Source organism: Pyrgilauda ruficollis, unplaced genomic scaffold (assembly GCF_017590135.1).
Source record: "Pyrgilauda ruficollis isolate IOZ18807 unplaced genomic scaffold, ASM1759013v1 scaffold21, whole genome shotgun sequence".
Taxonomy (NCBI): domain Eukaryota; kingdom Metazoa; phylum Chordata; class Aves; order Passeriformes; family Passeridae; genus Pyrgilauda; species Pyrgilauda ruficollis.
In genome coordinates, this window is record NW_024520318.1 from 11408186 (window position 1) to 11532338 (window position 124153).

The 124153-nt window shown below is 43.3% G+C and overlaps 1 protein-coding gene across 1 annotated transcript; it reads right to left on the minus strand.

The window, feature by feature from the left end:
• Positions 1-4014: 4014 nt before the first annotated feature.
• On the minus strand, positions 4015-63616 carry MB21D2 (Mab-21 domain containing 2). Its single transcript, XM_041468008.1, has 3 exons — positions 63595-63616; positions 62867-63058; positions 4015-7678 (listed from the first exon to the last, which is right to left on the minus strand). The coding sequence occupies exons 1-3, from the start codon at positions 63614-63616 to the stop codon at positions 6414-6416; spliced, it is 1479 nt and encodes a 492-aa protein (XP_041323942.1). The 3' UTR covers positions 4015-6413.
• Positions 63617-124153: the final 60537 nt, after the last annotated feature.

Sequence of the window (124153 nt, forward strand, 5' to 3'; positions counted from 1 at the left end):
CTTGTGCTCTTCCCTAGAAACCTTCTGTAATGGCTTCTCACCATTGCTCCATCCATTTTAATCAGTAGCAGAGATGATGTTAGTGCAACTAGCTCAAGAATCCCACAAGGTAACATCTCTATGTACCCACAGCAGGCCAGGGTATCCAATCCCAGTTTTGCCACCACTGATTAACAAAATAATCTAACGAATTAGAGCACTGTGCACCTCAAGCAAGATCAGGCAGAACCATTAGCAAATAGAAGAAACCTCTTGGAGAAGCTCAATGAAGTTGCAGCTTTGATTTTTTTCATTACAGCTCTTTTGCCTGTTACAGGGTGCTAGAAAGTGTTGGTCTGGAGGTGGACCAGATGAGCTCTGGAGCCTAAACATGAAAACCACCAGAGTTCTGGTCTCCATCCCTCACGGTGTCAGAAGGCAGAAGAGCCCCAGCAGCTGTGGCTGCTACATGACACACATGAGCTCTGAGACACAAGGGTGCCTCTGTGGCGGCACAAGTCATGCAGACTGCTCCTGGTCACTGCACAAGTCATGGTGCTGGAAAGGTTAGACTTTGCAGTGGCCTCCCTGCAGGAAGGACTCTCTTCTCTGTGGTCTTTCAGATCAGACAAGTGGAGTTACCTCTTTGTGTGTCAGCTGTAGGGAACCTGGCCTGCCATCATCAGTGTACACAGACCCAGCCTGTACCCTTCAAACACAACCAAAGTCTGTTCTGAGAGCACAGACTTCAGTCAGGAGCAACTTACCCTGCAAGGGAAGCTGAAGGTTGAAGGCTGGTTTGCACAGAAACACCTTGGCATTCATACTGTGCTCAGCTGCAGCCTGCAAAAGTGGCAATTCATATACTGTGTGCGTAAGCCTTGGCACGCAGGAGGCAGGGGAAGGACACAATAGGTCACCAGCTCTTCATGAAAAATGCCCATTCCTTTCTTTGCAGAGTGCTGAACAAATCATAAAAACCTCTCCTGTCCTGTCAATGTCATGGCAGGGTGTAAGCAATGGAGACCTGGAGACAAAGCCATTAATGAGTGAAGTGCCTGACGTCCTAGGCCACAGCTGTGATTTGTACCCACTGAAGTGGCCAAAAGCAGCTCATCTCTCTCCACCTCCGCAAAATAAAGCTAAAACAAAGGAGTCAGATGGGTTGAGAATCAGGGAGAAAAGTGACTTTTGGGCCTCAATTTTCACTTTGCACTGGAGCTTGCTTGACTTCAGAATCACATACCATGTCTTCTGTGTGCCTAGCAAGACCTCAGCCATGTCTTTCATACTGATATTCCTAACACACAAAAACTGAGGGTAAGACAGGGCTGAGTCAGTTGGAAGAGAGCCTGATGCCCCTGATATGCACCCACATCTCTGCCTGGTGAATCAGGCTGTCTGGAGACTGAATGAGAGTGTGTTCCTCTACCACAGAAGGCCAGAAAGATAAAAATAACCCCCAAAAGCCTACATTCAGCCTGGAAGCACAGTGCTGAGCCAGGGACAATGATAATAGGAAAACACAATAGTTCCTCAGAGCAGTCCTAAAATAATAGATTATAAATGGCAAAAGGGGAGGAGAAGGGAGTGAGGGCTATTTTATCACTATTCTAAAAGCATTGAGAGAAAATTAATTTGGATTCACTTGACAGTTCTTGAAAGCCAAAATGTGCTAAATATAATGCTGAATGTCCCTAAACCCAAAACATGTCAGCAAGAGTCCCTTGGCCAGGGTGTTCTTTTCCCCTCCATCCCCTGGTTTAGCCTTTGCCCCATGATGGTTATTTGCCTTTCTGGAGAGCTTAATCAGGAGCTATTAGAGACAGTGCTCTCTAAGCTGTATAATGTTAAAAGTCCATTAGCTCGCCCCAAGCAAGGCTGGCAGGAGGGAGATGATGTACTTGCTGAAGTTGAACAAGCTATTTGCATGCTGAATACTTCTAATCACTGAGCAATGCCAGGAGAATGTGAACATTACCCTCAGCTGCCCAGCAACCTTTCGAACACACTCACTTTAATACAAGACAAAGTGGCAAAATGCATCCAGCACTGAACCCACAAAAAGGGAGAGGTGGATGTTTTTAAGCAATTCTATGCCTGGACTATGCACAACTTTAAAAAAAAAATTATAAGAAATAATCATTAGCAAAGTCTATCTTCCTTTCCCTCTGCCACAGTCACTTGCATTGTGCACAGCTACTAGTATTATGCATGGGTTAAGAAAATATGATAAATGTCTGCTCACTTTTGGTCTGACCACAATCAGCTTTTATCCAGCAACGTACACATGCTTTGTTTTAAGCATATTTTCAAATCTCCCAATGGAATTTATTGTGACTGCCACCTTTCAATGCCTGTTTCAGTCAATTTTTAGTGGACACAAGTCTGTCTCACAGCCCTCCATGGGGAGACCAAGCAGTGGAAGGGTACAGAGCTCAGGTGTCCAGCCCAGAACCACCACAGCTGCCTAAAGAAGGTTGCTCTCCACTGGAACAAGGCAATCAAGGAAAGTCCAAGAATCTAGATCAAAATTAGTGTTATTTGTCACAATGACAACAAAGAAAACAGACTTGTAAAAACCAGCTCTTTCAGAGGTTTTGAGGACTGGCTTCTATTTTGAGCAGTGCATGATTAAAGTCCTGCAAAGACTGCAAAGAGTGACTCTGATGCCCAGTTGTAGTTTTCTGGTTAGAGCACCAGCACTTCTCCAGGCTAAAATATTGCAATATGTGCAGAAACCAATTTATCACAGCCAGACAAGAGTGACTGAGGCTTCACACAACATGTATGAAGGAGGAGAGACTGCAGGCTGACACAAAGCTCTTGGTCTCTTGTTCCCTTCTGCCTTCAAACGAGTTCTCCCAACATACCACAGAGAGTAACTCCCATTAGCTGCTGGTTCTGTCACCTTGCAGCAGTCCAGATGTCCCTCTGAAGAAGTGACAGCTTTTTCAGCATCTCCCAGAACTTACAACAACTGGAAGCAGTCAAATTAGCTGCTTCTCCCACTGTCCTACTGGAGAGAAACCCTGTGGAAAGAGCAAAGGACCAAGAATAGGGCCAGAGCCAAGATGTCCAAGGAGGATCACACTGGGAGGTGGAAGTGGAGCCTCTGAAGGGCACTTTTCTTTCCTCCCCACCATTCTGATGCCACTAAGCCAGACCCTCTTGGCGGGGACTCCCTCCGTTTTAACCCTGTAGGAGTCAGTAACCCACATTCCCACAAAGGATCCATCCTACATGTCGCCAGCCCCTTACAAACTGTCCCAGTCCTTTTCAACATCACTCAGGACAGGGAGAAGTCAGCAGAAAGGTGGCTAATGGGCAAAAGGAAAAGAAAAAAGAAATCTTATCTGCCATAGCAGTGGGTGCAGAACTAGAGCTCCCATGGAGACACTGGCTCACAGCACTGACTTGTCTTCTCTTGACATCAGCAGGGAAGATGCCTACATTGCTAGTTTAAAGCAAATTCCCTCTTATTTCAGTGTCTGTCAGGTTGGCCAAGTCTCTAACCCCATGGGGCTAAGTGCTCTAAAATGCTTGTGTGAATGAGTTTCAAGAACTCCCTAATAGGAAAAGCACCATGGTTTCCTTGAAACTTGCAGAGAGAAGTCAAGAGTAAAAGGTCATTGGTATCTAAACCCACTGACTACTTTGAAATCCCACACAGAGACTTCTGCACTTCACAAATTTGTGCCAGCATATACTCAAAGGCAAGAGGGAACAATAGAAAAGGAAGAAAATAGTCTTTTGTATTCTCTAATATACAAAACACTTGTCACCTCTGGGCTGGCAGCTTGCTTCATTAAGTTAACTATAGTATGTGGAGAGGAGCAAATACTAGACAGATACAAACCTACTGCAGATTATGATTCTGTCTCCTGGGAAGACAGATGTTCCAGGTAGAGGATATAACATTCTCACAAACCTACCTGGAAAACTGCTTTTCAGTCCAGTAAAATGTCAAGTCTCCACTCCCCCTCAAAACCAAAGAACAACCCAACAGACAGAATGCAGGAAGAACAAGGTGGATACTTTTCAAAATGTTTTTTTTAATTAAAACCAAAAAAAGGAGCACACACCAGAGCTTGACATGGGCTAGTCAAACCGCTGGTCACCAGGACATTGAACTGGCATGAGGAAGGCTGTGTTTCTGCATATCTCAGGAGCACTGGCACAGACAATGGGTCTCCTGGGAGAGTACTCTGCCTGCCAGGCTACTGCTGCTTTGTGCTGAGCAGATTTCTCACGTAGTGATGGGAAACTTCATCCTGCAGCCCAAACTCTTCTCTCAACAAACAGAAGTCCCAGAGACTGGGGAAGAAACCATTTCAACAAATCTGCATTTTCCACGCACTTCTGGAGAGGATTCCCCGTTGTTTCTCCTGCCTCCCCCAGGCAGGTTTCACAGCTTTATATGGAAACTCATCTTTGGCAATAGCCACATGGGTAGGACCCGGCTCTGCTTCTGCTGAAGCCAGTCCATGTCCTTCCCCAGACCAAACTGCAGCTGCACAGGGCTCCTATCAAGAGCCAATTGTGCTTTAAGGTTAAATCCTCGTCCACTCCATCAGGCCAGCAACTTCTGAGAGCTTCTTGTAAGTGTGTACCAGTAAATTCAGGTAAATGTGAACATCTTGGCTATAGCAATGGGGCGAAGTTTTTAATTATGCCCAAGAGATGGAGGAGCTGAAGTTTTAAGACATGATTTGGGCACCAGATCAGGTACTGAAACCTCCCTGCCATCTAATAAAGCAGTTGCCAAAGCTGTTGGTGTGCTGCTCCACCAGCCTGGTTTCTTTACCACAAAGGCTGGACTGAAAAAGTGACACATTTTTCATACACAATTTTTGTCAGTTAGAATTTACTAGATATGCACCTCATTTGTCTGTCAAATATTTAAAAAATACTTCAACCTGCTCTAATAATCACATTTTAACACATGCATCAAGTTTGGATCAGAACAGCATCTCTGGGATAATCAGTAAGCCCAAATTGCTGCTTTAAGGCCTAAATATCAGTCACTGGCCAGCCAGCCACAATAAGTCACTCTATCCTTGAACTCTTGGAATTATTTTTGGCTCAGACTAACCCTTGTTACTATACATCTTACCCTACACACAGAAGAAAAGTGTATGTGTTTTTCAAGGCTACTGTTGCACCACAAGTTTACATACAAACACAACTTTTGCAAACATGAGACCAGAGTAAGATCTCCCATGTCCCAGGGTGAGTCAGAAAGTTCTCAGGAGTCCAGGGAATGGTAACTGCCAGAAAGGATCAGGCCTAATACATGCATTAGAGAAGCAAGGTAGCTCCTTTGCTGGAGGTCTGGCTGATTCACTTTGCACATACCACTGCTTTAGCATTACATCCTTATCTAATGGTAAACCTGTTTCAACAACATGCAATACATATTAATGCAATATGCACTGCAACACACAATACGCATCCAAAGAAATATGCCAATGCAAAACTCTGACTGCTCACACATAGCCGGGCTAACAAGGAAGTCTTTTACAAAAGACAATCAAGAAATCACCTGAAACCATGAGACCAGAGGGGTCTCAAGCAATCAGCAATATTGAGACCTAATAACAGATGCTAATTCATGAAAGAAACACAAACAGTGGGACTGAGGTAATGGCAGAGATTTCATTAGTGCAATTACATTTAAAATGGTATGTTCTTTAATAGAATTTAAATAAGGCTTTGAATAATTACGCACACTAAAACTAACATTCCATAACCTTATTCCGCATGGAAAAGCAGCAGAAACAACCCTCTGGACTGTACAAGGTCCAATTAATGAACAATTACATTCAAAAAGTAGATCAAAACAGAAACAACTCTTTCCCCAAAAAGCTGCATCATCATCTTTAAAGTCAGCTTTCTCCCCTGTATCAGAAATGTGAAGAACAGATGAACTGGGCTTCAGCCCAGTGGATTTGGCCTCGTCAGATTACCAGTAGTGCTTTCCAACCCAGCCTCTCCTCATTTCTTTAGAGTGATGGAAGCTCATGGAAAAAGAAGTAAATTTCTGAAGCAATGGAAGGTGAGTTGTCTCTTTCTCCCGGCCCAACAATGTACATAAATTATGGAAGCTTGGAAAAAACCCCTACGTTACACTGTGGCTTGTGTTTACGATGCATGTCCTCCTTTAGAAACTACTCACAGACAATGGGGCAGGGGGGTGGAAAAAAAAAAAAAGCAGCATATGAAATAGTAATATAATGTTCTAAAATCTGCACTGTCCTGCAGAAACAGGATTTATAATTTGTTCAGATTGTTCTCAGTAGATCCAATCTATGCTGGATATGTAAAAACCAAGAGGCTAAGTCATCAAGGAAAACCAAATTAAAAAAACCTGCGCGCCGCAAGAGTTTTAAAAACCAAAACAAATAAAAATCCCAAGAAACACTGATGAACACTCAGAAAAATTTATCATCAATTCTGAAGTGGGGCCTTGTGACATCATCCGGATTAATGAAGACAGAGATGGACTTTCCGGGGTTCTCAGTCACTAGCTGTTGCAACTTTTTGGCTAACCGGTCATCAGGCTGGTTGGGGTCTCCTCCATCGGACTGCGGGGAGGGGATGCTGGTGGTGCTGCCCCGCCGCTGCAGCTCCAGGGTGAGCCTGTTGGCTGCCTTGACGTGTTCGATGGCAGTTCGGAGGTGCTCGGCAGGGTCGGAGCGCACCGAGGACAGCTTCCGCGCGTGGAGCATGACGGTGTCTTCGGAGAGGTGCTCCAGCATGTTGCACTGCGGGATGAAGTAGTTAGGGCACATCTTGTTGACCAAGCAGTGCTGGAGGTCATCAATGAGACCCAGGAGGAAATGGGCTGCGTAATCCTCCTGGGCCAGGTAGCTGGCTGGCAGCCTGTCACAAGCCCACAGCATCATGCTCCGCAGGTGATATGGACTAATGGCTTTGGGGCGGGACAGCAGTTTGATGATGATGGCTTTGCAGGCCTGGTAGGCTTGCATGAGGCTGCTGGAGATGCACTTTTTCAGCTGCACTTCACTCCTGGCAAATGACAGCCTCCATTCATTGTCCTTCTTCCCCTTGTAGGAACATGCAGGCACTAAGTAAAACCCACTTATGACTTCCTCCTCCGTGATCTTCCCATCCCAGAAGTGGTTCTCCATCAGCCAGCTCTGTGCCACAGCTGGCCAGCCTTTGAAGGACACCACAGGGACAATGTCATACAGCATGCGGCTGCTGCCCACTCCCAAAATAATGGATATGATAGTCCCATTCTTTTCTACCTTCTCCACCTTTGGCATCCCTCGTTGGGGCTTTTTCTGGATCTCAGAGAGCACGATGCTAATGGACTCATAGAACCAGTCCGCAACTTTTGTTGGGGAGAAGAAGTAATTGGTAGCTCCATTGATATGGTCCACGATGGTGCAGCAGTCCTTCCATTTGCTGATGGTTCCTTCGTCGAACAGGCGCAGGCTCAGCCAGGAGTGGCACAGGGCCGAGTGGCGCATGTCCAGCGTCACCGGCTGGTTGCGGTCGTGCAGCTTCAGCGCGGGCACCAGCAGGGTGAAGTCCATGTCGTAGTCTGTGCCCCGGGCATAAACATTCAGCTCATCGAGGTCAATGTCCACCACGCCTTCCCGCACGCCGCCTGACAGCAGCAGGTACTCGTTGGCTACAGGCAGCTTCTGGTCGAGTTTCTGAACCATGCCTGAAAAAGAGAGAAAGAAAGTCCTTTCAAAGAAGGCAAACAGATCCAGGATCTAACCAGGATTAAAACCCATTTCATGCCCAGCAGGAAAAAAAAGCAACCAGAGGTATCTATAACTTTTGGTGCAGCAAAAATATACATCAGGCCCATCACTCAGACAATCTTTGGTCTCACCTGCCTCAGGGCAGCGCCTTCCCTGCATTCCTGGGAATGTGTGAAGTCCATCCTAAACATCACATTTCAAGCAATGAAAAAAGCAGCAGCCTCTGGTGAAACACAGCAAAGCTACTTCCAGATCTAGATGTAACTGTGTAAACACCTTCTAAACCAGTTTTTCACCGTATTGACATTAATTTCCAGAGTATCCAAATGTTTCACCAACACTCCATAGAGAAAAGAGAATATTAATTGACTCGCTGTTCTTATTTTCTCTCTGCTGTAGAAAAAAGCTGGACCAGCATCAGGGAGTTGGTTTGTTCATGAGTGAATGAATAGCTACAAATGTTAGTTCAAGCAGGTCTGATTTTACAATCTGCTTTACATTTACTGATGAACAAGGCAACATGAACAAAAGAAACGCATCCTTCTCTTATGGGCAAATGGAGCAGGTTAAATGATCAGGCAATTAGAGAAGCCAGCTCTGAAATTGGCTCTTCAAGCTGCAATGACATAAAATATCTGATCAGCTCCTCAGAACACAGACATGAAGACAGATTTTTACTTTCAGCACCAAAACCAGACACGACATTCACCCTGCAGTGCCCATACCAGTTGTACAAAGCCAGCTTTTCACCGGGAATTCTATAAATACACCCCACTATACTGCATCCATAGAACATGAACAGCAGACTGAGACTCTACACAGAAGCTGAGATATTAGCACCTCATTCACTGTTCAAATTAGGCTTAAAATTGAGCTCTGCACTTCAACTGCTCTGCGGTCTGCTCCTGCTTTCTGGGCTGATTCACTGCTGGTGTTCCTCTTGTGGTTAAATGCTTTTGGTTGCTTCCCAGCCTCAATTCAGCTGCCACACCTCAGCCATGAGGGAACAAAAGCCAGTGGCTCTGAATGGAGATACTAATGCAGTTATAAGCACTGCAAAAGGGATAGATTTTATTCCTTACAAGTACAAATGCACTAGTTTCTGTTGGCATGCATTTCCAACTCCAGCTTTTGAAAGGCAATATGGTTTGTTTACATCAAGAATGGTCAAATGGACAACTTCCATTAAAAGGAAGGCAGTCATAGAGAGACAGCAGTGGGAAAAACTAGCTGGAGGCATAACAGAGTGAGCCAGAAAGCTGCCAGTCACTCTGTCAGCCCAGAAATCACAGGCAGACACATCAAGAATGTGAAACACAAATGACAGCACTACAGTCTGAGCACCCATCCTGTCATAGTCCCAGTGACTGCAGAGCCTTTCCTGAGGTAATGCATCCCTGTAGGATCAAAGACACGGCCTGCACTGAGTGGCACTGCAGTGCTTTCAGGGACACTCACCTGTTCTTCCCTGCATGCTAGGACAGCAACAAGGAAACTCTACCTGCATGCATATAGGTAAGACATGACCAGAGCAAAACCTAAAGCTCTGTGGACAATGATTCCTTGGAAAAGCCAAGGATATTGAAGGAAGAGGCCTCTGTGTGAAGCAGAATGCATCTTGGGGAAATATTCAGTGTACCTGAAAGCTCCCATGTGAAATTCCTTGTTAAACACACTTTACCTGTTTCGTTCCTTCCAAGAGCACTGGACCCAGTCCATTTTGCTGCACTGAGCTGGGATGATTTTCCTGCCAGGCAGGCAAGGACATAAACCTTTCCATTTCATGCAGCTCCAGGGGCTGCAATAGAAGGAAATAGCTCTAAAGGAGTGCTAAGAAATTCTTCCTGCTAAATCCTGAGCTAATCCCATTCTGCGATCTTGCCACACGCTGCCCTGTTCATCCTCAAAGGGTAATAACTAAGAAAAGCTTCTGTCAACCTCAAAAGCATTTTCTGAGGCTTAGACACACAGTGAGCTGTTCCCCTGATCTGTGGAGCGGCAAAGTCTTGCACAGGCTTCTCTATCCCAGAGGCCAAATAAGTAGCAGTCACTTTTTTGCTGTACCCAGAAGGGGTTTTCTAATGGATACCTCATTTGATGTGACTTCTTCAGACACCACTGACACACTGCCTCTGAATCCTGTCCTTGAACCAGTGCAAGCTAGTGCTTTACTCCTCTCTTCGAAGTTGAGTCCAATACCCACAACGTACAGTCTGGATCAATCACATCATGGGGACAGAGAGCAATTTTTTTTCCCCCTGAAGATTAAAGTACTACTGGCCCTTACTGTGAGGAAGCACAGCTATTCATGATATGAAGGGTTTGGATGGCCCATCCTGCCTCTACACTCACCCAAAGTTTTCCACTCAGGACAGTGTTCTGCAGCATCTGCCATGCAGTTCTGCAGATATTCCTGAGACAGGCAGACAAAATGCAATTATCCTACAGAAGAAAATGTTCAAACCTATAGGACTCAATAAAGGATGCATTTTTCTAAATATTTTTAAACTTAAAGGATGAAAAATGCTCTGCAGTGGGCCCTTTGCACCAAAACTTCTATCCCAGAGCCTTCAACTGAAAAAGAAAATCAGATTTTTCCGAAGAGATTTCCCACTACCAAATCTGCTGTTGGATGAGTTGCTCTCCTTGGCCTGGAGAGATCCTTTGTCCTTACATGTGAGCAATAGAGTTGATAGTCTAACCCAATCCAACCAGCAGCAAGTGGGACTCAAGCCCTGCCTTCTGTACACCGAGTCACTTGATCTTCCCTCTCCAGAACTCTAGACCTACCAGCAGAAGAGAAATATGGAAAAATAGTAAGGAAATGGTTACAGGAAATGATCTAATATATCACCAATATCTCTCTACCTGGCTGGCTGCAGTTTAAATTCAAACTCTTGAGGTCTGCTTGGTACAGAATTTCCCCTTCAAGTCTTGAACCAGCAGCTCTGCCACAGAACAAGAGAAGGAAATTTTGCTAAATGATCACAGCAGCATTGCTGATCCAACTGAAGTGGTGGAGCAGGGAGTTGAGATAAGGTCCCCTTGAGGAAAGTATATTTAGAATAGGCATAGAGTTTTCTATAAATAGTTGAGCTGGCCAACTCAACTATTGAGCTGAGCCTCAGGTTACCTAAGGCTTTAGGGGTTTTGCAATGTCTTCAAACTGCTCCCCTTGCTCACACATCTATTTGGCACACACCACCCTGTCACAAAGCTCTCACCCCAAGCTTCTGCAGCCCATGAATGTACAACAGAAGTAGGCACTCCAGTTCAGCAAACGTGTAAGTGCAAATACAACAAAAAATACCAAGACTGGTACTCAACCCAAGCAGTTAATAGCATCAGTGGGCAGTTTGAGCTGTGTTCTTTTCATCTCAGTCCCAGGACCACCTGGGAGTGGGAGGCAATAGGGGTTACAGAAACACTAATGGAATTTATAGAAGACCTGTGGAGTTGTCTGTAAAGACAAAACCAGAATTTGTAGGGTCAAACATACAAAACAAATTTTAGCTGAAGGACCAGCTCTCATGGTATCAAAGTAGGTTCACTGATACATAAGAAGCCTCTTGCTGCTACCAATAATTTTCAGCAGTACCTTGTGTGACACTGAAATGGTTGTTTGGCAAAGCTAAGTGGGAGACTGCTGTACAGTTACCAACTATTTCTTTCTAAAGCACCTTAAAGGAGTTCTGTTTTTCTAGATATGTAACTAATTTAAGATCTTCCCAAGCTATTAAATTTGGCATTCTAACAGGTAAGTATGCAACCATGAGAGAGGCAAGGATTGTAAGAATCAGGAGCACCACCTGTAGGCCAGGCTTGCTGGTTGGTTTACTAAACATGAATTCAGAAACACAGGTGACCAAGTGAGTTCTACCAACAGAACACTGTTCCTTTGTTGTTTCTTCAGTGTCAGGAAAAAAAGGACTTATTTCTACTTCAAGCACTAAGATACAAAGAGAATGAAAACAGAGAAAAGAGATTTTACTTTATGTAACACCTACATTTGGGACACATCCTTGGATGAACTGTGACTCTGATGCAGATGACACAGAGATTATTCTTCCCATTAAAAACAAAAACAAAAAAAGGAATGCAAAGATGCTCTCCAACCATAACAGAATTTCAGATGAACAGATTTCATGACCATTGCAGTGTGTGCTGGGATCTACTGCTGTTTCATGACTAGCTTTGTGTAAATAAGGAGGAACACACAGATTGGTCTTTGAAGAAACTGATCACAAGAAAAACACAATGTAAAAACTATTTCTAACATATGCATTGCTTAATTTTGGGTTCCTTCTTGAAGTCTTTCTTCCTGACACTTTAGATGCGCAACCATTGCCACCAAAAGGAAACATGGCAAAGCAAGATGCTGTTCTGTTAGTCTAACTTGGTCTCATCACACTGAATGGGGTGATGTTCAGGGCAGTCACTGAATTCAGGGAGGCTGCTGCTGCATGGGAACTAGAGAGAGGTCAAAGGACCAGTGAGGGGCTCAGAAAGGTTCCACAGAGGAGAATCAGCAGCACCTTGCACACAAAAGAAGCCTATCACAGGAATTTTTCTGGGAGCCAAGCCAGACCCAGGCACTAAATGGTGTATCCCTGGCAGCCTGGGGAGAAGATATATAGAAGAGATCTTCCTTATATATGTGATCTGTTCTATAGGGAAAGCTAAGGACCACTCACTTATCCTACTGCCTCCCTCTTTTCTACTACTGCTTAATCCTTCCACAGGACCCAGCATGCATAGTCAAGGCTCTTGATTTTTCCTCACAGGTTCATCCTTTTTGATGCATAACCTAGAGAATGCCTTTTTCCTTCTATATGAAATCATTACCATCCTGTAAGTCCAAGACCTAAGGAAGTCTGACTTCCTGGATGATCAGATAGTGGCTGCTCAAAAGAAAGATTTCTGCAGAAGTCTCCCAGCTATGCCTGAGCAGTGTGTGTTGGATTTCAGAGGCTTCTTTAAGACAGGATGAGAGGCCGCTCTCATGCATCTGGACTGCGCAGATTCTTCTGTTTCCCTTGGTAATTGCAATTCTATTTATGAGCAGCACAAGTTTTTGTTACGCAGGAGAACTGGAAGAGTCAGCTCTTTAGGGGAGTCTTCAGTTACAAAGCACATTTTGAGAGGACTGTTGGCGGAAGCAGGCAGGGGGTGGGAGAAGAGTGGGGAGACTGAACCATGTGATACCAGTTTAGTCAAATATGGGATTTGAGCGAAGGAAGCTGCTCCTTGCAGACTGATACACCAGTGTCCTACTGATTCTGCTCCTTTTAGAAATCTTGTGACATGGTGACAGAACACACTGCAGGGAGACAGCACCCCCTTGTAAAAGAAATCAGCTTCTTTCTCCAAAGTCTTCTTTAAAAACAATCTTAAAAGTAGTGTCCCAGTTTTTTTCCATTTTTCATGTGTCCTGGTGGAAGCCACCCACCTCGCTGAAATCCTGTTTGGCAGTGGAAAGGGGTGTTTCATGGTGCAAGCAGGGAAAAAAAAAAAAAAAAAAAAAAAAGAAAAGCAAGAAAGAGCCCAGATTCAAAGGGTGAGCCTGTACAGTGAAGTGTGGTGCTGTCACAAACATCTAAACCCACTCTGGCACCAAAACCAGCAGCAGTGTTTCTGTAGTGATCTGCTTGGCTAAACCAGTCAGGGCTCACCAGAACAACAGAACCAGATTGCTCCCCGAGCTGGAACCATCATTTTCAGAGGGAGCCCCTGCATTGCTGTGCACCTCTACTCTGGGCAGGAAGAGTTTGAGAGTCAGTTCCAAACTGATGCTGGGTTTCCAGCATGCCAGTCTGCTTATTGAAAGAGTCTTATCTCCAGAGTCATATTAGCCAAACTAACAGGAGTGATGAAAGGTGAAAGCCTACATGGGATATGAAGTGCAAGTCAAAGAGGTGCTCTAGGGTCTGAAAAATGTGGGTGATGAGGTCTGAGAGCAGCTGACAAGCAGAACAGAAGGAACAGGGGACAGAGAGCAGAGCTACAAGAACAAGTTGCTGCTACACCCCAGTTAACACTGCACACTGTGTCCATACGGTGTCCATATTTTCAAACGTGCTAAGACATGAAATTCCCTTTGGAAATGGCACAAGATGCCATCTCTCCTGGAACTGCAATGCCAGATACAAAATATGCCAGGGGACAGATTGTTTTAACAGTTCCACCTTCTGGGACTGAGAGTGCACATTTGGCAAGGGCTACACAGGGTCTAGATGGGCCATTTCTGCTCACACCCCTACAGAGCGCTGCTAAATATTCGGCAAGATGTTACCCTGGGGAGACTCACCAGGATTCCTCTCTTGGATCTGATGACAAGGTAACAGCAGTGGGCACAAACCAGGTTGAGCATCTTGAGTGCAAACACGCAGCTTGCAGGAGAGGCTGTTCTGCCCTTGTTTCTCCTAGTTCCTTCCCTGTTATTGAGACCCTCACAAGAGCCCAAAAACCTCAGAGTGGTACATGACATGTCCACCTACTGTAGCATCCTGGCTCAGGCAACTGCTGCTGAGGGCTTTCAGAAGAGCATTAAGAGCAAGGAAAGCACAGCATAACAATTTTCCCTCTGCAATCTCCAAGCATTCTCTGGCTTTGCTATTTCCCAACCCAGAGGCAGTATTTGCAGCTTTGTCTTTAATAGCACTGACAGACTTATCTGCTTGGAATGTCTCTCATTGCTTTATAAATCAGTTATATTTTTGTTATAGTCAGTGCCTTGCAGCACCGTGTTTCACAAAACACATGTGTCAAAAGGACATCCTTTTGCTATCTTGCTAGGAAATGAAGAAAATCACCTAACCATGGCACCTCCCATGGATCACTGAAGATCTTACACAACTTCATCAGTCATCTTTCTTCCACATTGAAAAGGACAACTTATTTAAATTTTGTTTAGCTGCTGTCCTGATCTGCAATTGTGTGGGCCCTGGTATTACTACACTCAAGTAAAATGAGATGGTCAACACTGCATGACACATGAAAAGGTGACTTCTGGGTGAATGCCTTCACAGTCCTCTGGGCAATACCTCGGCAGCCTTGCTTGCTAAATTGGCCCCACTTCTTTGCAGGTTTGCTCAATGTAATGGAGTCCTCCTCCCCAAAATTTAATTTCACCTTCAGGATGTTCCCCTTGCAAAAGCCAGCACCAATCCCAGCACTTTACAAGGGGTGTTGCTGACACTGCAAAAGAACTGTGGAAGTAGGACAGGGTAAGGTTTTGGAGGCTGCACAGGGGAACAAAGTCCCCAGCCTCCCTCAAGCTCTCATCCCAATCTGAAGAGTCAGCACCAGGTGCCTCTCACAGAAAACACGTGGCAGCTCTCCACTGATGAGCAAAGCCATTCCCTTCCAGACCTGGGAACACATTCTCCTCTCACTCCAGTCAGCCACGGGAGCACAAGTACATATCGGGCACAACTTGACTCCAAGGTTGCAAAAGCACTTTGGGCTCCTCTGGGATGGTTTTGTGTTCTCAGTTACTGTCTGGGATCTTTTTCCCACCCTGAAAGGGCTAAGTTGCCATACCAATTTATGTTCTGGTACCAGTGGGCTGTGCACAGTGGAATGCCACCACAACCTCACATCCTCTAAATAACATAAGAGCCTCCACAGTAAATTCACTTTGAGATGTTCTACCAAGACTCCTGCTTACAGCTATCCAACACACCAGAAATTATCTTCCCAGCTGCTAAATTACCAGCTTGCTTTCTTTTCCTTTAGTAGTTGTTTTCTACAAAGATAAGTCACAGCTAAGACAAATCACAGCACCATTCCTTATGAACTGGGCCTGAGCTAACACTGCCCATCCTCAGGGCCTGCCTTTTCTGTAATAACAGCTCTACCTTGCTGCAGAGCAGCAGGAGATTTATCCTTGACTCAACAATTCTTCACTCAATCATCCAGAAAAGCTAAGCTTACATGTGAAGTACACATGGTGACTAAGAGCCATCAGGGAGTTGATGAATAACCACAACTGTAATTCATGTCCTTGATTTTCCCTTAAAATCCACCAAACTTGGCTCCTGGGGTCAATGACATGATCAGAATGGCATCTCTTTCAATTGCTTTCATTCTCTTAACCTACCAATAACGAAATCTACTTAGGTTTATACAATGGGACAGGTCAGAAAAAGAGGGAATGAAGGATGATTCCAGGAAACCAGCCAAGCACCAAAAGACTGCTGGAAATGCTGAGTTCTCTGAGTACAGAAGGAAAGCAGGTGTCTTCAGAAGCCTTTCTGAGGCATGTAGTAGAGAAAATTAACTGAACTGAATCTTCTCTCCAGCCCTTAGAATTCACTGGACTCCATCTGTACAGACCTGATCTGGCCCCTTTGACAAACCTGGTATCCAAACACTGGGAGAAGACAAGACAGACAGGCCAAATATGGCTGAGACAACCAATGCCAGAAGCACAAACTAATTTTTCTCTGTCCTGCATGTGAGCATGGATTGGACTAGCACAACGAGGCAGGGAATGCAGATCCTTGTCAGAAAGTGCTGAAATCAAAAAGGCTTAAACAATACATCTGTGACTGAGCTCATGAAGCTAAGAGCAAGCCTTCCTGCAGTATTAACCAACTCCCAACCCACCACTGAGAATATGGCCAAAGCCATGTGGAGCTGGATCAAGTGACCTATAGGAGAAGCTTTAGCCAAAGCCCCATGTGCAGCATCAGCTGTATGTACGCTGGTTGGCTTTGACATTCATGCAAAATTCCTCTTCATCCACATCACCAGAAGTTGATACAGGCCAAATTTCTTGTTAGCAGAAAACAGAGCAGCTCTCCTGAAGTGAACGGAAATGTCACAAGAGCACTTCTCCTTGCTTTCCATGGGAGAGAGGCAGAGGAAAACCTAAGCCCTCCAAGCTTGCCTATCCATGTCCCATTGCTCCTACCACCCTGCTACAGCTTCATCTTGTAGAGGTCATATTTGACAGCACACAAAAGCCAGAAGAAGTTTCTAACCAAAATCTCAGATTTTACAGCCATTTTTTTTGCAGCTGAGCACTGTCATCTGTCAAAGAGCACAGCAGGAAGCACTGTGTAGATTCAATCTCCATCAAGCACCAAGCCCACAGCCCCAGCAGCTGTCAAGGATCTCTTATCCCTGCAGCACAGGCAGTGGCCAGGAAGCATGGAACTGAATAATCAGAGTAAAAGAGAAAGGGAAGAGCAACCACTGCTACAGCAGGGTAGAACCTGGACCATCTGGAGAGAAGGCATGCAGCAAAATGCCACTGTCATTTTGGCAAGGACAGCAAAGGTGAAATGCAGTCACCTGAAGAAGGCAACTGTAAGAAGTCACATTGCCTGAAAGATCCAGGTATTGCAACCACCCTCCTTGCAGTGTAAGGTGTGGACTGGCTGGTGGGAAGGAGGAGCTGGTGGAGCTGGCAGTGCTCACTAGCCCATGCCCTGGAAGCATTTGCAGTGAGATGAGGGCTGTATTTTTGGAGCAATTCTCTATTACCAGGAGCAGGGCTTGAGATGCCCTTTGCATAGAACTCCCATCCTGTTTTACCCACTCTGCTCACTCAGGAGAAATTCCAAGAGAACAACCACATCTGTTGCAAAGCCTTTTTGTGCTTACCTGGAATGAAATAAAGCCTCACACACACATTTATTTAAAGAAAGGCCTGGTGATCTCTTGGCTCATCAGGATGAAAGCTACTTTGCAAGGTGAAGGAGGGAGGAGAAAGCAAAATTGCTGCTGATCAAATATAAAATTTGCAAAGTATGTTCCAGGAAGCTGTCCCCGCCAATAGCTGAGTCCCAAAGTAATGTCTCTTCTAAAAATCTAATGGAAGAATGGCATGAGCAAGATTTGGGTCCAGAAATTGTCACAAATGTATGCAAAAGACCTCACGGAGTAGATCTCAAAGTCTTCTTGTAATGGAAAGCTGATGACAATCAAAGCTCATTCTTCAAATCTCATCTCCTGTCAGGGCTGCTTCACCTTCCTGACTCTGAAAGCTCAGGTGAGCAGAATCCCATTCACCAATGCTTTCAGGAAGCAGTGTCCCCAGCCCAAATACACATGAAAACACAGGGCATGAAATCACAATGATGTCTTCTCAGTGCCATTTTCCCCAGCCATTTTTGTAAGGAGAACAGAGGAAAGGCAACTATTGCTCAAAATCCAATAAAAATATAATTCAATAGAATAGAAAATTCAGTTAGCTCACTTAGCTTTCCGCTGAAAATGTGAGAACTAGAAATGCTTTGTTTACACTCTGTTTAACAGAGAACTTCATATAACTCCAGTAAAATGCCTTAAGGAAAAACCACAGTATACTAGTAGAATTTTCCTGCCTGCATCTGGAGTTTCTTTCAAAAATTAAAGTACCTTCTTTATTGTCTTATACAGAGATAATCTGGAATTTTAATCCTACAAAGTCCCTTGTACGTACAATCATGAAAAATGCTAAAAAGCTTTGCTCACAAATGATGATAAAGAAATCATGTTTAGAAGAGGCAGGTACATGGAGAATACAGATCCTTCAAATGGATTCAGTAATTAGAAATCTCACCTGTATTTTATAGATGTTGCTGTGAAAATACTTTGTAAAATTTCCATGTGGATATTCAGCTCCTGCAAGGCTTGCTATCCCTTGCATGGAAACACTTCCCAGCACAACAGAGATGGATATTGTTTGAATACACGCCGGCTACACAGAAAGCAACGAATAACACAGTGCTTGCTGGTTTCCCACTGACAGCTGGTCCCCACACTGTGATTAACAGACAAAGAAAGAAGATTACAGACCTCCTAAATTTGCTAACACAGTTTTCAGAATTAATTGCATGAGGTAGAAGCAGGAATACGAGGGTGTGAGCTGGTCCTGTAACAAGGGTTTTGTCCCTGAAGTCAGACAGAGCTGACGTACAGCTCATACCCAGCAGAAATCTGAGCACAATTCCACTTGTTTGTTCCTGGCTGCACTTTAGGAAGGGGCTGGCAGAGACAGAAAAATACCAGTTTGTAGCTGAAGCCAACCATCACCAAAGCACAAATCACACCCTGAGCTGTGCTGCTGCTCTGGCTGGTATTGTTCTGCTTGTGCCCAGGGAGACCTGCCTTGGATGATGGGCTGGGCCAAGATCTGAGGCCCTCAGCTGCCCTATTCTCCTTGCCACACAAACAACCCACAGGGAGGAGGAGTGTAAAAAACCTTTCAGATTTCCTTCCCGACTTGATGGGGTTTGGGGGACTCCTTAGTTAAGCTCAGGGATCAGCCAGCTCTTACCCACAGGCAAAGCCCAGAGGAGGGAAAAGTATGTCAGTTCCCAAACAGCCACTGGCATCCTCTGCCTATAGACAGGGCCACCACTAGGAGGACCCTGCAAAATTTTTGTTGCTAAAACACAACACCCTGCTCCAAATTATATTCTGAGCATTCAGAAATTAAGTAAGAAATATTGCACAGAACTTTGTGGTTGAGGAAGAAGCAGCACTTTATCCTTTCCCAGAGAGATGGCTCATGAAATCACAGTGCTGCTAAAACATCTCTGCTTTCCCAAGCTGAGGACATTCTACTTTGCTGTGGGTTCTTTAAATCACCATATTGAGCTTTAAATCTGAAAGGAACAAGGGATTTGTCTTTACAAAAAAACCAAAAAACTGTGGGTCTGCTGCTAAATAAAACTAGATTACTGAGAGATAAAAGAAACAATGGAAAGGATTCCACTAATTGATGAAAGGAGTGAGAGGGATTTGTCTTTACAAACAAACCATAGGTCTGCTGATAAATAAAGTCAGATACTGAGAGATGAAAGAAACAATGGGAAGAACCATAAATTCCATAGGAGTTCCACTGATTGACACAAGGAAAAGAAAAAGTGGGGTATACATTAGAATGCAGTCTCAGGTATTAGGCACTCCGGGAATTCTGCACTTCTCAAGTACCTCAGCCAGTGGGGAAACAGAGAGGGACATGCGGCCGGGAAATGAGGATAAAAAGGAGGCTGCATCCTCTGAAAATGAGTGAGACCCCAGGGGAATGCCCCATGGCCTCTCCCTTTATTCTAATAAAGTTACACAGGACTACTCCGTCTCCTTTTTAGACATACACCTCTGATGTTTATGGATTAATTTTCCTGACAAATCTTACTTCAAACTTCACTGGCAGTTAGCCAGGCGCCTTACCAAGGAAGGCAGGAACCATTCGGCCTGGCTGCGGGCGGACGGGGCCGGGGCAGCGGGGAGGTGCGGTGCGGTGCGGTGCGGTGCGCGGGCAGCAGATGGCAGGAGCGCACCGAGCGCGCAGCCACAGCCGCGCCCGGCCGGGACACGCCGGAGCGCTCCGCCGCCCCGCCACGGCACACGGACAGCACAGCCCTCCCCAGCGCCTGACAGGCTCACCGTGCACGGCAGGCCAGCCCTGGCACTGCTGTAGCTTTGAGACCAGGCCGCCAAACCGCATTCGCTCCGTCCTTTCCGCCGGGTGTGCGCCAGGAGTGCTGTGGCAGCAAACGATGTACGGGTGGGAGCGAGATGCGGCTTTAAGAGGGGATCAGCCAGAAGATAAGATACCAAACCTGCCTACAAATCCTATCTAATGCCAGATTTCCAGCGTGTGATGACTGAAGGAAAAGGCCAGCATTTTGTCTAAGCCATCTGTACACAGCTCCTTTTGTGCCATTTCTCTTTGAGTATTTATGCCGCTCTGCACAGCAGCACAACTGAGCAGGCAGAGAGCACCACGGCTTCAAAGGAGAACAACTGCTGTTTATAGAAGCACTGTCAAGAATTTATTGCTAATGCATTTTGATAAGTTATGAAAAGAGAATGAATCATTGCAGGTAAATTTAGTTCAAAAATTAGATTTTCTTTTTTTTCATCAAAAACCAAGTAAACTCTCAGCAAGCGCAGAGCTGCCCAGGAGCAGTTCTTGTGTTCAGTGGAAACAGGTACTTCAGTTTAAGGACAGAGCTCTCCAGAGTGTCAGATTAAAGGTGAAGTCATCATCTAACTAATCAGTTTTCATTATTTATTTTCCTCCTCAGAACATAGTGAATACAAAAAAAGTAATCTAGGAGCATTCAAAATTAAATGCAAAGGGGATCATCTAGTAATGCACATACACCCATGTACCGAAGAGCAGGGCTGGGATTTTGGAACTGTTTCAGGGCAATAAATAGTCTGTCTGGAAATGGGGGACAAGCAGAAAGCATTAAGAAAAAAAATAACAACAAAAAAACAGTGTTGTAAAGTCATGTTTGCATGTTTTAATCCAGTGTATAAAATTTCTGAACTAAATCAATTTAAAATGCACCTAAATAGCAGAGACAAAGGAAAACAAAACCAGCTTCTTAGGCAAGGGAACTGTATTTCTACTTTGTCAGTGTAACTTCCAGAGATTTAAAATACAGACCCTCTGTGGGCAATCTGCTGCAGAAAAGGGAGGAGGTTACAGCATGACTCCACCTGTAGGACCAAGGTTCATCAAACTGTCCATGTGTCAGCTGAGTTATGGGTCAGCAAAGGAACAACTCCAGAGTGGGAAGTGGGTGCATTTAATGTGTTTAATTAATTGAATGTGTGTGCTCTAACAGATAGCTGTGAACATCTGGCAACACAGAACACATCTGGGATGAGGGAACATCAAAAGAGCAAACCCAGGCATCCTTTGAGTTTACAGAAACAGCAAACTACCACCACCAGTGCTGTGTTGGTAATGCTGCCACTGAGTAAACTACAGCACCATGCCCAGCAAGAGCATCAGCTCCCAGAGGGGCTGGGTATCTCCTACTGACACTTCTGAAGCTGCATTTAAATAGCTATTGTCACACCCACACTGTAGCTGTAGGCCAGCAAAAACCTTAATGGAGGAGACAAACATGTATTTCTCTGCCCCAGAACACTCCCCAGCCTTTGAACACTGCTCAGACACTGCCATAGGAGACACTGTTGGGATAGCTCTCTTGCTCCAGACATGCATAACCAGAAACAACTCACCAGCAAGCCTATTTCAAGCTCTATAATTGATTTCCAAGTATTGGACAGTGATGCAGGATGTCCTGTCATGTTCTTCCCCCTTGCCCCCAAGGGCATATTCATATTCAGTCATATTCAGTCAGGAGTCTGAAAAAAGGGAGGTGAGTGGATAATTCTAAATGTTCATACCTATTTTCCCATTCCACTCCAGTTAAAAGAAAAGAGCCCAGTCCCAGCAGTCAGTGTGAGGGACAGGGAATTTTTGCAAGGGGGCTGGGTGGAGGTCCAGTTTAAGGATCACAGGAGGAAATTCTCTGCTGTGTGGAAGTCAGTAAGCAGGGACAACAAAAGGAACACATCTGGAAAACAGCAGAGGGAGCAGAAAAAGTGAATGAAATGACAAACAGAGCCACAAAGCCCTCCTAGGGCCATAAAAGTTGCAGATTCCATGAGGAATACTTGCCGAATCAAATGGGATGTGGTCTGGTTTTAAAGCAAAGTTGTGGCAGTTCAGAAGACACACACAGGTTTTAAGCATTGAACAGCAACACTCACTAGAGCTCCGTAACTTTGGTGCTCACTCTGCCAAGGGTAGATGAGCTGGGCATGGAGCAGAGGGGCCAGAGACTAATTCAGAGTCATGCTTTTGAAAGCCCCGAGTATTTCAGCTCAGAGGCCTGAGACCAGAGCTTGTGTAATAGAAGAAACAAATGTGGAAACAAGTGAAGCAAGGACAGCTTACAGCAGGGAGGAAATGCAGGAATTGGGCTTTGGGGGAGCCTGCATTGCTAAAGAGCAATCACTTCATTGCACGAAGGACGAATGCTGGGAGATGTCTGAGTCTCCTGCCTGCTTGAGATGGTCAGCACACAAACAGCCCTGGCTCAGTGAGCCCCAAACCACAGCTGCATTCCCCACACCAGTGGATGAAGTGAGAGCAGCCTCTCTCACCTATTTCTCCTCCTGCTCAACTGAGCTGAATTTGTGATCATCATCAAGCCTTGTATCCCTCACAAGCTGAAGCACTTTTCCTGCTTTTCCCAACACGTCAGCTAGGGTCAGAGGCTGCTCTGCCAACCCTTGTGCTCAAAACCTGGAACATGGACTTAGCCCATGGAAACAAGGAAGGAACACGAGGTCCATTGTTTGTCCCCAAGCTACCAGCTGCCAGACTGCCTTCCTGACTTCCCTCCCCTGCTCAGAAACAAAGCTGGAATTCTCACAGCATCATCTACTGGCTCCAGAAGCTGGAGCTTTAATGACAGCATAACATTTAACATCGCATTTGATTAAAAAGAGAAACAAAAAATGTGCTTCTGAGTTGGCACCATTGCAAGGTGTCCAGGTGGTATTTTGCCCCCTGCACTGGAGAATGCAGGGGCAAGTCCAACCACTAGAGACTTGCACAAACACAGCTCGGGGGTAAGCCCCCTTGGCCCCTGCCTGCTCAGTGCAGAGTTGGTGTGTGATGCTGAGAGCCAGCCTCTCTGCTGCCCTGGCAGTGGCATGACATGCCAGCAGCCTCCAGGGTAACAGGGGAAGATATTTTTTACCTCTTCTCTATTGCTTCAAATATGTGTCTCCGCACACCATCGCACTGTCTGCCCTTCAAGGTCACACACATGCCATGGAGGCAAGGGCTGGGACAGACAACCACACCGCTGGCAGAATGGATGCTCTTCCCATTTTATGTCTCTTAAAAGCTGTTGACTTGAAGCAGAGAGAAAAGAAATCAATAAATGGAGGAGTTGCAACCTCTTTTGGGTATCTTAAGAGCCTGGCTTTTGGCTATTTTCAGCAAATTAGTGTAGGGCTCTTACACACTTATTTCTGCTCTCTGTGAGGTGAAAGCAGGACTGCTGCCAGCTCCGTGACTCATACAAACACAGGGGAGGAAACATAAAACAAGCTGCCGGCTTGCTCTTTCCCAGGGCTTAATCACACCCTTCGTAACTATTTGATGTGCCTGCTGCAGCACATCTGAAGTTGTAGCATGAGAACAAGCGGGGCTGGGGCTGGGCTTCGACAGCTTTGGCACAGAATTGCTGCCAGAGCCCCATCTCAAACTTCCCACTGAGCAGAGAGGGGGAAATGGAGATCTGTCTGCACTTTTGAGACAGTAGCATTCAACAGCCCCTGCCAGCTGGACAGAATAACTGTTATGTTTTGTTACAAACCATTTTTGGCTAGGACACCCAAGAAGATCCATTCTCATCCATCACCTCCATCTACCAACCTAACAAATACCTACAGAGCTGTTCCTCCCTAAGTCTCCATATCCTGAGCCATAGATAAGTATTTGTATTGGATTCAAGTTCAGGCACTTGGCAAAGATGTGCTGGAGGTGCTTGAGAAATATTCAATATTTGTTATTTGGCCATATTGCCAATTCTTGTCTTCTGTCTTTTTCTGAAAATCCAAGTTTCTGGAGTCCTAAGGCAGGGCAAAAATCTCAGCTTAAATTTATGAAAAGAAATTAGCAACTCCTATCCATCGCAGCTGCAAATAACCAAAAATACCCTGAAGGAAATGAGTCTCACTTAAAAGTAGAAGAAAACAGAACAGAAATAAAAATACACCAAAAGCTTTTAATTTTAGTCCAACTCAGCTTCTGAATGCCTCAAGTGGCACAAGCTAGCTCACTGCTATTCCCCCTAAGCTTTCCTTTGGATGGCTGGCATCAGCTCTCTCTACAAATTTATTGAGTAAAAAAATGGCAAAGTAAAACCCACTGGGTCTCATATAGGGAGGGAGATGGAAAGATGACACTGAGGAAAGGGACAGAGGGATCCCTGGGACAGTGATGTTCTGGGAAAAACACTCCAAAAAGGAATCTTCCTGCAGCCCTAGGGAAGGCAGGGGCAGGCTATATTCTTCCTGGGACAGAGAGCTTCCTCCTCTGGAGTGCCGTGCATTTTTTCCCAGCACTGGTTTCTGTCTTGCTGTAGTGCCCACTTTCACATCACAAGCTCTGCTGGATCTCTAACACCCCTTCAGAGGTCTTCCATGCAGGCAAACTCCCTCCAGACTCCAAGCAAAAGAGCACCAATGTACACTTGTACTGGAGGTGTTAGAAACAGCACAGTGAGCAGGGAAGAAAGGCTCTATTCCAGGGACCACTTCCTGCCAGGTCCTGCAGTGTAGCACAATTTGGGCACCTCTGCCAGGGAAAGAGGTTTCCAGGAGCTTAGAGAGCCCTGACTTCCTCACCAGCTTTACTGCTGGGCTCCTCACTCGCTTCCCTGCTCAGCATGAGTGAATTACTCCCACCGGCGCATAATGCTTGCCCTCTGGGGCATCTGGAAGAAGCATTCACGCAGGGCATTGCTGTGACTTGGTGCAGAGGGGGACAGAAAAGCAAGTTGAGCTCAGCAGTTCTTCTAAGGCAACACACACCAGCATATCTGAAAGCCAGCTCTTGCCTTCCCTTACAGCTACTGCCACAGCTCTCACAACCCTACCAGCCAGAGCAGGCCAGGCGCGGCTCTGTCCAGGGCTCTGCACACCTCCAGGCTCCTCCACCTTCAGCTGCTGTCCCAGAACATCCCCTGGGACACTGCCCAAAGGAAGGGAACAAGTCTGAGAGCACCCCAGCTCTCGGGAGTGCCCGAGCTCTGCCGATCCCCAGAGCCCAGCAGCAGCAAACCTCTGCAATGCCACGCTCTAACACCGACAGCTGCAGCCTTCCTCACTGCCCTCCTGGATTATCCTCCTCTGACCCCCCTCCTGCTCCTCTCTGTGATCTGCCCACCCCACTCCACAGCCTGGCACAAGGCCAAGCTCCTCTGCCTCCAATCTCCCTTACTCCATCTGTCCAAGTCCTGGCCTTTTCCAGCACCCTTCTGATGCTCCAGGGGCACAGCTGCTCAGCCCCAGAGCCTTCCACCCATCAGACACCCCCCAAAGGGCTCCTCAGGGGCTCACAGATAGTGACAAAACGAAATTCTGAACACCATGCTCCTTGAGACCACTCATTTTATCTTCTCCCCATCTGTGTGCACACAGGGAGCCAAGAGAGCCTCACTCCCTGCTATTTCTGGACATGGGCAGACCCTCCTCTGCCTCTGCTATTGAAGATGTCTGACATAGCAGACAGGCCAGGGCCTGGCATTTGGTTACCTTTCAAGCTCTCTTTCAGCTTCCACCCAGAGATAACAGATCCCTGCCAAGAAACTTAGTTGTCTAGGAGACCACTTTCAAACAAGAGTTTGCTAGAAACGATGTTATTATCTAGGGTAGCACATCTCCGCCGTGGAGCACTGGGGTTAACTGCCTGCTAGCTCTGCCTCAGTTAAAACACAGCCTCAGAGACAGAGAGAAGATCATAATGAAGTTGGCAGCATAACCAAGTCCCAGAGTTCATAATTTCACATACATACAGGATTCTCTGGAGGCACTGCAAGGTTACCAAAGAGAGCTGTGCTCCTCCTAGTGTCATGGCTCAGCCTCCCCCTCACTCTCTTACACTGATTTTATAATCCAAATTCAAGCCAAAATGCAAAGAAACAGATCCTAGCCTTTCACTAACATTGACTGTGTCTCCTCTGGGAACTGCATATTTTCAGGTGGCAATATTTAACCTAGAAACAAATGACAGCAGAAGCAGCTGGACAGGGAGAGCACAAGAGCAGCCAGGTGGGTTGGGATGGTGCTGAACAGAGGGCTGGCAGGCACCTAATGAAAGATGCAGCCGAAGGGCATGCAAAGAGTTTCACTCTGTGGATGCAGTTTTCTGACTCCCACTGCATGTTTCCTCCCAGTCCCGGCAGAGGACAGAGCTCTACAGCAATAAAAGCTCCTTTTTCATTTGCCTCTGCCTTCAGCAATAACAATTCCTATTTTCTCTGTTTCCTTCTTCAGACACTGGGTTAGCTAAGAAGGAGGAATCTGCCACTTCCACCCCTCTTACACTACAAATAAAGCTCCCTCACAGCAGCATTACGAGCTACCAATAACTTCACCACCACTGAAAAGGCAGCCAGAGAGCAGCAGCCAGGAACAAAGAGTGCATGTGGGTAATAGGGAAGAGTTACCCTGCACGTAATCTTCAAAACCACCCAGAGATGAAGCAGTTGAAGGAAAGAAAGGCATTTGCAAAACTACCAGGTGTCAGCTGATCTGTTTCTAATTGCCTGAAATGACAGCTCCTGACAGCGTGAAGCTAATCTTACATCTCTGGAGAGGAGTTTCAAAGGTAGGAGATATTTCCTGGCACAGGGAAAAAGCTGAGCTGGGAATTCAGGTTATAAGGCTCATAACAGAGTGGGAGCCATTTTAAGGTCTTCAATCACTTATTACAACACAGAGCTTTATTTGGTGCAGCCTCTTCTGTACAAAACATGTAAAAATAGCAACTGGTGAGACACAAAAATCAGAGATAGTGAGCTTGCGCCAGAGGCATTTAAGGGCAATGATGATCTGCTGTTATGGCTTCAAGCAGTGATTTAAGCCTCCATAATTAATTCTTTGCTCTACACTGGACATGAATGAGGGGGGAGGTATCAAGGGTTATAGTTTTATCTTCAAGATAAAGCAAGTCTGAAAATGCATTGGATGTAAAGAACAAAATTTAGCAAAGAACTCAGAATATGAAGCTGAGAGCTTCATTCCATACCAAGTTTTTGCTCAGTCTCTTACCTTAACAAAGACCTAGACAGTTTAGCTTCTTATGCAGTTTATCTAGGATTAAATTCAGCACCAATTTATCACGTGGCAAAGTCTTCTCTGAAGGACCTTTCTCTAAAAGAGCAGAAACTAATAGCAGGTGAATTATTTTTACTGTATAGATTTATTGAAATCTGAATTCAGCCTACAGGGTCAAACTAAAGAACACAATAAAATGTTAAGCACCTAATTTCTTTTCTCCTTTTTTTTTTTTTTTTTTGTTTTCCCAGGGGATTGGTCACTAGATTTTCACACTTTCTTCTCCCTAATGTGCATTTAGCATTTTGTCAATTTGTATGAACTCTAAAAATTATCACACTGAGAGGCCCTCTATGCCCTCAGCACCATGATGAATGCATGGTGACACCCTTAACCTGAGTAGTATGTTTTTATCCTGGGCAAACAGGTTCATAGACCAGCAACAAAAAATCATTTGGTCCCTTATTGGGCCACTGGAGGATCCTAGAATTAATGCTGAGTGGAAGGAGAAAGTAACCTCAGAGAGGAAACAGCAAGTCCAGAAATATGTTTCCAGTGAAACAGTGGGTCTTAGAAGAAAAATTGAGGGAAAAAAAGGTAAAATTTGTCCTCTGCTGAAGTCTGTGGTTTTTTTTAAATATCAAACAAATTCACAGAGCAGTACAGAAGACAGAAAGCCACGATGGCCAAGATTGAAACATTCTAAAATTTGACTTCCTTTGCAGTTGAAACAAAGGACATAAAACCTCTGAAATTATCCACAAGAGGAAAAATCTAAAAATATTTCAGGTACTTAGGTACAGGAACAGCAAATAGAAAATACACGAAACATTTCAAAAACTTCAAGTGTTCTGTTCCAGAAAAGAAACATCAAATCTGATTATTTTTCCTTTATCATGGAAAATCAGGGCAATGCAGTCTTGTGAGTTACTCCACTCAGATGGAAAATGATCAAAGGTTTTTGCTGCAACTCTGCTTATCAGGTGTTTAAAACAGCTCCTCTGATGCCCTCTGCCCTCCCAAGCAGGAGGCTCTCCGAAGCCTTGGCCAAGAGCAGCAAGGTGAACGTTTCCTTTTGGTGAGCCCAGAGGACAGGTGTGTGCCCAGGGGAGAGGGGGTGCCTGCAGACAGGGGAGCTGATTCCATCCCACGGCAGCAGAGCCCTTGGCCAGGCTCAACACGCACGGGACAAAGGCGAACAAGCTGGAACCCAGCCGGGAGCACTCTGCCAAAGCCGTTTGCCAGAGGGCAATCCCAAAAGACTGTGGCCTGGAGCCAAGGGTGTGAGGACAGGGAATTAAAGAAGTCCATCTAAAGTTGACTGAATTTCCTTCTCCTTCAATTGCTGTGCAGTGTCCACAGGACTGATGGGGTCTTTCTGTGGAACAGAAGTCAGGATAAGGAGTGGAGCTCCTGTGGAGAAACCCCAGAGAATGGACTGAAGCATTTGTGAGGGTTTCTCGTCCTCAACACAAGCCACTCCTTGCTTTAATGACAAATGACCACACAAGCCACTGTTTCCACACAAAAAATTGCCAGCGTCTTGTGCAGCTAAGTGACATATATGAGCAGGAACACCACATAAGGGCTTAGGAAAGATCTGGTGCCAAGATGGACACTAAGCAGCTAGTTTGGGACCATAAAACAGGACTGGATTTTCCACAGAGTGGGAAAGGACCCAGACAATTCAAGTAATTTCTAATCTGGGAAAGTACAAAAAATCAGAGAGTTTGGTATCCACAGTTCACACTAGGACTTGGCCCCCTTTGCTCAAAAAAAAGCCCTAGAGATACTCAAACAGAAAGAAATGAGACAGGGAGATCAACCAAAACCAATTAGCAGACTCCAGCCAGAAGGCAGAATTATCCCTCCCATTACTGGCATGCTGAATTTCAGCTGCAGATGCAGGCTGGAAACTTTGACAGTAGGAGAAAATCAGCTTCAGGGTTTCCAACAGGCGGGTCCCAAACCACATAGTTAGATTTATTTAACAAACAAAATACACTACAACTAGCATTTTCTCTTATCACTGTTAAGTGGGGATTTTCAAGTTTGTTTTTTTTAACTCTTTGTAGTTTCCTAAAAAATTCCAGGGTAACACTGAATTTCTTAGTGAATATATAGCCTCCGGTAAGCTTGCTTCTCCCATCCACCTTTCACAAGCCCTGGAGCAGCTGAATATTCTTTTTTAAAATTAATTGAGCTGGACTGAATGAGCAAGATGTCAGTCAGCAAAGCATCAGCATGTTCTCAGGGCTCAAAGATCCAGAGGGGTGGAGCAGAAATGAAGAGCTGAAAAGGATGTGACATATCCATCCCCAGGACTCAACTGATCACTTTCATGAGACACTTCCATGGCCAGTTATCCATGCTCATGTATATGTGTGGGCAGACACCAGTCCCCTTTCTCAAGATGCAGAGCAAGTAGTAATCCCAAAATAGCTCCACTGACACCCTAAAGATTTCTCCATGAGTAAGGTACAACTCAGTGAGAGCAAGGACACCAAAGATAGCCTATAGCAAGTCTGTAGCTCTCCTACCCTGGATTGATTTATTAATTTCTTCTGTGCTGGTGATTATAAAGAGGAGGAAGGGGGTGAGGAGACAGAGACAAGGCCCTTGTGTGCAATGAAATTAAATGCACAGCAGCAGCCATCATTAATGATGCATTATGGAGTAACAAAGGGAGCCTGGCTGATTGACACTCCCTAACAAGTTGTGTATAATAAACACTTCTCTCTAAACAGAAGGTTCCTGATTATGGGATATGTTCCCCCTCATGTTAATGATGATGTTTATTGTCATAAATGCACCCCACTTGAAAGGGGAGTGGCACCCAAAATAAAAGGAGGATTGACTGGGAGATGCTTGACTGAAGAAGCCACGAGGCCACCTTGCTGAGGTCTGTACAGAGCAAAATGCACAAGGCTGGAAAATCATCCAGGAAAATAAATGACTGCTAAACAAGTTTGAAGATCAGGGGCATGGATGCTCAGGATTTAGCTTCCTCAGAACAGGATCTGGACAGAATTTTTATGAACTTCTTTAAATAGGTAAGTATTAGTGTAGAACCTTGGTTCTACAGCACATAGGCTTCTACATAGAGCACAGAAGCTGCCTGGGGAACCTGCTTGGGGGTCCAGGCAGCCCTGCTCACCCACACACTCAGAGGAGCACCCTGCCATGGGAGACAGGCTGCTTTCCTTCTCTCAGCACCAGCCTGGCTCAGGGATTGACATCAGCACTTAACCAGGACTGCCCACTCCGAACTGGTGGGGATCCAGCCAGTTCATGCTACACCTTCCTGTCCCCCAGGACCTCACCTGCTCTCAACAGCTTGTGCTTCTCTCCCCTGATAACTCTTAGTGCAATCACTGTCATCTCCTTCCCTCATCCCTCTGCCAGTACTCACTCTTTCCATTTGACCCTGGTGATCAGAGGCTGCATAGAGCTCGTGAGAGTCCGTGGGTGACAGACCACCACAAGCCACTACTGGCTGGGTTCAAGCCACAGCCCCTCGAGCAGGTGGAATCCAGCACAAGGGCTGTAGGGTCCTCACAGGATCAGAACACATTCCAGGCCACTCAAGCCATGTAGAACCACACCAGTTCAAAATTTCCCAAACTCTGTCTCACCAGCAGAGAATTTATCTCCAATAGAAACAGGGTAATCTAGTGAGGGACAGAATTCTTTTAAAGGGAGGGTTAACTTCATTGCAGGGTTTGAACACAGGGTTTAGCTCCTCAGGACTGAATCCAAAATGAAATGGGATGAAAGGACCCAAGCTCAAGAGAAGCAGAGGGATTATTCTTAACCAGAAATGTTCACATTCAGAAATGCATCTGAACAAGCATCCCAAACAAGTGCATTTCCAGACAGTTCTACAGGCCAGAGGTTAGGCCCTGGAGCATGTCATGTGGAAGGCTGCTGGCAGACATTGAACAGAGGGTGTAAACTCTGAGTTTTCCCAGACAGCAATTAGAAGAGAAAGGCAGGAAATTTGCAGATCTGTAATTAATGCCAGTGAGAAGTCAGAACAGAGGGTGACATCACCACAGCTAATTACAACTAGGGGGAAGGGTAGGACGAATCGTTATCCTGACCCTGTGATCCATATCTGACTTGCTTCAATTGTGCTGCTGGCCAGACTTTCCAGGATAAGCGTGATTCCCATGGCATGTTTTTGGCTCTGTTCACACCAAGCACGTGTGAGGCCAGACTCCCATATATTTTACACAGCTATTTAAAAAGGAGGGTAGTCAGGAAGGAGTCTGGGGACAGATCATAGGCTGCCCATGGGTCTTGCAGCAAGACAGTCCCTTAAAGCTTCTGCTGTAAGAAGATCCTCTAAGGCACAGAGAAGCTGCCAGCCCTGACCTCTCTTCCCCTTCCCGCATTTAACTACCCAAATCCCTTTTTCCACGCCCACTCCAGAGCTGGCATTACTCCAGCAGTCAGAAATAAGTAGACATCTGGCACCAAATGCAAGTGAAGCCCTTCTGCACTCCTTGTGCCAAGACAATTCTCCCCAGGCTGTCACCATCAGTGGCCTGGAAGCTGCTATTTCCACATGCACACAGGGGATGGATGGCAGGGCTCTACAGCTCATTGCCATAGATGGGGAGATGGGTCACAGAGCAAGAAAACCCAGAAAAAGCAGGAGCTGCTTAAGGAAGGTCAGCTCTCATCCACCAGCCAGACATGGGAAGACACTGTTGATACATCTTGTCCTGATGCCATCAGTGTTCTGGGATGAGCGCATGAAAGGAACTCTGTATCACCATAGGAAAAAGTCAAAGGTATGCCCTGATCCGAAAAGCAATTGTTGTAGTGCTACACAAGATCACTAAAACTTCAGGGTGCCACATTTTCAGCCATGGTCTTCAGCTGCCCCATTCAGCCATTGCAGCTGATCCTCACAATCTGTTCAGCCCTCTGACTCAGTGGCATTTAGCTCTCCCACTGCCATGCAAAAGGATACCAGAAGATTGACAAGTGGTCTGCAGAAATGCAACATTACAGCACAAAGTCCCTCTGAAACAGGAACTGAAACAAGGCAGCCAGCATACTGCAGCTCATGCCCTCTACCACCCTGAAGGGACATGCAACCACTCTGCCACGTAAAGGAAATTATTTCCAAAGTGGTTTGAGTGAAATGGCACATTGGTAGAGGCAGCTGTCAGTTCCAAGGAAAACTAAACAAAGTTAAAAATTACCCAGACAGAAAAAGAAAAGCTATATCCAGAGGAAAGGGAAGGGGAAGTTGCATCGTCTTGGTTTTATTAAGATTGTTCTTTATGGAAAACATGACGTTAGTATGTGGAATCACTATTTTGGCATTGCATGAAAGCAACAGGCCCAGAAGCAGAAGCAAAGAAAGCAGCCAGTTTCTGATGGACTCTTCAGGGTGAATCCAGTGCAGCAAGTTCAACCTGACAGCATAAAGAAAGGAAACCCACCACACAGAATTTTACTTTGAGTCTTGATACAGGAGGTGTTAATAACACACAAGAAGTATTTTTAAATGCTTTTCTAAATCACTGCATCAATGAAGCACTCCTGCCAAAAATGTTTAACTATCATATCGAGATATTGTCAGAGATGGCACATATTATATGTTAGTGAAAATTTCTTGGTAGCATTTAGCTACACTTCCATAATGCGTCAAAGATTAAAAACATGATGGAAATCTACAGCATGGCTTCAAAGTAAGACATCAGTCAGTTTATAGAGAAAACCACAGAAACAGACCTGTAATACCTAACTGCTAGTCTGCAAAGGTTCATTACAAATTCCTTTTAAAATCTTTCTCACATCCTTCTCCCCTTTCCCTATTCTTGTTTACAAAAAAACCTGCAGGAATCCCCTGGATTAAGGGAAAACTCATAGTCCAGTAGCATGCAATATTCAGTCAGTCCTAAGGCTATTACAGCACGCCGCTCCCATGCAGAGATAAGCAGTGAGTTAGAAAAATATCTGAGCAGTTCCAAACATCAAGATGATTTCACACCTCGATGGAAAATATGCAGGCTAATATCGCAGCAGTCATTATGGCATTGAGCATACAGTCATGCTAAAATCCACAGAAGAATATAACTACATTCCTTCATAGGATTAGAAGACTGATCCATATACCACTGAAACCAATAAGATTTTTTTCCACTAAGTGGGAACTGGGCTGGATCCTATAAAACATTTATTCAGTGAGCTTTCACAAGACACAGAAGTGCAGAACAGCCCCACTGTCAATACCAAGATACACCAGCATTTGTAATGCACACTGCATGTGCTTGTTTTCTTCCCTACTAGAAGGGAAGAGCTGATAACAGAATGGGGTAGGTAATGAGGTAACATAGCTGGGTACTGCAAATAATAAATAAACAGGAATAAATACATGAACTCATGACATAGCTAAGGAATAAAGCTAAGGTAAAATCAATAGCACCACTTTTGCATATGCCAGAAAGGTCATGCATGCAGCTTTTGAGGACAGTCACATGCTAATGTGATGCTTTGAGAAGAGAGTTTAGATGATATATATAAGCAGCCCTAGCAGAATTCAACAGTTCTTAAAGCACTTTAAGTGGCACGTTTTTGTAGCACATAGACTAGAATTTTATGACCTGTGAGCACACAGGCTTCTAAAGACACAGAAACACACTAAGGCAGCCTAACGCATATGTATGGCCTTAAAAATCAACCCAGCCATCTGTGTCACCTGCTGTTGGAGGTGAAGACGCTGACCCAGTGTGTGTTTGAAAGTCTCACTCACAGCCCTGTGGTGGGTGCTAAGGCGACAGGGCAGAGCGAGGGCCGGGGCATCAGAAATAGAACTGGAATAGGAACCCAGCAACATCTTGTGTGTGTGTGCATGTGTGTGTGTGTGTGTGTGAAGAGCTGGGTGGGAGGAAAAAAGCCAGCACTGAACATTGTCAGGAGGCCTTCACCCAACAATCCTGGCCAAAAGATATCCAACTGCAGCAGATTTCCATGTGGGAAGTCTATTTCCATCCTGAGGTTTTACAGAATGGACACCAGAGCCTGGACCTCCTGCCACGGAAAAAGCCATTTCAACAGAAATCTAATGAATGGCTGGTGATATTCCTGTCAACTAATAATTATTATATAAAACTGATGAAAAGCAATTCATGAAAGAAAGCAACTGATGAAAAGAAGAGAGGACAGTGGGTGGAGGAGGGGAAGGTAGAGAAACACACAAGCAATCAGGCCCACAAACTAAGAGCTGTTTATGTTTGGTCATAATGTTTGTTCCAGCAAAACAAGCTTTGTGAATTACATGTTTGGGATCAAAATCCTTAAGAAAGACTGTGTCCCACAGTCTGTTACAGAGCACATCCCTGTCTGGTCTCAGAGAGAGGGATCTGGTTGTAAAAACCACCCATTCAGACACTGGTCAAAGAGCAGTGTTACCTCCCTGTTAGCAGAACCCTTGAGTTCCACATCCAAACCCCTGAAAAAGAGGGTCTGAAAAAGGGGTGGATAATATACTTTAAATTCCACTGCTATGAGTAAGGGTTGTTTAAGAAGCCAGAAAACATGCATTTATCTCTTTAACATACTTGGAGATTCTTTTAGTCAAAGTGCTGGAGACAAGGGCTCAGCAAATTAAGAAGGAATGAGAAGGTATCTAGCTGCAAAATACAATGGCAGTCACATCAAAGAAGCTCACACATGTGAAAATAGCCAAGCAGCTGATCTGTCTGCACAACTGAACGGCTGTGCCTTTTATTTTTAAACACCGATATTGCTCATGATACTTGCATCTACTTTTCCTCTCTCACCCACACTGGAGCAGCTGCCCTGCTTGTGTGAAAAAGGAACTTGTGAGCTCCAGCACTCATTAGGGTGATGCCTCACACAAGCAGGCTCTGGGATGCCACTGTGACAAGTCTGTGCGAAAGGCAAAAATGACAGGGTGGGAGAGACATCGTGGCAAAGAAAGAGAAAGTGTTCAACAACACCAGAATAACAATCCTGGGTCATTTAATCGACCATGGACTGTCTGACAGTGACAAGGAGTAGAAACTTCGGGGCAAGTATGAAAAAGCAGAGTATCCTCCAGCAATACCTCCTCTGACACACCTTCCCCGGCTTTCAGCAGTGCGTGGCTTAGAGGCAGCCTTGTAAATCCTAAATAATCACTTTGACAGGCAAATTGTCTATGAATGTGCACAACTCCTTTCAAACCCATTTGTATTTTAAACTTCATGTGTCATGGGGCAACAAGCTCCAAGCTGCAACTATGGGTCATGAGAAATGCTTGCATTTCAGTGGCCACCTGCTAAGTTTATTGGTGCCTGTAATTCTTCTGCAGCATGGAAGACAATCAAAATTCATATCATATCACCCTTTCCACCCCATTTGCTGTCATTCCTTTCAGGGGAAGAAGGAGTAAAGCACATAGGGGAGACTCCTTCTGGACTGCAGTCACAAATGCCATAAGTCAGTTCATTATTCTAAGCTGTTTCTTTCCTAAAGGAGTATCTTAACAGTTTGGGCTGCTCTGTAGCTGCTTTACAAGGAAGAGAAAGATCATATTCTGATCCAGGCCTGATGATCAGAAAAAAAATCTTCACTACCAGGCATGACAAGTCTGGGCAGAGTGCTTCTGTAAATGGTATGAGTATTATCAGTCCAGACAAGTCCCAGTGCAGAACAGAGACTGGGGCAAAGGGAGGAAGGCACCAGGGCACACACATCCCTTCTGGCACTGCTGGCTAACAAACCCTGCTCCAGGGGAAAGAACTGACAAACTATGTCTGGCTTGTGCATTGCTAAATTAAGGTTGACGTAGGGGAGATTTGTAAGAGCTGTAATAGAAGAATGTTGTCAGGACTAAAGGGAAGATATGGAAATTTGATAGTAAAACCCACTTTCCCTGTCCATCCCACCCTGCTATGTATCTGTCAGACTAGAACTACAGTCACCTCAGAGAAGGAGCAACTGCCTACTGAGCCCACCCTTCTGCCTGTAAAGCCAGCTGTCTGCTTGTTTCAGGAGAGGATGAAAGACTGAGGTTTCTCCTAACTGTGCTGCCACAAGACAGCAGAAGAGGATTATTCCTCAGAGCCGGCGGGGTGGCACTCCCCAGAAGCTGCTTCCATCCTGGATCCCAGGCAGCCTGACAGGAGCACTGAGCACCAGTGTCCTCCAAAGCAGTGCCCACCATCTCTGTGGCTCCCCGCACGGCAGCTGGACCTCGTGCTTTGCGGAGGAGAGCAGCTACTTGCACTCCTGAGGAACCATCTCACAGGGGTCTCACAGGGAATGTGGGGCCAAGCTCCCAGGCTGGACTCCACCCCTGACTAGAGAGGTCTGTGGGCCAGGCAGCAGCTTCCAGGACACTACTGATACCCTTTGTTTGCTCTTCCTAGAAGCACCATGTGGATCTGCACCAAGCTCTGTCTTGAAAGGCAATGAGAAAGGAGAGCAGTGCTGCACAGAGATTTCACTTCCATGAAGTCAGCAGCATCATAAGTTATTCAAAGCAATTTTTCCATCCAGGACATTTCAGGCCCAAGGCTAGCACTTCACAAAAGGACAAAGGAGAACAATACTTCACAGGTTCTGTTTTCTGGCCATTTCTTTCAAGACTTCTCCAAGTCCCAGCACACAGCAGAGTCCAAACTTACTAGAGTTGCATACAAATATTAACTATTAACTCTGTATTGTCCAGAGATTGATACAGGAAAGAGGGAATAAGCCTGGCCTATTTCAAGACAAACTCTCAGTATAGGTTGCATTCCTGGTGTTCACAGAATCACAGAATCATTTAGGTTTAAAAAGACCTTTAAGATCATCAAGTACAACTGTCAACCTGTCACTACCAAGTCTGTCACTAAACTGTGTTCCTAAGGACCACATGTACAATCTTTTAATTATGCCAAGGTATGGTGACTCAACCACCTTCCTGTGCAGCCTGTTCCAAGGCTTGACAAACCTTCCTATAAAGAAATTTTCCCTAATATCCAATCTAAACCTTCCCTCATGCAACCTGAGGCCTCCTCCTCTTGGACTATTGCTTGTTACCAGGGAGAAGAGACTGACCTCCAGCTGGCTACAACCTTTCAGGCAGTGATAGAGAGCAATAAAGTCTCCCTTCAGCCTCCCTTTCTCTGGGTAAACAACCCCAGTTCCATCAGCCACTCCTCATAAGCCTTCTGCTCCAGACCCTTCCCCAGCTCCACTGCCCTTCTCTGGACATGCTCCAGTCCCTCAATGTCTTTCTGGTTGCAAGTGGCCCAAAACTGAACATTGGATTTTGAGATGTGGTGTCACAGTGCCTATCAGCCTGAATTTCTACTCATTGGGTAGGCAGAGTATCCCTTTTAATCTAACCTATTCTTTGCTCTGCTTTGCTTTTTATCTCTGCTGAAACTAAAACCATCCTGGCCTAAGGAATGTGCTGCATTTATTACTGAGAGATCTGCCACTCCCCTTTAACCACCTTAATGCATTTATTACAAAGGAACTTACTTTGACCTTAATTTCCTTCCTTCTGTCCTGCTTGTCTCTGCTTATAGCTTTGCTCTTCAAGCAAAGCAAACACAGTGCTACAGTGGCTATCTGCATAATCACACCAGCTTGTGGTGCTGCCAGGTATTTAATGACAGAGCAGCTCCATCCCCAATCTCAGGAGGTTTCCTCGAAGCAACATTCTCCCACTCTGCTGCTCACTTCACCTACAGATGAGTACAGACATGATGCTTATGAGGGCTGTCTCCTATCAGTTACATCCTTCTCTTTGTGTCCCTCTCCCTTGAAAAGCTCTTGCATGCATTACACACTTTTCTGCAGGCATCAAGCAGTCTTCTTTGAGGCACTTGCCTCCTCCTTTGGAGCTTAGTGACATAGGAGTGCTGGGTTTTCCCACCTAATCTTCTTGCTAAGGGTGAATCTGTCTCCAAAGGCTCCTTGCATCACCCCAAGATGCTCCATGCCATAAGTGAGAGAAGGTGGATCAAAACATTGTGTGGAAAGAAACACGGGGCTCTTCCTGGTGGTTATTTTTTTCAATCCTGCAGTCAGAGGGTCCCTGGGGTGTGGGACAACTGTGCCTCTCAGGAACACTGCATTTAACACCTTAGTCTCCATTGCTTAATATTTCATGTGGTCATTCTGACACAAACTCCTATTTAGCTCACAAGATTAATTCAGTACCAGCCTCTGCTCTTGCCTATTGCTTTACCAGCCTCACTTGCCTCTCTTCTGCCAAAGTTTGGCTCGTTCTTTTTCAAGCCCCTGCAGCAGCCTAGCCCTGCTACCTTGCTCAGCTTTACACTCTGCACTGTTATGATGTGGTGCTCTCTCTTGCCTTAATGCTATGTCACCAATTACAGTTTAGGGAGGTATTTGGAGGCCTCCTGTAGCCCTTTCTCACTGTATCACATATGTTCCTATGGTTTATAGCCACAAATTAGAGAACTCCATAACTTTAAATTATATCATCATGCTTCAGTGCTGCCTACAGTAACGAAGTCCCTATTTCTCCTCCACTGTGTTGGTTTGGCAAACTTGCTCCTTGCATCACCACACAAAGCCATCTTTCTTCTCTCTAGCATCTGTCTGCTTGTTACCTTTGGTTAAGGCAGAACCATTCCCACTCTGAATAAACATTCCAGGCTTAAAGACCTTATACCAGCTCTCAGATAGCCCTTCTCTGAGAGCTCCTCACTAGCTACAGGAGGATGCCATGGGAGAATATAGAGAAGACTCGAAATCCACAGCTGAAGAATGATCCTCATCAACCTTACCAGTGCCAGTGTGTGCAACAACCACTGGCTTATGCCTTAAGACACTTTTAAGGGCCTGGAAAGGCTTGTAAGAAACCATCTGCCCCTACCTTCTGTGGCTGAGTTCATAGAAGCATTTTTGGCCACATTTTACTAGTTTGAGAATAATATATCACGCCCTTGGCATTTTTGAACAGGCTTTTGTTTCCAGATATGACACTTAGAGGGAAACCTAATCTTCATGCAGGCACCTGCTGGCACTCAGGAGGACTCAGAGGCAGTAGATGTGTGCAGCCTCATCTTTTACTTACAGACACTGTCCCAGGCTGGACAGAAAGCACAGCACAGCCAGCCAGGAGCACGGCCACTTAAACCCATTAGAGGGGTCTTTGCTGTGACTAAGCAGCACAATGAGATTAGGCAGGGGGAGTGGGGGGATGGGGAGCACCCTGCAGCTCTGTGTTACAGACACAAGATTTTAAGCATTACACATAACAAGAGCAAAGTGTGGATGGGAGGCAGGGCACAGGATAATTTTTTTGTCTGCAGGACTCCTGTTTAGCTTGCTGCAGCCCTGCTCGTGGTGATACACAGGCAGTGAAGGGCTCATCCAGCAGACCAGAGCACAGTATCTGGGTCAGTACAGCTGAGGTGCCTACCCTGAGGCAAGGGGACAGCGTGGCTACCACAGAGATTTGTCTCCTCTTTGAAAGGGGCACAAAGGGATTCTGAGTCTCTTGGATTTAAACCCTGGCAGAGGTCAGTGCCAGCTTCTTTTCAATATCTCCTAAGAAGGTCAACATGATAAAAGCTCACCCCCTCAATACTCAAAGTGATTAGCAACCACTTGAACAGCACCAATATCTTCTCTCCCCTAGTTTTATTACCAAGCAAGTCTGTGAGTGGGTTCAAAGGAACAGATGTCTTCATTGTGCCTTCCCCTCCCTTTGCTCACAGGAAGAGGTGGAGCAGAGAGAAATTAGTTTCCTCCAAATAATATTTTTTGCTTACTCTATCCTCTCCACTATTCAATGGTTACAGAGCTAGGGAGGAAACTGCAAATTTCTGATATTTAAGCAACTTATTCAGAGTGTGACTACAAACTTTCATATTTGGAATACATGAAATAGCCTCTTTATCCAAATAGCACCCATCTTTTAATTTCAAATCTTTGTTGTAAATGTAATAAAAACTTGGTAAATACATTTTACTTCATCTTTGTATCCAGCTGGAATTGGGTTCATGGTTACTGGGTGGTTTTTCACCAATCAAGGCACACCTCAGTCTGCAATATGTAGCATTTTACTGCTTAGGACCAAAGCATGCATGCATTCCGTGAAATTCCAGGGGCTGCAAAGTACTCTATCATTAAATAGAACTTGGCAACAACACAAAAGCACTATTAACCCAGCCCCTACTGCAAGCTCTTCCATCAGCATCACCAAAAAATGAAAGAGATGCAACTGAATTGCCATTAAAGCCCTGCAGCCTGAGCCTGGTATCTTTGCCACTTGGTGCCGCCTTCGCTCAGACACAGGCAAAGGTAGGAAAGAGCCTTCCTGGAGAAAAAGTGAAAGAACCTTGGCAAGATTTTGCTGACAGAGCCTGCCCTTACTAACCTGAAAGGACATCAAGCCTCCTGCTTTGAAAGCACCAGCCCCTGCACTTTGAGCTGCATGAAAATCTCCTGTGGCTGCATAGAGAACAGACATTTTAAGCACAAAAGAAGCCAGAGCACAGCTGGGACCCCAACTGCTTTATTTAATAATTACATAGAAAGAGGCATGGCAGAGTGTGCAAACACTGTCCCCTCCCCAGGCAGCTACAGAGCGTGGGGAGCACAGCCCACTGTTGAAAGGACCGCCGTCTCCCACGGAATACCAAGGTACCTACAATAGTGTGCCGTAGCCCAAGCCCCCCACACTTGACCTCCTTCAAATTACCAGGAGCTGCAGCAGTGGCATTGGGTAGAGACTGCTTTTTTGGCTGCTCTGCTCACTGCCACAGGAGATCTGCTTTATAGACCACAGTCAAGAACCAAATAGCAATAAGAAGGTATCTTAATTTCTCATGGAAGGTAGATTGGGTTCCTAAACCATAGACTGAGCTCTCAGAGGACAGACACTGAGAGAAGCTATTGTGCTAAGCTGCAAACTGCTTTCCCATGGGACCAGAATGACAACTCTGAGTTTCTCATCTCCACCCCCTCCTGACTCAGCAGTTGCAGGAAAAAACCACAGTTCTTCCTATAGTTCTCTTTACTAAGGCAGAATGTAGTATATATTTCAGCAGAAGACTGACAAAGCTAAAGTTTTTTCTGGGAACACGAAGAGGAGACAATTCCCACCATCCCCTGTAGACATTTCCTTCCTTTGATCCATCCATGAGTGAGGCCACTAGTAGTCCATGTTTTCTGGCTGGTGGAGGCTGCAGGTACCCTGCAAACATTTTGCACAAATGTCCTCTCTGACAGTCACACACACAAGACTATAGACTCCACATTCCCCAGTGCCAAGACTTGCTACACTGTATTCCCCATAAATGCCCTCTGTGCAATAAAAACCACATCTTGTTCAGCAGTTGAAGTGATTAACACTTCCCTATTATGGGTTACAAAATAACCAGTTTCTCCTCCTTGGGCCCTACTCCCCAGGCACCGCGATCAGAACGCCTCCCCTGGACTTCACCCATGCATGAACATTTAACCAGGTTTGGGTTAAAGTGCTCCAATTTACAACAGGAAATTTAGCAGGAAAGTCCAAAGAGCCATGCTGGTAAGACATGTGGACTGAATTTGATTAAGCACTTCTGCTCATTCTCTGCACTCCTCAGTCTACATATTAGTAAGTTTTAATCAAACAAATGTGTGTTTACTGTGCCAGACGTTCAGGCAACTGCCCAGTCCCATCTCTGGCATGATTCTATGTATACATACAGCCTTAGAAAAGCTCATTCCAGTGACTTTCTGGGAGACTGCCAAGTGTGACTGCAAAGGGAAAAATAGGTGAGCTAATCACATTCCTATTCATGAAAACAGAATTTTCTCCATCTCAGCAGAAGGTGGAAAGAAATACATTTGGCCAAGAGGACCCCAGTGATCTCTATGCTGATGGCATTTGACTACAAAGGAACACTTGCAGTGGGGGAAGCACACAGGGGCTGTGTGTAAGCACCTCCACATGTTAACCAAGGCTATCACAAATGCATTTCTGTTTTCCTTTCAGGCTCCCAGGCTGGCAGCACCCAGTTCTGGACACACATTCCCCATGCCTCCCTGGCCTCATGGCACAAGACCTCTGTGTGCAGCCCTCATCCCATCAATCTGTTAGACCTTTGCTACATCAAAGGGAACTGGACCTGACGTGGCTGCAGTTACAGACATGGAGGGCAGAGCCAGCCCAGCACTTCAATCAAGCTATTCCTACTCTCAACCCAACTACCAGCTGAGAGTTCTGGAAAATGTTTTGGCACCAGTCTTAGCTGAATCATCTAGCAATATAAGCCACATCTGTTCCACATGCACGATCTGGAAAACATCTTTTCTGTAGTAATTTCACAGGAGGAGAAGGTAAAATTGATAGCAGCTTGGCGTATGGCCTTGAGCATGCTGCACACCAAGGCAATCAGCTTTTCTAGTCCCAATTGCAAAAGAGAAATCAACCCAGCTTATTCTTCATAACTCACTCAACCACCTCAGTTATTACTAGAGACAGTGAGCAAACCCCTGCCAAACTCCTCAAAAGAGAAACCTCCAGAAACAAGTAAGACAAACCTTGAGAGACTGTCAGCAGGGATTTTTGCTGAGATGCAAAGAGAAAAGAACAAACCACGAAGCAACTGCAAACAGTCCTGTCAATGGTTAATATAACCCAATGCAAGTGAAAGTTAACAAAGCAGCAGAAGGCACAAGACTACTTAAAATGCTTCTGCTACCTATATCCTGAAAACATGTCAAAACAAAGGCTGCAGTTTTCAACTGATCTTTACACACACTGGAGTACAAAGGGGCTCTGTCCCCAACCAAGAAGTCCTAGAGGTACGGGCAATACAAACCAAAAATCTCTATTTCAGCATGAAAAGCTGGTTTTAGTATTACTGCCTACCATTAACGTGACCATTGTGGGCTGGCTGTGCTGGATGTGTGTCAGGTGAAAGAGTACTGCTGGTTCATTCCCTGCCAAGACATCATCAGACAGTGTGGGTGCCTCGCTGGCCACAGCACCAGGAGCCACATGAAGATGTCTGTCAGCAGGTTCCTGTTCTGGGACAGAAATCTTGAGTAGCAAAGCCAGCTATTATGCTGCCTCTTTTCTGAAGGCTGACATTTGCCAACCTGGCAAGTACAACCTTGTCTGCAGTAATCATAATGTCTGTGCATCCTCTGGTGTCCAGAAGAAAAAACTAAAGAGATGGAGGAACGCAAGCTCCTTGCAGATTACACAGCACTGCCAGGCACAGTACACCATTCTAGACCAGTGACTGAACACCCAGCTCTCTAAAAGGTAGATTAAAAATACTTGCTCCACTAAAAAAAAAAAAAAAGGAAGGAAGGATTTAATGGCTCTGCTCACTCACAGTCCTTCAAAAAACACTGCAAAGAGTTAAGTACAAGTTAAGGCAAAGCTTCAGTTTTGCCCTCATCAACCTTGGCTGCATGTTTTCAGTGCCAATGAAGACACTGCAAGAGTTGGAAGAAAAATAAAGTGAGAACGGGCAGATAAGGGGATTTCACAGTGATCCAAGCCAAGCACTGCTGTCTTGTACTCTCCTTGAAAGAAGTGAGAGATCTTTTTGTGAAGAGCACTAGAAGTACAAAATCAGTATGTCTAGGAGCATTTTAGGTTGCAAAGGGCACATTATGACCTGAATAACAACAAAATTAAAAAATCATCTCTCTTTTTCTCTTGGGCACTAAAAATAACTACGCAAACTTGCAAAAAAGAGTCAAACCTTTCATGCACTTTCCTTCTCTCTCCTCAAACCCCATTTCAGTATCTCCTAGATCTAGCCTTCCCTCATGGCAAGACAGCACAAAGAAGTGTTTGAGTTTTTTACTTATATAGTGCTTAAGTATAGAGAAAACTGAAGCAGTCTGGACTGGAAACAAAATGTGTTGTAAACTGCTGTGAGTGATTAAAATTACTTCAAGAATTGTCTTTAAAATATAAACAGGATACACAACAACTGGTTTCAAAGTTAAGTTGCAAATGAGAATCCATAGCACCATTTACAAGCTCACTTCAAGGTGATGAGGATTCACACTGGGAAGACTGGGTGACCTGGTCATGTCCTCCACTGTGTGCATCTGCCTTCTCAATTCTTCACTGTCATGTGTGGAGACTTCAGTTTGTCTCACTGCTTGGAAAAGTACACTTTCCAAACCTAAAAACCTGTCAAGAAATGCAGGAACAATTGCTCCATTTGCTGTGCTTCCATAAAAACCCTGTATAAATCAAGATGCTGGGGACATGAAAAGCTGAATCAAATATTGAAAAAACACCATACATTATACTGATTTAGGAGAGGAAAAAATTCAATCCCAACCTCAAATACATCACAGTGGAAAGAATTGCATCGGAACGTGTGAAAGGAGACAAACCCCTTTCTGTTACAAACTGGAGCTAAACCTAAAGCACTGGAAAAACCAGAACTTCCTCCTTGTTTCCAAATACATTTTCCTCTTCTGAAATTCCACTTTCGTTTGTTCAAGATTCTTTATACAATGGAAGAAGCTAGAAACTAGTGTTATTTTTTCTTAGAAGAGTAAAACTGAAACTAAACCTCCACAAAACCCCCCCAAGCTGACCTATTCTCCAGAAATTAGGAATCTGTATGAAGTGTCCTTGCCCCGATAAAATCACAGTTTAGGAGAAGGCTACACAGCACCAAAGGAAAGTTGGACAAAAAAGAGTCTCTATGTCCCATGACACACGTACATGCCATGCACCACCAGTCAGCCAATTTTTTCATAATTAAACTTTTTTATTTGCGTCCAGCAATTATCTATCCTTTCCCAACAGCCAAAAATAGTTACTTATGCCTAAAGAAATTTTGTTTCAAAACAGCCAAATGCAAAATTTGAAACACTGAAGAAAAGCAACAAGGTAGTAGTTTGCAAGTACGCCAGCTGGATGAGGAGATCAGCATTCTAGAATTATTATTATTTTATTACTGGAAAGAAAAGAGTTTGCTTTTACAGAAAATCAGCACCATGCAGTTTGGACAGAAAGCACACCTCTAGATGGACAGAGAAAAAGAAGGAGGATGGGAGAGAGGGTGACGCTTTTGTGCAACCCAACCCTGCCTATGAAATGGAAAAAATTCATGTGTCTTCCCTGTAGGCTGAGGCTGGGTAAGTAAATATTCATTTCCCTGGCATGTGCAGACTGATGCCACCAGGGAAGATGGAGCTACCTCTGTGTGGTAGAACATGCAAGTGGTGTGACAGCTTGGCTCTGTCAGGTGTAAATGCACTTCAGGTGTTCAGAGATCTTCACCTCCCAAGCAGACTGTAGTTGGGGTCAGCACTGCACATGTACCTCATTTAGGAGTGCTTCTGGCAATTTACAGGTAAGGAAAATATGTGTGCTGAGAAAAACAGGTCATTAAAAAAAACCAACAGTATTTAAATATAAAATAAAATAGCAGCAAGGTACACTTTGTGGCCACAGTAAGACCCTTAGGAATCCTGAGACACTTCCTGACAGGTTGCTGGTAAGCACAGACTATTTTTCCCTCTCTCAGCTAGCAAACAGGATCCAGCCCTCCCCAGCACTTAAAATTCAATATTGCAGAGACTGCCGACTCCTCTGTGCATCGGAAGCAATGGGGGAAGCGAACAAAGCTGCTTTACTTTCTCTAATCTTTCTCCCTTGTGTGCCTGCACCAGATGGTGCTGAGCTGCAGGTTGGAGAGAGATAATAAACCCAGAGGGAAAAAAAAAGATAATATTAGGTTATAAAACAGCTGACCTTCAAATATGACGTCAGCTGCTGTTTAATTGATGGGACAGGTCCAGACAGACAGACGCATGCACCCTGGGATGCCCATGTTCCGCAACTTCCTTTCTAATATGGGAAGAAGCCATAAGGCAGCACTGTGAAAATGGACTGCTCAACCTTTAGAGGTGTGAGAATGAGCAGAGGAAAAGTCAGAGTCTCCTTTTAACTTGAGACAGGCAGAACCACTTGTGGAAAGCATTCTTGCTAAAAGTGGTTTTGCTTAAACCCTGGTCCAGGATTACCAGTTTCTACTGATGATAGCCTGCCTTTCCACTATAAGGGAAGTTAAATAACCCCTGAGTTAGACAGCACAGATCCTCCAGAAGATGAATATTAGATGTTTTTAAGCTTTTGGCTACTCTGGTCCAGAAGATTGCTTCCAACTGCCATCACTGCAGGCACTGCTATGAGCAGTGGTTTTAAACACCATATTAGGGACAGGAGTTATCCTGCTTCAGTCAAGCACAAGCTCTGGAAAACTCTGCCACAGCATACTGTAAATTTTTGCAGCCCTTTCTGATATGCTGATGTCAAAGAATTCCTACCAGCCTAGTCTTGGATGACTATTTTCTATGATGTCCAGCTTTGGGTTAAAGCAAAACACACTAAATGGTACTCCTGCCGATGAAATGGAAAGCTAGGCTGCCATGAGGAAGATGGAGCAGTGTAAAGTGCATAGGCCTGAGAGTGGGAAGCCCTGGGTGGCTCTCTGCCTCCCCTGCAAATGCAGCACAGAAGGTGGCATCTCCCCCTCCTTGGCAAGGAAGACATCTCCTGCCCACCTGCCACAGCTGTCTTTGCATGTTTGTGAAAAGGGCTTTAAGGCTATTAATTGATTTAAGAAACATTAGATTCTCTTTTAGTGCTCCTACTGCTCTCTAGGCAAAGGTGACAAACAACAGCCTCAGCTAGAACAGTGAGCATCTCATGCCATTCTGGAGGAAGCATTTTGCCATTCTCAAGAGAAATCTATGCAGAGACTCCCAGCAGCAATGGACAAAGCCACATTGAGTGACAACACTGAACAGTTCAGTATTTATTAGACATGTACAAAAATAAAATAGCTTGTTATAAGCAGCTCAGTGCTGAAGCACTGAATTCCAGTTGTCTTGCTGTGTCAAAGATACTTCAATCAGGGAGGAACAAAGCCAAGAGCAGAGACACTCAGTCCCTGTGTCCCAGCAGAGTGTCTGCACCCAGACACCAATACAAACATCCCTCAGTCACATCACAGCCGTACCAGGTCTGCCTGGCTCTGCTCTCTGGAGCCAGACAGATGCCTGGACACCGGCCAGAACACAGGTCCCTCACCAAATTAGTGCTTCATCATCCTGTGAACAGCCCTGTAACTTGCCTCTGCTCTCAGAAACCAAAGGTTACTGGCAGAGAAAATGCCTTCCTAGGAACTCAGAAATTCTGCAGAGAGTTTGGAATTGGGGCAGCAGTGATTTAATATCCACCATTAAAAGCAGTTTAAAATTTTATGGTCAGAGATAATAAATCCTATCCAGACATTTGCAGCTTGCAAGCCAGGCCATAGGCAGGGCACAAATAGCTTTGCTGCAAGATGACCAGGAACAAATTTAACTGCATTTTATATACAGAACACAAACCCTGGATTTCTTCAAGCCCTTGCTTTGTCCAGCACCTAGATGAGTAGATGTGGGGTCACAAAAGGAGGTGCTCAAGCAAACAATATTTGCCAGTTAAAACAGATGGGGCCAAGAAATGAGGAATAAGGTCGAACAATGCTGACCTGTAGTGCAAAGCTGGAGCATTATCTTGGTGCACAACAGAATAGCAGCAATCCTAAAAACAACCTTACATTTTCCTCCAGAATCACCCTGGGTTTTCATTTTGGTCCAGGCTGCTTCTCATACTGCCTGTAGGATCTCAAACAGCTTGAATCACTGCCTAGTTATCAAGTGTGGCACTGAATGCCTGCATGTGTAGGAATTCTGCATTAACACAGTCTGGATGAGACTCCAAGATGCACTGTTGAGATCTTTCAGAGATGCTGGTCACATGATTATTCTGCCCTGCTGAGGACACAAATTGCTTTGCCTTCCTTTGTCAGCAGCTTTTCAAAGCAAATAGAAGGACCTTCAACTACCCACCAGAAACAGAGACAGGGATGGACTAAGGAGTGTCCTTGTTACCATATCTGCTACAAAACAAACCCATAGACTCCTGCTGCCTTGCTGTGTGAGGCACACATGCAGCAAAAGGCACACAGTCCACAGAGCTGTGCACAAAGCCAAGCAGGTTGTGGGGCCTCCATGACCAATTTCCTAACTTCCTCCCATATGGGCCAAGAGCAGACCGCCCTCATCCTCCAACAGGAGCTATTTAAGTGGCTGGAGGCTAAAGATGGAGTTGCATCAGCATGGAGGGGACATCAAAAGAGAGAGGTATGCATCAGTGATACCAGCTCTACCCTCCCACTTCTCCTCTCCCCTCCTTAGATCAATTGCCCCGGTAATTGTGAGTAATGCAACACTAACCACAATCTCTTCAATATTCCAGTCACTGAAGTTGTAATGCTTTAAAAACAAAGGAATTGGGAGAGGGGACGGTGAAGGGAGAGGGTTGAAGCTGTGCTGTGTCAGGGAAAGGGAAGAGGCCTTTCTCCAGCTCTTTGATGTTGACTCCTGCTGTTCTAAATGGAACCTTACCCAGGAAAATAAATCTTTAGTTAAAGAATACTGCAAACCACAATGGGGTTTTATCCTGGCAATACCAATCCCACACCAGCTTCTAAAGCTCTTAGTTGAACAGAGGGTGAGCAGCAGCAACACTGTGCTGAAATGCACATTCCTAAAATTCCCCAGCGAATGCAGGCACGCTCAGAGAGGGCAGCTTAGGGGTTATTAGCTGAGAATCCAGGTTCAGATGTGCCACGGGACAGAGGTCAGGGCAGGAATACAACCCCTGTCTCTCCTGCACATTATTTGAAAATCTTCACATGTTCTCAGCATTCTCTGTGCTCTCACTACCCACCATTGCACAAAGCACATTCTGCTCCTGTTCCTTCAGTCTGTGCTGTCTCTGGGGCTGGAGATCCACACAGCAGCAGTCTCCTGGAGATCTCATGCAAACAGCAGCCAGCAGCTCCCACCCTATCCCTGATAACCACTACATCTCTGCGAGGAAGGACAGTATTAATGCAGCAGAAATCAACCAGCCTGCTTGTTTTTTATTCCAAAGCGAAGACAAAGGTGGGGTTTGTTCAGCTGAGCAGAACAGCCAAGCCTTGCAAGGAGGGCAGGAAAAAATGTGGGTATTTTTGATTCTGGTTTGGACCAAGTACCTTGAAACAGTATGGACATAGGAATATTTTCAGAAGAAAAGTTGAAAACTTAAAATGCAGAAGAAAACATTCAAAATGCTCTACACCTGTTCAGTAACACTGCTCCTCTGGAGACAAAGGGGACTGGGAGGAGGGGATAACACAGGGGGAAAAAAAATCCAATGCTTCAAGCTTCTGTTATCCTAACTTCAGAATAGAATGGAGTCACTAAACCTTTCTGACTTTTAGAGCATAAGGAAAACAGAAACAAACACTTGACGTTTTGGGTATATTTTAGAAAAAAATATGGCACACTAATACTTAAAAAGCAAAGCTGAAAGGTAGCAGGGACATAGACAATGAAATGTGAGAGTAAAAGAAGGTCCCTAAATTCCACATATAGCAACTGGAGGAAAAGAACTGTGAAGGGAGAGAGCTAATTCCTATTATTTGCTAGAAGTTTTCTGATAAATCAGTTTGCTAATCGAATAACAATCCTTTTTATTTAAAGTTATTCATTTACAGTGTTTAATAGGTACATTTTCAGCCTTAGACTCTGAGCTGCATTTGGCAGCTACAGCGCTAATAATTAACTGTTAAAATATCTTGCTCCTTCAGCTCACCAACTCCCTTAAAATGTCTTGTGGCAGAAGCCAATGTGCTGTTTGACCAGGAAATCAGTTGTCTTGGAGACATCTTCACATGCTACAGCAGCACAGTCAGTCACTTTGAGTGACGCCACCCAGCAATCTGCACATTACCTTCAAACACAAAATGAGGATATCAAAGCCACTGAAAGAGAAATCATCACCTGCAAGAAACATGCTGTACTTCTCTCATGCACTGTTAGCTGAAGGAAGAGCTGTAGCAAGATGAGAGTTCTGATCTCAAAATGCTACCTGCCTGCCTAATTAGGTCACTAAAAGGCTAATGGTGCTCCTGCTTCATATAGGAAAATTATACTCTATGCTGGTCATGCAGAATCAGTTTCAGGTTAAACCTGCAAGCATCACTTCTAAACCAGAAGGTTACCATAAGATTAGACAAAGAGGAAATCCAAAAGTGTGACCACTAGCTATAACTAAACCTCTCAGATCAGAAAAAGCGTTACAACTGTAAAGCCATTCTGAAGTACCAGGCACCAATTTACAAAGACTACAAAACAGTTATTTCCAAGGTAAACCAGTAATCCCATGTTATATGACCTGATTAAATAAGATGCTTATCTTCTAGTCACCTGAATGGAATGCTAAAATGGTGCTATTCTTGGAAAGAAAATGTGGATCCAATCCTGCCCACCTTGAAGATGCAGACAGGGATGCATCAAACTCCCTCTCACCAGCTCTATACACATATGCAAAATGCAGAGGCAGAAAACGAGTCAAATGCCTGACAGATTAGATTCATGCCAGTGCATGTCTGGGACCCCAAACAACGTGTTTGGGATTCAGGATTACAAATAATAGGGCATAGTGTCTTTAATTGCATTCAAAACACCTCTTAGATGGCAACAGGCTTCTGTTGAGCTTTCTCCTGCCCCAAAAGACAGGTTGGTGGCCTAGCAGGTGCTGGATCTAGTGCACCAAAACCACCAAGCATCCTCAATTTTCTTCAGCACATGGTGTGATGATCCAACACAGTCAAAACTGACAGAGACTTATTCCCCTCCTAACCTCGAGGACCACTGGAGATGGTGTTCCCTGAAGACCTTACGGAAGCACAGAAAGATGCACTTAATGTAACCACATCTTTGCTAACTTAATGGCTTCTGAAACCACAGGTCTATTAACCTTGGGTCTGCATATTTGCAGCACAAAATACAAAGAAAAGTCCCCTGCATATCTTTCTCATAGTATCACATATGACTTGGGAGTGGTCCAGTTCCTCTGCAAACAGAGGTACATGCAAATGCTTAAAACCTTCAGGAAGAAAGACACAGGCCCTGTATAGAACATTCCTGCCAACAGCTCCAGTTAAGGGTAAAAAGAAAAGGTTTGTCCCAGCTGTAATAAAAGGGTCCCCTGGGCAGCAAGAAGAGTAGTTTTGCTCACAGAATATGTGCATCTCAGCTGAATTAGTTAATGTGTGTTGAACACACTGAAAATTGTGAAGTGGTATATAAATGCTAAGGATTGTTATTTATTATTGTCTCGGTGCACAACAGCGGAAACCAGTGCCATTTACAGACACGAATTAAGAACAACAGGAGGTCTATCAACATGCTGTGGGTCTGGGGATTTTCTTCATTTGTCTCCCTCACTCCTGTCTGCCTCAGACAGAAATCTTTTCCATAGGACTCCTCCAGTCCTCGCCAAGCAGTGCTGGCCTTGGCCCAGTGAAGCCTGTCACACTGGAGCAGCTCTGCTGGGAGGGGGTGACACCTCCACACAGAATAAAACAAAGGCATATACACATTTTAAGGTAAAGAAAGAGTCACTTAAAAGAATTTGAGAACTCAGTGACATACACAGAACAATAGAATGATTCATACATATACAAGCAATGTCTTACAGGACTGGTCTCAGCATAAGAGCAGATTTTCAAACACAGATTTCTTTACCTGAATTTCTAAGAAGCAGTTCAGATAAAAGATGATTACAGATTTTTAGGGTGAAGGAGTGAGAGGGTTTGTCTAGTTTCTGAAGTAATTCATGAGTGCCCTAATTCAGAGCCAGGATTTAGGTTTAAGAGGATCAAAATAAATTTTTTAAACTTTGATTTTCCAGACTAACTTGTAACTTAACTCTGCAGCTCTGATAATGTGAAAATAGTTTTGCTAAGTGCTTATATAGCACATACGAATCTCTGCCCAAGACAATTAAAATAACTGCACAGAAACAGTCTTTGATGTTACAAGCCTGTGTCAAAGTGGTTATTTTCACTGTAACATTGTTGCCTCAACTGTAAATTTTGCACATCCACAAAAATGGACAGGATATTGAGAAAAAACGCAGGTTCAGGGTCAAACTTTTACAGACAACTTATTACATAATGCAAGCTTCTGAGAGATGCTCAATCAAATTGTAATGGTTCCTTTTTCTCGATAATGCACTTAGATGTGCATTACAGCTTGCTCATTGGAAAAAAACATGGGCATTTAATTCAGCTAGTCAGAGACATGCTGTGCTGGCAGAGAGACTTGCATTCCTCTTATTTTCCTCAAGTTACTGATTGCTTAGCACATGGTTGTCCTACTGTCTATGAAATCCAGATATTTCAGCAACTCAAGCTTTAAGGGCCTTATATCAAGGGGCCAATATCAATACCTGATCTGCCATTCAGCACACTGTATTGCAAGTGTAAAAAATGAATTCCAGAGGCCCTGAAGTGTTGTTACAGTGACATTGCCTTCTCTATTTGCAGAGCTGCACATTTTTTGTTTAATACCATTAAACCAAAAGTTTATTTTAAACAGCAATTCACAGTCCATGTCAGAACAGAAGCAAGTTTGTATCTCAAGGACTAACTAGTGCAGAGCAGTTTCTCAGCTATCCCTGCATACAGATTTGCATCCACACCCAGGATTCAGAACCACACAGAATGAAGAGGGTGGATTTCACAGAATCACAGAATCTGCTGAGTTGGAAGGGACCCACCAGGATCATGGAGTCCAGCTCCTGTCCCTGCTCAGCACCATCCCCGAGAGTCACACCGTGTGCCTGAGAGCATTGCCCAAACACTTCCTGAGCTCTGCCAGGCCGTGCTGTGACCCCTTCCCTGGGAGCTGTTCCAGCCCAGCCACCCTCTGCGGCAGAACCTTTTCCTAATATCCAGCCTAAACCTCTCCTGACACAACTCCAGGCCGCTCCCTCGGGCCCTGTGGCCAGCACAGAGAGGAGATCAGTGCCTGCCCTCCTCTTCCCCCAGGAGGAAGCTGCAGCTGCCGAGGTCTCCCTCAGCCTCCTCCAGGCTGAGCAGGCCGAGCGCCCTCAGCCTCTCCTCACACGGTTTCCCCTCAAGGTCCTTCCCCATTCACAGCCCTCCTTTGGGTGCTCTCGGATGGTTTTGTGTCTTTCTCACATTGTGGTGCCCAAAACTGCCCCAGCACTCGAGGTAAGGCTGCCCCAGAGCAGAGCAGAGCAGGACAATGCCCTCCCTTCCCTGGCTGGTGATGCTGTACCTGATAGCAAGGTAATGAGGTTGTTACCATATCATAAAAGAAAATCAGATTAAACAAGCAAGACTTCCCTCTCATGAAGCTGTGCTGGCTGTGATCAATGACTGTGTTGTCTTTAAAGTGTTTTTCAATACCTCCCAGAATAATCTTCTCCGTAACTCTGCAAAGCACTAAAGTGAGACTGACAAGCCTGTAGTTTCTAGGGTCCTCTACTTTGCCCTTCTTGAAAATCAGGAATGTTTGCCAGCTTCCAGACAGCTGGGACTTCTCTGGATTCCTAAGACCACTCAAAAATCATTAAGAGAGGTTTTGTCATAACATCAACAACAATTTAAAAATTCTTGGATGAATCCTATCAGGGCACACAGATCCCACACAATTTCATGGTTGACTGGGAGCCGATCATTGTCTCAGTCATGGTCCTCCAGCTCAGGGCACTGAGACCCCCGTGGTCCATCATCTCCCCTTCCAAACTACTGTAAAGCTCTGTCAAGGAGCACCTCTGCATCAACAGAACCATGCCTTGCTCTGATTCCTAACAAAGGAAGAGGTGCATTTAGAAGGAAATGAAGGCATTTCCCTGCTGCTCATAGGATACCCCTTATTTCATCTGAAGCAGACAAATGTTAGCTGCTTTGTTTGCTCTCAACTCCAGATTCCTCAGTGTGCCAGACAATCCTGTTACAATCGTGCTCAAGAGTGGCAATGTACAAAAAAAGTTTACATGAACTGGTCACAAAGTACCTACAAGAGCTTGCAAGATCATGCAAAATGCCCTCTAGAACAGGTTCCTGTTGCACTGAGCTAGGGACAGAGATTAGAGTTATCAGCTTTGACACTCAGCAGGAATGTGTCACAAAGGATTAAATCATTATTTCATGAAGTGTCAGCAAACGCAGCTTTCCTGCTGTTCTACCACTAACTTATACATTAATTAGTGAGGTACAAAACAAACACAAAATATCTCCAAGCACGTGCCTGTGGATCGGACACAGCCAGAGCTATCAGCACGGGATTCATTTCCAAAAGGAGTCACCCAAAGCATCACAAAGTCTCTTCAGACTATTAAAATGCAGAGAGTAGAAATGCTGAAGGGAAACACACAGAAGCTAATTGCAATGTTTGTCTCAGCATTTTTGATAGATGTTTAATACCACTCCTTCACAACCTCAGAACCTGATTTTCTAAACCAGGTCAAATATGTACCACTGAATAAAAACATCCATCCTTGAGAGAGGGTTGTGGAGCAGTGCCAAAAGATCCCACAAACAGGAACAGAAGAGTTGAGACAAGACATTTTAGAACAAAAAAAAAGCACACTGCCTAGCAGATTATGCAGTAAAGCAAGAACTGACTTTGTTATTTCCAGATGAAACTGAAAGTGTTTTCTAGCTGCTCAGTAGTTCTGGACCAAATAATTTATGAACTCTCACTCCATCAGTGAGTAGTTCTGTATGGTCTGACTACAAGACACATAAAGAAGCTCTTGGCAGATCAATGACATCCTACACATAAACCTCTACTTTTCTCCTAAATTATGACCTTATAAGTTTGTCATGGGACAGGAAAGAAAAAAAAAATCACTGCTAATGGCTATCCAAGCAAGATTTCTAGTTTTGGTCATGTCTTGTATTTTTCCCTTGCCTTCTGTCCCAAACTGCTGCCTTCTGCTGAGTAGCATTGCCTGACACTGCCAAATTGCATCACTATGCACACTATGGACAGGATGAATTATTTAAACTAATTTGTCCCAATTTTGCTTTGGGATCCATTCTGTACAAAATAAGATTACTTGCTAGGTTAGGTTGTAATCTCTCTCATAGAGTTTGAATTGTACTTGATCTCAAAGCCACTAGATCAATACCAAATGACAGGCAACTATTTGCCTTCTTTATTTAAATACTTTTCATGGTAATACTCTCAGAGCCAGACTTCCCTTTACATGGGAGAGTTGCATGATTAAACCATACTGTCATGAAGAACTGCAGCACCACAATGTTCCACTCTTCCAGTACCACCCCACCTTTCACAGACTGCTGAAGCACAGGAGACAAGGAAGGCTTCTCATAGTACCAAGGCCCTACTACACATCATTATATTCAGAAACTTGCATAGATCTGTATAAATTTGGGGGCAGTTCAGAACAGAGGTCTAGGGTGTCCTCACTCTGACTCAGTGTTTCACCCACAGAATGATTTTCTTAGGTTGAAATAGATGCCACCCACCTCCTGTTCTACCAGCTGAAGCCACCCAGTGCTGTGAAAATGTCTGCCCACAGCCCTAAACATGAGTGGGTGGCAGTAGCTACCACTGCTGTGTCAAAGACATGGATATTATGAACCTTGGAGCAACCAATCACCCCCACTCAATGGTATTTGTACTTTTGACACCAGCATGCTCACAACAAAATACACTGACAACCTTCTAATTAAATGCTTTAAATTAGGTTAAAATCAGACTGTCTGACAGTGGAAACAATGCATTAATAAGATCATTGTGACTTCCTTAGCATCCAGTGTTTATTAAAAATTGAAAAGTCAAATATGTTGGGGAGCAGGGAATCTATCTTCTTCAAACTGAATGATTCCTATACAACTACACAGTCACTGAAATAGTGCTTTGAAAGAACTGCAGAAAGTTTATCTAATGCAGAAGTACAGATTCAGAGACCTGCCAGTTTGGCTGAAGTACTAAGGCACAGATCAATCCACTCAGTCCAGGACAATTGCTATTTACAGTAAAAGGGAATGCAACAGAATGGTAGAAATGAAAGCAAACAGTGGAGTTCTCTTAATGAAACATAGCAAAATCCATAGCTGCATCTGTCAACTGGAACATCAGCTGCTGCTGGAAGATTTATTTTGAATGTCTCATGAGCTGCCTTCCAGTTACATTAGGAAAAAAAAAAAACAAAAAAAAAAAACAAGAACAACAACAACAAAACCAAAGGAAAAAAAAAACCAAGAAAAGCCACCAAGAAAAGCCGACTGCCATATTTTTGTTACTCAGACAGTAAGAGAGGTTTGTGCTAACAGAAGTCATAAAACTCCACCGGATATAAAATCCATAGTTAAGATGGGGAACCTATGAAATATGCTTGTGAGTTCCAATAAAGCTACAGTTCAGCTCCTGAACTCACACCACTCCATGAGTCATCAGGACAAGACTCGGACCAATAAACTGAGCCATGCAACTAGAGGTCATTTTTCAGCCCTCTCACCCTTGCTCCCATGCAGGCTCACTGCTCTTTTCCCAATGAAGGACATTCTGTGAATTCAGCCTCCAAAGCTGCTTTCTGTTTAGCTCCCATGATAGGTCTTCTGCTTTTCCAAGGGAAAAAAAAACTCCAGACACTCCCCTTTGCTTCCTGAGAACTCCACCTACTCTACTGCTTGTTTCATACCCCAAGGATAAGCAAATTAAAGACAGTCTAAATGTAAAATATTATGCTGTACACATGAAGGGACTGTTCACTCTCAAGGAATTTTCTCCTTGTTCAGAGGATAGCAGGCCAAGGTACCAATGGCCAGAATTAATGGTTTTCTTTTAAAACAAGGAACTTACCACCCCAGCTGTTGCTAGGGGAAAACCAAGGAGATATGTCACCCTATATAATGCACTCAACTCTTAAGCCTCTCCTTTCACAGCAAATGATCTACAGCTCTTGCTTCTCAAGTGAGCTTCATACATCAGCATCCCCCAGACAAAGGTGATGGACTCAACGGCAGGTCATTTTTCTTAGACTCACAGAAACCTGACAGGTCTATTCCAGAGCCTCTACCTGCAGCTGCCACCACAGGGTTTCACACAGATGTGCTTGGAAGTGCAATTTGCCATCTCAATCACTGTTCACAGTGCCATGCTGAAGCAGCCCTTGGAACTCAAGACCCCTTGGAGGGTGAAAGGCAGTCTTGGCCTTAGCCAAATCTCTTCCTGTCACTTTCTCACCTAACCAATCCTGCAGCGTACAAACAGGGTCTGACCTGGGCAGAAGATTCCTGAGGTGTGCCTGGGAAAACCATCTTTGCAGCAAAAGGACCGGGACATGCTCCTAAAGGTGCACCTCAATGCAAAAGTTCACATGTCAAGGCCCAAGAAAAAGTGCAAAAATTTCAGCTGTGCAGGAGACAAAGCAGGAACCTGGCATTTGTCAAATAAAAATTACAACAGGCAATCCCAACTATCAAAAAAAACTGATCAGCTTGGAGATTCTCTTTGAGAAGTCCAGGCAGGACTCTAAGTTTCCTCTAGACTGGACATTGTCTATGGGCTGCTCTAGGCCTCTGAGTACACATCCAACCTGCAGATTACCAAAGCTATAACAAAACATGTCCTCCAGCCTTCCTGAGCAATGTTGGAGTCATCTTTAATTTAGCTTCACCTATAAAAGTAGCCGGCTGCTTAAAAGAAAGTTGAACAACTGGTTTCTAACTAGAATTGCCCTGAATATTTTAGCATTCATGCAAAATCACATAGGGAAAAAAAAAAGGAAAAGTCAAAACCTCAACAATTCCTGTATCCTGGTTACCATCCTCCACTGTAATTATAAAATTGCCCTTAAAACATAATTGCATAATTGGGCTTGGCAAGTATTCTCCCAAATCTTTTACAAATATTTCCACAGACTGAAGGAACAGGCGGTGGGCAGTCTGACAAGCCTGCCATGAGAATTTGTGCCCTCAGGACATGTTCCTAGCTATTACACTAAATACTTTGCATCACAGACTAATGTTTCAAAACAGTAGTCAAGCAAGTAAAATACCAGTACCTTAAAACAAATTGAGACACAGATTTCCAATCTATTTTCACTGATAACACATATATGGACCAACAATCCCTTTGAACAGAGACAGAGGAGGCTACAAAACCTTTTTTAACTAATTCCCAGTGAGATGAAATTGGTTGATTTCTGACAAGTACTACCAAATAGAAACTACCAATGTTCTGTAGCCTTACCTTACCAGTTTAGTACACTGTCCCCTAATTAAGAAAAACAAAACCACCAAGAAATCCCCCCAGCCTCAAATGCAAATACAGAAACATGTGGTCTGCAAGGAGAGGAGACAAGTGAAGCCAGAAATGAAATCTGTGATAGAGTAAGGTTGTTTTTAACAGCTGTGCATTATGCATTCAGCAGCACAGGGAATGCCAGCAGGGAGCCTTTATTAACATAGGCCTCAGAGTACAGTGTGCTCCTATCATGATTGGCTTCTCTTGAGAGAAGGCGCACACACACAAAAGACTTAACCCTAAAGAGATCACTCCAATCCTGTTGCTATTCCATCAGCTTGACACTACAACAGGAAGCAGAGAATTTCCATGATGTATCCTAGACACATACCTAAACAGGTAACACTTCAAACAATGCCTGAAATCTAATCTACAATAGATTTTATCAGCAAGTTATGGCAGGCAGGGAAGGGGAGAAAAAAATGCTACACAAACCCACACAAGAGTCACACTGCCAATGCTGTTTTGCTACGCAGACCTCAGGTACAGGGGGAAACTGGAAAATTCTTTCCTTGTAGAAGCTGCTGATAAAGGCAAGCTATTGTGAGGACACCTGTGTTGCCAGCACAGCAATCTGCACCTTCACAGCACATATTTTAGGGGCCCATCAGTCCAGGAAACAGCTGGAAGCCTTGCTACAGATGCAGGGGCTCCGCAGGGTAGCTCACTCCATTTGGGAATCTGGTATTTGCAGCAGAAAAAATTTGCTGATGCCAGCCCTGCTTCCACTCTGAGACTTGCCTCTATCACAAACACTTGCTAGCGCCCCCAGTGCAGCAGCAGCAGACACCAGAGAATTAGGGAATGATCTCAGAATAGGATCACCACCTCTCCTGTATCAGGTGCTGGGACAAGCTCTCTAGAGGTCTTGTCAACAGCTCTAAGTTGCAGCTGGCTGCAGATGCTCAGAGTATGGCCTGCCCTGGTGGGCACTTCCCACAGAAGTAACCACTGAAGTGACAAAAAGATACACTAGAGGCCTTAAAACCCCAAAAAGCCACTTTAGCGCCAATTTAAACTAGTCCTTTCCCTGATTTAATTTCTCAGGAAGGAGAATGGCAGGAAATGTCCTCAGAAATGTCTTCTGGCTCTGCTAAGGAGTCTCATAGTAGGAAACAGAAACAAAACACCAACCTAAAGAGCTTGAAAACTGCTCTAGATGACTGAACCCTGATGTGTACCTGGAGTGGAGAATATAGCTCTATAGTGTACTTATTCATATATCTCTGTTCCTTTTTCTTATATAGTAAATATAAAATTCTAGAGTCAGTATTCCAAACAACATGAGCTGGTTTGAGGCAGCAATAGCACTAGAAATTTCAAGGAGTTACTTTATCTGCAATGTTCTAGTTCCCAAGAGCAAAATATATGGGTTTTTTTAAGCCTACCACATCTGTGCATTAAAGCACTCTTTACTTAGGTGCTGAACAGAAAGAGACAGGCAGTGTTTATTAAAGAATCTCCTGAAAGTACTTGTACTGCAAGAACAATACTCTCTAGGTCAGGTACCCTTAAACGGTTTTTAATATGACTGCTAAGCACCTCTCATCACAATGGCAGCAAGTACTTTAAAAATCAAAATATCATTGACTGTAATATCATTATTTGATAAAAATACTCCTTTATCACTTTTTAAGCACAAAACCCCCCAAAACTGTGTCATCAGGGGAATAAGTAGTCAGCTCCTTTCATGACTAGCAGGTAGAGACTTGGTTTCTCAGCCTCTCTTAGCCAGCCCTCTGCCCAGCACACAAGACTATTTTTTCTCCACTCTTTTTCTTGGTTGCTACAGCCTTTCCCTCCTCTGAAGCTCAATTATACCTGAATCTAAGAGACAAGTATTTATCAGGCATAGCTCAGTGTGAGTACAGGAATTTACCAACAAAAGCACTAAAATACACCTGTTGTTTGGTGTAGGGTGTTGGCAAGACCATATGGTCTTGGTGACTGCGAAAGGGACTGCGAATGTCCAGGAACCACCCACATTCAGAAAATACTCATTTCCCCCACCAGAGAGGTAAGTCATTTGCAGTCCTCTTCTAATGCTTGGGCACAAGATTTTGGACAAACACACGACAAGTAGTACCTCTCCCTAATTTTCTCACAGTCCAACTCTTTAGATCTCCCAGAGTTCAGTTACTTATAGCCGGGGCAAGACAACACAGATGAAAAAGAGTTAATACAAATTAAAAGCAAAGTCTGACCTAGAGGGCAAGCCATGCAGAGTACAACCATCTGAGAATCTTCACAAGGTCTCCTCACCTATCATTCATCCACCAATTACACACCAGTGTAATTAAATCAAGAAAGCTATGTTTAATTTTCCTATCATCACCCGACGAGATAAGAGCAGTACGTATGGGAGGGATCAGGCACAGGGGAAAGAGCTATTTATTAATAAGTTAAATCCTTTTAGATTTAAGAGCCTCTCTTGCTAAGAAGGATCCGATCCACAAACACAAGTTCTAATGCAGGCAAATCAGACATCCCATCTCCATTTCTGTCCTGGGCTCAGTCCTCAAGTCTCTTCTTTTATTCAGAAACAAGACTTGCTGAAAATTATCAGGTACAGCTTAGACAGAAATAAGTTTTTTTTGTTGAAACCGGTGGTTTAGCTATACATTTAAAAATGAAGAATGCTCATCTCCCAGTCATTATATTCACAAAGAGAACCACATTAATTTGCATTACTTATAAACAGCCTAAGGCTCCCTGTTTCACCAACAGCAAGGCATTAGGGTGCATCTGCAGAAAAACAGGGCATGCTCCAGTTTATTCTTCTGTCTTTCTTCTGTTGCCTTCTCCCACATGAGACAGGAAGAAATTCTGTGATCCCTGTATGTTCCAAAGACTATTAATGCTTAAACAGGATCATACAAAGCTTTCTCTACTTGCTAGCCACACAGCAGCTATAGCTGTATTCTCTCCGCTCTTCTTTGCTCCATCCCATCCAGCCATGTTTCCTCAGCCAGTTATTTAAAGCCCTGATTGAAAAATGTATCAGACCATAATACTGAAGGACTTCCACCAGATCAGGTTTTTAAGAACAAAAATCCTACAGGCTTTGATGCAACCGTGGCTTTACCACATCTTTTTTGTTGTTGTTTAACTGGGAAGGGGAAAATATTTATAACTGCAACTATAAATATACACGCTACTGACTTTTCAACTTGTTGTCCTTGTTCTCAGGCTAAATTTAGTCTGCTATATCCTGTCCAGCCCTTGGTGAAAATGCAATACACATATAAAATTGTGCAAATCCCATACAGTGGGCAATTATACTGATCCAGGTACCTTATAAGATAACCAGTGGGACAGATAGATTCTCATCACAGTGTAGGTGCATTCATGGCTATAGAGGAAGTGGTCTATTATAGCAACAATCCTTCCGGACAGAAAATAATAATTATTGCAATAGGACAGCTCTGTGTTTCTGGATGAGAAAAGTGATGTAGGTTATTCAGAGTGTAATGCAGACCATACACTTGGTTTGTGCCAAGTATGCTTTAAGGGTGTATGTGCACCTTTGAGCTACAAAGAACCATTCACTGGCCACAGCAGCTGTTTACACAAAAATGTTTGAGAGAATGTTTAAGACAATGATTGAAACTTGGATGACTGATTCCAACGTCTAATCTGCATGCTAAAGAGCATCCTTTTGTATCCTGAAGGCTCTTATTTGTCTGAGTGATTTCTTAGTTAATTCACGGTAAATATTTATCCGAAACTGACTACCTGGAGACTCAGAGCTGTTAGTCATTTTACTGTTACTCTTAAGAAGCCTTAGTCATGACAGAGCCCAGGTGATTTCCGCAAGGACCAGCACATGCTTCACCCTGGGTTAAGGATCCCTGCCTGCGATTCAAAGTTTCACACAGATGAAGACTCCCCCGCCACAATCTGACTGGCTCCACTCGCTGCGAGTTTTGCAACCTAAGCAAGAAAGGCAGTTCGGGAGATGCTCCTGTACAAGCATCCAGCGCTCTAATAACCAGAATAAGCGGTCCAGAAAAAAAAAAAAAATTAAAAATTTGTTTTTCCTATGTCTCGACAGTTGGGGGTAAAAACAATAAAGGGTCGGACTCGCCTCGCCTGCAGCCCTGCTGGCTCGGCGTGTTTCTCGGGCACCGGTCAGCTCTGCGACCCAGTCTTTCCTCTGTGCTTATGAATACATCGCTGCCAAAGGCTAGTCGGATAGGACAGGAAAAATTAGTTTTCTGGGGGTAGGAGCCGCCCTGCGACCGGGGACCCCCCCAGGCCGGCGCGCCCGCGGCGCGGGGAAAGGCTCCGCTGGTGCCGCACCGCCGGGAGCCCTGCCCGGGGGTCCCCGGCCGGCATCGCCCCCGCCCCGCCCCGCACGGTCCCTGCCCTACCCAGCATGGAGAAGATGAAGTCCTTGGCCGTGTGGATCTCCAGGGCTCGCTGGTCGTCGTACTCCCTCTGATCGTGCTTGGTGAATTCCTGGATGAGTTTATTTAATTCCTCCACCCTGGCTCCCGATCGGAAATCCAGCTCCGGGAAGGGAGGCTTGCTGGTGGTGCCGGCAGACCCTGCCTTGCTGGCGACTCATGGCGCTCGGCGGCGCCAGGCAGCGCAGCGCAGCGCAGCGCAGCGCAGCAGCGGGGCTGCCCGCGCCGGCCGCGGCCGCGGGGGGGTTGCTCCGCTGCCGGCGTCACGGCGGGCGGGTGCTGAGGCTGGAGCCAGACCGCTGGCTCGGGATGAAATTATCTTTTCTTTCTTTTTTTAATTTATTTTAAACTTCAGGAAAAGCCTTGTCCTGAAAGTGGATTAACAACTAGCTGTGAGCTCTGTTCCTCCCACATGTTCCCAAAGCATTCTTTGTTTATTCCTTTTTAGCTCCTTACGCTATCTTGAAGGTTGCTTTATATATGCATGTATGTATATATATAAGAAATTATTTTATGGTATGTCCTAGGAGAAATGACCAAGATAAAGTGATAAAGTACAGTAACTCCTGTGCTTGAGACCAACCCTGCCTCGAAGCTCCTGGGAGCCACATAGACAAAGGGTAGGAGGGGAAATGGGATCTCGGAAGACTTGCCTGAGGTCTAGTAGCCTGTGGCAAGGAGCCCAGGCCTACGATCTTCATACATTTCTCCCATCGACAAGACTACTCCCTGTTCTGTAATTTTAATGCCTTCTAACTTTTCAACCTGCAGTGGTTTTCTCTCTTCAGCCCTATCTTCTGTGCCTTGACCCATCATTGAACATATCCATTACATATCTTAGTGAATCCACTGGAAGAACTGTCTCTGCCCAGGGAGGGTACAAATACATTGTTTTTGTCTTCTGTAGGGCATCTAGATGCCTTGCCACGGATGCAAACTGCTTGGATATGTAATATCCTCTCAAGATTCTTGGCAGGAAACAAAGCTTTCAGCTCAGTCTCAGACTATGGTAAAATATGTCTACCAAAATCAGACATGAGCATTTGGATAAATAATTGGAAGGTGAAACTAAGCTCAGTGTGAAGAGGTTACAGGCGGTTGTGAAGAGGTTACAGGCTGGTTTGCCCGATACATTGTAAATACAGATGCCAGGGTTTAAACCTGAGCTTAGGGATGTTGCTTAGTTCCTCTGAACCACTACCTTGATCTGAAGTGGAATTTCAGCAGAAGGGTAGTTTTGGACCCTGTAACAGAAACCACAAACCATTCAAGCAGAATGCCTGGTGCCTCTGGCTTTCTCACGTAGCCACTGACACCGTTTTGGGCACTGATATGCTCATTATCTAAGACATTATGTCCCAGAGGTACAGACAGGAGTGTGCATGTGTTTGTGTGTGTGTGTGTGTGTACATGCCCTCTGCTGGGTACACGGGCCCTGTTGTGCTCAGACACTGCTCACAGCCAACTGACACACACCGACTTCATTCACCATCGGAGCCTTGCTGATCAGCTGCCTTGTCACATGAACCTCTGACTAGCACCTTGTCTGACTTTGACCAACCACCTCTCCTTTTTCTCCTTCCCCAGCAAAGCCTACAGAAAAACAAAATGCCAATTAACTGATAGCACTGGCGCCATGCAGGAGCTGACTTCCAGAAGAGCAATTAGCAGTGTGCAGTGTGGGTGGCCTGCCCTGGGGGATTAGTTCTGTTAGCCCGGCTCAGCCCATATCCTCCACTCTAGGCTGCTGTGGTCCCTGCCTGTCGGAGCACCTCTTGCCTCCTGCCCCTGCCAGGGTTTAAGAGCCCGGGTGCTGTTTCCCTGCAGTGTTTCTATTGCCGGGGTGGCAATCTCATACAGGCGGACAGCTCCCTCTTGTGATAATGCTGCTCCCGCAGAAGTCACAGTAGCTCCTGAACCCCAGCTCACTTCAAGACCTGCCCTGTCCATCTCTGAACACCTCTAAGTCTCCTGTGTGCAAGTCATAACCATTTTTAACTGTGTAGGTATCCTTGTTTCCCTTACCTGTGGTGCAAATCTCCAGCAGCTCTGCCACACGCGTCACTGGCACCACTTAGCCAAAGCGGACGGGCCTTTTTATACCAGCTACTGTTTTCATCCCCAATCCTCTTGCCTCGTCTTTTTCAAGGTGATGATCTCCACAAGCTTCATGGGCCAGATAGCTTTCTTTCCTAACCATATCCTCTTTGCTGCCTCTTATTTCAATACTGGAACTTCCAATCATTTATTTATGAGCATTTTGTCTCAGATTCTGTCTTTCAGTGGACCTCCAAATGGTCCCATCAACTCTCCACCCACATCAACCGTAGACTTACATTATCATTTTCCTCCCTCTTCATTTAACAGGTCTAAATCCCATTCAGTGACAACTTCATAGCTAGCTTTCATTGCCTGAATTCACTAAGCACCTACGGAAAACATGAAGTACTTCAGAAACAGCTAACACCAGAAGCAGTGGCAATTTCAGTTTGTCTTTTTTAATGGCACTTCTGCTTGAAGTTATAGTCACCTTCATACTTAGAGAAAATTTCCATTAGATCAGGTTCATAGCTGCTTCATGCTTCTTGTTCATCTGAATTTATTTTATTCCTGGTACCATGCATTATTCAGAAATTGCTCAGATCCAAAAATTTGCTTCATTCAGTGTCTGAGCTCAAACCAAGACTGCTCACCAAGAGCAGCATCAAGCAAGTAGCTTTAATTTTCTTCAGAAGTCTCTGACAGGTACTGCACCTCTCTACATCACCTCAGTGCTAAGATAAATTTTGCTTCATGAAAAGCAGTTCTACTTGTAAAAGATCCTTCTTACCACCTTCTCAGAAAACTTTGAATGGGCTTGGATTCCTCAGTGGCAAGTGGGATCTGCCTCACCATCATGTGCTTGTTAATACCCTTGAAACTGCATCAGCTTGCAATTTTACCTCATCACATCAGTGTAATTTAAGATCTCTGAATAAATACACAGTTAATTCAAGTCTTACGTAAATCAAGCACTGGGGATTACTTGAGCAAATAAATGAGAATGAGATTGCAAATAGTGTTGGCCTGGAGTTTTCTACCAAATCTTTTTTCTTTCTCAAATTGAACTCTTTGTGGAAAAAATGCAGCATCCTCAAAGCTCCTCTTGTGAGCATTATTTGGGATCTGGAAGGAACCTATGGCATCTGCTGTGCTAGCCCCAAGACTTGCCAATAAGGACATTCACCTTATTCAGGATAGGGATTGACAACCTGGATTACTAGACTGCTTCTCACCTGCACTGGAATCTGTGCTTTCCCTCTCACATTCACCCTTCCTTTCTCCCATGTGTTCCTTTTTTCCTTCAAACAGCCTTCCTCTTTTCCTCCTTCAAAACAGATTTCCTCTTACTTTTTTTCTTGCAGAACAGACACCCTCTTTTCAGTGCCACTTCCAGCATTCAGAAATACAACATGCCACAGAGAAATGATATGAAAGAGAAGAAATAACTGTTCTCACTTCTGTAGCATGACCTGGGACCTCAAAAAGCTTTTCACACTGGAATAGGCTGTCTCAAAAAACTACTGGATAGCAAGTGAGTATTAATACCATCATCCTAAGACTGGCAAAACAGCACTGCAGTAGCTGCAATGAAGAGCAATTGGCCCGGGGCACCAAGGGAGAAAGACCAGGTAACTCATGGCCTGATGCTCAGTGCATTTCATTTAGGTGCTGTAAACTGTAGAGGGAAATAATTGGAGCAAGATCCAGAAATAAGATGGAGTCTGAGCTACATCATCTTAGAATATTTCACTGCAGTTGGTAATTAGAGCATGATGAAAAATGAGCTAAATCCATCCCTCATTTCATGGAAATTGTACCCAGATTTTTAAATTTCAAAGTAGACTCCAGAAAGACCTCCCTTTTCTGTACTTAACACTGCAGCAGCTGTAGCTCAAAGCTTCATGTGGCATGGGACTTCACCAGAAACAAAATTGCTGACTGGAAGTGCTCTATTTTCTCTGTCTGCTGGCTGCAATTTCTGCTTTGTATTATTGCAGTACCTTCTAAGCTGTTCAAGAGTCCTTTGTGCCTTGTGTTGCAGAAACCTGGTCCTGGCCTATAGAACCTGGTCTGTCTGTGCAGATAAGAAGAGTGACAGAGCAGGGAAATGAGCTGCTCACACGGAGAGAGTCGCTCAGTGGCAGACCAAGGATCCTGCTGTGCCATCTTCCTCCTTCTCCTTCACTGGCTTTGCACTCAGCTGTGCTCTTCCCATTGACAGCTGGATCCTGGCCAAGACTTCTCCCTTTTCTTCTGCCTGTACACTTTCTCTGTGGGACCTCAATTGCAGGTCTGCACCAGTCCCAGTAGGAAGGAGCCCAGAGAAGCACCAAACCTAGTTTCACATCAATCAGGACCTCGCTTTCATTGGACTGGTGATATCCTAGTGTACTGCAGCTGCTTCACTGCTCTTCGGATCTTTCCCTCCACTAGCAGTCCCTAGTCTGGTTCTGTAGCAAGGCATTTTTTGGGACTCCTGGATAGAACTGCAATGTCACAGAATGCCATGATGTAACCAAAGCACTCCTTGTGCTTCTTTGCACCAGGTCTTCCCTTCCTCTGATGCCAGAAACTTTGCCTGTATTTCATATACCCCAAAAATATCCTCAAAACAGCACTTACAGGTAGCAGTCTTCAGGCTCCACAAGGCTAGGATCTGCAAAAGCTGGGTTTAGTGCAGACTCAGGGCACACAGAGTCTTTCAGAAGAAGTCTGGACTCGTTATGTTTCTCTGGCTCTGCTTGTCAAGTTAGATGCTTCAAAGGGGCAAGGGTTTGAGGAACTGCAGTCACAGAGCCCCATCACAGCACTTCCAGACTCTGGAGATCTGGAGCTGGCAAGGAATTGGGCTCCTATTTTGTATTCACAGTTCCCTCTTGATTTCCCCCATTTTTAGGGTAAAATCAGCTCAATTATAATAACTAATGCCATGAACTCCACTAGTTTCACCACCTGGAGCTGTTTCCACATGGGACATGTGTGATCACAGCTATTAAATTTGCCAGCCAAACTAGCATGGATTATACTCAGCTGTGTCCCTCTCCAAACAACTAGTGTCCCCCAGGTGTCTCCCAGAGACAATGACAAGCTCTGCTCCCTCCTTATTCCCTCTCCAGGAACCACAGATTTTGTGTCTGTAGCTAAAAATCTGGATAATTTACAGGCACAATCTCAATATGCCAAGGATTATGTCAGGCCAATAGCATCCAGCATACACCACAATCTTTAGACAGTTTTAAAAAGGTGTGTGTTGCTTCCTTGACAGACTTAAAATTCTTCTCCAGATAAAAAAAAAAAAAAAAAAGAAAGTTGTGATCTGCATCCTGTCAGTAGAACACAGCATTGAGCTATCTGCATGGCAGCAGAGCTGTGCTCATTAAAATTTTTTGAAACAATAGCATTGCATCTGTCATAGCCAGCCTCAAAGTACCCATACTTAGGATGCTTAAAACATTTTCTAAAAGAAGAGCAGATGCTTTTAAGTAAGGTTCTAAGAAGCAAACTCCTGATTTTCAACCAGCTTCAGACAACAACTATTGAAAGTCCCCAGGTGGGTCATTTACTATTCTTGCCTCAATGCCTTTTTTTTTTTTTTTGTCTTTTTCTTTGGTGAAAATATACTAGTGATGTCTTAATCTCATTATTGTAAAGTGTCATTAGATTATAGCCAGGCACCTTTGAAGCTGATCTGAAAAACTTCATAGTCTCTAAATGGGCTGGCTCAGGACCTCTGTAAGCAGTGTTTGTATAGATGCTGCTCATTTCCTGGATTTATGTTAATTTTCTGACATTAGATCTATTTTGAAATTGGGATTTTCTCAAGCAGTAAAATTTGGATTCTGAGCAGTGCTGAGCATTGCAGTGCTGCACTGGAGCTAATGCTTTGGTACACGGATATGACCCGAACATTAAATCCCTGATCCATGTGCAAATTTCTCCTACACAGAGAGAATACAGATTTGGTGTTTGGGTTTGGTTCCATATATAACAAATACATTTTGGTGGGGCAGTTTGGGGAACACAAACAGTATGACATGCTCCCTTACACATCTATATGCATTATGTATAGCTTGTCTACTCATTGCTGTTGTTCATTTGTAGCTAATTGCTTGTATTACAATAATATCAAAACCCACAAATTACAATCAGGGCCCTATTGTACTGGAAACCAAATATAAATACAATGAAGAAGTGGTCATTAGCACTTCTGTTTCATTTCCTTGTGTGCTCAGAGACCTCACTCAGCAACTCTCTTCCCATCCAGAAGCTCAGAAGCATTCCCAGTGGGTCTGTGCTGCAGTGATGTACAGACCCACAAGAGCCAGTTACACCATTTCTCGAGCCACCCCTCTGCTCACAAGGTGACTACCAGCAGCAGGTTAAGTTTCACATCATTTTCTGCAGCTCTTGAGCAGATTTCAACACAGCACTTTACATGCAAACTCAGTAAAATAGCAACTGTGATGTAGACATACCTGCTACCTCTTTGGAGCCTCGTAATGTACCAGTCTCAGCATCATTTCTTACTTCAAATCCCACACGGAGTTCACAGGTGGCTCAGCTCTCCAGGCCATTGTGTAGTGGCCACAGCTGTAAAATGGCTGTAGCTGTAAAAGATCGATATTTCTCCAAGTTTGAAAACAAGAAACACTCCAACACCCAGACTCTTTCCTATGAAGAACACGCTTCTTACTAGTTGTCATAAGGGTAAGGGAAAATAGAGGTTTGCAGGAAATGCTGCAATTCCCTGTGGCAGCATCTACACAAAGAGGAAACTGTCCCTTGGTCACATGTTTAAAGCCAAAAGTCCCTTTCTTCTGCCTTTCCCAGCATTATGCTTCCTGCTAGAATACCCCAATCTGTGAATGATTGTCAAACCACACTAACTTATATATCAATTTCCTTTTCATTAGCATGAAAATCAAATAGATTTCTTCATGTCTTTCCATAAAAATGCATTAACATAAAATGAAATTCAGGAGGCCTGAGCTCTGTACTGTATTTAACTGCCCTGCTTCACTAAAAAAATCTCTCTGCATCTGGCCACTGCTGACAAATTTTTAAGAGCTCATTTTTTGTACTGTTGAGAAGCAGCTTTCAGCACAGCTTTGGCTGATGCATGGGTTCATATCTGAGAAAGGGAAAATGTGAGATGGATAAACAAAAAGCAGGAACAATCTATAATAACAAAAAAAATCTCCTGTAATTCTTGTGACAGCCTGAAAATGTGTTGGATAAAACATTTTGGAGATCTATAATAATGAGTAGGAGTTTGTGTCCTGAACACAGGACTTCTCTGTCTGCCAAGACAGACAATTGCAAATGAAAAACAATGAAAAAATGGGAGGGGAGGAAAGGAAGGAAAGATGAGGAAAATCAAAGTAATTGTGCTTTTCATGAAAGGTATTAGTGAGCCAGGTCTTGGTCAGAACTGCAACACACATGAATGGTTTTTCTAGCTTTAGTTCAGCTTATAAATCTAATAACTAACATAGTCTGTTTTCCACTTCCAGTATTGAGCATGGTGTTTTCTGCTTTCTGGAATGGTCTGTATTTATTCTTAAGTGTTTTGTGTTAGCAGCTGGCATGTGAATATCTGCAATATAAGTGGATTCCTGGAAAATGAAAAGCACCTTTTAGTCTGAGATAATCAAACACCTTTTGTCATGTGGACTTTAAATGCATGGGTATGCAGTGTTGTGATACCTGGCACAGGTATGCAACGTTGGGACAGCTTTGTAACATTTTCCTAATTTAATTTCTCTCAAAAAACCCCTCAGTATCATTCAATGCTAGAATCCTTCTGTGAGTCCTGTATGAAAGCTTGGCATGTTGTCACCTGGAAAGTCACCTAAATTCATTGTGTTTCCTCTTCTATCCTCACCTCTTTTGCAGAAACAAGCAAATTCTGAAGTTGCTGTTGACATCCTTCTTCCATTTTTCCTGCTGGGCACTTTTAAGGGGCGATTGAGGATAGATGCCTAGACTTTTTCTGTGACTTCTGTTGTTCCCAGATCTGCAAACCCTTGTATGTGGCAGCCTTGGCTGTACTGCGTAAACCCAGGGTAACTCTGGCAGCACACACTGGAGTCAGGCACTGTTCAGCATGCTCCCCATCAGGTGGTGAAATAACAAATCTGTTGAAAAGCACACAACTACACTCAGCAAGGTCTTTTCCTTCAAGATCTTATAAGAAGAGAGCAAAAGCAGTTAGCATAAACCAAAAAAGGAACAAAAATATCCATCAGAAATGGAAAACTCTCAAAGCAGGTACTGTGTAGCTCTTACTGCTGACCAGGGGAATGGAAGGGGAGCCTGGTATCACTCCCAAATACACAAAGCACCTGACAGTGCCCCATCACACTGCCATTGCAAGCATTCCTTGGATGCTTAAGCATGTTAACTTTGAGACCAGATCTGTGTAGCAAACCACTGCATAACTAGCAACCAGTTTTCCCTAGGTTACAGTATTGATGTCTGTGAGGTGGAAGTGAGGGTGCTGAGCAGGGTTCAGGGAGTCTTTTTCTGTCAGTGCAACAAGTACTAGGGGAGAAGAAACAGGCTATGTACAGCACAGTCTGCTCAGGAGGGAGCTGGGATTGCAGCTGAAAGACCTGGCTGCTGCTCAGCTGAAGGAAGTAAGCAAGGAATTGATCAATTATTGCTATATTACACATACAAACATGGATTCTTGCATGCAAGCTTCCAGGGTATGACCAAATTCCACTGTCAACTTACTATGTTAGTTTAGGGACCTATAACCCAAAGCAAAGCTCTTTGCACCTCCCTAAAGCTGCAGAGTTTAGGTGGGAACAAGGGTCTGCCAACAGTAACTCCATGCAGGATGAAAACCTTAGTTTTTTCTGCCTTCCTTGGCTATGTGATGCATTTTCACAGGATTACAAAGGTGGTGTCCTGTAATTTCATGCAGTCCTTTTCCCTGGAAACCAGATCACTGGTCTCTGCTATTTTTGCCCTTTTTACTCTAATGAGTGTGCATTATAAACAAAGGTGAACAGCATAATAGAACCCCCTGGAAATATTTGTAAATAAAAGGCTTTTAGAATTCTTTTATAGGGAAGCCCTATAGACATTAATAGATAGTGAGCACTTTTCTAGAGGCATTGTTATTCCACTAGTCTATACAATTCAATAGTGAATTATATTCTTGCTATCAAATCCCAAAGGATGATTCAGAAAACCATTACAAAGGATCTAATTCTCTGTAATTTTCTGCAGTAATTAAGATAAAAGCCTTTCAGGGTCTCCTCTATTACAGTGCATGGGATTTTTCCACAGGAAAACAAATGATCAGTTTAAATTCCCCCTGGTTACTTAAGCAAAGTAAACCCAGTAAATAATGAAGGTTTATTAAGATAAAATTTCCTTGCATTTCTGTGGGAAATTCACTTAATTTCAGGAGGCAATGATGGCCAAGGATTAGGCTCCCTGTATGTGGTTTTATAACAGGATATCCAACTCCACCTTCTGCTAGAGTCAAAGAGTTTCAGTGAATTTTCCACATCTTCCATTTGGGCTGGCAGGGAAGGGGTGCTCTGTGGAGGCATTGCACACAGCCGCAGGTGCCGTTCCAGTAACACAGGGAGGCTCAGTGTAGCAGTGAGCTCAGGGCTCTGAGAACCCTGGCACATCTGGGGAGCTGCAGAGTGCTAATTCAAACACCACTGGTGTTTTCCCCCTTCTGTGCTTGGAAAGCTATCTGAGGACAGAGACAGTATATCTAGAATGTAGTACTGAGTTCCTGTGAAACCCAAGTGGCTTTTTAGCCCTTGTCTCCACGTTTGCTGCCCCAGGAGGGGCACTAATGACCTCTGCAGGGAGCTCAATGCAGAGCCTTAGGAAAAGGTTACACACAGAAGAGAAGAATGAGACGTAAAAGCCATGGTGACATATTGTAGAGCTTAAAGGCAAATATCACTCCACTGCCATGCTTTGTTGGAGCTCCCTTTGTGAGGCTGTGACCTATACTTTGGACTACATATAGCTGAGGTCAGACCTCTATGAAATCCTGACCTTGATGACAACAATAAGAGCCTTTTCACTGACTTCTCTGGTTTTCTGATTTGTCCATAGCTCTATAGTAAGTGTGGTCCAGGAAGTTCCCTCTCTGCCCATCCTAATGGCTTTTTCTCCAGCCTCTTCCACTCCACCCTTCTCCTCCACCACTCTTTGAGGCTGACAGTGAACTGTCCACAGTAAAATGACAACAGTAATAGCTTCTACTGTGTGGCATTTCTCATTCTCAGATCCTTTCAGAGCCAAGTGCTTTAATATCACTGGCCTTTTACATGCAGGTTATAGCTCATTCTTCCTTGGACAAGCCAGAGCCAAGGCTGGGTACAGAATATAGCATTTTGGATTTAGTTGTCTTCACTAAGTCTTGTACCTGTATCTTTCTCCATCTCATGATCTCTCTCCCAGACACAGTGTGAAAGGAAGCTATTCCTGTTTCCAGGAGCAATGGCAGGCCCCAGCTGATAATGCAAAAAGGTCCTTAGGGGCTAGTAGGTCTGTGAGAAATCATCCCTTACCTTAGAAAAGAATGAAAGCCTGCAGAAAATGGCTTATCAAAGATGTTCATCACCTCTGCTTCCCAGTGGGCATTTGGAGGTGTTGGATACACTCATCAGTTACAAGACTTCCTGCTGGAATTGCTGCATCAATTAGCCACATGAAAATTGTCACCCTGCTCTCTCCACTTCAAACAGATCTTTCCTTTCAGTATGTCGTGTTCTCTTCATCTTTATTCCAGAGTTATTTATTTCATCTGGTGGCACTTTGCAAAATTTCCTGACCTTGATACTTATTTTGCCTCCATGTACCAAAGTGTGACTTCAATTATGTCACTGTCCCAACCACTCTAAATCCTAGCCACTTATCAGTAAACTTAAAGTAAGTCACAATAGGTTCAGAAACAGATGACTTAAAAGATAAATCTTCATCTGTCTGACAGATCACCATCTCTAATATTAAAAAGAAAAGAAGGGCTGTTGTAGTAGGTGACTCCGTTCTGAGGGGACAGAGGACCCCTCAGATGCTGGGTTCAGAACTGGCTGCATGGCCAGAGGGTGGTGGTGAACGGTGCTGCGCCCAGCTGGGACCAGGCACCAGTGCTGTCCCTCAGGGCTCTGTGCTGGGGCCAGTTCTGTTCAATATTTTTATTGATGACATGCATGAGGGGATTGAGTCTTTCATTAGTAAATTTGCAGATGACACTGAGCTGGGAGTGTGTGTCCATCTGTTGGAAGGTAGGAGAGCGCTGCAGGGAGACCTGGAATGGGTGGATGGATGGGCAGAGTCCAACAGGATGAAGTTAATAAGTCCAAGTGCCAAGTCCTGCATTTTGGCCACAATAACCCCCCTGCAATATTATGGACTGGGGACGGTGTGGCTGGACAGTGACCAGGCAGAAAGGGACCTGGAGGTACTGAACCGCTGACTGAACATGAGCCAGCAGTGTGCCCTGGTGGCCAAGAAGGCCAATGGCTCCTGGCCTGTGTCAGGAATAGTGTGGCCAGCAGGAGCAGGGAGGTCATTCTTCCCCTGTACTTGGAACTGGTGAGGCAGCACCTTGAGTGCTGTGTCCAGTTCTGTGCTCTCAGCTTGGGAAGGACGTTGAGACACTGGAGTGCATCCAGAGGAGACAACGAGGCTGGAGAGGGGCTGGGAACACAAACCCTGTGAGGAGTGACTGAGGGAGCTGGGGGTGTTCAGCCTGGAGAAAAGGAGACACAGAGGCAACCTTATCACTCTCTACACCTTCCTGAAAGGTGGTTGCAGTCAGGTGGGGTTGGTCTCTTTCTCCAGACAGCAACTGACAGAACAAGAGGACAGTCTTAAGCTGTGCCAAGGGAAATATAGGTTGGATATTAAGAAAAAGTTTTTTACAGAAAGGGTGATAAAGTACTGGAATAGTCTGCCCAGGGAGGTAGTGGAGTCACCATCCTTGGATGCGTTTAAAAAAAGACTGGATGTGGCACTCAGTGCCATGGTTTAGTTGAGGTGTTAGGTGGGACTTCATGATCTTGAAGGTCTCTTCCAACCCAGTGATTTTGTGAGTCTGTGCCAGTACTGCGCAAGAAAGTAAACCGTAAATCTTCAAAGCACCACTACAGAATGTCACTGTACTACTCCACAGACCAAAGGAAAGAGACCACTCTCTGAATTAGCTGATTCTGCTTTTGATAAATTTAATGGCTTTTGCTTGATATTTTATAAAATTACTGTAATTCATGAATGGTGCTTCTTCTTTGTGTGACACCATGAGAGTGGGGAAAAGGACATGACTGAAGGGGTTTTCATTTCCTCCAGACTAAGTGGTTCTCTGTCCTTAAGCAAGCCCCTACACTGTGGGGGCCTGATCCCCCGCTGCCAAGCAGGAGCGTTTGCAATGGAGCTGAGTTAAGAGTCACTGACCTTCATTAATAAGGTCCCTTCACAGTCTGCCTATCTTTTGAGTTCTTGTGGAAGTCCTCTGGGGGAACTTGCTGTGGATTTTGACCACAGTGGACTTAAGGGTGCTCTGAACCTCCTTGCTAAACTGGAAGATTCAGACCATCAGAAAACTGAATGTGGCCAAATCCACCACAAGTAATTTCTTCTCTACATTAATTTTGATTAGGAGTTTGCACAAGGCTACAAAGTCCTCACTTCACAATGAATATTTTTCCATATTCAGAGTGACAGAAGTAAAACTGTGCCAGTGTCTTTTTTTCCAGAGTTTTCAGGGGACTTATTTTATCTAGCTGTACAGATACCTATTCAGCTGTAGCCAAACCATAATAAATAATTTCCTGCTATTTTTACAGACAGGTGTTTTGTGTCTATGTGACAGTGAATCCCCACATTTTCAAAAGCCTTCTGCCCATAAGTGATGTTTGCCTCAGTGTACAGTAGAAGCATACAAGGGCTCCCTCAGTACTCTGATGAGATTTTTGCTGCACACGTCTTTTAGCAGCCCCTTTACATGAATGAATTTTATACAAACAAAATAGTTTCAAGATTCTGAGCTGAAAAGCACTGTGTAGGTGCCTAGGGTTATTTTCAATTAACAATATCTAATTCCAAGCACACCATGAATCACATTTTTCTTCTCTCTTTAGAGCCAACATGTTAATCCTTTGAAACAAAAATGGCTGCATTTTAATGAGAGTTTAAAGGGGTGAAAGTTCTGCTCTAGTACACTGAGCATAATAGAATATTTTTGTGATGTATATCTTCCATCTACTCACTTTAATTTTGAGAATAATATCTGGAGAGCAGCCTGTTTTATCTCTGGGCTCTCCTCATTCACTCCACTTAGCTTTCACTGTGTGTATCACAGTTAATTTGAAGTTGATGTTTGCTTTTCCTTATGGGCATGAGGTTACAATAATACCAAAAAGATTACAGTGTTGTTCTCTCCAGGTTGGCTTCCACAACATATCTCAGAGAAGTATTAATTATAATTGTGGTTTTACACTCCGTTTCCTGGTGCTAGAAGTAAAGAATTCCTTCTTGGATTAAGTCCTGAGCTGCAGACATGCATATTAGCACAAGAAAGCCTTCCAGTGTCTGGCACAGACCCCATGTGGGTCTGCAGTGGGTTGGCTCATGTCTGTCCCTTAGTGATGGTGAAGCACTATAAGGCAGCAGGCAAGACTGCCATAAGGGTAGGAGAGAAGCTGGAAGCTAAGAAGGAAATTTCCTATCCCATTCAAGGGAGTCCAATACTTTGTCCCCAACCCCTCTCTAATATGATTTTGTGGCTTTCATAACCTGGTTCTCTGTTGCTTTAGCCAGTATTCAAGCAGGAGTGTGGGGGAAAATTAGGTGTCTAAAAATACCTCTGCATGCCCTTTTCCTCCTTTGTGCTCAGCTCTAGAGCTGAGAAGTCCAGGTAGCTGTTTATGTTACAGATGGGGAGGAGTGGAAGTGCCCATGCAGAAGTTTTTTCTGTAGTTATATGTGATGTGTGAGGATGGGATAAGTGGACATATCCTCCATTAACAGTCTGTAACAGTCTGCTAAAATTTTTAGTCCACTTTGGATTATAGATGAATTTACAGCCTCTTGCATTACAAAAAACCCTCATAAAATCACATTCCTTCTTCCAGTAGATTTACAGGTGGGCACAGTTCTCTCCTGGCTGGTTCATGGCAGTATCTCCCTGCTTCACTGTTCTTCCAGTAGATTTACAGGTGGGCACAGTTCTCTCCATGGCAGTATCTCCCTGCTTCACTACTGGGTCTGTACCTCTGCAATTTCCTTCCTCTGCCACATCCACTTACCCTGGCTGCAATGTCTCCAGATGTGACTGATGTCACTTGTGTCCAAATCAACTCAGGACAGGAGAGAAGCAGTAGACAGAAAAGGACAATGTGTTAGTATGCTTATTTGTAATGGTGGCTGGATTCTCATGGCTCATTTAGACAAAAGCAAAAGAAAATTAATTTGCTAATGGAAATTAACTCTATAGACACAACAGAGAGCTTGCAAGACCTGACCCTTTTATCACTGAGGGATTTCAGATGCAATTTTCCTTGAGTTCAATAAAATTTCCCTGGTATTAGCAAGGAAGATCAGGCCTTACTTTCAGCATGCTGTTTAAAATATACATGAGAATTCTCCTCTCCATTGTGGCAGAACAAAAGCCATTCTCACAGCTCTAGCTGGAGAGGCTTTGGGCAAAAATGCATGTTAGCATGTTACCTCAACTGACTGATTTTCTTTGCTGCACTGATGAGCAAACTAGGAGTCATCAACTTCAGCATATCACAGGAATCAGAGCACCTGTCCCCTTGCACTCTGTGCTCTGCATGAGATGAAATAAAAAGCAAGTAGATCAGTGCTTGTGAAGCAGAGCAGCTAAGTGAGCACTGAAACAGCCTTGCAACACCCCTGGCCTGGCTTGGCCTGACCTGACTACTCCCTCTTGACCCAGATTAACACCCTCTGCTAATTCAGGTAATGAGCATCAGTTCAGAGCTTCTACTCTCTCCTAACCAACATCTTCACTAACAGCAGAGACAGCTTGCTCTTAATAAGCAGGCAGGAGATTTTATTACTTTGATGGAGTGAAAGAGAAACTGGAAGGAAGGCAAGAGTCCAGAGCATCACTTCCAGAATATGTTTCAGTATGTTAAGTGTTTAACAGCCATACTGGTTCCCATACTCCACCAGTACTACTGCTCATTCCCATTCACTTGCTGCAATGAACTCCCTTGGCATACAAGGGTCTGAGACTTTGCTTACTGGGCTGGTAGTGAATACCTAGTTGCATTCTTTAGCCATTTTCTTCTTCCAAAAGCCAGATCAGTTCCCTATTCTTGTTCTTAGTATGGGCCTCAGAAACAGTTTCACTGATATAATTAAGAGGGTAGGTGTGGTGAGATGTGGGCCTTGAGTATTCCCAAGATCGCTGACTTTGCCGCGCCTTCAAGAACATAAAACCCTGTCCCATAATGAAATCTCAAAGGGTAAAATTCAGCTGTACACAGGAACCTATCACAAGAGCAACATCCAGTTTTAAAATCTGATTTGTTCTTAAATATTGCTCATGTCAGAAATGCTTAGTGCTAATTCACAAATTCAAACTTTACCATGTCAGATGCTGTGCCACAAAAAAGGAAAAAAAACCAAACCAAAACAACAACAACAAAAAACCCCCAAAAACAACAAAAAAGCAGGGTCTCTGCCTCAGAGAGCTCTCACACAGGCATGAGTCTGTGAAGAAACAGAGAAACAAGTACTGGCCAGCATGACAGATGGAGAGTTCTGCAACCACATTCACCCAGCATCACATTCCTGGTGTTGCAGGAAAGTGGACTTTCAAAAAAGTGAAAATCACTGTTTTCTTTTATTTTTCTCCTGTCATGTGGAAGGTCTATAGAAATATTACATTTGTATTGTCTGTCAAGGTTCACTGGCATGGTTTCAGTGACCTTCAATGTTTCTGAATATTTTGTTGTGAAACTCAATTCATCAGGGACATGTTAGAAATTGTCATGCAGCCTCACCATATTTGAGTCTTATTACCCTTGACCAAGCTGGGTAACTTTGCAGACATTTTTCTTATCTCTTCTCACTGTCAAGTACTGAAAAGTACAGAAACAGAGCCAGGCTTTGTCCACAGACAGTGAACACACCCACATACACATTGAGTGAAAGCCCTAGGAAGTTTTCCAGAGCCACAGAAGACTAATATTCACCTTGCCATACTTTGATCATTAAATGCTTCACTTATATTGTAGAGCAGAAATAACTGTTGAGATTATAGGTATTAATGACGTGTTTATTCACAGGCCTATAATCCATAAATAAATACAACATTTCCTTATTTTACAGACAACAAACTTCATAGCCAAACTTCTGTTCCTACAGCAAACAAATTTGGATGGACAGTTTCCTGCTCCAAACAAAATGTGTATTTTGACATCTTGGAAAAATGGCTGCAGTGTCACTGATGTCAATCAGCTAAAGCTCTCAGAATGCTCTGATGATTCAGCCACATGCCAAAAGAAGGGTTTAGAAGACTAACCAGAGTCACTTGGAAAAGTTGCCTGGCGAAGTCAAGACACGTGATTTAGGAAGAGCCACCCGTACCTTTTGGAGTTGATCCAATATGCATTGAAGACCTCAAGGTAAATTCATTTATTGACTGCACTCTGCAATGGATGGATTCTCATGATAAAGACACCAGGATGTAGTAACAGAGTGTTGTGATTAACAGAAGGGGATACATAAGACTCCTGGAAATCACTGCAGGCAGGATAACCTAGAGCAATGGAGCAGCCATTTCCTTCAGCTTTGCGGCCAACAGTTTCACAGGACTCTTTCCCTGCTCTGAATCTTTGCCCTGATTATGCCAGAGATGTAGTGTGAAACCTCAGGGCTTGCTGATCAGTGAACTTTTGAAAGGCAGCCTGCAACACAGTAAGTTGCAGGTGAAAATGGAAAAGCCATTCTTGATTCACTCAAGGAGGAAGTGCTAGTAACCAAAAGCAGAATGTTTCCTTCTGAGCAACCCTGAACCTTATTATGAAACCAAATCAAAATATGTTCATACTTGGATATCTACTTAAATCACTGGAATTTCAAGACGTGGAGTTCCCATAGACAGTCAAAGATTTATGGATTTGAGAAGGTAAATGTCAGTACATTTTGGGTGAGCAGAATGGCCTAGAATCATACACAGGCTATGGAGAAGTGTGAATTCAGCACTGAATTGATATTTCTGTCCCTTATCCATCAAGACAGCCCCTGCTTCTCTTTCTGACTGATTAGACAATGAGGTGAAATGCTGGTATCAAGGGTAGCTGTTATTCACAGCTATATCTTGTGTGTCTTTGCATTCAGAAGCAATTTTATTCATCTGTCAAAAGAAACACGTCAAGATAAATGTCCAAGTTGTGTGGGAGGATGCAGCCATGAAGCTCACAGCAACAGGGCCCCAGCACAGAGCCGTGTACTGACATAAGCAGATGGCAAATGGGGAGTTGTGAACTGGGGACTGCCTGGATGGGAGCCCTACTTTTTTCCCTGCACTGAGATCTATAGCAATCATGCTGCAGCACTGGCTGCAGAAGGTTAATTTTGAGAATTCACCCTACAAATCTGACCTAATGAGATGAAGAAGTGTCTGCGTGTGGCTTCTGCAGCTGCCTTGTCATTAGAGGTGCTCATTTCCTAGGTGGGCATGTGATTTCCCATTTCCTTGGGTTAGGAAAACAACATAATTATACTCTGAATTAAAATCTGCTCTTGTTTAGAGAGAAGCAGGGTATGGTATGCATATTTTTGAATGGATGTCATGTTGCAATTGCATAGGAAAAAGTATCAATTTCTCTTCTGTGTGAATTTTTATTTCAACATGTCAAGAGTCACTTTCATTTATACTTAAAGTCCAGAATTAATCTTAGCACAAACTTTGAAAAAAAGAATAAAGGCACCCCCAGTAGACATGAATAGATAGGTGACCATCTATCTTCCTAACTTCTGTTCAAAGAGTCAGACCAGTTGCACTCTTGACCACAGGAGCACAACTGTAATCTGTCAACAGATTTTCACTTTTGTGCAGGTTTTTCTTTTTAAATTTAATTTTCATTTTCTTTTCATTTCTTCATTCACTCACTTTGTACTCGACTGTAATGTCGCACTGTGGATATCTCATATTTAAAACATAAGTCAGTTATTTTACTGTAAAACCATGCAGAACTCTCTTCTTTCTGCAGCTCCCCTATTAAAATTTCACAGATGAGAAATTCAAGCACTAGACTCATGCAGACCTGAGCCATAAACAAGCCCTCTGGATTGTAAAGGCCCTAATTTTCACAGACACTTTACTCAGAAAGGCTTTGGGCTTAAAATGCCCATAGTTGAGAAATGGAAATTAGATTGTAAGTTGCTGGTTGGAGATATGCCAGCTTTGTTCTGCTTTGCTTCCCTTCTGCTCGGCTAGAGGATCATTGACCCAGTGTGGCCTTGAATTTGGATTGAGAGCTCTCTTCAGCACTTCACTGTGTCCTGCGGTTCATGTGAAAGGGCACCATGTTTTAGGGATGTGTAGTAGTCCACAGCCCATGCAAAGGTTGAGGATAACCCACTTTTTAGGGACCAGATCTCATTTGAGATGGCAGGGGGAGCTCCGCAACTCACACTCCTCTCTACATTCTGCTTATATCCAGGCAAGCTGTTTTGTTCCCTATTCCCTCAGAACAACACTTGCTGCTTCTCCTATCTCCAGAAAGCAGAGGATGTCCACTTTGCAGCAGCACCTCACACTCCTGTCCCATATGCATGTGCAAGGATGTTCTGATTGCCTCCTTCATTAGGAAGGAGTGAAAGTCTCCTCTCTGTGCCCCTGAAACAGTGAGTCCCTGCTGGCCTTACAGACTGCCAGGATACTGAGTGCCATCAGTCCTGCTGATTCTGTGGGTGACAGAGCTCTGCAGACATTCCCTCAGGCTGTCTTCTCCATGTTAATATGTTATCAGGACTTCTCCAGCTCTAAGTGGGTCATTTCCTCTCTCATTTGTCTCATCTCATAGAGCCCTGGAGGTTTGCTCACATTTATTTTTGGCTCTGGTGGAACAGATTTGCCTGTTTCAGTTTGATTTACCTTCATTCACAGACATTTATATTTCTTCTTCTTAGAAAGGCCAGTATTAAACCAACATGTTCTTACTGGTTGTACTTTTGTAACCAGCATTTTGCTCCTTACTCCCTGGGAAGCTGGATACCCTGTCTCCATCAGTAACCTACAAGTGGCTGGAAAGGTACAAAAACCGTGCAGACCCCTGTGCTGTGAGGATACTCCCAGTGCAGCTCAGGTCTGGATTGTAGGCTCCTACAAAGCTAAAGCTGGAGGATGGGTTTCAAGCATCACCAAAGCCAACAGTTCAGCCTTCAAGTAGGGAGCAGACTGGCCAAGGGCTGTTTGCCTTGGCATAGAAGGAGTGCCCAGAGAGCCATGGAGGGCTGTTCCCCTGGGAGCAAAGGGTGGTACTGAGGCACACTCCACATTGTACAATTTGAGCTCTCCTGCAACTTGGTCAGACACAGACATTATCCCTCACCCCCTGAGATCCATGGGCTGGGCTGACAAGGATGCTACTAGTTCCTTTTACTGGTAAAGGGTAACACCGCTCCCACAGCTGGAAGGCACAGCTCAGGCCCTGCAGGCAGAAATACTGAGCTGAATATTATTCCCCACATCCAGCTGTAACTTAAAGAGCAAGGGAGAGCTGCTCCCTCCCCCGCCCCGTGCTTCAGGTCAGGGATTATGGTGTCTAAGGAACCATGAAGGAGAAACTCTCAACGGTATTTCTAGTCTTTTCTGCAGCCTATTCTTGCCACTGTCCTGACAAGTGTAAATCATGTCTCAGTGTAAATATACCCAGTACATCTGTCACATCCAGGTGGCAATATTGGCTACGCTGTTTGTAAATCCACTGAGAATAATGTATTTGTGCTGTGGGATGACATCCCATAATAAGATTGTGATATTCCATAGCCCCAGATTTGCTGTTTGTGACAAAGATGGATTTCATGAACAGAAAGGCTGCCAGGAGGTCCCCTAGACGTAGGGGACATTCATAAGCTGGGGATCCTTCTAACCTACTCAGCCATAACTCAAATACAAGGGAGATACTTTCTCTTGCTTTTGAAACCAACAAATAAACACCATTAGCTGCATATGTGGCCATATATTTGCACTCAAAACACCACAAAGCACAAAATAACTAAATGTAAAAAAGCACTGTCAAGAACTGTATATATTTACAAGCCAGCCTATTATATTGATCCAATTACATTTAAGTAGCAAGTATACTAGTAAAAAAAATTATTTCCAGGTCTGGAACAATTAATTTTTTTCTCAGAGATTTAGAAAATTAATCCTTTAATAATGAAACTCTGATTTTTTTTTTTCTTCCAGATGTAGTTTGTTTATGGAAAGCTTAAACAAAAGTCTTCATCCTCTTTCATGAAAATAAAAAATAAACATACGCCACACTCTTCCCTCCTGTGTTGTGAGCAGTGTGAGCAGAAGTTGTGTATATGTGTATTTATGCATGTGTAGAAATCGACAAGGAAATTCATGCCTCTCTAAGCCTCTTAGGAGCAAAACAACTTACACCTAAGTTGTTTCCTCTATCTCATTGGGAATTAAGCTAGACTAGATTAATCACCTAGACTTTTAAAGTAGGTGAATTAATATATGTATTAATAGATTTTATAAAGGCAGCCTTGGAAATGCTGGTTTGTTCAAGGCCAAACAGTAAGAGAAAAATTGTTAAAAACATATCCTCTGTATAGAGCTCAAAAGAATTAGGAACTCAGCCTAAGCCTCTTGAGTTGCAATCTTATTTCTCTGTCTCTGAGACCAGCTGCCTTGTCTTTATTTAAATTACTAGTCCTTTGAAATTACTATTCTCTGCTACTAGATTTCTTATTCTTTACTTACATCATCACATGTACAAACATGGAATAGAGTTTCATGTAAGTTAATAAAATAAAAGAGAACCCAAGGTATAATGTGAACTCCAAACCCCTAACCATGCAGGGCCCAAGGCACTTCCTGGAAGCTGAAGTCCTTACGTGAGCTGGTGTGAAGCAAATGCTGCCTGCACTGTGGGGAGCTGTACCCAGTGACTCAGGGCAAGCTCTCAGCCCTAATTTCCCACAGCTGGAGCACAGACACCCCATTTTACAGGTGGGTAAAAATATGAAAAAGCAAAGCAAAGCAATCTGTGGCTATACAACACACCTGTGACCATGCAGAGCAGGTCTCAGTGTCCCACAAGCCTGTCCTATCAGTCCCTGCAGCTGGAGCTGCGTGGACTCCTATGCTGGGTACTGTATATTCAGATGTATAAGAAAATGTGTTTCTGTTGACTATCTGCTTTGCTTCCCATGCCCCTTAGTATAACAGCTGCTCAGGGCTGCAGACAGGTAAGAGATTCTTACACATGAATTAGCACATATTTGAAAGCTGCCATTTCCCAGGACTGATTTAGACTTCTGGGGCCATTTAGACTTATCCTGGGGGAGTGGACAGGGTTTCCCTTACATCATCAGTGTGGTGCCTCCTGAGTCACAGTGCGTGCTTGGCTCGCTCTCTATGGCCTCAATCAGGCAAAGGGCTTGTAAAGTGGTGTAAAAGAAGCATTGATGGGATTTAACATAAAAGGTAGAATCAGGCCACTGAAACTGACCATTTAAATCCAGCAGGTCACTGATTCTTTTGTCTTGATCTGAACTGGAATAATCAAAACCTGGCTGGGTTCCCCTTGCAGTCTCTCTATCACATCATCTGAATTTCCCTGCATTCAGAGAACACTCCCACCCCCTCTGTCCTGCTCTCTGAAGAAACAGTTAGTTTGAATTATAGGTTCCCTTTTTAACAACATTCTCTCAGAAATCCCAAATGCCAAAGACTGCACATCAGCCTGTACAATCTCAGCCATTCATATGCACACATCCATTATTTTTTCCATCTCTGATATATCAGTGCTGTTTACAAAGAAAATACTTATATGTATATTTCTTCCCTTTAAAAAACTGTAGTAGTGTGACTGCAGTGACAGCCCTACATAACTGCAGAGGTCCTGTCCTAGAGATACTGCTGCCAAGGGGTGAGCTTTCCTGTAAACAAGAGGCTCATGAAGCCTATGGGTATAGTTTCTAGCTTGTATTTGCATTAGAAGTCCCACAGGTTTTGTAAAGCAGGTAATGGAAGAGCTTTTCTCCATGTTTTGTGAGCCGTATTTCAGGTTTATAATTGCCAAAGGACAGAAATCTCTCCTTGCATTACTAATCTTCAGGAAAATGTCATGGCCATCACCACTGAAGATACTAAAACCAAATTTATCACTGGAATCTGGAAAAATGCCATTCTGGTGGTATCCTCATCTCTACCATGCCTGTCCAGACATTTGCCTGACACTGGTTGTCACTGCCCCAGGAGAGGCTGTTCAGTTGTGCTGGTGTACATCAGGTAACAGAGATCCTGCACCAAGGCTGGTTCTGCAGAACTCGCCTCAGCCGGTGTTCCGCAAAAGAAAAGACAAGAAAACTGGGAAAAATTTTAGAAAATAATCTTGGAAGATAATTTCCAAAAAACATGAGGTGCTCCTGAGGAGCTCATAGAGTACTTTGAGTATCTATTTGGCCCAGTCCCTCTGATTTCTACATCTTATAATGTACCAGCCTGAAAACTTAGTAGCAGATATATTTGGAAACTGGAGGTTTCTCCTCTATAATATATCACCACAAAGGATGTTTGGAAAAGTCCTTAGGACAAGAGGAAAAGGACTCATGTCCCACCAGGAAAGGTTCAGATTCAGGCTGGACATCCAGAAGAATTTCTTCACTGAAGAATATTTATTTATTTTAAATCAAATTTCACTGGACACTACCCCATATATTCAGCTCCATTTGCTTTAACTCCATGCTGGTAGATCAGCATGGGACTGCAGAAGCTGTTCCAGTTGGAGGCAGTGGGAACAGTGGGAAGGGAGAGACAACAAGTGCTAGCCAGGCTGCCACAGAATTTGGCAGTTTGGGATGACATAAGTAAATAAGTTGGATGGTTCTGCAATGTGATCAGCAGCAAAATGAACTGCTGTGGTAGTAACCGTAATAACTTGGTTGTGATAAATGCATGTGGATGTCTCAAAACTGGTTTCCCACACTGTTTGTCATATCAGGAAAGTTGTATTTATCAGTGACATATTTCTGAAGTTTTCCCCACAGCTATAAGCACTTATGATACCTATACATAACTGTATCTCTCCCTGCAGAGGAATGTCACGTGATAAGAAACACTGAAGGGTTTTGCTGGTTCTAGAGCAGGGCAGCACTAAATAAACAGGCCTGAGTCTCTCAAAACACTGCTGCCAACTCCAGTGGGACCAGTGCCTACTTGCATCAGCACGTGATTCACTCAACAAAAAAAGCCTAGTGATGGGCTGAATTTTTCTTAGTACAACTCTCTTGACTTCAGTGGAGTTTCCCTTGCAGTGAACTTGTTCTGACACACTCACATTGTTCAATCTAGCAAAGCAGCAGAGGCTCTGGCTGGCAGGCCATAATCAAATTCCACTTCAAGTAACCCAGGCAGCCTGCTGCCAGGGGTTTGGAGCAAGGAGAGAGGCAGTGTGCCAAACCAGTTCTGTCCTACAGAAATGTGTTCTTCCCTATTATTTAGTTATACTGATGCTTACAAACGTTTTTTAACATAATAGTAGAAAGACTTGGGTTGGAAGGAACATTAAAGGTCATCTAGTTCCAATCCCCCTGCCATGGGCAGGGAAGTCAGCCCCTCAGCTCTTCAGGGCCCCATCAAACCTGGCCTTGAGCACTGCCGGGAGTGGGGAATCCACAGCTTTTCTGGGCAGCCAGTGCCAGCACCTCACCATCCTATGAGTAAAGAACTAAAGAACTTGGCTCTAACATCTAATCTAGATCTCTCCTCTTTTGTTTTAAAACCATTTCCCCTCCCTATCACTATCTGCCTGTGTAAAAAGACACTGTTCCTCTTCTTAAAAGCCCTCTTTAGGTACTGGAAGGCTGCAGTAAGGTCTCCCTAGAGCCTTTTCTTCTCCAAGCATAACTACCCCAGCTCTCTTAGCTTGTTTTCATAGGAGAGGTGCTCAAGCCCTACATTTTGTCTTCTTTGTGGCTACCTCATCAGTGTTCAAAGCTGAAGGGTGACTTCTGATTAAGTAGCCAAACCACCAACCTTGGAGCTCAGCATCCAGTCTCCTGCAGTGTTTGCTGTGGTCATGAGCAGCGCCAGGACTGCTGTGAAGGAGTTTGTGCTGGCTCCTCTCCAGGTGTTGTTTGCACCTCTGGCTTTGGGAGGCACTCTCGCTCTCCTCTACAGACACACTCTTGCTCTCCTCTGCTCACTGCTCCTGCTACTGAGTGTGACAGTGCCTGCCTTAGTAATCGGAAGACAAGAGGAATCTGTTCCAGGTTGCCAAGGAGATGCTGAGTAAGATTTGCAAAGTCAATTACTTCACCAGAAAATAGCAGCATGAGGAAGAAAAATAAACCTAAGCTCTTCTGGGATGAGGCATGTTTATTTCTCAGAGCATGGGACTAGAATGCTGGAATGACTAGAATCATTAGCCATTTGTACCTCAAAATCTGGTAGGACATTTTTGGGAAGAAACAAATGTAGACTGTATTATGTCCTGTGACAGGAAATTTTATGCAGAAAGTATTTGGAACAGATAGGCACAAGTCTACTGTAGGCCTAATATGAACTACTGTATTTCTTTTAAAATGCTGGAAGAAATCACCTCACTGTGATTTGCAGGAGTTGAGGAATAAGACACTTCCCTTCACACACTTTCACACTGAAATTTTCTTCAGAATTTCCCATTAATAATTTCCCTCTGGCAAATTGTGACCAGCTCTCTCCTTACCCTTAAGAAAGGGAATGTGGCCATTGCCAAAGTACTAAATGATGGACTTCACTTGTGGATTTCAATGAAAATAAAAGGATTATTTTTCATGAGAAAATAAACACTTCTATACACCAAAAATATTTGTGGGAGGTCTCTGGGAGGTCTTGGCTTCTTCTGTCCCAGGAAAAAGCCCTCCCTCCCCTGTTGCTTCTCCCTCCCTCGTCCCAGTTAGTTCCAACCACAAAACTTAACAACAAGATACCATGGCCTTCTCTTAACAGCCTGACTGGTGCCCAGATCAGAGGAGGCTGACTTAGCTGAGTGAGATTCCTCTTTGATGAAAAAGTGATTCCTTTTCTTTTCTGTTTCCTAGCATAGATGCATGCAGACACTGATATCTCAATGGTTGCTTAGTTGCTGTGATTGCAGAGAAACTGAGTTTGGTCACTTTGAGGCTCCCTCCATTCCAGTTCTTCTTTTTCTGTTGCTGAGAAAAAATGAGATTTGGAAAACTGAACCTAAACTCTCACGATTGTAGCACTGGATATCCAAAACCTACTCCTGCATTCTTGGCAACATTCGGCAAATACTGTTTCTTGTGTGAATCACAAGTCTTGACTGAGACACCATTCAATCTGCTCTGCTATGTCTGATTTGCATCCAGATTTTTTTTTGCTCTGCTTGTTTCTTATGAATTCATCAGAGTAGTCAGTGTGCATCCCAAGGTGGTATACTGGAAGCTTTTTTTTTTTTTTTTTGCTCTGTTTTTTTCTTATGAATGCATCAGAGTAGTCAGTGTGCATCCCAGGGTGGTATACTGGAAGCTGTATCTTGGAGCCTGTGACTTAAAAAAAAGCCAGCAAAATTCTCTTTTTTCACTGGGCTGAGCTCAGAATCTGTTTTGCTCTACAAAAAGGTCCATAATTTTTTGAGCCTTTTCATTTTTTATTATTTAAAGTTAAATTTAGCTGTGGCTGAATAGACTGAATTTATAGCTGGTGAAAATGTCACTGTACAGTATTGTAGGTGCAAAGGTGAAGCTATATAGTAGCTCAGTAATAATGTTATCTTCTAGATAAATGCAATTGTGATTTACAAGCCTGTGAATCTTGGAAGTTCTTATAACAAAGGATTGTTTGTTTGTGGGTCTGTTGTTGTGGGAGTGGCCTTTCAGAGGATATGAACTGCAGGGCTGGTCTTTCTTATGGCAGCCCCATGGTCCCTGATTGCCAGTCCCAGCCCAGTGAGCAGGGATTACACACTGTCACCTCCCAGGGCAGCTGAGCAGAGGCCATGATTTGATTGCTCTTGGGAGTCTGGGGGAAAGGCTTCAGTCCATCTTAAATTAAAACCATAGATAGTGGAGGCAAACAAGCATGTACCAGAACATTAAAATCATCTTGGCTAAATGCCCTTCAGTGAAAACGAAAGATCTTTTATTTGTCTAAAATTAAAATCAGAAGGAGATATGGCAATGGGTTTTCTAGGATAATGAATATTCTTTTTTTGCAGCCCGAGATAAGTGAAAATGATGATTACATCTGTCACAATCAGAATCACAGAATGGTTGAGGTTGGAAGGGACCACAGGAGGTCATCTAGTCCAACATCCCTGCTCAGGTAGGGTCTCCTGGAGCAAGTTACTCAGGGCTATGTCTTGACAGTTTTTTAATATCTCCAGAGAGTGAGATTCCCCAACCTCACCGTGATACCTGTGAGCAGTCTATCTGGTGAAGGCTCTCCCATAACTGATCTCCAAGCATTCTTGCAGGAAAATGTGCTGGCTTGATACAGCCTGGCAACAGTTTGGACTCTTTTTTTTCACCATGCCTCCATCAGCACTTTCAGGAGAAATTCCCACTGGGCCAGTTCAGGATATGGGAAGACCAGAGCCTAGTTGGAAGTGGGCTAAATCCCTTTCACATCATTATTATTATGAGATTTCATCTTTCCTCTTCTCCTACTCTGAGACTATTCATCTCTACCAATGCAGAGGAGATTGCTGGTTCAGTGCATCCCCACTTCTGTGTGAGTAAGTGAATCCCACTGGCCTATCCTCTACAGAGTGGTAGAGAAAGTACTCTCCAACATCATACAAATTTACTGCAGCATCAGCAGGTGCAGCTGAGGCTGGGGTAGCCATATGCCTTGTTTATATAGTGGTGTGCTTTTGTTGCCTTGTTATTACGTAACAGTCACTAACTGGAAGGTTGTAGAACAGAGGTTATTTGAGAGAGCTGACATCTCCCACCAGGGACCCGAGAGAGAAGATTTCCTGACTACAAAAATGTCTGTCAAATGCCTGCCTCTGTCAAAGGTTTATACAGCCAGCACCTTCTTATGGTTACAAATTTCTTTTAGAGAAAAATATATTCTAAGAAGCAGGTCTTAATCCTTCAACTACTGCTACAAAGAAGCCTTAGAATAAGAGTTCCTGCAGTATAACACTTGGGAAATGTATATACCAGCAGTGATAAAAAACCTGATACTTGGAAATAATCTGTTTCAGTTGTGTGCACTCTGACATTACTTCTGATTTGTTTAACATGCATCTTCTGTCCAGTCCATCTGAAAAAAGACCAACTTAATGAAGACCAAAGATGTAAGGCTTTTAGATATTTTCATTATTTTGTGGACGAAGGAAGAACTGTGGGGTAGTGAGTATCAGACAACAGAAATAACACTGATATGTGTCTTGATTCATTGTAAAGCAGCCATATGGCAAAGTTTTTTGTTTCTGAATAGACAGCAGAATTCTTTCAGAAGTTGCCACACAGGAAATCCCTAAGGAATCCTAACAGCAAAGAGGCAGGTGGCCATGAGCTGTCCCACCACACATGTTGCTGTCAGGGTGGAAATACAACCATAACAGAGCTACAGCTCTCAGTCCCACAATAGCAATCAATTCGTGCCTGCCTCATCTGGCATTGCTTTCTTTAGGAAGGAACTGCTCTTTCTGCTGTGCATTCCAGCTCTCTGGTTTGGCTTGGCTCCAGGGCAAAGAGGAATTTGTGGAAGTTGGCAGCACCTTCAGCCGCAATCACTGAATACCTTCCTCATCTTTAGGCAATGAATTTTGTCATCTCTTCCTTTCCTGTTGGCATAATTTCTTGATAGACAGTGAAAATTTCAGTAATCTTGTGGATAGAACATTTTCCTGTTCATGAAACAACTAAACCTGATTTAAATACTAACATTTATTTGGCTGCAAAAATAAGCTCCCCACACCTAATGACCTGTGCTCTATCTCACCCGCAGACAGAAGCCTCACCCAAAATATCACCCATGTTCATTGTCCTGTAAATGTAGACAGTCTTGATCAAGCAAGCGAGAATTTGACAGTCAAAGGCAGGGCCCTCAGTAAAATTCTTTTGGCTTCCAAATGGGTGAGTCTAGGGGAGGCGTTCAGCTTGATCTCTCTTATGATGACACACACAGGCGCTCTGTAAGCAGAATGGGTCTGGACCTAAATGTTTCTGAGATCAAAGTCAGTGGGTAAATTGCTGGTGCATTTTTCTGAGTCATGACAGGATACAGGGAAATTACATTAATTAGACAAGGTTTTACTGCCACCCACAGATTGCGTGTCCCTGCTAAGATCAGGCTTCACGTCAGAAAAGGGGTAATACAAAAGGGCATTGATGACGGGCAGGGCCTGAATGACCTTGAGTCCTGACAGATGAAGATGAGAGAAAGAAAATATTTTTGTCTCCATGCTATAGGTAGACAATGGAGGATCTCCAAAGTGCATGTTGCTGCTCAGGGCCCTGAGCCAGCTGATAACACTTGGTGTTACTAAAAATCATAATTTAGACAGGCAGAGGCATCACCCTTTGACATTACCTTGAGCTGGCACACCTCTCATTCCATCTTCACAGAATCATGAAACAGTCTGGATTGTAAAGGACCTTAAAGATCATCTAGTCCCAACCCTCCTGCCATGGGCAGGAACATTTTTCACTAGACCAGGTTGCTCAAAGCCCCATACAGCCTGGCCTTGAACACTTCCAGGGACGGGAAGTCCACAACTTCTCTAAGCCTTACCACCCTCACAGTAAAGAATTTCTTCCTAATATCTAATCTCAATCTACTCTCTGTCAATTTGAATCCATTCCCGCTTGTTGTGTCACTACATGCTCTTGTAAATAGTCTCTCTCCATCTTCGTTGTAGATTCCCTCCAGGTACTGGAATGTCACAATTAGGTCACCTCTAAGCCTTCTCTTTTCCACATGGAGCAGGAAAACCAGGTCTGTACTCTGTGAGCACAGTTAGATTGTTTCCAGACTAAATTGGTGATTGCACAGCTACTCTGGGTCTCCGGGTTTTGTTAATTTCTTGGTATCAGATTCAGTATGGACAAGTCAACATCTGGATGCACACTGGAACATCCACCCTTCTCTATGTGAACAGGCTGCAAGGACCAGGATTTAGCCATGGGTCTTCTGTCCAGTACCTAACTGCAATACCTAACTGAAAAGAAACTTTCATGTTGGCCTCCAGTAAAAGGCCATCATGTATTTCAAAGCTGAAGAGTTTGCAAAGGGCACCTAGTTGCACACATTTCACCATCTACTTGTTTCAGTCTGAGGAAGATTCAGGATACTCGTGGGCAATAGCTGGGCAATAAAACTGTGGTATTTCTTTAGCAACTACTGCAGTAAGAATAGATAGATTTCATTGTTCAGTATCATTCACCACCCCATAACTCACTCTAAGAATCCTGATATAGAGAGATGATAAAACAACCTTGAAGAAAAAGTTAATTTTCTGTAAAGTTTAAAAGCTTTTCTGAAATTTGAGGGAATTTCCTAATTGCCTTTCATAGATTCCTTTTATATTCATAAAGAGTGTTTTAGGTACCATCTTTTTTCTGTATGTACCTCAGAGTATGTCTCTAGTGTATTGAGACTAGTTTTTACTCACAGGTTTCAAGAAGGGTTTGTGATTTGTGGTGCTCCTATCTAAGGATGCTACCTTGTTGTACTTGGAAATGTTGAAAATATTAAGCTAAGATGCACCAGCATCTGTCACTTTCAGATGAGAATGACTACAGGATCCCTGTTCAGCTTCTACTCTGCACCATTAACCTGAGAACCAGACAACTCTTAAGATTTCATTTACATAATACTCTCAGTCCTGCAATGTCAAAGGGCACCAGTTGGAATATTCCAGTCATCTTTGTACTTTCTACAGCTACAGTCTGAGGCAATTAAAGAACATGACTCAAGAACGTGTCTACACAATGCAGTGCAATGCAGAGATTTTCAGCTACCACTGATTCATCCCATAGTGGAAGTTCCTCTGATTCACAGAAGTCATTAAAAACTATGAGATTATATACAGCTTCCAGAGATAAAAATTCTGTTACAAGACTTCAGATCTTTCAGTGTCTTCAGACTCCCAAAGATTATGTTAGTTAGGTGTGAAGAGTTAAAATATTTTTCTGTGTGGGCAAATATTTAAATGGCAGGCATTCGTAATTCCTAGTAAAAGGCAGCCTAAGGGACCAACAGATATCTCGTAGAAATTGACAGTCTTCTGGTTTACTGTGTCGAGTCTTCAGGATATTTCACTTCTTCTGTCTATCTTAATAATACCCTGAGGAAAACTGGTTTTCAGAGACCATCAGCAACTCAGCAGCTGAAAGTCTTGAAATTGAGGCAATCAGAACAAACACTTACTTTTGAGAATTTGAGCCATTAAAAGTAGAACTCTTCTGCTGTCTTTATTTAGGAATGATATAGCCAAACTGAACAATTTGGGAGAACCTAAGCCTCAGATTTGGCTTTTCTGGAATACTCCAAGAACACCTGTCATTTAAAAGCACGTCCCCCAAAATCAGTCAAAATTCTGCTTGTCTTGTGCTTTAATATTCCAGTGACTTTTTCCTTGTTAAAGGCTCGTATGTTCTCTCTTTAAAAAGTAATAATACTAATTTGCTTGTAGAAAAGTGCATTTAACAGAACTGCACTTTTTTAACACCACATCTGTTCAACTTCACTACAGTTTAGTCAGATTCCTGCAACTGAATTTCCTCTTCTGGCTGCTTGCATTAGCAAGCTCTGGACCAGCTGTATGTGAGTAAAGCCTCATTTACCCAGCACCAAAATGCTGCTAAGGATTAAACAGGTAAATTATTAGGAACCAGATTTGGTATCCTGCTTTCTCTTCACTATCAAGCTGCTGCCTCAGTTCCACTGGACACAGACATGTAGGAGAATGCCCACAGCCTGGTCAGAGTGACAGGAACAGCAGGGCAGCTCAGGCACATGGAAGGTGGAACAAAGTGCTGTGCTCTGCTCCCAGAAAGCAGCGGCCAAAGCAGTGGCAGATCAAATAGATCACCTGCAAGTACTGAAACAGCTAAAGTGTGAGGAGCTAATAAAAGCCACTCATGAGGCAGCAGAGGCAGTGAGTCTCATGTCGCTGGTAACTTTAAGGTATCATTACAAAGCTGAGGAAATACTTCCCTTTTTAGCATGTTTTAACAAGAGAGGAACTTACTACACACAAGAAAATTATTTCACCACAAAAAAAAACAGTGTTAAAAAAATTAAAAACAAACCAAGGAAACCGCATGCCTTTATACAGCCTATAGATTCCAAGATTAAGTAATTTCATAATGACATAATTTTAAAGTACCTGGGCTGCTTCCTTCACTGTACTCTCATTCTCTGTAGGCATTATGCCATTTAAGAACATTTTTGAATATGATTTACCCAACAATATGTTTTTCAATATTCTTAGCTTCTTCTACCTGCTCTCTTCCAAATTATTTCAATGTTTTCAGCAGGTTTCTTGAACCTTTGACTCCAGACTAATATAGCATGCTTCAAATGAGCAGAAACATTTAGTTAATTATAGCTGCCACAGCTGACTCAGTATTCCCAGCCCCAAATCACATCAGCCCTTCTGTTTATGATATTGAATTCTGCTGATTTTACACTGTGAACATCCAGTCTGTTGGAAAACTTCTTTAGCCCTTTCATCTTCCTTGAATTATAGCCTTTATTTTGGTAACAGGAATAGAGCTGTGTATTTCCCTTAAGCGAATATCCATGTAGATTACAAGCACTACAGATCTCTGTACCACCATTCTCTAGGTTGCCTTATCTAATATATCCATGTCTCATCTGAACACTCTATCAGTCATGATTTTATGGTTTCTTCCACATCATTGCTCAGACTATGAAACAGCATACACCCAAGAAATCAGCCTAAGCTCCACACCCAGACTGCGATAATCCCTTGTTTATAGTTACCCACTGGAGTTTAGCAAATAATTCAGCTGGTAAATGAACTCCTCAAGAATTAAAACATTCTCACCAAAACATTTAGCACAGTGCATAGGATGTGGCTTTTCTAGAGAATTGCACTGACTTTCAACTGCATTGGCTGCTAGGTAGAGACCATGTAAAAATATTTTACTTACGAGGTTTACTCGGGTATTCACAGCATGCGAATGGCCACACACAGATACCTTAGATGTCGGTCCTACAGAAGCAGGGCATCTCTTTGAAAACATCCTCAGACATCTCTACAGCCTGAGGCATCAGCAAGTCTTTAATTAAAGCACCACAGCACAGTTTTACAACGGCCATCATGTGCAGCACTGGCATTATTCAAGCATTATTGTGGACTGGCCCTAATGGTTGCCTCCTCCTCACACATTTACCCTTGCTTCCTTTTAGGCAGCCTTCTCATTCTGATGGTCTCTGGAGACAGTAGAGGTGACAAAAATTAGCAGGAAAAGCATCAAACAAGATAAGAGAAATTACTGTCTTCTGTTATTGCCCACAATTTTGGTGCCAGGGTGTTTAACTCCATGAGTTTTGCTTCAGTCTAGTGCAGAGAGAGATTTGTGAAATTCAGCCCTAAAGTTTGGAGGAATAGGAAGAGAGGACTATGCCTAAAGATATATGCAAGTGTAAAAAAAAATTTTTTTGCCAAACATTGCGGAGGTTTAGCCTCAGTTTCATAGAATTCCAAGTCTGAAGTCTGCAAAATGTTCAAGAAAGCTCAAAAGCATCTGAGGCCTTGGCTAGGCTTACCAAGATCAATAGGGCAAAACATAGGCCTGCCAGAAGATGTTCTTAAAACTCTTATTGAACTGGTCTGAAAGATGAATATGATCTTATCCAATCTCAGGAAATTAATCAAAATCCAAAGGCCATGGTAGCTGGATATTTGACTCAGCAAAAAACCCCAAGGTTTTCAGGCCTGTGCAAATCTAATACTAACATTAAAATCTAGAGGGCTAACTGACACAATTCTTTTCTTATTTTTCTCATTTTGTCTAAAGTTATTAAATCAGTTGACAGCTTTGTACAGTCATCAAGAAGTGGCTTGCAATGAAGAAGTAATTCCACAGGTCCACAAACAGGAACAGAAGCTGGACCCCAGCCAGTTATGTGCCAGGCTGTGCTGTCATGGTGCACATCAAAGCTCATTCTTTTAACACCTGGTATTGTGAAAATGAAGTTTGGACTCAACAAAGAAATCAATGCCATCAGCTTACTCAACAACTGAATTTCCCACTTATCAAAATCAGACCAGACACGAGAAACCAAACTAAGAGTTACTGTGGCACAAACAGAAAATTGCTATGGCATTACTGCAGGATGCACTGAATGTGTAAGCCCCACAGGGGACTGTGTAAAAGGTAAAACCATCTCAGCCTGGAGAATGTCTCCCTGTGAGGAGACAGCTGGTGTGACACGCTGGGGACCTGCCCACCATGGCTTCCATCCATCTACCAGCCTCTTCCTTTTCCCTGTCAGTGGGGGCACCACACCACAGCCCCCAGCTGGCTGCAGCACAGGGCTCCCACACAGCAGCGCTGACCCCTGGGCCCGGGGATGGGAGCCAGGGCTGGGGATGGGAGCCAGGCCTGGGAAAGGAGCCAGGGCCGGGGACAGGAGCCAGGCCTGGGGACTGGAGCCAGACCCAGGGATGGGAGCTGAGCCCAGGGACAGGAGCTGAGCCCAGGGATGGGAGCCGGGCCCAGGGACGGGAGCCGAGCCCAGGGACAGGAGCCAGGCCTGGACGCAGCAGAGGCTCTGTGGGCAGCCAGGACTCAGCCTACAGCCGGGCAGGGCTGGGCTGCTGCAAGGCCAGAGAGTGGCCCCAGGCTGGGCTCCTCTTAGTTCAGGTTTTGAGTATCAAAATCAACTCCTTGCTTCTGCGACCACCAGTAAACACCAGCTTCTATTTCCACATCTCTGGCACGTGCTTCAGCCCGCTGGCAGGCAGAGGGAATGTCCTGAGCAAGGCCAGCTGTCCCAGGGGCTTACAATGGTGGCTCTCAGAGTGATTGACCATCCTGTCTCCCAAAGCACATCATCTCCTTCCAGAACCAGGAAAGCCTGGCAGTGCCTCAGCCATTTGCCTTAAGGAGAGAAGCCTCACCCTTCACCTCACTTTCTAATGCACAGGTTTTCGTTTCCTCCATGGCTATCATGGCTATCCAATGCAATTTGGTCACCTCCATGCCTTAAGGGCTGAAATCTGCTCATGTGCCCACAAGCTCCATCACTGCTGCTGTTTTACTTTGGTAAAACCTAGGTGTTTTACAAATTGTGTGAGTGCTCCAATCCCTGAGCTAACCAGGTAATTACACTCACATTTTTCCTCTACAGACTTCCTCATTTCCTGTGAAGAATTAAATACCCCCAGTCCAGAAATCTAGGCTGACTCACATGGGATGCAGGAGACCAAGGTACAAGAACTTACCTTGCAGAACAGGCATTTGAGATAAAGGAAAGGCCAGGCTTCCTTTCCAGTATGTGACGTCTGACAAGCCCTATCGTCTCTTACTGTTGCACCCTGAAAACCAGGAACAAAGCAGCAGCTCTGAAATCTCAGCTTGAGGAAAAGAAAATCACAAATGAGGGGAAACCGCATGTGGTTTCACTGAGTGAAACCAACTGCAGTAATTTATTGCACCTAGTCCCTTAAGCACAGTGGTTTAGAGACCAGTTTCTGTATGTCAGCATGCAAAGATAGCCCAGAGAAATATTTTATAGCTCATGGTCGCATAAAAGATTTTTCTAACTATATTATCATACTATTTTCTTCGTTTTATGTCTCTCCTGGATTTGCATATTAACATAAAGCAACAGAAGAACTGTGGGATAGAATGAAAGCCATTTTCCATAGTAAAATATTAACTGATTTGTATGCTTAATTTTTATTTCGGGAATTTTTTTAATAAATAATAATAAAATAAAAATAATTTTTTTAAAAATAGAGACTTTGTTATTCCTGACTAGAACACATTTATAGACACTTCTGCATGCATTGCTGATTGCAGGTGTGAAGAGAAGCTCATTTCAAGATGGGTATCTACTCCTAATTACATTTTTAAATCTTCATAATGGGAATGGTCAAACACAGGAATCACAGAAGGACCCAGATATGTTGTGGTGTTTCCTTCTTGATTGGGCAAGGGCCAGACCAACCTAATGTAATCTTGCAGTTGCTTAGACTTTAAGCAGAGTGTGAACCAGGTAACTTTCAGGGCTTCCTTCTTCTTTTGATAATTCTGTAGTTTGTATGCAAAATTGCCATGGGCCTGCCCAACTAGAGAACCTTGACTGATGTAATTCTAGATGAATCAACACATTGCTGTAATTTTACTCATACAATTGCACACATGGACATACTATCCTGAAATAAGGGTAGAATCTTCTGGTACTATGGATCTGGTCTGTGAACTGTACTATTATTGTTCAATTTTCTTATGTACAACAAAAGAAAGGAAGAAGATTGTATGTGGTAGACATATTTGCACTCAATGAGGCTTCTCTGCAGGTGTCTCGTAAAGAGTTTTCCAGCTCTGCATTTTAAAGCATGTGGAATTTGCTTACTTCCATAGAAGCTTCTAGATTGCTGAGATCATCTATGATTTTGTTGTAAGGGCAATATGTTTTATCTTTCTGAATCATCTTAATAGCTACTTATGTCCTTGCTTTTGTGAGTGTAACACAGTGATGCTTTTTAGGAAATAGATATATAATAAACAACTGACTTGATTGCCATGGCTTTGGCATCCTTGTTTCCAACAACTATTTGTTTCCTTGGTTTGATGTTCATTTCCCAGTCCACATCCTCCATTCAGGCTTTCTTTCAGCAGTGAGATACTACTTTGCCAACCACTTCTATCTACTAAATGCTGAAATAACATATACAGTAGCTTTTCTCTTGGGTCCATATCCACTGCTCTAGGCACTCTTTCTCCACAGATTATATTGTATTTAATGGTCGAAAGATAATGTCTTAATCTAAATATTAAATGTAATTTATATGCATGTGTTCTTTTTGATAATTAACACTTCAATTTATAGCATCATGTTAGTTGATAATCTAATGTGTTTGATTTTAAGATTCAGTGGCAAACAGAGAAACTTAGAAGAAATGTGTAAACTTTGAATTTTGACCAGTAGAACCCAAATGGAAACATTTTCTCATGATCAAAATACAGTTATGTTATCTAGAATGTCACACTTTGACTGGACTCAATATGTTAGAAAATGCTATCCAGCTGTCTTTGCCTTCTGAAAATGGAATTCACAGTCATTCACTTAAAAAAAAAAAATAGTTTTCTGAGGCCAGGTACATGTCCTAAACTTTTTTCACGCAGGTTTTTATGTGCATATAAGCCTGCAAACACACCCAGATGTCACCTGGAGTACTAAATGCCTTGCTGATAAGGAACGCTGTGTACCTCAAAAGACACAAGCCTTGTTTTCCTGCATAGCTCAAAACTCAAGTACTCTAGTGTAAATACCGTTCACTCCAAATCAAACTCTGAACTCATCAATGACACAAGTGAGTTCCATTTCAGTTTTGTTCATTCCAGGTGTTCGTTTCATTTCAGGTGCAGAAAAAAGTGCAAGTAGCAATGCATTCCACAACCTTCCTACTTTGCTAGAATACAGACTGGATTTGGTTCGTGATCTGTGGAAAGACTGTGCAACAGGTTAACTTTGCTCTTTCTCTGATTGTAAAAGTGGCAGGAGCTGTTGGACTGACACTTTTCTTAGCTGAACTCAGTCACCTCTCAGTGTGTTTTTCTGTAGAGTGAGCAGGGAGTTATCTGTGATCTAGGTAATGGAGAGTACTGCATAGCTCCAGTAGTCATGGGAAGTGTAGGATTTAGATCAGAAAAGGCCATATGAGTAGATTTTGACAAGTTTCTTAATGTTTAAGTAATTAATAATTTTATATCTTTAAAAATTACATTAAACTGAAATTGTATTTTAATTTTTTTGTGAAGCAACTCTTATAACAAGTTATAATAGCTTAACTGCACCAACCATTTTCTATTCAGAGGGCTGTCTTACTGAGAAGTGACCATACCTTAGGACTGTAAACTTGAGAGGAAGCAAATTTATCCAGAAGACAGGGGATGGGAGAAGTCATCCATTGTGAAATGACCATGAAGAGTTAAGAGGCTTGCAGGATTACACAGTTCATGAGGAAGGCAAAGGTCCCAATTCATTTGGGATCCGTAGCAAAAATAATCAAATAGACACAGACAGCTGTTTAGAATTGTGTTCAAGTAAGTGAAAGGCTTGCTGAAGCCACAGTGCTGATGACAGGAGGGACAATGCAAGCTTCATCAGCACCAAAGGAGCATGCAGTGGTGAGCTGAAAATTCAGACCTCAGCATTCATTAAACCAAGCCTGAGATTGCTAATTTTAAACACAGCTGCTGCTGTTATACAAGTTATATTTAAAGAATGAGCCAGGAGCCCTATTTGTTTAGATCACAATGAGCTAGGACCAGCACCACCAGGTTTAAAAGTACTATAATGAAATTCAAAGACTGCAATAGTGGAATCAGACCTCTGTCTCTGTAGGTAACTTCAATTTACAAACCCATGGACAAATAAACAGCAGCACTCTGCCTCCGAAAGAAAGTGTTACTGGGGTATGGTCTCTGCTTACCACAGGTTTGTTGTGCACTGTAGATGCAATAAGAAATGTCAAATGTATAAAGGTGCAGATATAAAATTACTGAACTCCAGTGAACCAGAGACAGTTACTTAGATTATCATTGAACAAAAAAAATAAAACCCAACCCTACATAAAGAAGGCAGTTAAGGAGATAAAGATATTTCCTCCTGCCAGAGATCTACTCCCAAAACACACATTCAAAATTGTCTTTTATATCTTATCTATTATTAAGAGATAGACTTGGAAAATTTCTGGGCTTTTATGAACTGATTTAGTAATCTTATGATTGTAAGTGTAGCCCCCCGAAATGAAGAAGAGCTTTACCTATTACAGTCTTTTCTTTCTTCAAGTATCCACTGGAATACCAGCAAACCCTCTTTTTTGCATTAATTGCGAGGAATTTTATGGTCTTTACCTCAGTATCCTGGAAATAAAATATATTGAGATGTATTTCAGCTGAAAGATAAGAAAGACCATAATAATTACAGATTTAATTATACATTATCCATATAGTACACATTTGTAAGCACTGAATAAACTCATGAATGTTACCTTGAAAAAGCATTTCTTTTAGATCACTGTATAAGGACACTATTTGCCCTCAGAAATTTTGACCCTAGGCAGTTGACAACAGAAAATACTGGCCAAAAAGCTGCTGTCTTTTTATTTCTATCATCTCTGCATTGTTCAAACCATAAGAAAGAGAATGAAATCTGAATTTGTCATCTGTACACTAGTAAGAATGTTACATTTAATTTCCAAAATTGTTATAGATTTCAGACCAGGAAAGAGATAGCTTGAATTTCAAATTGAACTTTCAGTTTAGAGAGCCAGTAGTTAAAAAAACAGCCTCAGCTTGTGCTCAACAGAACACAAACACTTTACTCATCAAGCAAACATCCAGTTATAGCACACATTTTCTGTGTCCTATCAACCTATCACTATATATTACTCAACAGTACAAAAGTGAGATTAGTTACACTTTGGTATAATTTGAATTTATCTGTTTATTGATTTATGGGTGCTGATTGCTTGATTTATAACTCCTTGGTGAATGTTTCTCAGAGCAGTGACTTGAATGTAGCTCCAACAGAAGCCCAGCATAGAGAGATCTCAGAAGGAATAGGACATCTATCAGTGCCTTCTCACCCACAATGTCAGTAAAGGCAGAATGGAGCCGTAGGTCAGTGAGAATTCCAGAAACAGTGACAGAGGTAATGCAGGCTCCAGAACCTGACTCAGTAATTTGTGGAGACTGAGGAAGCAATTATTAGCTGAACAGAAACAGAAACAACAGGAGGATACTTTTATTTACACAAGTTGTATCAATTAAACTGAAATTGATGCAAAAAACCAGTGCAGTTAAATCTGTGCAAAGCCTAATGAGATACAGTTACACTGTCTGAAAACCAGAGAAAGACCTTTCGTTTCTATGCACAAATTTACAGAACCTAATGTATTCTGAATTAAGGGAATCTGCACAGAATTCTGCCATTTGAGAGCAGATATTTAGTTAATTAATTTAAATTTTTTTATAGATATAGCCTCAGACAGAATCATTCTTGAGATACACATGCTTCAAGTGCATCCCAACAAGACAGAAGCATTTCATATCAGGCAGTCACCTCTTTGCCTTGTGCGAGGTAGCAGTGTAAGCAACTTCCTGCAGTGTCACTGTGAGGCTCAACTGGCCTCAAACTGATGCCTTAGGAGAAAGATGTTTTGTGTAATTTCACCCATTCTTTAAGCTTTTCAAGCTCCCTAGCTTTCCACTGATTACAACACCACAGACTGAGCATTAGCTATTCAGTGAATTGCAATTGCTATTCATCAGAGAACACTTGTATTCAAGAAAATGGGAGGAACCAGATTTAGGTACTTGAGGGCAATTACATCTATTGGAGTAACTGCGCAGCAAAAGCTGCACTAGACAGCACTCACTAGAATGGCTGAACTGCTGAGTTTGCTTCTTTTATTATTTGATTTATCTTGCTTGGGCTTTTTTGTTTTGTTTTGTTTTGTTTTGTTTTGTTCTGTTTTGGTTTGTTTTGTTATTTTCTTCATTTTGCTGTCCCCCTGCATACATATCAAGCTGATTCTATCTCTCTTGGGAAACATAAATTCATCCTGCAAAAATTAAGAGATTTCTCTTAAAGCGACCCTTTCTGACCACCAGCCAGAAGTAAAGTTGTATGCAGTATTATTATCTGGTTTTGAGGGTGTTGCATGTCACACCGATCATTGACAAGCCCTATTATTGACATCTTCTGCTGTAGATTTAATGTGGGAAATATCTTGTACCGCCTAAAGGCAAATAGTCCCCATGATCAGCCCCCATGTGCCTTGTCAACAGGCAGTAGGTGAGGTATCTAATGCTGGCTGCAGATGGAGAGAAATCTGCTGTCAGAAGGAAACAGAGCAGTACAGAGCACTAGCATGCCAGTCATAGGCATTGCCAACCAGATGTGCATCACTTGTACCCTGGATTTAAGGCAGAAGTAAAACATAAACTGTTGGTGAGATTCCCTGCAAATGCCCTTCCTTAGAAAGAATTTTAGCTTCACTGTATTAGCAATTAAGAGATGTTGCTTTTCTTCCTCAGGTTACTGGGAAGTCCAGCCCAGTATTTTTATGCAAAGGGCAGTGTCTCCCAGACACCTTTCAGAGATACAAAGCATGCAAGTAGAGGAGAGAAATAGTGGGCTTGCAAAGTGATCAGTTTGACTCTCAGGAATGTGGGATACTGTCAACATCCCACTGGAATAAAATGACAAGTCATTTCCTTGTTATCCTTTCCATATGGAAAAAAAGGTTATTAATATTTGTCCCTCACTGAAAAGCCTCAATCTTTACTTCAGTTCACCTTTCACAGAGTACCTGAGATGGCAGTATGTTGAAGTGACAGAAAAGTCACAGGAAAAGTCACACAGCAAGGCTGGATGGATGTTCATGGTGCTGCAGGGCCTCACACTTGCTGTGGGTGAGGAGGGCTCAAAGAATGTGTGAATGAATGGATGAGTTTATCAGAGGGCTGCTTTCTTTCCAAGACAGACTCACATCTTGTCAGAATTGTACAGAGCAGCACAAGATTCAGGGCAAACTCCTTGTCTGCAGAAGGAAAGCATGTGAGTACATGGAGTACTGCTCCCCAAAGCAGTGCTAAGCACAACTATTGCCCACATTTCCACCTGCTGGATGAGCATCTAGGTGGTAAAGGGATTCATTCAGCCCTGCTGAAAATGCAGTGTGCACTATGCATCTGTGTCTGGTGGTCACTTGTATTCTCCCTGTCCCACTGAGCTTGCCTCAACTGAACTGGAAAGTGTGGTGAAGGGTTTTGTGCAGGAAGTGAGTCTCTTTTGTCTCTAAATCACAGAAATCCTCTTTCCTCTTTACTGGGTGGCCAAAGTACACAGATTTTCCTAGGAAAATATTTGCACTGGGAGGGGATTATTACCAGTCAAATGAGCATCTATCCTCTTGCTTGGGAGGGGCTTGTGTAGGGCATGACATTGTGGCAGAATGCAGGCCCAGGCAAATTGTCAACACAATCCGTTAACATCTAACTTGAAAAAGGTTTGTGTTTCTCCTTAGCCTCCCTTGATCTGTCCCTATTTCTCTTGTTTCTGTAAGTTGCCCCCTTTTGCCTTAATGAGTAAGGCAAAAAAGAGTTGAAGAAATTCCAGACTTAATTTATGAAGGCTGAATTATCTTAAACATTAGACTATAATAGAAAAGAGAAAGTGGTTGCAACTAAGAGGCCACTTTTACAGAAAGGTCCACTCCCAGACACATCCTCCTTTTAGATTAAAAAAAAAAAGAGCCATGGTCTGGGGTTTCCTGGCAGTGCAAGGAAGCACTGTACACTTTTTGATACTACTTTGACTCTAATCATTCACAAAATCCAATGGAGTAGGAATTTGTCTGCCTTTGAGCTATTTGTCACAGACCCTGATGCAAGAAATGCTGCAAAAGAACAGAATGGTAAAGGCCCAAGTGTCAGTGGGAGTGATCCACCTGCTTTTTCTGGACTGCCAGCAACTGCCAGAGACTTCATGGAAGCCCAGAAAATGATCCCTTATTTTTAAACAAGACTGATATGGTATCAGTAATATTTCAGCAAGTTCCTGAATTATGCCCATGACAACTTGACTGTTGTGAGTAAATTGAAATGTTATCTGCTCTGCTGACTGCTAGTTTCAGAAAGGGAGAAAATTCAATCGGAGTGAGAAATCTCACACAGATTAGCAGTAAAAGCTGGGCAGGAATTTTAAAATGGAAAAAGTTGTCTTGCTATCCATGTCAGAAAAAAATCCCTTTAAACTTCCAGACTAAATTAACATGCAAGAGCAGAAAAAAAAAAAAAAAATCCAAAATCACATCAGTTTCTCTAGCAAACGCAAAGGGTGTCAAAGAAAGTGATGCAGAGTATGAGTCTTCAGTTCATAGGTGCTTTTCTCAAGGTAGACAGCCCAGGAAACATGATTCGTTGGACAGATTTTTATAATCGCCTCCACCCTCTTGTCAATATATTCACCTGCTTCATTGCAGGTCATTCCCTTTTTCTTCTTGCTCAGTACAGCAGGTGGATGACTATGCAAACCGCACTACACAGAAGATTTAACTCTGTCTTCTAGCATGGGGACCCCCTGGCACTTACAATACGTTTTAATTTTACTCTGTATTTCAGTGCTGAGTACCAGAGGGTAAGTAGCACACTACTGAATTGAGGAAGATTATCTGTTAATGATTAATATCCTTTCTTCACTTTTCAAATGTGGAATGTTTCTTCCCTTTTTAAATTATGAAAGTTGTACAATTGAGCCATGTCATTTTTAAAAATAATTAATTTAAATTTGTGGTTACCTAGTTCTGCTCTCGCTTCTGTCTAAGACAGAAACATTTAACACATGGATTTCTAATGGGACATCTGAAAAGAAGAGATCTGGACAAATAGCCACAATACTTATAAAACTCTTTTGACTCTGAATATAACCTTTGCTTTAGGATTTACCTGATGTGTAACAGTTTTAAGATAGCACTGAGCAGAGACTGAGTGGCAACTTTTTATGGCTTTCCCATGGAAGAAGAAATCCAAGAAGAAAAATGAAGAAAACTTTCTTACTTTATCTATCTTTACATATTCTTTTTCCTCCTTAGCCTGGGATAAATCTGTTTTCTAGTTTCTTGCTGCATTTCGTTGCATCATTTCACAAGAAATTAATTGTGATATTTGCTCTTCATCTCCCTTGTTTTCTGAATGTCATTGCTTGGATTTTGAGCAGTGCAGACATTCCTTGTGCTGCATTCACTTAAGGACAGATTATCTATACTGTGTCAAATACTATAAGGATAATTAAAGAGGGAGCACCACAAAGTCTGGAACAGAGCTCTGCCTCCAGAAGTTGGGGATCATCCCTTCCTTATGCAAAACATCCAAAGAGCAGAGCCATTTACGTTGTGATCTGTGGTGGGATTTTGATCTTGAGTCAACTCATCTCTGCAAGACTTTGTAGTACACAAGGACTGTGCATTTGTAACTCCTTTTGTTTTGCAGCATTTTCAGGGCAAATTAGAAGAGCTGCATGAAATGAAACCTTTGTGTCAGGAGAGATTTGGAGGGGTTAAAGGAAATATGTAGCCTTCCAGCAAGTAACCAAGTTACACAGAGCACTGGCTTACTGGCATTGACACACTTTGCTTAGCAACAGTGTGGATAATAAAGCCATGAGCAAGTTCCTAGAAAGTCTTTGCTGTTATCCTGGTGCTGTCTGAGCTGAGATGTATCCATCTGCAGCTCTCTGTGACCAGGAGAACTCCCCTCATTTCAGTTCAGTGGGATACAGAGCAGTTCACCTTTGCTCTCAGACCTTTTCCATGAATGAGTAACTTCCATATGGGAAGAGAAATTCAGACATGGGTGAAATTCTGGGTCTATTCAATTATTCAGTGAAATGCCCAGAGGCATAAATTGAGGTCCCAACATTCTTTCTTTAACAGTTTTTGAGTCACTAATTCCATGAGGATTTCACTCTGTTTTTTCTTGACAGGATCAAGCAAAGACCAAGAGGCGGCTTGAGGACATGGGATCCTGAAACAGGTAACTGCATGGCATTGGTGCTGATAACCATCCAAGGTACACTTTGGACATGCTGGCTCCTCTTCCTCACTGACATGTGTTGTATTTCAGCTTACCTCACCAGATGTGATTTTAACAATAACTCAAGGCCATTCTGTGACTGGACCCAGCCTTGCAATGTCAACCAGGGATTGTGGATACGAACCAAGCATGACACTCCAACTGAGGGAACAGGTCCTGATGGAGATTATCCTGATGGAAGTAAGTGCTCATTTGTGGCCTTGTTGATTCTCCATTTCTGAAGACAGCTTGACAACCTTTATTCGTCTTTCCTTGAAAGAGAAAAGAGATTCATTAAGCCCTTTGAAACGTGTCTTGTTTCTTTCATGCAGACACCTGTCTTTGACTTTTCATCATATTAGACAGGAGTTTATTAAACTGACTTGCACATCATAGATTGGATATCTTTATCAGTGCATGGAAGTAAAAGAAAGCAAATCGTATCATGCTAAGGCTTCATAGAGAATATAGTGACATAGAACAGATAATTTTTCAAGAAACAACTTCTGGTCAAATTCCACTGATACCAGTTTATGGCAACAAATGTAATTATTACTGCACTTGTATGAGATAAAGTTCACACCAGCTAGTTACAGAATCAGGTTTGAAATTGAAGAATATTTTTAAAAACCTTGTCCTTTGATACCTGTGATTTAAAAACTGGAGTCTAATATGGTCACAGGATCAAACAAATACCCCCTGGTTCCATCTCTGTGTGTTTGAATCACTATCCTTGCCCCAGCAGATCCATTTAGGAGGATCAGTCTGCAGTCATACAGCTTCTTGTAATTATCCCAAGACTGAAAGGTCAGCTACTGTCAGAGTCAGTAAGCAGATTAGAACAGTATTAGTTGGGATTGTTGTTAAATAATTTTCTGCCTTTTTTCTACTTTGATAATAACAATTAAAATCATCTGGTAGAAGAAAAGAATGAAGCATTGTTTATTTGGATTAGCATAAATAATAATGTTTTGCTTTTTGAATTGACATAGACGATATCACTTTAAATGTGACTTAGATTTTCTTGCCAACTTAAATCTATGACTGAATGTTAGATGCTATGTGTGGAGCCATACTTTACCAGACAGAAATGGTCATTCATTTATTCTTGATTCTTTTCCATAGTCAAATGGGAAAGCCTTGACTTTAGCTGCACTAGGGAAAGGTAACTTTGGTCTTAGCCCACATGAAGCAAAATATTCCAGCCCCAGTAAAGCAAAATCTGATTTCATATTGAACCAATCAAACTAGAGCATTTCAAATCCTAAAGAAAGTCTGTAAGTTCCTGAATTTTGAAAAATTTCCTTCCTTTTCATAACGTCAAATTTAAATATTTTGAAGGAAATATCATCATTGTTTTCTGTTTCTTCTATTTTGAGACAAAACAAAATGCAGACAGTTTAGAATTTTCCTTGTGGCAAGGATTTACTTATCTTGAGACAAAAATATTTATTAAAAAAAATATAACTCACAAAAGAACATGTGTAGAAGAATGCCTTATTTTCCTTTGGGGAAAGTGGAAACTGAACACAGATCAGTGTGGCAGTGCCTGGAAGTGCTGTCTCTTGAAAGAGTCCTACGACTTTAATTGTGATCCCAAAATAACTGTTCTTGTGGGATGAAATATATTTGCTTTGCTCTCAGGCACACATTCTACTTTGCATAACTACACAAGTTCTCCATTGCAATGTGAAATCCAGACACCCTTTGCTTTGCTTGTTTACACTGATAATGATGCCTGAATTTCTTCCAGATTTGGATTGTACTTCAGTTTTAAATGACACCTAATAAGTTATCAGAAGCTTCAACCATATTTTAATTTTTGTTTCACTCTGCAGAAGGTTATTTCATCTACCAAGAAGCGAGTAATCTGATCCCCTTCGACACTAACAGGCTGGAGAGCCCAGATACTGTAGTTTCTGGAAAAATATGCATAGACTTCTGGTACTATATGTTTGGATCAGAAGAGATGAATGAGCTGAGAGTGCTTGTCCAAGATGGCACAGGAGAGTCCGTGGTGTGGTATCGGAAGGGAAACCAGAGTTCCTTGTGGGAATATGGTGCCATCACTCACACTTTTCCAACACAGAGGAAGATAAAGGTAATAGATTTGCAGAATATATTTCTTTGTACAGTGTCAGCATTTGTTCTCACCTTGCAGGATGCAAAATGTTGTGCACATAAGCTAGAAAATATAACCAAGATTTGCTTTGTTTATATTTTGTAAGTAGAATGGCCTCATGATTTCTGCCAATGAACTGAGAGAAGAAACCAGCAACCTCCTAGTTTCACCAGTGCTGTTAGTTAAAGGATAAAATTCAGTTTCATTTGCTCTCTTTTTCCTTCCTTTCCTCCTTAATTTTACCATGAATTTAAGGACTTTAGATGTCGTAATTAAATGCAGGTTTGTCAGCTGTGAGTTTCAAGGTTTGAACTTTGGGATGCCACCTGTTGGACTCCTCTGAAGAATCCAGACCATTAATTCTCATAAATCATTTATAAGTCAGCGAAATAGAGGACAAGGTTTTTCTTGCAGTCTTCACCTTATTACAGAATATATATTCCTTTAGCTTTTATAACCTCATTTTGCTGGTTGCAATTTTTAGCAAAAAAGCAGACAGGTTAGTTTGAAGACATGCTAAGAGAAATGGTCTTGTGTTTGCCTAAACATCTATGATGCAGAGATCCCTTTGTGTCCTGCCTAGGTAATTTTTGAGGCTGTCCGAGGACTGACAGAGTATGGGGATACAGCACTGGACAATGTGAGAGTAAGGGATGGACCCTGTGGTAAGTCTGTGTTTGTACCCAAGTCTGTGCTTCTTCCTTCTCTCTGTTTAGAGCTGAACACAAATTTCCATTACTCCATATACAATATAGAAACCCCTCAGAACATCAAACCATAAAAGAGAAATGGCAAAAACTTTACAGCTCACTTCACTTCAATGTTATGTGTTTTGCTGTAATTTTGTCCTAAATCTTTCCTCATCACCTCCAACATCCAAGACAAGCTATGCCTTTCTCTGCAAATGTGAACTTTTTCACCGGGTCCAGCAAAATTCACCTTCACTTCTAAATCTGAAGTGCATCTCTAAACCTAGACAAGGCTTTGCACATTGATCTTGGCTTCCAGATTAAATGGTCTAATTGGCATTTTATGGTACATATCAGTTCATGCCAGCTCATTAAATACACAGTACAGCCACATGTCACAAAAAGAAATAACAACGAGTCAATAACAGTGAGTTGCACTACCAGCTTTGACTACGAATCAGGAATTTGAGCTCAATCTCTGACCCTGTAACAGATCAGCCAAGACTAGCACAAGCTGTGCATGGCTGGGATCCATTTTTACTGACAAGCATGAAATACCTACAGAATGTAAATTGACCAAGAAATTTGCTGAAAAACTTACAAAAAATTTCATTAGATCTCAATAGATGTTGTTCTCTGTGAAAGGTAATGACGTAACATGTTTCAAATTTGCAATACCTGTGACAAAGATTTCCTTTCAAGTCCACATTCTCTGATCATATGATTCTATTTAAAATTCCATGAAAAATACTTGGGGCCTTATTTTGTTTAGGGCTATGGAAAGCCAGTTCTTCATTTTCCCAGTTGTACTAGCACGTGGTTCAGCCACTGGATGGTGCACAAAGGTAACTCCAAGAGACAAGAGCTTCTCTGTTCATCTCACTCTCATACCTGCCTGCACTCGCTGACAGTAGGACCTTCATGTGTCTTAACACACACCAGAGGGAGTCACACACCCAACTGTAACTACACTTCCAGCTCCCGAGAGGAGCCCGAGCTCAGTCACCGTGATCTAACTAACAATCAGATGAGCTTTCCTAAGAGCTAAAAAGACCCACACATCCCTGATTTTAAACACAGGCTGTTCTAGTTGCTTCACTGGAGAACTTCCAACTTTGTGCTGGTGAGGATTAAGTGAAAATTCTTGTATGTTGGTGTGTGAATAGTGTTCACCCTGTAATGTTGAAGCTCATTGTATTGGTTTGTCTTTTCCGCTAACAGAAGATGTCCCTCCACCTGTACCACCAACACCTACACCAACAGAACCTACACCAGCTCCAGTGACAGGTAATTTTAGCCAATCATATATACTACTCAACAGGTTGTAGGACACTTGCATTTTTTACTAACAGTATTGCTTCTTTGCTTCAGTTAATTTCTATGGGTATTTGTCTATGATGTTGCCTTATGCCATACAAATCAGCCTTTTCTGTTTCAGTTCTTCCAGGTGTAATCTACAAAATGAGGCTGATTGTGCAGTGGGAGAACACAATTACATGGGCTTTTAGGATGTGTCTGTATATTAATGAGAGCATATTCCTTTTTCTTGTCTCCAGAAGCTATTTGCAGTATACATGGGGATCCCCACTACAACACCTTTGACAAGCAACGTCATGATTTCATGGGCACCTGCACCTACACCCTCTCCAAGCTGTGTGACAGCAACAGCTCCCTGCCCTACTTCAACGTGGAAGCGGCCAACGAGCACAGGGGAGGGAACACCCGTGTGTCCTATGTCCAGTATGTGGATATTGATGTCCATGGCTACAGGATCAACCTTGGTCAAAAAAGAGCTGTTAAGGTAAGATTGGAGCCCACATCTATCCTTCATAATTTATAGCATGAATGAAGATGTTGTACAGTGACTACAAATTTCCAGCATCTGTACAATAATTTTTAGAGGCAGTTAGGAGCAGGAGTACTATGGAGTTCCTAAACATGGGAATTTCAAAACTGAAAGCCTAGGCTAGAATTCTGTACTGTGTTGTTGAAAGGTGGGCTAAGAGCTGACAATCCAGATAGGGTTGATGGGCTAGACTACCTTTCTAACCTGCTCCCCGTGCACAACTTTGGTGTGTAACAGAGAGCAAAGAGGTTCTGAATTAGCTGAGTTCATGTTGGTGGTCATTTCCCAATCCTGTGTGGTAGCCTGTAATGCTGAACACTTCTCCCTAATTTCTACTTATTCCACTTCACTGTTAAATTCACTTAACACCTGGCCTTTACCATAAAGCAGAGTCAGGTGGCAGTCCTGGAGTGACAATCTCATGACTCTCCTTACACTAATTGTACACTTGACCTGCTATTGCATCCTAGGACTTCTTTCTGGATCCTTTCCATAAAGGGCTAAGACAGTAGAAATGGTTGAGCCAAACCCCCAGCATATGAATAAGTCACCTTGCTTCATTATTACCCTTCTTATAAGAAATTACAACAGTGATTTAAAGGAGGCAAAGGATTAAAGCTACACTGAAACCTTTCCCATCTGATCTTAGAGACACAGAGAACAGATATGTCCTTGTTTGTCCAACAGCCTCTCTCTTTACCTTTCCCCTCTATTTACTGGTTTTATTATAAAATAATAGGTCTGTAGGCAGTTGCTGCAGACAAACCACACTAAGCCTTGGACTTTTGCCAGCTGTGTCTGGCTCGCCAAGACCAAAGTTGTAAATTATGCTGCAGCCATGCTGTTATACCCTCAAGCCCTAAATTATGTGGCCGTATACACATATACATACATATACTAGCACAGAGTGAGTTCTTACTGCTCACTCTGTCAATATAGAGATCTAAGAGGGTCACCATTAAAAATGTTTCTTGTCAATTGCTTACAATACTTGTCCTCCTCTGTGCCTGCAGGTCAATGGAGTCAGCCAGGTGGTCCCTGTGACCTTGGTCCCAGATGTCAGTATTTCCCTCAGCGGGCAGTATGTTGTGGTTACTACTGACTTCGGGCTGCAAGTCAAGTTTGATGGAAACCACAGAGCAGAAATCACTCTTCCCAGCACTTACATGTCTAAAGTCTGTGGAATATGTGGAAATTACAATGGGCAAAAAGCAGATGACTTTCTCAACCCAGATGGAGAGATGGAAGCAAACTCAACCAGCCTTGGCAACAGTTGGCAGGTTTACAACGACTCCAGGTAGGACTCCTGCCAGGATGTCAGGTCTTACCTATTGGCTGTGCAATGACCAGTGTTTTATGCAATTCTTCTTTGGAGGCCAAAAATATCTGATATGTGGGATAAAATCTATCCTTGTCAGTGTTCTTACTTTATGCATCTGGGTAAAGTTTCACAGAAAATTTAACTGTGCTTAAAAAGAGAAAATTTCTTAGACTCTTAGAACTGTTTAGGCTGGAAAAGACCTTTAATGTCATTGAGTCCAACAGTTAACCCAGCACTGCTATATCCACCAACAAACCATGTCCCCAAATGTCACACTTAGGCATCTTCTCAGTTCCTCCTGGGATGGTGACTTTACCACTTCCCTGGGCAGTTCCAATGCTCAACAGACCTTTTGGAGAAGAAATTTTTCTTAATACCGAATCGAAAGCTCCCCTGGTGCAACTTGAGGCCACTTCCTCTCACCCTGTCACCTGGAAAAGAGACTGTTTCCCATCTCCCTACAACCTCTTTTTGGGAAGCTGGAGAGAGTGAGGAGGTGTCCCCTGAGCCTTTCCTCTCCCAAGGCCTAACAACCTCATTTTCCTCAGTCACTCCTCATAAGAGTTGTGCTCCAGAGCCTTCACCAGCTTCACTGCCCTTCTCTGGATACAACCCAGAACCTCAAGGTCTTTCTGGTAGTGAAAGGCCCAAAAGGAATCTCAGGAATCAAGGTGTGACCTCAACAGTGCCAAGGACAGGGGAGTGATCCTGCCTTCTTCCCCCTTCAAATCTTACTCCACGTACACTTTGTACCCAAAGAGAGTCCAGCTAAGGTGGGGAGGAGGGGAGGGTTTTTGTTCGTTCACATCATCGTGATTCCTCAGAAAAAGCTCAGGCTTCTGCTGGGCTCAGGCAGCCAGTACCATCCCTGTAGCCTCACCATGGGGAAAGGCTTTGTCCCTGTTGTTCAGAGCTGGATCCTGCCAGGTGCTGGGCACTGCATACACAGCACCCATATCTTCACATCACATACCTCTGAAGGGACCCCTGGGCCTGAGTTTTAGGGTTACTTACACATTGGTGTTTTTAGGAACAGCAGCCAATTAAATCAGAAAAGCATATATATTTTGTAATGTCTCCATAAATGGTCTCTTCTGGCACCCTGATGCAACCCAGGTCACAAAGCTGCAAGCAAACAACACTCCCATAAAAGAGACACTGCCTTTCTCATTTGCTTTGCTTTGCTGATAGGAGAGAAAGGCCATGGGGGCTTCTTTTGTCTCCTGGTGCTGTTTGAGCAAACACAGAGTATGTTAAATACAAGCACAGTCCAGACAGAGAGAATGATCTGCGAGTTTTAGTATTGACTTGGCTAAATTCCTTTTGCACATTTAAATGTGCATTTTAGTATTTGAATGAAACACTGAAGGTGCCCATTAAGATTTCAGTTATTATTTTAGTTTATGAATGCTAATACTTGAAGACATTGTTTCAACACTTCTGAGATACTTGACTTGTTGTTAATTATTTCACAGTGTGTTATTTAATGACAGTAGGATTTGAGCTTCAAATGCTTTCACTTGCTAATTCCCCTTCCATGTAAACAGCCTGACTTACCAGAAAGCCAAAAATAAATATCTGGGTTTCATCCAAGCCTCTTAAAGATTATCAGGTTGAGATCATATTAAAATCTGAATTTCTATCCTAAGAGTGTGAAATAGAGGAATTGTAAATACATCATGTTTATCTGGGAAGAGACCTGTAGTTTTGGTAGATACGATTTCAAAAGCATCTCAGGTGTTAGTGAATCCAAAGTTGATCTGTTAATTTTTCCACATATTTTTTCTTTTTTTTCCTCATTAGGTGCTCACCAGATGATGGTCATACTCCAAACTGCACTGATGATGAAAAACACATGATCCAAAGCAATGCATACTGTGGAATGATCACAGATCCAAGTGGTCCATTCCAGAACTGCCACGCAGTGGTCGATCCAAGGAGTTATTTTGAAGATTGCCAGTATGATCTCTGTGAACTTCACTTGAACAATGCAGCCCTCTGTGAAAGCCTACAGGCTTATGCAGATGTGTGCCAAACTGCAGGAGTCCAGCTGGTGCCATGGAGAAATGCAACCTTTTGCCGTATGTATCAAAGATTTCTCAAAATTACCACTTGTCAGGAGGGCTTAATGAAGATTTCCTGAAAACAGAGCCTGACAATCCTCTTTTGAATTCATGTAGCACTGAGAATCTTGACTGATCAGACTAAAGATTTCAAGGCTGTATGTAGTTCCTCAGTTTGATTCCTTTGGGAAGATACTAGTGAAAAGAGTTCAGCTGCTTTGAATGAAAGGAAAAAAAGCCATCTAATCCATCTTAAAATTGAGTTGGAGGCATTTCCTTTGAATTCCTCTCTGCAAAGAGAGCAAGATGAAGGAGGAAAGCTTCTGACTAGCTGAGCAGGAGATCTGGGATAAAGGGAGGAGCGTGTTGTAAACACTGTCGGTGGCAGATTCTCATATGTATAAGAGAATAGGGAGTGCTGTCCATTCTTCCCAACTGGATGTGGAGGAAAGCATCAGAGCATCCTGTACAGGTGTAGTCACTCATGGTTTCAACTGGGAGAGGAGCCAACATGGATAGGCAGCCTGGAATTAAAGGCTAGGACTGAAGTCAGAATTCTGTGAAATGTATACTGTAACACTGCTACTGAGTGTGGAGAACACAGGGAGTGTAAGGAACAGATGGAAGAGACAGAAACACACAGAGGTACAAGACAAAATGTGTCAATTGAAGTAATAGATAGAAGTCTGTGCTAGGGAGCAAGTAGGAATAATGATTTTTCTTCTTTGAGTATTGGTAAAGAGTAAATAAAGAACATTTCTCAAGCATTCAGGTATATATTATAGGAAAAAAAATCCATATTCTTTTTAGAACAGAATTTAAACACAAATTTAATGTCTGAAATGCCTGAACAGATCTATTCCCACTAGAAACAATAAAAGGAACAGGAAATAGTAATTCAGTGCCCAATGTGCCTTCTGCACTGAAGGAGATGGGGAGACTAAAAAGCTTGTCTGAAAATATTAGAATTGCTGAAGCCTAATTTCTTTTCTAACTTTTGTTTCCCATTTGACTTCAGTCTCCATCTGGCACATTTTCTAGGCTGGGGACATTACTGAGGCTTTCTGTCTTAGAGGTTCTAGGATTTCTAAACAGGAGTGAGCTGTCTCTGCATCTATTCTTTGGGAGGGATCAAAGGATCCCTTCTCCTTGCCTTGTGCCTATTTACTTTAATGAACCTGTATATATTTTTGTCCTCTGCCAACCTCACCAGCTTATTTCCTGTAGAGCACCTGGGTCAAATTATGTGGGAGGATGGGGAGAGAAATGTACAAGGTTATTGTATTGTTTCTGTCTCCTTAGAAAAGTAGGCTAAAGATAGAGTGAGAAAATACGTCATTAAAATTGTCACACATCATATAAACATGTGGAAGCTGAAAAAAGATTGCTCAGAAAGCTCCAGTTCTTAGACCTTCCCATCAGAATATTACAGTCTTTAAAATATCTAATTACAAAGGTTAGTTATATGTCATGTAACAAAATATAAAAATAGAATAGAGCATGTCTCCAGCCTGATTATTTAACAAACCCTAAACACCTCAGTGAAGTGAAAAAATAAGAATTAAGACATTAAAACATGTGTGGAACTAACTATCAGAACTATAGACTAAATATAGCATGTCTAGTACAAATAGCAAACGTGACACTGATATCCTCTGTCCAGTGCAAGAATTAAAGAAATCACCTTCGTGTCCTAGGAAATGCTCTCTCTGAGTGAAAGTTTAGACAGCCAAACCCCAAAAGAAATGCAGTAAGAAAATGTAGTAAGAAAACAAAGGCATACATGAAATGCTGCTAATTCCAAGATGTTCACAAGCATTTCAAAAGAAATCAGAATATGATATTAAACAAACCCCAATAAATGAGAAATTAAAAAATATTGATATATAACTGTATTTTTTCTTACCCAGCATTGGCCTGTCCAGCCAACAGTCACTACGAGCCCTGTGCTGCAGCCTGCCCTGCCACTTGTGTTGACCCAACAGCTCCCTACACCTGCAGCCTGCCGTGCGTGGAGGGCTGTGTGTGCGACAGCGGGTACCTGCTCTACAATGACCGCTGCGTGCCCAGCCAGCAGTGCGGGTGCTGGCACAACGGGCAGCACTACCCCGTGGGCTCGGAGTTCTGGACAGACAACACCTGCTCCTCCAAGTGCACCTGTCCCGCACGGGGAAGCAAAGTGCAGTGCTTCAATGCCTCCTGCCCTGCGGACCAGTTCTGTGGGGTGCAGAACGGGAAACCTGTGTGCCTTGAACACTCCTACGGCATCTGCCACGTCCATTCGGACCCCCACTACCAATCCTTTGACAAGGTGACCCACGACTTCATGGGCAACTGCACCTACACCCTGGCCAAACTGTGCTCCAACACCACCTCCCTGCCCTACTTCAATGTGGAGGCCAAGAATGAGAACCGTGGCAACACCCAAGTGTCCTACGTGCGCGAAGTCATGGTTGAGGTGTATGGGCAGCGCATTGTCATCCTCAAGCAGGAGAAGAGCCACGTGCTGGTAAGCAATGGGGCTGGCATGAACGTGGTGCGGCAGAAAGGCAGGGCTGGCTGCTGCTGGCAGGGCCTGGCACATACCAGGTGGGGGTTGGTTCTCCTAAAGGCACTGGGTCATGTCTTTTTCCCTTTTGGGAGGGGCTTGAGGAGAAAGAGTCCAATGGGGAACATGGGCCATGTTGAGCACAGTGCAGAACCCAGCTCTGTGAGCCCCCGTGGTGTTGGGGTGTGAGGACATCCCAGGCAGCTGTTTGCCATGCCTGGGCTGGCAGCTGCTTTCCCTGGGCAGGAGCAGCCAGGGAGGCCGGGAACAGGCCCGGGGCCCACTGTGGTGTGTGTGCCGTAGGTGAACAGCGTGCGCCAGACATTGCCGGTGAGCGCAGCAGGAGGGACCATCACGGTGAGCAAGAGCGGTCGCTACATCGTCCTGGAGACAGACTTCTACCTCCGAGTGTCCTACGACACTGACCACTCGGTGGAGGTGAAGGTGCCCACCACCTACTTCAACCTGACCTGTGGCATGTGCGGCAACTTCAACAACCGCAGAGATGATGAATACATGATGCCCAACGGGCAGCAAGCCGCAGACTCCAATGCTCTGGGGGAGAGCTGGCAGGTCCCAGACAGTGACCCCTCCTGCGGTGTCCCCGTCCCCTCCCCACCCTGCAGTGCAGAAGAGGAGGAGCTCTACCGCTCCGACCAGTTCTGTGGCATCCTGACCACCAGGCCTAGCTCTTTTGAGAGCTGCCACGGCGTCATCAACCCCCAGGACTACTTTGACACCTGCTTGTATGACCTGTGTGCCCTGAATGGTAGCCAGGAGTTCCTGTGTGCTGCTCTGGAGGCCTATGCTGACGCGTGCCAGGCGGCTGGCGTGACTCTTCTTCCCTGGAGAAATGCTACTTTCTGCCGTGAGTTGCCATAGAAAAATGAGCCTTTGAACAGCTCCATTTTGTCTTAAGAGGCTGATTTTAACCAGTAACTGCCATGACTTACATATCATAAATTCTTCACATAATTACAAAAAAAAATACTTGGAGATAAAATTCTTCAACATTCATGCCATTATTGTTTTCTGGCAGAGAATAGAGAATAATTTTGTTCATTATCTCAAGAATCTTTCATAAACCACTAGCAATATGCCCCTTTTAATGTAGTCTCATCTCTGCATTTTAGATGATGTTTTGCCTTTTATAGTCTTGTTACATCTAATGATTTTAGCAATTCTTATACTTATGGAAATGTATCATTTATGTACAAGATCTAGTGTAGAAAGGCATAGTTTTCCTTGGATTTGGAGATGCTTTATAGCCAGGATACAGGGTTAAACATACTTTTCTTGTGTAGTCTGTTTTCTTTTCTTCTTTCTGATAGTAAAATAGGAATGGAATTTCAGGCTTCAAAAAACCCCCACAACTGCCACTAGCTCAAAACAACAATGTTATTGAATAGTGGTTTCATGTGGGTTTAGTGGCTTCATGCGGGTTGTGCTTGTTAATGCAGTGCTTTTTGTTGTTTCTCAGCTGTTGCATGCCCTCCCAATAGTCATTACAATCCATGCACCAGTGCTTGTCCAGCAACCTGCACTGACCCTCTTGCATCGCAGAACTGCAGCAGACCTTGTGTAGAAGGATGTGAATGCAACAATGGCTTTGTCCTCAGCGGAGGACAATGTGTGTCCATGAGTAACTGTGGCTGTCTTCAGAATGGAAAATATTATGAGGTTTGTTCTGGAACATAATTCTTATGTGGAGCTTATTTTACAACTCAACACTACCATGAATTCTTTTAATTTATTTTTATTTTCTTGTCTCTAACAGAAAGGAGAATCTTTTTGGCAACCTGACTGTGTAGGCCAATGTGTGTGTACTGGAAATGGAACTGTAGTTTGCAATTCAGACACATGTGAAGTAAGGGAAGTTTGCAAGGTGCAGAATGGACTCCTGGGATGTTACCCATTGAATCCCAGCACCTGCCACATTTATGGGGATCCACATTATATAACCTTTGATGGGAGACTGTATCATTTCCAAGGAGACTGCAATTATACTGTTGTTGAGAGATGCACAAATTCTTCTGAAAAGTTCTCAGTGACAACCAGAAATGAACATAGAGGAAATCCAAACTGGACAGCCTTGAACTCAGTTGCTGTCACACTGAAAAATCTGCACATTGTTTTGAAGAAAAACAAGGAGACCTATGTAAGTATTCTACTTTAAGCATAAACAATCCATCACATCTATGCACTTTACATTTCTGCCCAGAAGAACTGAATCAGGCTTCTCTGAATTCTTCACCTCCAAGACAGCACATGCAAGTCACTGAATTTATTTATTTTTTTCTAAAAAAGGCAGAAATCAGCATAACTTCATTTTGTCCAGTCACATCTTTTCTAAATGAGGTTGTAGGATAAAACAGCTTCATCTCTGTCTTCATCTACAACAGAAAGGTTTTACTAACTTTAAACTATCTGTCCCACAATTGCTTTGTGGTAGTTAAGACAGCAGGAAGCCAAAATTGTGCCACAAAGTACTATTCAAGGTCTGAGATAAGTGTATGCCTTTAGTCTCTGCTTAGGCTTCTGTTATCTGTACTGATCATTAGAGTAAAGCTGACTCAGTGAAGAAAGCCATAATGGTAGCAGTGCAGATGTCCTCTTTGTTCCTGGGAGCTCTGTTGATTTACTTGGTTCTGTGGGGTTTGTTTTCTTTAGGTGAATGGAAATCAGGTTCATCTTCCTGTGGATTTGAACCATGAAGCCAGAGTATCCATACAAGGAAGCTACATAGTCATTGATACCTCTCTAGGGATCCAGGTTAAGTTTGATGGTGACCAGGAGCTTTTCATTCTGGTGGATGAAAGTCTCAAAGGACAGCTGTGTGGTCTTTGTGGGACATTCAATGGCAACCAACTGGATGACTTTTTAAACCCAGATAAAGTCCTAGAACAGGACCCAAATAAATTTGGTGACAGCTGGATAGTGAAGGATGACAACTGGATGTAAGTATCAGATAATACTTTTAGAAACAGCAAAATGCCTGAAGCATAAATCATATAGTTATAGGTCTAGCACACATTATTTACATCCCATAGTTGCCCTCTTTTGATATTACTTGTTTGCTAGTGTGTTCAACTTTGGGTAACTTCAGTTTTCAATAGAAAGCATTGAAATTTCAAAAATTCAGACAACCTTCAGAGCTTTTCCACAAGAGCTTTGTAAATTTTACTTGTGATTGATATCCTTTTTATGAATAAAACTTGCATTTTTCCTTACTTCCCTATTCTAAAATATTGCCTAAAATATCACCCTAAAATATTCCTCCTTCCTGCTATCAGAAGTCTAAATCTATCTCTCAGCTCCTAAGATAACTTCATGTAGATTAACCTAGGCATGGGACATTTATCTATCTTTTAATACTTTCACATACAAATGACTACACTTACTATATGCAATAATGAATTGAAATTATCTTTCTTGTGTTGGATAGCTGATTTTTTTTTTCTTCTGTACTTTGTTCTGTGGATAGACAGTCACAATTTGCAGCTATATTCTAAATGGGAATTTATAAGTTAAATTGCAATATTTCTCACTTTTGAGTTTGACGCATTGACAATGTCTATACATAACAAATCTACAGAATTTTGCGTAACATTCCATTATAGTTGGGGTATACCTTGCAGGATAGAACAAAACACAAAGGTTTATTAAACACTCTGCTGGTTTTTTTCATGCAGTTGTAATCAAGTTTCAGTTGTACCACCTGCTTGTGACACAGAAAAAGAGAAAGAATATGAAGAACTCTGCAAAATTATTTTGAAAACTGGTGGACCTTTTCAGTCCTGCCATTGGCACATTCCCCCACAACTGTACTTTGAGAGCTGTGTCTATGATCTGTGTGCCACAGAGGGGGATTCTGATCAGTACTGCAAGATTTTAGAGGCATACGCTGCTGCCTGTGAAGTTGAAGGTGTAAATCTGGGTGAATGGAGAGAGGATACCATCTGTGGTAAGTCATTAGGACATTTAGCAAATCACCATCTAATTAAATCCTCATGCTACAAATATAAATTCAAGTGACTAAGGAATAGAGCAGAATTTCAGAGATGGGCATTCAACAAAACACAGGAAGCTTTCAAGTGCTTAGCATCTCTGTAAATTTGGCTTCTAATTAAGCTTTTAATGGGCTTCCAGTATTCACTTTAGAATGTGATATCTCAACACATTTGATCCAAGAGTATTGTTCAGAATGGGGTTGTGAGAGACAGCATGCATTGTCAGCTAAGGGCTCAGCAAGGGACAATTGAGCATTGTCTAATAAATCACCATTTTGGCTTCAAGAAAATATTTTCTCTTTTTGAGGAGTGTTTACAATTACTTAACCAACCTGTCTACAGCTCCACATTTTCACCAAACATTCAAAATAAATTCCTAAGTATATAAACCAGAGCTTTAAAATCAGAAAAGAAGAATCCTGCAACTTGAGGTCCATTCAGCCTTGGGCTGTTTTTACCTAGGTAGACTGGTTAACACAGGGGTAAGGTGGAAGGTGTGACATTCATAGAATCATAGATGAGTTTGGATTAGAAGGAACCTTCAAAGGTGATCTAGTCCAATTCCCCTGCAGCAAGCAGAGGCATCTATAACTAGATCAGGTTATTCACCATCTAAGCTCACTGCAAATGTTTCCCAGATTTTACCATGCTCATGGTAAAAAATTTTTTCCTTTTATCCTTAAATTGCTTTTTCTGGAGCTACCAGAGATAATTACCAAAGCCAGCAAAAACCAGCAGCCTAATAATGAGGCTATTACATGAAAAGGCATTCTGTAACTGCTTTCCAATTCCAAGACAATACTTCTCATCCCACTTTATGAGCAGTAAAAAGCAATGTCAGGCCATTCTTATTATGAAGTCTACATGTCCACTTAAAAAGCACTTTGAGAGCCAGCTGAGTACTACTTTACCAAATAGGACAGCTTTGAGCAATTTGCAATGGCAAAGGATTATGACTGTCGCATAGTGTAAAAATATAGGATCTTAGGGCATTATGATGACACATGAGGAAGGGAGTTGTAAAATAACACACATTCTCAGACACTTAAGATTTCATATTTTATAGTCAATTTTTCAGTATTGGTCAATTCTACCCATTCCATTGTAGCATCTTCAAATTTTTCATGAACATGGGTTCATTAGACTTAGAAGGACATTTCCAAACAGAGACAAGATTCCAAACATTATTGTGAAAATTCTGTTTTTCTTCCTGCACCATATACAGCGGCACCAGCAGCCTGCAATATGTCGTGTACATTTGAGGTTGACTTCTGTGACTGGAAACAGGAAACTGATGACGACTCTGACTGGATAAGGCACAAGGGACCAACACCCACACCCAATACTGGCCCTTCCCATGACCACACAACTGGAGGTGAGAACAGCAAACAGCACTGGGCTGTGCTTCTCTTGGAAGAATGCAAGGAGCCTCTTGTAACAGCAAATCCAGGCCATGTGTTTCTAGGCTTAATCCAGGGTCTTCTGCGCTAGTCAGGAGTCTGTTATGGGTGGATGAGCAGCACAGAATATTGATGAGCATGTGACCTCTTAGCATAAGTTCCTGTAAGGAGGCTTCTGCAAAGGTAGATTCATGCTGACACTGGATCACTGTGGCAGCTGACCTTTCCTTTATAAGGTGCTCCTTTCCTTAAGTACACGACAGGTGTAATCTCCTGGTAGTCCATTTGGGAATTGAAAGAATAAGGAGGTACTGGTTAAAGTAATGATCTACTGTACACACTCTGTAAATTAAGTGACTTTGTCTTATCCTGGCGCATTAATGTGAAAACCTGACATTCTGCTGTTTCCAGAGGGCTATTATATCTACCTGCAAGGAAGCAAGCAAAAGCCAGCTGATGTAGCCCGCTTGGTCAGTCCAGTGTGCAGTTCAGAAGGACTTCACTGCTTCCGCTTCTGGTATCACATGTATGGAGCAGCTGAAGCTATGGCTCTGCGTGTGTATGTAGTTCACAATGAGACATCAACACTGGAATGGAAAGATGCTGGAAACAAAGGGGACAGATGGAACTTGGGAGAAGTCACAGTACACAGCAAAGGCAATATGCAGGTAAGGACAGAGAGTCTCACTGACTCGCACTGAGATGAACCGTGCTTTCTAATGGCAATTCATTTGTGTGGCTGGAGCTAATGACAGGATCTATCCCTTCCCTTAGATTGTCCTGGAGGGCATGATCGGTGAAGATCTCCAGAGTGATGTAGCTTTGGATGATCTGTCCATTATAAAGGGACAATGCACAGGTACAAACCATGGCTGGGGAGAGGACACCTTGAAAAAGGTTATGCTTCCTCTAGCACTAAGTTGAAGTGCTGTCCTCAACCATAGTTATTGTCACCAACCAGAGATGATCAAGGAGGATTCATCTCATTTTAGCTATTGTTTCTTTCACAGATGTTACTCCAACAACACCAGGACCCACAATCACAACACCATCAGAAGAGACACCCACATCAACACCCATGCCAGATTCAGGTAACAAGAATAAAAATGCCATGGGAAGAGAATGCCTCTGTAAAGGACAGGCTGGAGAGAAGAGGCAGTAGGAGGCGCTCAACTGAAAGTTTCCTCTGGTCTT

Coding starts and splice junctions, on each gene's coding strand:
- MB21D2 (XM_041468008.1), bottom strand. CDS start 63,616: ATGGGAGAAATGTATGAAGATC. Junction 63,059..63,594: donor GGGAGAAATGTATGAAGATC/GTAGGCCTGGGC, acceptor GAGCGCCATGAG/TCGCCAGCAAGGCAGGGTCT. Junction 7,679..62,866: donor CTTCATCTTCTCCATGCTGG/GTAGGGCAGGGA, acceptor TCTCTTTTTCAG/GCATGGTTCAGAAACTCGAC.